Source organism: Eleutherodactylus coqui, chromosome 1, assembly GCF_035609145.1.
Source record: "Eleutherodactylus coqui strain aEleCoq1 chromosome 1, aEleCoq1.hap1, whole genome shotgun sequence".
NCBI classification, from domain to species: domain Eukaryota; kingdom Metazoa; phylum Chordata; class Amphibia; order Anura; family Eleutherodactylidae; genus Eleutherodactylus; species Eleutherodactylus coqui.
The window spans coordinates 379832754-379976932 of NC_089837.1; the positions used below are offsets into that span (position 1 = coordinate 379832754).

The following is a 144179-nucleotide window of genomic DNA, read 5'->3' on the forward strand; positions in this document are numbered from 1 at the left end:
TCGCGGCCTGTGCAGGGCTGGCACTGAAATAGGACATGCTGCGATTTCCACCCTTCGTGCATGGCAATGCATTTTCCAATGCATGCCCTATGGGCTGTATTTGCTGCGGGATCCAGAGCTCCGGATCCCACGGCCCGTGTGCATTAGGCTTTACACACAATTAAAAACCGGATCCGAAACACATGCGGTTTTTAATAGTGTATGCAGTTTGTTAAAAACATATGTGTTCTTTGAATACCGCATGCAGTTTTTTTTAAATGTGTTTTTCTTAATTGTGGTTAAAAAGTTCAACAGAAAACATAAACACTCCCTAAGGCCGCTCTCACACGTGTTCAGAAAATGCAGCTCGAAATCATGGCATTTTTACAGCAATTTTGAACGGCAGTTTTGAACACATGGTACAGAGTTTGATAGCGCTTTTTAATGGGAAAAAAGCAAAATAAGAACAGACAGCTTTCAAAAATTGCGGCGTTAGAAACACCGCGTTCGAGCGCAGGTATGAGTAACCCCATTAAAATCAATAAGAGCGTTGTACTGCCTTTAGCATGGCGCTCAAGACGCCGTGCTAATAGAGGTAAAAAGCGGTGTGTGTGAGAGTGGTCTACGGGGCTACAAACCAATTTTCATGTAGTGCAGTAAATGAGTCATGTTTGCAAAGATTATGCCAAGGGGCCAGATCATGTATGGAAATTTGTTTTGCATCTTTATGCAGCACGGTTTAGGTACGGGTATGGGATGGGGGGGTCCCGCGCTGGATTTTTGCACCCAGACCCCTGAACCTTTAGGTACGCCCCTGATCTAATCATTATCTTTGCTTCAATGAAAGTTGATCTTTAAAATAAATTAGAAAAATTGAAGGCATTTGAAATGTGACAGTTTTGTTTTATTATATAATGTGATTATATGTCAGTTACACAATAGTACATAGTCAAACATATGGCAAGTAACAAAACACATTTGGTTATGATAGAAGCGTTAGCGTGAACAGATAGCACACATCATCAGAAACATCAGCCTTAATAAAAAACATTCATAAAGATGTAATTTGTGGTTTGCAGTGGGGGTTGGGCAGTTGGATTTCATGACACAGCGCAAGAAAATTCAGTGGTATGTCAGGGTGGGTGGATTCTGTGATGTTCCTATGCGATGATGCAGTATAATCATTAGCATGATATCATTTAGACCACCAATAGGCCAGGCTCACACAAGCGTATTTGAATTGTGTATTATGTGTGCGATGTGCATGCATATAATATCAGGTATATTGCAAGTAAAAAAAGAATGTAACATGTTCTATTTTACCATGTATTGTGCGCGATAGAGCCCTATTGTTCTCTATGGGTGCGTACAAAATGCTGTACATACGCAACGTGGCTAAGTGACAGAGCAGGCAATTAAAAAAATAAATAAATGACTGAAACCAGGAAGCCTGTGCATGACCGTGTGCGTGAGATACGCAAAACTTGATGCCATATGCAGCAATACGCGGGTCCACACCACAATAAAACGCTGTGTTATATGCGCAGCGTTTTACCACGCTCTTGTGCGAGCCTGTCCTTAATGTGTTGAAGCCAACATTATCAAGTACACCTTGGCTTGTGGAAATGCCAGCACCTACATGTAAAATGCATAAACCCACCATAAAACATTAGATGTAGCATAGTGGGATAGTTTGAACTGCAGCAATGCTGGCTAAATTCCAGTATCCTTATTCCATACTATCTATGAATCCATGGATGTGGGGAGATGTGAACGAGGCCTAAAGGGGTTTGATGGGGTAAAGAGTAGCCTAATTATAATCCCAGATCTGACAGAGAAGCCGTCGGTAAGACAAGATATCAATATGTGAGCCAAAGCTCACTAATGAATCACCGTGTGACCCCAAATAAAACATACTAAATGGTGATTTTCATTATATCTTTATATATCTTATTGTAATTAAATTACAACCAATTAATATATTATTAAGAGGTTTAATGAAAAATTTGATTATCATTTTGCAGATTGTCTTTATATGATTTTTTCCGTTTTCCTAAAGCAACCCTCATTATTAATCATCTTATTTAAGAATGTAACAGGGTGTTGGTAGCTACGTTCCTGTGTGGAATCACCCTTTTCAGGGCGGTTATCCTATTGTGGTGAGCAGGACTGCAGAGTAGGGTGTGATATGTTGAGTTCATTCCTCTGCTTTTCTCCTCCTAGGCTTATTCCATGTGTTTATATTCTGTGGGGGAAATTTATTAAGACTGGCATTTCAAACACTGGTCTCAATACTAACCTCATAAGCACCTTCATACATTAGTCGCATCCCAGCATCATTAAGCGCCTGCGCCAAAATGTATAGGTACGATCTGGCGTAGATTTCTGGCATAAATTATATAGAAATGTAACAGGATGGAGTGGTCAGACACCCTCCTGGCAAGCCATGTACCTGGAAAATGGCATGAGCCAGTGTACCTATGAAAAAGTTGTAAAGTTTTTGCACAAGTAGGCCTTTTTATAAAAGTCCCCTATATTTATTGTGATTTGAACATTGTTGTTTTTAGATAAATTAAAGGTTGTGTTTTATTTGGGGTCACTGAGTTATTTGGTAGCCCAAGTAATATTAACCATGTTGAGATTTAGGCCATTACAGAATACAGCTGCAGAGTATGACTTTATACTGGTCTCCCTCATAATCTGACTGCACACTCACCCTGTAGCGCTGGATCAACAGGTAATCTGTTATGATAATCTGGCATGGGAATGTTTGTGTCCCAGATTATCAGGCATTCTGAAGCACTGAGTATGGGATTACTGGAATGTTACTATATAGTCATTTATTAGATGTATGAGCTAGCACTGAGTATGGGATTACTGGAATGTACTATATTGTCACTTATTTGATGTATGTACTAGCCATAGTGGTTATGTGCTCCAGCTATAATGAGGAGATTTGAAAAACATACATGAAAGTGATGCATCTTGGGATCTAATGGAATTAAATAAAGTGGAGGAGTCAATAGCCACAGTTCTATGACCCAAGTTGTATGTAAGTGGCAATAAGGTGAAAGCTATTTTGTAAATTACGAACAGATATGATGTATTTTATGATCTAGGTTATTGATTTAAGCAAAGCAATAGTCTTCTTCCTTACATCAGATGATTTTATAGCTAGTCCATGACTAATGGATTATGTGCAGAAAATAGCCTTCTCCTTAGGCAATGATGACGTCACCAGAAAGATTTGATGTAATCAGAGCATCAGCTTTTTCTTCAGTAATCTGTAAAAGGAAGCACATGTATGTAACATTATCTTACCACACTAGGATATCTAAAAGGTACTTGTTTCTGTGACACAATTTTGTGGTAATTATACCTAGGACACTATTAATTCGGAAGTATGGTATTTGGGGGCTTGTACCCCATACTTTTTAAGACTCTAGAAATGCCCCTGGTTGAAGTTTATAAACTGTCTAGTTGATATCCAAATGGACTGAACGAGAATATTGAGTACTTTTCTGATTGGGGCATCAGCATTACTGAATGCCCTTACATGTTTATTTTTGTCCTTTTCTCCTTTTATACTAGATTGTGGTCATTAGCATGTAAGCTGAGCTGATTTTATCTGCGTTTACTACCATACTCCCAATTTATAGTTCTTTTGTTTCCCTCTTACCTTTTCCCCGCTCCTTTCGTTTTTACCCCTCTGCTGATATTTTTATGTACAGTATTACCACCTAAGTGTTTTGTTTTTTTATACTACTTTTTTCCCTTATGGATTATAATTGAATTACTCTTGGTCCCATAGGAAACATGAGTAAGTAAGTAAGAGTTTTAAGTGATCAAATAATTTTTATGTCAGTTATTACACCCAGAAGTTAGGTGACACTACCTACCATAATGGCCCTTGCCATTATTTTTCCTATCCTTTTGAGTGGTTTCCTAGTACTAAAGGCAGTATGTAGAATTTTGTATAGCATATATGAGGGTCATGTAAAAATCATTGGCAACACTGCTACATTTATAGTATAACAAAAGTCAGAGAAAATGTGGAATATAATATAAAAATAGAGGCTATAAGCCTTATCTCTAGTATCTTTCATACTTCTTCCACTAACATAAACGTGTCACCACTCTTCTTTCAGTAGTAGGCGAACTTGACATTTTCACGTCCTAACTTAAATGTTGCTACCCATCTTGCCACACTCCAGTATAGCAATACCTGTTTGCCACATGCTTCTCGAAGGCCTTGGTAACACTTCTGTGCATTACTACTACGAACAACCTGAACTTTCATTAAAAAAATCTGCTCATGTCGAGAGAAGATTATGTTATAGGGCAGTATTTGGTGATATGGCGTCGTCTGACGGGTGTTCATGCCGTCCGGTTGGTGGAAGTAGTATGAACAGTACCATGGATAACACTCATGAGCTCTATTTTTACGTGACCCTCATAATATAATCGTTAATCCATTTATCCGGTATTGATTGTTCTCCCTTTGTTCCTCTGCCAGTTGAAAGACACTGTTCCATTTATCATGTGCTGATTAGTTTGATCTGATCAACATTCAAACCATTCTGCTAGTGATTAGAGATATTTGCATCATCATGGTTTGAATCACATATGCCTGGAATGCCTATTATTACAATGTTTTTATTACTTATGTTTTTAATTGCTTTGAAAGTTTGTTTTTCTTACTATGTTAACAGGGTTAGGCTAAAAACACACAGCCGGGTCGGATTCCAACTGCGGAATCTCGCAGCGGAATTAGACCCTATGCCCTGGCATTGACCCATGCATACCTATCATCTTGTCTTGCCGCCACACATGCACAACGCAGAGTTGCATTGGCGATGACGTGGATCTGCTGCGACTTGCTGCGGGATGGAAAACTTCTATTGACTGCAATGGAAGCCGTATGTGCGAGGCTCCCACTAGAATAGGACATGCTGCGATTTCCCCCCACGATCGGAAAATCAGAGTTAATTTCCACTCGTGCGCATGGAGAAGAGTTTTAGCATGTCTATGGGCAGTATTTGCTGTGGGATCTAGAGGTGAACACACACTCCAGATCCTGCAGTGCAAATACGCCCGTGGACATTCAGCCTAAATCTTAATTGAGCCCAGTGACACCAACCACCTGGCCGTTTCCCTGCCAACCTCTTTTTAAAGTTGTGTGTGTCAGTATGTTGCTTAAGATCTGATGAACATGCTATGCAGGAGCAGATATGCATCAATAAAGCATCTCCTTATTATCTTGCTATATCCATGATTGATTTGAGTACATTGTGTATCATCGGAGGAGACTTGATGACATTTTTCTTAAACTGCCACTTTATGGATGGGAGTGCTGTCCAAACTATGCGGACAAGTGGGAGGTGGCCCGCGTGGCTTCTTGAAAATACAGAACAGAGCCTGGGAGCAAATACAATTGTTTAATAAGTGCTATAGAAACATCACTTACACGGATTTCTGGAAAATAATAAAAAACTGGCCAACTTCTAACATAAAACTTGATTTACATAATAGTTCATTTTCTGATGACACATTCCTTTTAAATAATTAATCATGCTTTTAAATATGTCCATTAAGAATGGCATCTGTTAATGATTTTGGCTCTAGTTATCTATTAAAAGCAAACAAACCATGCCTCCAGTCCATAATGCAAGCGACTCATATCACAGTACACTTGCTGCACTATATACTGACAGACAGTAACCAACATATGTGTCCATATAATAAATTGGGTAATTTACAAACTTCACAGCACAAGTTAGTGTGCAGCTCAGAGGAAAGTGGCTGCAGCGGAACTCAGGACACTGGGTAGGCCCAAACATCTGCTGGGTGCCTGGCCTGTGGAGGAGGGGGGGGGGTCCCTTTAGGCCAGTAACCTGTCAACTCCCACAGACTGTAATTAACTTCAATGTGGCTACTTTTTGCTGACCTCACCCACTTGTGTTGGCACCACTTTCTGCCAAATTGGACCCACCTTAAACATGGGCCACTATTTTCCAGGACCACTTGAAGTTCCGAATTCCCCGCCTATTAATGGTATTTTAACCTTATGGTAAATTAAATTTTAAAAAAAGGGGTGCTATTGGCCGAGACCTCAAAACAGAAGATCCAGCAACCTGACATAGGTACACGAATGGGAAACAAAGATGCAACAATTGAAATGGCCAATTAGTCTTAATGAGTTCCAGATGTGTTATAGATGTGTTCTTTTTCCAGTGAATTTACTTAGTGTCTCATGCATCTCTTTGCATATTGCGTTCGCATTTGCGCACCCCTCATTGACATCTATGGGGATCTTTAGTGTGCAAATACGCAGAAAACTAAAAGCATGCCATATTTTTTTGCGCGACCAAAATGAGCGCAAAAAAATAAGGAAATGTGAACAAAACCATTGCAATTAATGGGTTCTATTCTCTACGTCTTGTGTGCATGCAAATATGCTTGTGTGAAGCTGGCTTAAGTTACTACGTAATACCAGAAGGCTAGTTGTGCCTTTATTTGTTGATAATATAGTAGAAACCTGCCAACAATTGACCCACAAATAGATTGTGATACAATAGCATCACCTGCAAGATACCGAATTACCCTATAGATTGGTGAAAAGCAAAGTATTTTAGCAATGTTTTATGTACTGTGTCTTTGGGTGAAGGGTTTCTATCTACACATAATAATATTCTGTTATGGTAGGAAGCTACAAAGAAACATAAAGCCATAAAGTGACTTGCTAATGATGTCCTAGTATACACCTAGGATCACATTGTTGCTATATAGTGAAGATGACATAAGGTAGTATCTGCTAGTCCTATAGTAGCTTACAAAGGCCTGATGCATTCATCACCTACTGCAGGGTCTTCCCCATTAGGGTAGTTGTGAGATTGTGTTACTTACCTCCCCTTTACAGGAACAGCAGAATGACTTCACTCTAGAGCCCACACTAAGGATCGCGAGGCAGAGACCCCAGATCAGCAGCAGCAAGGACATAATTGTCAAGCCACGTATTAAATACTGCAAATGAGAAAATATTACATTTTTTATACAAACACTGGAAGTATGTAGTAACAGTAAAGTGTTCCATTCACTGAGATTTGCCACAAGTCATCAAAAACTGTGAAAGCAGCTCATAAGCATCAGAGAACCAACACCTTCGGATTGGGGAAAATCTCACTTAAAGTGACTTATACTTTAAAGGGGTCATTAACCATGGAAACCTCTTTTAAAAATAAAGCCAATGTGCAACTGCAAACTGATCATGGCAAGTCTGGCCGTCAGAAATCCCTGGAGATGACCCACCATTGAGGAAGTTGCGGCAAACCATTCGTGTCTGAAATGTAGCATTACATTACAGCCATTGAAATTAATGGCTCTTCATGTTATACTAGGACAGGCTAGGTCCACTAGAGTTCTGGCTTATATAGGGGATCCCAAATGGGGGTCTCTCTAACCTTCATATGATTCTTTAAACTTTCTGATAGTGACAGTGAGAAATGAGTGGAACAGGTTGCCACAGGAGGTAGTGAGTTCTCCTTCAATGGACGTCTTCGTACATACGCTGAAAGACATCTGTCTGGGATGATTTAGTGAATTCTGTACTGAGCAGGGGGGTTGGACCCGATGACCCCGGAGGTCCCTTTCAACTCCACCATTCTATGATTCTAAACTAATAGGGTTTATAGACTGAGGTTGTCCTGTAGCAACCGCACTTTTAATCTCTCTCTCGCTCAGTCGCTCGTATGAGACTCGCCCCCTTAAGCTGATATCAGATGAGCGTATTGTAAGACATCTTTAACATGGATCTATAATACAGATGTTTTACAGCTGACATTGCACCGTAGTTCATCACTATTTCTTCATTGTTTGATCTCTATTTGCTGTTATTGGTTTTATTTTCTACTGATCTATATTTGCCCAATAGAAAATAAGACCAATAACAGCAAATGGAAAACAGCTGAAAAAATAAGGCCACGTGAACAAATACGGTAGATAGATTGGCATTAGCTCCGTATTACAGTCCACAAAACACGGACCAAGTACAGAGTTAAAATACGATCATCTGAAGCTGCTCAAAAGGGGAAAATGAGCTTTAATAGGAAAGTATAGAGATTTCCTCTTTTCAATCAGACTGTCTCACACCCTTAGCTTCTTTGTAGGTTCATTTAAGGGCTTCTTCACACGACCGTGTTTGCGTGCGCCAAATACAGAAAATAGAACCTGCTGATTTCAATGGGTTCGCTCTCATTATCGTGTTTGGTGGACCTGCGCTATCTTTCAGTAAAGGACCCAATAGAAGTTTAGCCTTTAATACATGGAAAGGTGCGTACTGGCACTGCGCGCGCAAAAAGTACAAGACTATGCGCAGACACGGATGCAAATCTACCTTATCCAACCTCGGTCATGCAGAAATATGTTACGCTGCGGCGAGCGTTTTGTGCATTTTGTTGGCTGAATAAGCTCTAGTAGATGCAATGCATTTGGATAGAATATTTTTTTTCTGTCTGTATAACAGTTTATTCAGACGACCGTATGCAAAAAAACGCTCGCCGCAGTGCAATATATTTGCGCATGAACAAGGTTTAAATGAGGCACATTTGCAAGCGTCAGCACATAGTACTATATTTTTTGCACACGCTGGGCCAGTTTACATGCACATGTCGCACACCCTTTCCATTGATCAGTGGGTTCTATTCTCTGCGTTGTGCACGTGAGTGCGCAAATACCTGCGCAATAATGGTCATGGAAAGAATCCCTAAGGGTACATTCACATGTGGCAGATTTACTACGGATTTCCCACAGCAAATCTGCAACAAAGTCCAATTTAACCCCTTAGTGACCAAGCATTTTTGTTTTTTTCCTATTTTCTTGAAGACAGGGTGACCAAAAAAGCGCATTTCTGGCCTTCTTAATTTTTTATTTTTTCAGACGACGTTCAACGTGTGGAGTGAATAATGCATTACTCTGAAAGATAGGACTTTTAGGGACGCAGCGATATCAAATAAGTATTATTTAGATTTTATTATAAATATGGCAAAAGGGTTTTGTTTTTAAACTCTTATTACTTTTTTTTAATAATAATTGTATATTATTAAAACTTTATTGATCTTATGTTTACTTTTTTTTTTAGTCCCCACAGGGGACCACAACATACGATGCTTTGATCACTCCTGCAGTGTGATGTAATGCTATATCATTACATAATACTGTGATCTGATGGGGATGGCTTGATAGGCATTCTGCCATGACAGCCCTGGGGCCTTTTAGAAGCCCCCCGGCAGCCATGACACCCGTACAGCTCCCTGCAATCTCACCGCGGGGAGCGATACGAGACCCCTGAACATCAGTCGGGGAATTTAAATGCCTAAAGGTTTAACACTCCCGATCGGCCATGCAGTTCTTCTGAGCTGTAAGAAACAGCCGATGCGCACGATGTATGCAGAGAGATGGCATCGTGATCTCCCATTATACATGTCCTGCAATGGCAGGACATAAAAATGCTATAGGGTGGTCACTAAGGGGTTAAAATCTAAAGCAAAATCTGCCATGTGTGAACATATCCTAAGGGGAAACTGCCTGAAGGACGGCGGCTGAAATTTGCGGCTATTCTGCTGCGGATCTGTAAGTAGATTTAGTCCTATCAAAATCTGCATGTGGTATTTATGATGCATTTCTGCATGTTTCCATGCTAAACACAGAATAGAGCCCATTGATTTCAATCAGTTCATTCTCATGAGAGCGTTTTACACGCGCATTTCACACGTGCTGAAAAAAAGTAGGACCTGCTCCATCTTTTTGCATTTGTGCAGCAAAGGGTCCAAAGAAGTCTATGGGAGGGGCGCAAATACGCAAGAAGGTTCGACACTGCGCAAAACGTGGGGAAAATAACACATCTGGACCTCATTAGGCCTAAATAGCCATTTGATCCATGGAAAAGGGTTTGTAATGTGATCTGGCCCTGCGAGTGCAAAAAGTACAGTAATACACACAGACATGCGCGCAAGTGTTCCTCAATCAACCTTGTTCATTCACAAATACATTGTGTTTTTGTGCAAACGCTCGTGTGAAGCCACCCTAAGGGTTTGAATTGTAGAATGTAGAACGGGCGACCGCCTCCGGATTCCACAGCAAATACCGCCCATAACATGGAATGCAACAGTGAGTCTTCATGCACACAAGTGGAAAAGTAGAAGTTAAAAAAAAACAAACTCTGTACTGTGCATGTCTGGCGGCGAGCCGTGCCGACCATCCGCAGTACAGAAAGAACAAAATGAAAGCAGATACGCGCGGATGCCAATGCTGCTATGGCCAGATTGCGCATGCGGAATCCGACCCGCTGGTGTGCATTCAGCCTAAGGCTGATAGGTTGGGTGGATATAAATTAGTGAGTGGCTTTGGGGTAACATATTCCCGGTTATGTAATCTGCCCGTGTGCATTGGGCCTTAACGATCGAAGGCCTCCAGCATATCTCCCATGTGTGCGAGTTGCGCTTGAGGGACTTAGGTGCAACTTGCATCGGACAGCATACGGACACTTGTACATGTGATGTCCGATTTATGCACAGGCTGTGATACCAACAGGAATAGGACATGCGTGAAAAAACATTGATGTACATAGCCTCATAGGCTATAATGGGGCTGCATGCTGTCCGTGGATTAACAGGAAATATTTTATCTTTTTTATAACTTTTAGGTATGAAATTCTGAATGCAAATAAAGATATCTAACAAAACCAGTTTCACAAATCTTCTTACATTTACCAGAAGGGATATTACGGCACTATAATCAGAAATAAGCGGTAACCTGGTATTTTTGCAATCCTTCTTTGCATTGCCTCATGTTGTAGTCAAGGTCATTATAGTAATATCTTGGAGGCGCTGCCGTTCCATAATAATTCCGTTGATTGCGCAGTTCAGTGCAGATATCTTCATTGTATGCACTATACCATCCGGATTGGTACAAATCACAAACTGTTATGACCAAGCCCCCAATAGACACACCAACGTTGACCACTAAGGAAACGAAGGCAAGTGCCATCTATGTGGGTAGAGGAGAAAAGACAAAACAGCAGGCATTATAAAATGTACAATGAGTTACAGAAGGCTAACTGATGCATTGTGGAGACCTCATCTAAAGTCACTTCTTTCTATTTTTTCTTGTCAAATTTTGAGAAGTTAAAGGAGTTTTCAAAATGATTTATTTTTAAGCTGAGCGTGTAAAAAAAAAATAAGATAGCCTCTACACACCAGTCTCGGGAATCTGCAGCCCCAACACCAGCTCTCCATTCACTGTTTACAAGTTGCAGGGCTCTTTCCCACGAACGTATATTGGCCGGTGTTTTCTCCGCTGTCCGATATACGCTATCATTTGGGGTGTAGAAGCTTGTGAACCGGCGCACAAATCTAACGTTTGTGCTCCCGTTCACACGGTATGGTCCCCAGCGCATATGCACCGAGGTCACCATGCCGTCGCCCCTTTCTCCTCCCTCCTCATTGCAGGCTAACCTCTGCTCTCCTATCCGATCGTTCTTTGCAAAGGGAGGGGGCAGGATGAGGGTGGAGCTAAGTGCCTCCCCGTCCCACCACCTCCTCTTGATAGCTATGGACAAGGAGCGGGAAGAGGGCGGGAATTTAGCTCTGCCCCCTCCCGCCCCTTGTCCACAGCCAGCAATGGGAGGAGGCAGGGCAGTACTTAGCTCTGCCCCTGTCCCGCCCCCTCCCATTGCAAAGAACGAGCAGAAAGGAGAGCAGAGGTGAACCTGCACGGGGGAGGAGAGCAGAGGGAGAGAGTTTAGCAGCCACGCTGCTAAACTCCCTCCCACCTCTGGCCGCTGTCATGGGTTCCCATAGGAGCCCATGCAGCGGCCGACGTATTCCGGCCCAAAAGATAGTTCCAGGACTATCTTTTGGGCCTGGCGTAAAAACGCCTGGCCGGGCGCTTTTACACCTCAGAAATATAGCCATGTGATGTGATGCATTGGAATACAATGCATCACATCACAGCGTATATTAGATGGCGATATACGCTCTAGGAAAGAGCCCTCAGCCTGTGAACGGAAGTTCATAGGCTGCTGCAGCCAATCACAGATGTTAGTGGTTGACTGCTGAGTCTGTAATTAGCTGTAGCAGCCTGTGATTTTCCAGCAAAAGGCTGACTATAACTTATAAACAGAGTGTTGCTCGGGAGAACGGAGGTGCCACGGAAGACTATCAAGGACCCAGGACGGGTGCGTATAGAATATTATTAGTTTGTTTTGTTTTTTAACATGGGCAGCTTTTAACAAAGAAATAAATCTTGGAAAGTCCCTTTAAAGGTGTTCTTGAGTAGTAATGTGGTACCAACTACTTGAAATCTAGTTAGTAAAGAAAGCCCAGTACTTACCCAGCATGCTTTGGGAAACTTGTAGGCCACAAGATTCAGTATTCCAGATACAATGAACTATGAAGAAATAAGCAACAGGTAAGAGTTTTTCAGGGTGGAAATGTATTGAAAATGTGACACTTAAAAATAAAAAAATAGGCAAATAAATTGCAGTGCCAGCCCCCTTGAAAGCAATGGGATAGCATCGCGAACCTCTGCCACAGATGTCACAGTTGTGGCAGAGGATTCCTTCATCCCCGCGGTCCCAGGGGATTCAGGGTGTGTGGTTCTTGTGATCCCCGGGGTCTCGGCAGTCGGCAGATCTCCAGAATTTATACATTTATTCACATATCTTGTGGATAGGTGATAGATGTCTTTAGTGCGGGAAACCCCTTTTAGGCCGAATGCCCACGGAGGGATTGTCGCTGCAGAATTTGTGGCCAGACACCCGCTGCGTATTCCACAGCAATGTCCATCCATAGACATGCTAGGTTAAAAGATTCTCCCCTGCCCACGAGCAGAAATCAACTGTGATTTTCAGCTTGCGGGGGAGAATCGCAACATGTTCTAGTCTGTGCTGAATATCGCATGGACGTCTTCCACTGCAGTCAATGAAAGCCGTCCAACCCGCGACACTCCGCTGTGAGCACTGCAGAAATATTGCAGGAATCCGTGTCATAGCCAGGCGCGCCATACGCTGCACTGTGCCTGCGCGCCGGCCGAAACACTCGCGGTGGATCCGGACAGGTGAGTATGGGTCTCTGGGGGGCACCGGGTCTGATTCCGCTGCGAGATTTCACAGTTGGAATGGGACCCGGCAGTGGGCCTTAAGCATAATTTTTAATGTATAACAGTAACCCTTCTCATAGGCAACATGTTGTACTACAAATTGTCAAGTTTTTTCATGTCTATCTAAAATTAACAAGAGAGCAACAAAGTTACGATAGATGAGCTGCAACAGTCTGTGTAACCTGCAGGGGCAGTAAATGAGAATTGGGCTTCAACCTCAATGTTAGCAGTTCTGATTGGATATTTAACTATTTCCAGGAAAGACAGGATAGAGGGACATTATAATTTAGTGATACTTACTGGAAATCCTACCCAGAAGTGCATCCCTTGATGGAATATGCTCAAGCTTGGCTGTACAATGCATAAAAGAATGGCCAACATGACAGAAACCAATCCCAAGGAAACATAGGCAACCTAGATCAAAGAGAACAAGTATGATTATACATATATATGTACTATGTTAAAGAGACACTCAGGTGAAAACACATTTTTCTGTCCCTGCACATCTCACCTGATTGCCTGGAATGTGTATATGTATATTGCAGTCACTTTCGTGCATTTGCAGCCTCCTGTCTGATGCTTATCAGGCACTATCTTGAGAGAGATATATCACTGCCTGCATTCTCTTTTACTATTTTGTACTACAGAGCATACAGTCAGGAGGCTGAACTATCGTCTACATCATTATGGAGTCTCTCATCATCGGCAGTAACTGTGATACGAATGTCTCCGTCCCCCTCTAAAGAGGATGTCTGGTAGATTCCGTTACACAGGAATTCTGCTGACTGATAAAATGACTTTTTGAGTATAAAATAAACCCAAGTAAATCTCAGCTAGTCAAAATGAGATGACATCAGCACCTGAGTAGGTGGAATCCAGGAGTTTGAGATAGAAAGAAATAACTAAACAAAGTAATACTAGCTGCTTGGGGACTAGTTAAATAATAAATACCGTATATACTCGAGTATGAGCTGAGTCAATAAGTTTTACCACAAAAAAACTGGGAAAACTTATTGACTCGAGTATAAGCTGAGCTATACTGGAGTATATACTAGGTAAAAAAAAAAAGCAATACTCACCTCCCAGCCGGCGTCTGTGTCCCCGGCGCGATGCTGTTCCCGGCGGTTAGTTCAACTGGTATGGTGCAGCATTATCATTAAGCTTAAGTTGTAGTATAATAAACCAAGAACTCTAGAGCAGGGGTCCCCAACCACGGGGCTGTTGGGGTTTTTTTGCCGGTCCGCGGCACTGCCATCGGCCACTCACCGCATTAGTAGTGACTACCGGCTCAGTATGTTCATAGTCTACAGCCAGGCCATCAGATATAACCGGATCTGCTCCAACCCAACAGACAGAGAGGAACATTTACACAATCTCAAAAAGACATTTTTAAACCAGGGCTACCATCCCATCTCAATTGATGACGAAATCACCAGAGCCACCAGGATACCCAGAAATCAACTACTCCAATACACAGAGAAAGACCTCTAGTACTGACCTACAATTCACAGCTAGAGGTACTAGGGAAGACTGCAAAGAAACTCCATCATACCCTACACAAGGATGACCATCTGAAAACTTCTGTGTTATAGGCAACCTCCTAATTTGAGGAACTGTAGAATCTGGAGTGCATTACCCTCTGACACACAAAAAGGAACTTATCCCTGTAAGGTAAGGAGCTGCTCACATATACTGACCACGGACAGGATATGGATCCCCAACATACAGCAGGACTATAAGATCCCTGAACATTCACATGTTCTACGTCCAATGTTGTGCACCTGATCTGCTGCAGTACATGTTCTGTTGGGGGGGGGCTTTATATCGGGGGAAACAGGGCAAAAACTGAGGGCCAGGATGAGATCTCATCCACTCAATTACAGAGGAAAGACTGGTCTACCAGTGGCAAAAGTTTTTTGTGGTCATGGACACAGCATTGAGCAGATGAGAGTTATTATACTGAAGGGCAACTTCAAGTCGCTGCATCCCAGAAGAATTTGGGTCTACAAATTTATGGTCATGTTTGATACCCTCAAGAATGGAATGAACCTTAGCCCGGGATTCTTGCATAAGTGGAAAGTATGAAAGGTCTGAAGGAGGTCAAGAGGGATGTCCTCTTCTTAATCATAATTTTTTAAAATTTTTAATTAAAAAGAAATATTTTTTTTTTCTTTTCTTTAAAACTTCATAAAAATTCTGAACTTGACTTGTAGTAATGTTGCCATCCAATAGGTGCTGCTGCATCTCCTTCCATGTGCAGGTTGAAGGAAAGATAAGACACATCATAAAACTGTCCTGAGCTCAGTGGACTGATTTATGATGTATGTCTTAGCTCTGTTTGTCTGTTGTTTTAAGTTTTGAGTGCAACAGTCTCAAATTTTTGTGCATGAACATTTAATTAGATCAAGAGGAATGTGTTCTCCTCCCTTCTGCATCTGTATGTTAAAATTATGTGCCATCCAAACTAGTTTCATTCAATAGCCTGACAAAGGGGGCGAGATATCCCTGAAAGCTTGCTTGCTGTAACATCATGCATTTTTGTTAGCCATTAAAAGGTATCATATCTACAAGATTACTTGGTTTCTCGCTCTGAGAACAATCACACAGAGCAGGCATTGTCTCTGCTTTCTCTCCCCACTGCATTCAGTGAGCACATCTCAGCTCCCTCCCCTCCATAGGCAAAGGTTTAACCTTTCATAAGCTCTGGTACATTTGCGTGGGTTCTATCAGGGTTGTGGTAAAAGTTTTGCAGAGCTCCTTCCGCCTTTCCTTCTCACACTGTAAATACTGACTCCTGCTCTTTGCAAGCTTAAGAATTGAACAATGGTTTAACCTCCTCCAATTAACCTTTTCAGTGCACAGGCAGAATAATGTTACTGGTAAATGCAGAGAGGTGGGAGATGCCAGTAGGAGATGCAGGTGCTTCTTGGAACTGTAGTTTCCCAGTTAAGAATGCTGGTGACATGGATTGAGCAGTAGGACCACCCTGTTTGCTTTGTGATGAAAACTTCAGAAGTGGGAGTAAGAGCATGAAAAGAAAATACATAGAAGAGAGGCATATACAGATAGTCCCCGACTTGCGAACATTCGATTTACGAACTTCGCAAGATGCGAACAATCTGTCCTGCACAGCCTGATAGAAGCCTGTCCAGTCAGATCGTGGGACACTGTGCGGTTGCTAGGCAGCCTAAGGCCTTCTGAAAGGCCCCAGGGCTGTCTATGCAGAGCGTCTATCAAGCCGTGCGCTTGATAGGCACTCTGCATAAGCAGCCCTGGGGCCTTTCAGAAGGCTCCCAGCTGCCTAGCAACCGCACAGTGTCTCGCGATCTTATCACGAGACACTGTACAGGCCCTCTGAACGTCAGGTGCAGGCTGTTTCTTACAACCGGCACCCGGCGGCAGCAGTTCCGACGAGCCGCGCCGCTCGTCGGAAATGTTAACACTTTAAATACTGCTCTGACAGCGGTATTTAAAGTGTTAACAGTTCCGACAAGCGATGCAGCTCGTCGGAACTGCTGCTGCCGGGTGTCCACTGTAAGAACAGCCGGAACCCGACGTTGTATGGAGCGGGATCCACCCGCGATCCCGCTCCATACAACCATTTGTTTGGACTTGCGAACAAATGGACTTGCGAACAGGCTCCTGGAACGGAACCTGTTTGCAAGTAGGGGACTATCTGTAATAATTTAGGCATGTGGCATTCATAATAATATTGGGAAGGTACTGAACTTTTGATAAAAAAGTTGGATTGTGGGAAAACCGCTATAAAGTTCAGTAGAAAAATACTTTACCCCAAACCCTAGGTTTGCTGGAGAACCAATCATGCGGGCCGGCTTTGTCTTTTGACTTTTCTTCAAATCCCATAAGAACCGGAATGTATCCAACAAGCAGTCGAAGGCAGAACGTTGGTTAATATTAATGTGTACCACGGTTCCCTCTGGAGTCTCGTAGGATACTTTGCCATTTTCAGTCTTTACGGTGCTGATATCCATTGTTTCAAGCTTATGGGAAATAAGGGTTAGAGAAAACCAATGTAATAATAAGCTACCAGAATGTTTTTAACATTAAAGTAAAAGTTTCTGAGAAATGTATTCTAGTAATTCTAGCATATTCTTCATTTTGAAAGAGATCATGGTAATCTAATGATGAAACAATATAAGATAACAATGATTACATGGGTTTGTTTAGTTGATATTGATTTCCTTATCATAGACATATGGTACTGGTGCATCTTGTCTCCACCAGAACTAAAGGGTGGAGACATGGGTTGTCCGGGATCAGTGAGAGGGAATGGCCTGCTCACGCCCCCAGGTGTGGATTGGCTGAGGCGGTGCACTACACATGAAGCCTTCAGGACTGTTGAGGGCCATGAGCCATGGGGCCTCGGCAGCGAAACAGCAGTTGGGAACACAGAACAAGGAGGCATGACACCGGCTGATGGAGGAGCGAGCACAGTGGGGCCGCAGGAGCATAGCAGCTGGTCGGAGCACAGGATGAGTCATGACAGCGGTGGACAGAGGAGCGTGTTTCATGCTGCTTGTCACAATGAAAGACCGAGCACAGTAAGGGCCGCTGGATCACAGCCGTTACTCGGGACACAGAATGAGGCATGATAGCGGCGGGTATAGGGCCAGCTTCTATGGCGACGGTAAAGCACTTTCCTACAAGGCGCCGGCGCTAGCAGCAAGTCGGAAGAGGCAGGAGAACAGGAATCCCTAGTGGGGGCGAAGGAGCCAGAACAGCTGTCAATTCACTGCTGGGGGCGTGAGCAGGGCATTTCCTGTCACTGATGCCTGCCAACCCATGTCTCCACCCATACTTCCGGTGGAGACAAGATGCACCAGTACCTAGACATATAACATTATTTTTTGCCAAATTCTCTGTATATGCAAGACTCTGTACTTCCAAGGATACTTTTACATATATTAATGGGGTTTTCCAGGGAGAATACTACTGACGACCTATCCTCAGAATAAGATATCTATAGTGGATCGGCTAGGGTGTGTCGTTAAGGACCCCAACCGATCAGCTGCGTACAAAATCCCAGCCATCAGTGACGTCCCATAAACCTGCTGGGGCTTCCATATTAAAGGCTCACATAAGAGGTTTATGGGATGTCACCAGGCCAGAAGATCTGGGGCATCAGTCGCTAGATGTGGTGGTGCCAGAGCACCAGAACTGCGCTCTGATGCTATGATGAGTACATTGCTAAAATATAATTGCTCCAATCATAAGTCACAATTCCAAGAAAGAAAGATACAAATCCTTAATCAATTTAAAAAACATTTTATCTCCATCTAAATATTTAATCCAACTGGACTGAAAGGGGTTTCCTGTGGAAAATGCTATTGATAACTTATCCTTAGGATAGGTCATCAATAGTTAATCGGCTGGGCTCCGTTGCTCGGGCCCCCGACCGATCAGCTGAGTGGGCGCATGCTGTTAGCACTTTAAATACACAGAGGTCAGAGTGGAAGCAGCACAAGTCTCCGTGCCGACCTCTGTGTAGTGGCCGATGCTTGTAACTGCTGGTACGGCTCGTGTTGATTTCAATGAGACCCCAGCCTGCAGTTACAAGCGCCAACCACTACTCAGACGTCTGCGCAGAAACTTCTGCTGCTCTCGCTCCGACCTCTGTGTATTTGTGCAGCTGACAGCATGCGCCTGCTCAGCTGATTGGTCGTGGCCTCCAAGCGACGGACCCCAGCAGATCAACTATTGATGACTTATCCTGAGGATAGGTAGGTCATCAGTAGTATTCTCCCTGGAAAACCCCTTTAATGATTATTGTTAGCTTAATCGCTTGATCGTGCAAAAAGAAGGATAGTGGTTCAATGTAAGCGCTGCCAGTGACTGAATGATGAATGATAATTTATTCGCTTATCATTCATTGTTCAGTTTATGCAAGCATAAAAATCAAACGATTGGCTTGAGTAAAGGCCCATTTACATTGGACGAGTGTCGGGTGAACGATGCCCGACACTCGTCCCTGTATCCCCGCGCTCCCGTGCTCCTAGCACAGCTTGCTCGCACATGGAGCTGCCAGCAGGGGGGCGGGGCAGTGGAGATTTCTCTCCTCTCACTCCCCCACCCCTCACCATTAACATAACACAGGCGCCATTCGCTATTGTACGGCGGTTGTTTAAACTGCACTATGAGCGATGAAGATCATCGCTCATTGCCCCCACCCCGCCTATCCCCATTGCAAATAGTGCAGAGGGGCGGAGAGGAGGCAGAGAAGGGGCGGGAGCTCAGTTCCTGCTCCTGGCTCTTCCATCCTCCGCCCCCCCCCTGCACACGAGGAGGATGTATATCGGCTCAGCGTGAAAACCTTAGGATGCGTTCACACGAGCGTAGGCATATTTACGTTCGCACGTGCGCAGCGTTTAATCGCCAGAAAGAACGTTTTTCGGCGATCATGACCAGAGCTAGAAAGCGTATTATCGTTTGTTCCTACTTTGCAAACTATCTTTTCGGCCATCGAATATGCGTTGGCGCGTATTTCGGTCGCGTATGTTCGGGTTTTTTTCGGGTTGCCGTTTTTACGCACCGTAAAATCGCCCGTGTGAACGAATACATTCGAAACCATCACCTCAGATGGTCACGTATATACGTTTGGTCGCAAAAACGCGCCGTTTATGCGCTCGTGTGAACGCACCCTCACTATGTAATGGAACAATTAATCAATCATAGCCATCGCCTTCGTTCATCGAGCACTGAATTGATTGACTAAGCAGCGCTCGAGAACTAATCAGAGTCATCGCTTCCTGGAGGTGGGATTTATGAATCCTGTAACCAGAAAGTGATCTTTTGTGGGCAAACGAGGACTACAGGATGCACAGTGAAGCTCCGGGCAGCAGCAGGAGGACCAGGACCAAGCCTCCTTGGTAAATATTCTTTTTTTTGTTTAAAGTAATACAGCTATGTTACATTTTTGGGGTAGGGCTTATATTTCAAGCCTTATGAAAAATCCCCCCCAAAATCAGGGTAGGGTTTATTTTCAGGGTAGTTCTTAATTTTGGCAAACCAGGGTAAAATCTAGCTGATAACATATCCAAGAATACTATAATGCATCAAACATGTGACAGACTGATTCAATTCATGTCTCACATGAAAGAGAGGGAGAAGTGGGGTCATTTAGCACTCCTATTTCCACTTAGTCATTCAGCCACACAGATGATTCCTGACTTCTATCCCTATAACAGGGAAATACTATTGTTGACCAATTATCAGGATAGGTCATCAATATTGATGGGCAGGGGTCCACTGCTCGGGACCCCGACCGTTCAGCTGAGTGGGCGCATGCTGTCAGAGCCGCAAATACACAGAGGTCAATGGGAGCCGTGCTTGCAGTTACAAGTGCCAGCCACCACACAGAGGTCTGCGCAAAGACTTTCGCTCCAAATACACAGAAGTCAGAGCGGAAGCTTAATGAGAGCCAGTGGGTGCACCGCTACAACACAGAGTTCAGCGTAGAGGCTTCCGCTCCGACTTCTGTGTATTTGCGGTGCTCACAGCTGCACCCACCCAGCTAATCAGTCAGGGTCCTGAGTGACGGATCCCAGACGATCAACTATTGATGACCTATCCTGATGATCGCACCAAAATATTTGAAAGCGCTCACCTCTACTCCCAGCAGGATTTTCCTTTCCTTTCTAGTGGAGTCTGCTCCATATCAGAGGAAACTTCTCGTCCGCTACTGCTTGATCCAGCCGGCCTCTTTAGCAGATACGCAAATAATGGAAGCTTCGGACTAGCATAAAAGCAAGCTTTCTTCTTTATTTATTGATCAAGACCTTAGATAATAGGTTGAAAGCCGTTCTCCAGTAAACATCTTATCACTATGATGCTGTGAGCACTGTGCATAAATAAAGAAGAAAGCTTGCTTTTATGCTAGTCCAAAGCTTCCATTATTTGCATATCCTGATGATAGGTCAACAGCAGTATTTCCCTGGGAAAATCGCTCTAAATGTCGGCGTCTGTGCTGTTGCTCTGCTATTCTCAATGTGGCGTCCAGTCAACCATCAAGACTGGGTGTTCTTTATTATTTTCAGAACTATACAAAAGGTGTAACCTGAAGCTGCTGAGTCCCAATGCAAACAACGTAACTGTGCCCGCACCTAACAATGGGCCATTTATTTTTGTGTGGGTGCGCCTCGCTATAGCTACAGCCCTGATAATATCCAACACTATATATAAAATGTGGTCAATCATCATATCTGTGGGATAGTACCTACAGAGAGACCCTTAGATTGGCCTTGAACATCAATCACCATCTGCATAGCTCATTCTTCTCAGCCTTATAGAAGGTTGTACATTACAAAGCGTGAGCACAGATTACATACAGTCACTTCAGTAAGAAGTCTCCTCCGATCTTTCCTTTGTTATAGGTTATTAATCATCACATAATTATTGCGCAATAACTCCTGGCAGCAGACAGCATACTTACCCCCTCCCAGCTCACACGCAGTTATTAATTCTGTGCCTCTGAATCCCGGAAGACTGATCTGTTCTGCTGGTAAATGCTGTAAACACCACAGACCTAGCTAAGAGGAAGGCAGAAGACAAGTAGAGGAGGTAAAATCCATACCCAGGGGTGTAGCTAGAGGAGGGCGGTCAGGCGGAGCATCTGCTTCAAGCACTCAGGAAGGGTTATATACATGAAGGACTGACACTGATAATATTTAATGTCCCCTAAATTCATAAGCCAGAAACTATCAACAGCCACGTAAAGCCTGATTTAGATACGAGAATCGCTCAAAATTCGCTCAGAAGAATCTTTTGAGCAATTCTCGTTCTGTCTAAATGCAGGGACATCATGCAGTTTTTGTGCACGAGTCTTTGATCACTGAATTCTAGCTTGCTAGAATTGAGCAATCAGCTGTTATCAGCCTGCTGCACTGATAACATTCTCTCTTGCCTGTGTCCTGCTGTGAATTCACAGTGGCTATAAGCACAGAGAACACTACAGCTGTTTGCTTATGCAAAACAGATGTATTGTTCTATTAGTGGCCACAACTGTGTCCGCTCTGCCTGCGTATGCTGTAGTAGCTACTAAAAAGTATGCAAAGATGATCGCTCAAAACAGTCACTCAAACTATCGTTTGAGTGAGTTTTGAGCGATTATCTTTAAGTGTAAATGGGGTCTAACTCAAGTCCGGTGGTTCTAGGTTAATAGCTCCAATTAGTAGACTGATGATGTGCAGTAGACTAACATGGCAGTACAAGTGCTTCTGCTGTTAGGGGCCCAGGCAAACAAGGGGCCCAAAGTCACCCTTGAACTGCATAAAAGCTATAAATTTTCACTTACAAAAATTAAAGATCTATTTAATAGGCCATGATGTGCAGACCTGATTGTGGCACTCGTGCCTCTTAAATGTTTAGAGCAGGTTGCAGTCTGGTTCGTACTCAGAATGCCATGCTTTTGTAGCAACTGTTTTGAGTATTGCAGCATTGGTCCGTTAAAATGAATGGTATTTCACTGCAATACCCTGAACAGCCACTATGAAAAGTATGAAGGTCTGAGACTGATGTGAACATTGAAGTGGCTGTAGCACTTGCACCAGCACCATGATCCCTTCAAACAGCATATCGGCAGGGTGCCCCACCAATCAGAGATTGATGGCCGATCCGTAGCATAGGCCATTGATTTTAAAAGTGCCAACAACCTCTTCAATTTCATTTTAAGTTACAAACTGCCTTGTTCCTCACCTCTGTTGGGCCTAATGGATGACCTTTCATCATCCTGGTGGTTTCACATTCAACTCTGCTGTTTTAGCTCCAACTCTGCTCAGCCACCTCCAGATTTTCCAGCAACTCTACAGTAAATCCTTTGCCAGGCCTGGACTCTCATTATTCACCTGTATCTGTTGTTTAATCAAGCTTTTGCTATAAACCCCTTCCTGTTCTCTGTCATGGCAGTTTATGCTGGCTCCATCCGGCTCTGTGTACTTCAAGTCACCTGGTCTTGTCCCAGTTATGATACTCATGGTCTGTTCCAACTCGTTGCTCCTAGTTCCACGTCATCTCCTACTCCAGGACTTCTCAACACCTTGCCAAGCCTGCCACTGGTTGTAATGACCCACAGACTCTGCCTAAGGGTGCGTTCACACGAGCGTAGGCGTATTTACGTTCGCACGAGCGCAGCGTATAATCGCCGGAAAGAACGTTTTTCGCCGATCACGACCAGAGCTAGAAAGCGTATTTTCGTTTGTTCCTACTTTTCAAACGGTCTTTTCGGCCATCGAATATGCGTTGGCGCGTATTTCGGTCGCATATGTTCCGTGTTTTTTTCGGGTTGCTGTTTTTACGCGCCGTAAAATCGCCCGTGCGAACGAATACATTGGAAACCAATGCCTCAGATGGTCACGTTTATACGATTGGGCGCAAAAACGCGCCGTTTATGCGCTCGTGAACGCACCCTAACTCTAAGACTTTACATCTGCTTTGTTATGCTTTTAGTGTTCATTAAGTCTCATCTAGTCCAGTCCACATAGTGACTAAAGTGTACCTGAATTTTTCAAAAAATTTCATAATCAGCCCAGTTCTTCATTGGCCACTGCCTAAGTTTCGGGAATTAGCTCCGCCCCTGTCTCGCCTCTCCTCATTGAAAATAGTGCAGAGGGGTGGAGAAGAGGCAGAGAAGGGGCGGGAGCTCAGAGCACTGCTCCCGGCTCTTCCCCCTGCAGAGAGAGACGCCGTATATCGGCTGGGCGTAAAGCCCAGCCGATATACGGTCGTGTGAATGCACCCATAAGCTATGAGTTGTGTGAATAAGTGTCCATTTAACTGTCAATTTAGAGGGGTTATCCACTTGTGATCTATTGATGACCCATCCTCAGGCTAGGTCAGCTGTTCTCTGAGCTGGTATGCTCATGCATCTGAGATGATTTCTGCAGGAAGCAGACAGCTCCATTCACATTGCAGTGGTGTGGCTTGGTATTGCAGGCCAAGTTGACATTGAAATTAATGGTAACTTGGTCTGCAATACTAAGCCTGGCCACTATAGTAGGAACAGAGCTTTCCACATCTTGTAGTAATCAGCTCAGTACAAAGTAATCAGTAAGGGTTCCTGGTGACTGATCCCCGTCGACCTACTGTTGATGATGCAGAGCTTTGTGGTCCGGGGAAAGGAATGTCATTGCAGGGAATGGTGGTGGGTAAGGAAGGGAAAACAATCTGCCAAGGACTCGGGGGTGGGAGACAACATAAAATAAATTCCATTGCAGCTGGTACCAGAAACACAAACAGGCCGTTTAAATAACCTTGCCATGAGGATGAGAGAACTATAGAGAGCGGCCTCACTCAGGGCTCATATAGTTTACCTTGGAGGAAGAAACAGACCCGGTAATGTGTGGGGCCTGTTCTTCATATGTAAACGTACAGTATATGGGTACCATTGTGGCAGTACAGTAAGCGGCAGCAGGCACCTTTTGTTTTCAGCCTAGCAGCTGCAGGCAATACTGGCTGTACTGCCATTATAATGGTTGTTGAATATTAAAAACCGGTATATTTAGCACTGCATCAGTTTTCCTTACCCTCAAATTAATGACGTTTCTACATGCTAAAAGTACTTTCAGACACCTTTGCCAATAACAACTAAAACCCATAAAGACAAAAGTAATACCTATCCTAGAGTTGGATGAATATCAAAACCCTGTCATTACCTTTTTTATATATTGTTTTCTAACCTGAGCTGCTTTGGAACAATAGAGCTGATAAAACACAACTTACACCACTAAAGGCCCATTTACATGGGACGACTGTCGGGCAAACGATGCTCAACACTCGTCCCTGTGTGTCTGCGCTCCCGTGCTGTTGCACAGGGTTTTCTGGTGCTGGTTCGCTCACAGAGCGGCCAGCAGGGGGAGAGGCAGTGCAGATTTTTCTCCACTTGCTCCCCCGCCCCTCTCCATTGAGATAACACAGCGACCATTCCGTGAGCGAGCCAGCACCAGTAGCCCCTGTGCAACAGCATGGGAGCGCAGACACACAGGGACGAGTGTCGGACATCATTTGCCTGACAGTCGTCCCGTGTAAATGGACCTTAAGACTAATTAATGGGCGCACAGAGACCTTTCTGGTTAGATGGGCTGTGTACATTGATAGTGGTTTCACATCTCCCCAAATGAAGCAGGAAAGTGGAATCCCTGTGGCCGCACGGCTCCGACCAGAGGTTCCAACGCAGATGTGACTATCAGCCATGCACATGGATGTGTACGTATATAACATGGCGTGAGCACAGATTATATACAGTCACTTCAGTGAGAAGTTTCCTCCGATCTTTCCTTTGTTACAAGTTATAAATCATCACATAATTATTGCGCAATAGTTACCATTAACAAACCGTATATGACTTACCCCTCTCAGCTCAGACGCAGTCAGGAATTCTGTGCCTCTGCATCCGGGAAGGCCGATCTGTTCTGCTGGGTATTACTGTAAACACCAGGGAGGGAGGTGCCTTTAACCCCTTGATACTGTACATGTTTTGGGCATTAAGGGCCAGGCAATTCTTTTTAAGCCATAACTTTTTTTTTTATGCCAACTTAGCTGTACGGGGCGTGATATTTGTAAAACACACTTGGGAACTTTGTGGACTACATATCATTTAGTGATTAGCTTCTAATAATAAGACATAACATATAGTATTAAGGGCGCGGTCACATGAGCGTAGGCGTATTTACGTTCGCACATGCGCAGCGTTTAATCGCCGGAAAGAACATTTTTTGGTGATCATGACCAGAGCTAGAAAGCGTATTATCGTTTGTTCCTACTTTGCAAACTATCTTTTCGGCCATCGAATATGCGTTGGCGCGTATTTCCGTCGCGTATGTTCCGTTTTTTTTCGGGTTGCCGTTTTTACGTGCCGTAAAATCACCCTTGTGAACGAATACATTGCAAACCAACGCCTTAGATGGTCACGTTTATACGATTGGGCGCAAAAACGCGCCGTTTATGCGCTCGTGTGACCGCACCCTAAAGCTTACAGACGATAGAGTTTACTAATTAGGAGTAAATAGGGGGGAGATAAGTGCTTGTTCTGCACACTGATCCAGGCATCTTTTAACCTCTTTAGTGGAACGCCCGGAAAATCTCCTTGGCTTGCTCCGCTGACCATGCAGTTAAAATTGTTATAATGTATTTTTTCATTACAAAAAAATCTTGCAATGTGATTGTTGGGTTCCTTAACCCTTTGCAATCCAATTTTGGATTCAGGGTTTCCTAGGGGGGGAGGCTTTCTCTTTCTGCCATTATACAATGCCACCATCTGCTGGCTAGAGCCAGTACTGCAGTATGGGACATGCTGGAGAGGCCCCCGACAACAGAGAGGCCAGTAATATACAGTAAGAATACCCTGCCGGATGTCTTCTGACATCGGAGCTGTGCAGGCTTCAATCAGAATGTCGTCAGACAGTGGATTGGAAAGGGTTAATAAATACTTGCGAGATAAAACTGCATTGTTGACTGATTCAAAAAACCTGCTCTGCGAGGCTTGACATGGTAATAATAAACCTGCCACTGAACGGCTTAAAGGGGACCTTCCAGTAGACCTTTGTAATGGAATCCAATAGCAGGGCTGTAACATGGGCATTGCTGTGTTTTATATACTGCATTTGTTTGGTCTAATAATAGCAACATAGTTAAGTAATTTGTTTTCGCTCCTTAGTGACGGAGCTTTTTTCCATTTTTACATTTTCGCTTTTTCCTCCCCACTTTTAAAAAAATTGTAACTCCTTTACTTATTCATCGACGTCGCTGTATGAGGGCTTGTTTTTTGCAGGATGAGTTGTATTTTTTAATGGTGCTATTTAATGTACTATATAATGTGCTGAAAAACTTTTAAAAAATTCTAAGTGGAGAGAAATGGAAAAAAAATGAAATTCTGCCATTTTTCAGTGCGTTTTGTTTCAATGGTGCAAAAACTGCAACAAAAATGACATAACTTTATTCTACAGGTCAGTACAATTACTACGATAGCAAACTTAGGGTTTATTTACACGTGTATATCGGCCGGTGTTTTCACTGCCGGATGATATACGCTTCCATCTGAGCAGTCCCCCTCCCCCTCACCGACTCTCTGCCCCTCTCCTCTCTTCCGAGCGGTTTGCAATGGGAGGGAGCGGGACAGGGCGGAGCTTAGCTCAGCGTTATTGTTCTTATTTTTACTTTATTTTTTTTAAAGTCCCCACAGAGGACAACAACATGCGATGCTTTGATCGCTCCTGCAGTATGATGTAATTATATCATTCTGTGATCGTGCAAGTAGTCTATTAAGCCACCTCTTCAGAAGGCCCCCGGCTGCCATGACACTCACACAGCTCCGAGTGATCTCATCGCGGGGGGCCGTACAGGACCCCCGAACATCGTTCAGGGGATTTGAATTGACAGCGACATTTAAAAGGTTAACAGCTCCAATGAGCCACGTGGCTCATTGCAGCAGTTGCCGTTGGATGTAAAAAACAGCCGGCACTTGGGATGTATGAAGGGAGGTGGCCCCGCAATCTCCCTTCATACACGTCCTGAATCTGCAGGACGTAAAAACACGATAGGCCGGTCACTAAGGGGTTAACACAAAGTTATGTTGCTATTATAAGACCAAACAAAAGCACTATATAAAACACAGCAATATCCATGTTGCATCGCTGCTCTTGGATTCCATTACAAAATTCTTCTGACAGGTTCCCTTTAAATGAATAGGGTACTATATATAAAATCGTGTATATACAAATATGAAGTGCATTCGGGGGTACAGGGTATGGGGAATGCAGTGGGATGAAGGGGGTCAAGTTTCAAAGGGGAAAAATATATAGGAATAAATGGAGAAGAGATAGATTAGAGAATATCGTAGTTCTCCCTAAAAAGATGTGTTATTAGGTCACGCTTAAAAATGTGGACGTTGATAATTAACCTGATTATCTGGGGCAGCACATTCTAGAGGACTGGTGCAGCTTGGGAAAAATCCTGACGATAGGAGTGGAAAGTTCAGATTACAGATGTACTACATTGTTTCATATTCACTAGGCGCCCCGTTCTTGCGCTGTGTCCCCGCGACATTTTTCAGTCCGCTGTGTGCGTGTGCTCTCCCATAGGGATGAATCAGAGAGCGCACACAGAGCGGCTGGAATGAGTCATGCTTTGTGCGTGTGCCAACTTTGTGGGGACACAGTGGAGGAACAGAACACCCAGTGTGTATGAAACACAGCTCCCGGACTCCTTGTTCCCTGAACTTTGGGGCTCAAAGGTAATGACAGGTTCCCTTTAAAGGGGCTTTCTGATTAAAGGGGTTGTCCCGCGAAAGCAAGTGGGGTTATACACTTCTGTATGGCCATATTAATGCACTTTGTAATATACATCGTGCATTAATTATGAGCCATACAGAAGTTATTCACTTACCTGTTCCGTTGCTGGCGTCCCCGTCGCCATGGTGCCGTCTAATTTCAGCGTCTAATCACCCGATTAGACGCACTTGCGCAGTCCGGTCTTCTGGCTGGTGAATGGGGCCGCTCGTGCCGGAGAGCTGGTCACCGCGTCGTCATCGTAGCTCCGCCCCGTCACGTGTGCTGATTCCAGCCAATCAGGAGGCTGGAATCGGCAATGGAACGCAAGGAAGGAGAAGAAAATCCATGGTGCACCATGGGAGAAGACCTGCGGCCCACCGTGGGAGAAGACCAGCGGCGCCATCTTCACAAGAAGAATAGAAGAAGCTGCAGAACGCTGATGCAGGTAAGCGCAATGTGCTTTTTAAAAACTAACCCATGCTTTCTTTTTAACAGGGCAGAATGCGGGGGTAAGTGAAAAAAAAAATTTTTCACTTTCGCCGCGGGACAACCCCTTTAATAAAAAGATTGATTGCAGTGAGGGTATGCATTATACATGAAAAACCAACGATTTTCACCTCTCTGCTGCCCCTCCAGTCTTCTTTTTACTTCAGCTACAGGGGTCCCATGGTTGTTTACCCATGTGACCGCTGCAGCCAATAGAAGGTCCCAACACGGGGAGTCATCAGTGACGCTCTGTAAACCTGTTGAGGCTTCCACATTAGAGGCCCACATGACAGGTTTACGGGATGTCACCAGGCCAGACGATCCGGAACATCAACTGTTACATGTTATGGTGCCAGAGCGCCAAAACTGCGCTCGGACGCCATGATGAGTACATTGCTAATATATAATTTTGGAAACAGGAGGCCCAAACTATACTAAGAAAATAAGTTGGACAACCTCTTTAAATTTAAAACTCAGGGTCACATGATCAAATTCAACCAATAAAATACTGCACACCATTCCCATTCATACAAAGCATATCATCACATGGTATCATTGCTCCAATCATATGTCACAATTCCTTTTCATTCAAAAATTGAATAATACCATTTATTCAACAAGAAAGAATGATGCAAATTCCTAATCACTTTAAATAACATTTCAGTTCCATCTCAATATTGAAACCAACTGGACTTAAAGGGGTTTTCTGTGTAAAATACCATTGATTACTTATCCTTAGAATAGGTATTTGCAGCGCTCACACCTGCACCCGCTTGGCTGATCGGTCGGGGTCCCGAGTGGCAGATCCCAGCCGATCAACTATTGATGAGCTATCCTGAGGACAGGTTATCAGTAGTATTCTCCATTTAATCTATTCAGATTGTAGTTTCATGAGTCTGACTTTTTACCAATCACTTAAACAAAACCCTCTCCCTGCCAAAGCCTCTTAAAGGGGTTGTCCCGCGAAAGCAAGTGGGGGTAAGCACTTCTGTATGGCCATATTAATGCACTTTGTAATATACATCGTGCATTAAATATGAGCCATACAGAAGTTATTCACTTACCTGCTCCGTTGCTAGCGTCCCCATCTCCATGGTGCCGTCTAATTTCAGCGTCTAATCGCCCGATTAGACGCGCTTGCGCAGTCCGGTCTTCTCCCTTCTGAATGGGGCCGCTCGTGCCGGAGAGCTGCTCCTCGTAGCTCCGCCCTGTCACGTGTGCCGATTCCAGCCAATCAGGAGGCTGGAATCGGCAATGGAACGCACAGAGCCCACAGTGCACCATGGGAGAAGACCTGCGGTCCACCGTGGGTGAAGATCCCGGCAGCCATCTTCGCAAGGTAAGTAAGAAGTCACCGGAGCGCGGGGATTCGGGTAAGTACTATCCGGTTTTTTTTTTTAAACCCCTGCATCGGGTTTGTCGCGCGCCGAACGGGGGGCTATTGAAAAAAAAACAAACCCGTTTCGGCGCGGGACAACCCCGTTTAACCAGCTTTATACCACAAAACCTCAAACCCTGTCAAACGTTTAAATTCAGTCATGTTCGAGGAAATCCTCCTGCTGGAAGCTCTTTTAGTGGAATTGATAAGGGAACTTTTTTTCTATAAGAAAAAGTGATTTAATAATTTTTATCACCCTTTCTTGTAGAATAAATAGTAATAAACAATTTATGAATAAAAAGGAGTTGTGAAATATGATTGGAGCGGGAGAACAGATGCTGTGCGGGGATGGTGATTGTGTGCAGGGTCTTACTGGCTGAATTTGGTTTAAATGTTCGTGTTTTGGAGGATTGTATTATATTTTATTGGAACAAATCTTGTTTAAAGTTTTATTGAGAGATTTTAATTTTCTGTTTTAACCCCTTAATGACACGGCCTATTTTGGGCTTAAGGACGCAACGATTTTTGGCCGATTTTAATCTCCATTTTTCAAAAGCCATAACTTTTTTATTTTTCCGTCGATGCGGCCGTATAAGGGCTTGTTTTTTGCGTGGCGAGCTGTTGTTTTTATCGGTGCCACTTTTGGGTACATAGACTATATTGTAAAACTTTTATTATTTTTTTTTATGATAACAGGGAGAGAAAACGCATCAATTCTGCCATCGATTTTGGTTGTTTTTTTTTTTACAGCGTTACTCATACAGTATAAAAGATACAATACATTTTTTCTGCAGACTGGTACGATTACAACAATACCTAAATTTTTATATTTTTTTTAGGTTTTTCCACTTTCCTCCAATAAAAACCCTTTCCTTTTTGGAATTTTTTTTTTCTATATCGCTGCATTCAAAGTCCTGTAACTTTTTTATTTTTACCTTTTTTATGCTAATATGAGAAAAAGCACAAAAAAAGGTTTTTTTACATTTTTTTTTTGTACATTTTTATCATCTTTTTTTTTTTACACTGTTAGTGTCCCTCTGAGGGACTTAAAGGACAGCACTGATGATCGCTGTGATACGGCATGGCAGGATTTCTGTCCTGCCATGCCTAATCGCTTATACAGCGATCCCAGGCACTGGCAACACGCTGGGCTCTCTGCGATTATATCGCGAGAGCCCAGCAACTTCACAGAGGGAGCGGACTCCCTCTGTGAACCCTTCCCATGCCGCGATCTATATAGATCACGGCAGGGAAGGGGTTAACAGCGGGGGCTCATCTCCGATGCACCCCTAAGGCTGCAGCGGGAGGCCGGCTATGACTGACAGCCGGTTCCCGCTGCGGGATAGCGCGAAATCAGTCATGATCTCGCACTATTCCTATGACGTAAGGGTACGTAATTTTGCGGGAAGTACCCTGCTCCCATGACGTACCCTTACGTCATGGGGAGGGAAGGGGTTAATTATGGTATTAGGAATTTACATTTTGAATATCTGAAGCCATGTCAAAACACAGAAAAATAGCCATCCTACTTACTAATGTACTGATAGGACCACTGGCGTACGTACAGGAGGTGCAGTCACACCTCGGCCCAGGAGCCATAGGGAGCCCATAAAGTCTCTCTTCTCCATATTGCAGACCAATACTATCAATGAAGCTTTATAGTTGGGGGTCCAGATCCAGATCTCGCACTGGGGCCCTGCAGTTGCGCCTCTGATAACAGTCAATTGTCCTCATTTATTAATACGTTTGCACTAATGTTTGTGTTGTATAATGTGACTTTTAAGAATCTAACAGAACATGTCCTGCAGCAGAAAATCCGCATGTGTTACATTTGTATTTTCTGTAGATTTGCTGCATATTTCACCCGCTCATCTGAACAGGTGTGAACATTGACATGCTGCAGATCTAAAATCCGCACCCAAGGTCACTGTGGATTTTGGTAAGCAGTGTGTGGATGAGGCTGCATTCCCACGAACGTATATCGGCTCGGTTTTCACGCCGAGCCGATATACGTCGTCTTCATGTGCAGGGGGGGGGGAGAGGATGGAAGAGCCAGGAGCAGGAACTGAGCTCCCGCCCCCTCTCTGCCTCCTCTCCGCCCCTCTGCACTATTTGCAATGAGAGAAGGCGGGAGGACGGGGCGGGGCTAAGTTCCGAGAATTAGCCCCGCCCCGGTTCCGGCTCTCCCCATTGCAAATAGTGCAGAGGGGCGGAGAGGAGGCAGAGAGGGGGCGGGAGCTCAGTTCCTGCTCTTCCATCCCCCCTCCCCCCTGCACATGAGGGCGACATATATCGGCTCGGCGTGTTAAACCGAGCCGATATACGTTCGTGGGAATGCAGCCCACGATCCACTTTGCTGTAATATGCAGTGGATTTTACCCATGCAAATCAATTTTGAAAATCCGCAGCATAAGCGGATATATCCTTTAGAAGAACGCATCAAATTTAATAAGGGACAAGAGTGTGTGGTCTTCAAAGAGAAGCCGTTTAGGTCACATTTATTAACTTGCAAATTAACCATAAACGGCAAACACTCAAGTGGCCCATGTAAGATAAGAAAGGGATGGGGATGGGGAGGGGGGGGTTAAAGGTCTGGTCAGGCAATTTACATCTGAAAAGCAGACAAATTATTGCCTAACATTTCAATTTTCCATAAATCATCACAACCTTTCTCTATTGTCATAGTTCTTAACGGGATTATCCAGACTTTAAAGATTGATGTCCTATCTGCAGGCTACACTATTAATATCTGATTGGTGGGGGTCTGCCATCCAGGACCGCTGTCTGAAGGGGCCGCAGCATGTGTGCGAGCTCTGCAGCTTCTGCAATGTTTACATCTGAGTACGATCCTCCGAGTGCTCAGAATGGTATATTTTTCATAACAGCCCTTCGAAGTACTTCAGATTTATGCCATTGATTTCAATGGGACTACACTGCAGTACCCAGAACATCCGTAATAAAACGTACTGCATTCTGAGCACTCAAATGAACCTGCTCCTATGTAAACAATGAAAAGGCTGCAGAGCTCACAGGAGTGCTACAGCCCCTCCAATCAGCTGAATGGCAGGGGTCCCTGCCGGCAGACCCTCACAGATAAGATATTGATGGCCTGCACTGAGGATGAACCATCAAGTTTAAAAACCTGGATAATCCCTTTAAAGTGGACTAATCTAAGTAAATGTGAGTCGCAGTGTTCAATGTTGATTCTCCTGCATTTCACCACTATAAATTATTCTATTAAATATTAATTTGAAAGTAGGTATAATATACGATAAAACCCGACCTGAAAGCATTTTAAAATATATTTGTTAATATCAGCCCTTTGTTCTTGCGCAGCGTGACACATTACCTAAAACCGGCTTCACACGGGCGAGAAAATCATACAAGATTTGTGCGTTGCAAGAACCCCTTTTGAATGGTGTCCTTCGCATGATCAATGTTATGCTGCATGGCACCGCGGTGCAGAAAACAGATCCCGGCATGTTATATCTTTGTCCATGCTTATCAATGGGGCCGGCGGCTGCATCGCACCACATCCTAGGTGCACGCGATGCGAGGTCTCCCAGTGAAAACAATGGGAGAAACTCTGCAATCCCCTGCTGCGGCTGTACCTACATCCGAGAAGTGATGTCAGGCTGTTCTGACATAAAAACTCCTCGCATCCACGTGGAATTCACATGGTGGGGAGCGCGATATGGAGCCGTGATTCACACCCCCATATCGCGCTCAGCTGTGTGAAGTTAGCCTAACACTTGTAATAGTAATGAAATAAAAAAATCTGAAATATTGTTAAAACACTGTCTTATATTAAGAATGATGACATCACATTATTGACACCAACTTCTCACATAACATGTTCCACTTTGTGTGAAGTTCATCGTCGTCTGGGAAGGTCCTCAGTAACGTAGTCACTAAGAACACTATCTCACCTGGACAATATTTACTACCCAGCAGACTATTCTGCAGCTCCCAGCAGTGCTGCTCCGACAACCAGTGACTGGGCAGCGCCATAACGCAGCTTTCTATATAACCATTCTTTATAGACATGTTTAATTTACCGTCCACCACAATGTTCTTATGTAAAATCTGAAAGGATTTTTGCACATCAAATTTGGGTGTCTTTCCATAAATCCAATCCCAAGTGCAAAGCTCCTTTTTTTTGTGTGTGATCCCTGGAAAGAGCATCTCATCCCGTGGGTCAACTACATGAACATTTGGTTTATCGTCATACTGAAGACTATATTCGTTGGCGACAGCATCCATAACCGCTTCACATGTAAGAGATGGGTGAGCTTGAGAGAGGTTTTTTACCAGCGAGGGCACACTCGGCGTGGCATTGCTTTGTATACCATCATAAGGACTTCGCAGTACGACAGGTATGAGCCAGCTATCTGCACTACACAACAATGTGCAGTGGTGATACGCAACAGTCCTTCCAAGCTTAGCAGCAGTCCCCGATATCTTGTACTTGCCCTCTAGCAGGAGATCATATCTCTGTGTTGCTTGCACATCCAAAGATGGTTCCAAGGATTTGAGAGCTCTAATAACCAAATGTAAATTTTCCATTCTATCATATTTTTTCTTAGGTGTGAAAAAAGTGAAGTTAATATTTCCCAGATCATGAAATACAGTCCCACCGCCACTTCTTCTCCTTGCTAGTCCAATGCCCTTCTCTCTCATCAAATGCAGGTTGCATTCTTTCCATGGATTCTGGTGCCGACCAATCACCACAGTCGGGGAGTTTCTCCATAGAAAAAGAACATTTTTCTGCTCCAAGTCCATATGGTCATGGATCCAGTCTTCGACTGCCAGATTCTCATACACGCTGTTTGATGTGGACTGCAGGATGAGCCCTTTTCTTGCCAAACTTCCAAATCTTGCAGCCGTTCTGCGACAAAATACTGGCGCACAAACCCTCTTCACAGCTAATGGACTCAACAGCATTTTTCACTAAACCAATGGAGAAAAAAATAATTGAGGGTTAGCAATAGTTCACGGGAATAAAACCGGGACATATATCTAATTAAAGGGCCGCTTCGGTGAAATTAGAAAAAAAAATATTATGCAGCGGACCCCCAGTATACACAAGTGGGCTAGTATTACTTGGGTCAGTCATTCCTTTCTATCTGAAACTCTTCTCTGTAGGTGGGTGATGTGATCTCATTCTGACCACCTGAGAACTACTTGGTTTTATAGGCATATTCATCATTACATTTTGAGCATTCTCAGAGCATGGAAAAAATAAAAACCAGGACTGGGGAGAAGCGGAATAGAGCCAGCCAGGAGTGGGAGAGATATTGCTGACAGCAGTCACTGCCCAGTGCTACAGTCCTGGTTTCTGTTTTCCACAACCCAAGCATGCTCAGAATACAATCATGAATATACCTCCTATCACAGTTACTGATGATGATTAGAGGCTCCTGTCACACAGTTATAATGAAGGAGATCACAGCTCATCCTCTTGACTGTATAATTATGGTCTGTAGCTTATTTAGGTGAATATAGAATACAGAAGGTAATGGCAGTGTCCTCCCAACAGGAAGCTATGCTAGCTGGTCATGTGATGCTGTGCTGATGCATCATGGGAGTATTAGCAGAGCATGGAGAGAAATCTGAGCATCAAGATGGTGCCTGTTAAGCATACAACAGAACGCTGCACTGCATGGAAGTGATTGCAATACACAGAGGAGATGTCCAGAGTGTGAGAGGCAATCAGGTTGAGGAGGGGCAGGAATACAAAAATGTGTTATGACCTGACTGACCCATTAATGCATTTAGGACTTCTAGTAATAACTAATCATTCAGAATGCCTCTTTCTGCAGCCTAAATTAATAATGAGAAAAGGTGTGTCCCAGACTACTTCAGATTAGGCCCTGTAGCTAAACTATAGTCACAAATCACTCGTGACTATAGAGTTAAAAAACATCCCCAGTAGGTACTGACTCAGGTATCAATTTTGAGCTCCTGACTGGAGGGTCATTTTAAGATCACGATTTAGAGCTAAGAATTACAGCAGACATTTTTTTCAGCTGTGGAACAATGCCTTTGTTGTTGGCTCAGAGCACGCCTCTACCCGTCCACCAAATACTTGTTACACCTGTATTACAGGAAGTCTGCTGTAGTAATAGACCGTGCCAATCATACCAACGGGCTACTATAGTACATGGTTATATTGAGTCCACCAGGATGGAAGCTGCTCTGAGCTCCAGAAGGAGGAACCTTAAGAGGTAACATCCATACATCTTACTGCTGCATATAGAAGCAAGCTGACTGCTAAGGAAGTGTCTCTCACTCTGGAGGAGTCAGCACAGCCCCCTGCTACAGATTTAAATGGGCAATCTACGAGGGGGCACCCAAAAGAAACAGGGATTCATTTATTAAAGATTATGAATTTAGTTGTACATTTTGGAACTTCCATCTCCTTCAGAGTTCTCTCCATGTGAGGCATTACTTTTGTCCAAACCTTTTTTCCACTGCTCAAAGCATTTATTAAACTCATTGTTATTGCTGTCTTTTAGTATTTAAGCCATTTTTTTGTTTCACCTCTTCAACATCAGCAAAACATTTTCCTTTGAGGTCTCTTTAAACCCAAAATAAAAAGTTGTCACACGGAGTGAGATCGGGTAAATATGGAGGGTGAGGCGAATGGGGTCATGCCGTTCTGCATCACAAATGAACCAACACTCAGCGCTGTGTGGGCTGGTGCATTGTCATGATGAAAGAACCAGTCACCTTGTTTGCCACAAATCCAGGGGTGTGGAGTCCCATTTTGGTGGATTCAGAGTTGGTAGAAATAATAATAATCTTTATTTGTATAGCGCCAACATATTCCGCAGCGCTTACATAGACAGGGGAAATAAAAACAAAACCATGGTTACATGAATGAATTAATGGAAACAATAGGGGTGAGGGTCCTGCTCCAATGAGCTTACATACTACAAGTAATGGGGGGATACAAAAAGTAAAGGAGCTGGAGATGTGCAAGGTATGGTGAGGTGGAGAGTGAGGGATGCTATACAAACACAATGGTCAGGCCGTATAGTGGCTAAATCGGGATGACTGCAGCTGCTGGTTGATTACGGCTAGCAGAGAGAGTACAGAGGGGTTTGGTTTAGGGTATGCGGTATGCCTCCCTGAAGAGGTACGTTTTTAGAGCACACTTGAAGTTCTGTATGTCAGGGATTGCCCAGATAGTTTGGAGTAATGCGTTCCAGAGGACCGGTGCTGCTCTGGAGAAGTCTTGGAGGCGGAAATAAGAGGTTCAAATTAAAAGGGCACTTAATCTGATTTCGTTAGCGGAGCAGAGGGCGCGAGCTTGGTGGATTGAGATGAGGAAGGCAATGTAAGGTGGTGCGGTACTGTGGATCGCTTTGTGGATGAGGGTGGTGAGTTTGAATTGAATTCTGTATTTAACGGGCAGCCAGTGCAGTGACCGGCACAGGGCAGAGGTGTCCGAGTAGCGGCTGGACAGGAAGATAAGCCTGGCTGCCACATTTAGGATGGATTAGAGAGGGTAGAGTCTGGTGCGGGGGAGGCCGATCAGCAGCGAGTTGCAATAATCGAGCCGACAGTGGAGCGTTTTTAGTGTGTCCAAAGTGAGAAAAGGGCGGATTCTTGCGATGTTCTTGAGGTGCAGCTGACATGTTCGGGCCACAGATTGGATATAGAGGGTAAAGGAGAGATCGGAGTCACATATAACCCCAAGACAGTGGGCGTGCTGTCTGGGAGTTATGGTGGTGCCACACACTGAGATGGAGATGTCAGGATGAGGTTGGTTAGCCGAGGGTGGAAACACCAGTAGGTCAGTTTTTGAGAGGTTCAGTTTTAGGTAGAGCGAGGACATAGTGTTAAAGACAGCGGACAGTCGGTGATGTTCTGGAGGAAAGGTGCAGAGATGTCACGGCAACATTGTACCAACTCCAGCGTATAAAAAAAATATATATAAGGCCCCCTGAAGACGGCCGGGTGGGATCCGGCTGTGAGAATTCTCGCAGCGGGACCCGACCCGTGCCCCTGCAGAGAGCAGCGCGGCACTCACCTGCTCCCGCGGCTCTGGATCTTTCATGTGCCGTTTTTTTCCGTACATTGTGACATTTCACCTTGTTTGAAACAGGAGAAGCATTTGTAAACGTCTGTTTTAATCATGGCAGCTTCCTTACAGGCTCTTTGTAGCAGAACAACTGTATTTGCTGTTTTTTTTCCCAAAAGAAAACAGAATTTCACAGCTGCACCATCACAAAAGTAAGCGAAATTGAAAAAAGAAAAATCACCGGAGCCGCACACAACCGTCCCCAAGCATGTTGGGTGGCATACCGCCTCCGAAGGGTCTGCAGATATTCACCTAGAAGCCCGTACTAGAACATCCCACCAGAAGATCCCCTCTCTGTTGGGTCCCCCCTCATACTGTATAATGCGTTATTTCCATGCTGACACATCACTAGTATGATCGGCGGGAGGCTGACCTCTACAACGCCCACTGATGAAGAATGAGGGGGTCACACAACCAATCTAGCTCTTATACTGGCAATTTAATAGAAACAGCCCTTAAATGGAAATGTGTGTCTGTCCGTAAACTCCACAGCTGCTCCCACGATGATTGAATTCCAACTGCAGGCCTGCCGTTGTGTTGAGATAGCTCTGATAAGAGATAAGCAGGTGTCACACGGGTGAAAGCAGATGTACGAGCTCATTTGCACAATAGGCGTTGCGTGCTTGCGCGCACATTTGCATGTTTTAGGCCTCGTTTAGATTAGCGCTGTTTTAGCGCATTAGAGGCGTGTGAAAAGAGTGTTTCGAATTAAACTAATAGTTTCCTATAGAAACTTCCAGATGAAGGAATTTTAGACGCGCAAAATACTCGCACCTAACAAAGATAGGACATGTGACGGCGAGGTGTGCATCGGAGGCTTCTTTCCTACGAGCGTATATCAGCCAGCATTTTCACGGCTGGACAATATACGCTACCATCTGGGGCGTAGAAGCTGGTTCACACGACATGGGGTCTGATGCAAATACGCTGAGGTCACCATGCCATCGCCCCTTTCCCCTCCCTCCCGCTTGCAGGCTCACCTCTGTCCTCCTCCCCGCTTGTTCTTTGCAATGGTGAGGGGCGGGATGGGGGCAGAGCTAACTGCTGTCCTGTCCCGCCTCCTCCCATTGCTGGCTGTGGACAAGGAGCAGCATAGCTCCACCCCCTCCCATTGCAAAGAGCCAGCGGGGAGGAGAGCAGAGGTGAGCCTGCAAGCAGGGAGGAGAGCAGAGGGAGGGCGTTTAGCAGCCACGCTGTTAAACTCCCTCCTACCTGCGGCCGCTGCCATGGGCTCCCATAGGAGCCCATGCAGTGGCAGACGTATTCTGGTGCAAAAGATAGTTCCAGGACTATATTGGCTGGCCGGGCGCTTTTATGTCACGAGAATACAGCCATGTGATTTGATGCACTGGAATCCAATGCATCACAGCGTATATCTGCCGACTGTGGGAAGGAAGCCTAAGGTCCATGTTGTGTGAAAAGATAGGACTTGACCTATTTTTGGAGTGTGCTCTCCATAGACTCCTATATATAAATGTACTAATTTTAAACACAAAGTACAGGAATGAGCTCCTCATTTTTGTTTTGGATGTCGATGGTTTTGGGTGGTGTTGGGGGATTTTCTCTCTTGACGTCATACAAGACCTCTGGGGGTCATTCATATTGTCTTTTTTTCCATTTCACACTTTCCCACTGTAGCTGGAGGATCTATAAGAGCCCCAGTTACAGGATAAAACATCCCCTGTAGTGACAATAGTCACTGGCAGAGCTGATCAGGGTCTTCTAGGACCCTGTAGCTCTGCTGTGCCAGGGAATCCCGGTAGTCATGTGATCGTCGGGTCTCGTAGTGGGAGAAACACTTCTACTTTCTCTCTGCACTACATAGCGTGTAGCCTGTAAAGGAGAAGCAGAAGTGGTTAAAAACGGCTTCTTCCCTGGGTCCTCGGCTGTGTCTGACAGCTGAGGATCCCACCTGCTCCAGCAGAGGCTTGAGTCCCACACCATACTTTTACTATCATCCAGGTTTCAAGCCCAGGACCAGGTGCCATAAATTTACCACACTTGGTCCTTAAAGGGTTGATTGCCTACTTTGACAATTGATCCCAAGGAGACGTGGGGCGTCTGTAAGCCTCACTATTATGCTTGCTACGGCTCCATTAGGCTGTATTTCCTGTCCGTATGTCCATTATAATCTATGAGGCTATACACAAGGACCAGTAATCCATGCAAGACAAAAAAAAAAATGGAAGTCGCGTGTCCTATTCCGGTCCGTTCGAGAATAGTAACTGCAGCCGTCTGTGCAGGGAATCACCAATACACCCTTAAGGAAGGCAAGGGGCCTCCAGTGCCGTAAATGCTGCAGGCAGCGGGCCCCAGATATACCAATGCCAGCCTACAACCTGCCCCTAGGAGGCGCTTCTACTGCTACCACCGTCAGTGGGAGCAGCAGAAGCACATATGCAGCTGGCTCCCCCTAGTGGCAGTGCCAGCACACAGTTCTGAGCAAGCGGGATATTCCCTCGTAGTCCAGACAACTGCGCTTTATAACCAGCCGCACAGCGGGTCATATAAAGGAGAGCCGCTGCTACACTGCAATATGTCACGGATAATCTTATCATGTGCCCGTACAGAGTCACCACAGTCACCTCACGAGCTCCGTCATGTATCCACGCTCAGGTCTTACCGCGCATGCGCGCTTCTAGTAGTGGAGGTGAAACCAATGTAGCAGAGACAGGAGAGCACTGTGCTAAAGGACCTTTGATGATGTCACGATCGCGTGGTCAGTCACGTGTGTGGGAGGAGTCAGGCTCCAAGTTCAGTGTAGGATAGGTTTGTCTTTTACTTGCAGGTTAGGTTGTAAAGATGTAAGCGCCACTGCGCCTGCGCCCAGACTCCTCTCGCCTGCATAGCGCTTGCATGGCACATGGCAGGACTGAACCACTACATGCTTCTACCCAATGCTAGATGCCCCAAGCATGCATGACATTGGTTCGTGAACTCGGAATGATATTGCACTCTTAAATTTGCGATTTTAAGTAGAAGCGAAATGTGTTTTTGCTTAAAAACAACACATTACATCTATGTACAGTACTTGTGATTTTCACATGTATGAAAAAATGAATGCTTTCAATCGTTTAAGTGGTACAGGTGTTACTTGTATGCCCACAATGTGATTGTTCTCAGCAAGAGAAACGACGTAGTCTTGTAGATATGATACCTTTTAATGGCTAACAAAAATACATGATGTAATAATAGCGAGCTTTCGTACCAACGCAGGGTACTTCTTCAGGCTTATGGATTGGATCTGAAGAGGCATGCATATTTATACACACTTATAACATACATACTTATGACAAGGCACAGATATGGATGTGATTGGTTCGCACTTAAAAGGAATTCTGCAAACCAGAAAACAAACTTTTTTTGTCTAGGCACTGATAGCGGAGTGAAAGTTTTATGGTCTCTAAATTACTGTTGGAGGGGGGGAAAAAGGTCAACAGGCTCGAATTGTTATAAGAGATACAAACATTTTTAGCTAAATACTGATAAGGGAGTGAAAGTTTATGGGCCCTGAATTACTGTTGATGGGGGTCTTATCTGTGTCGTAATCTTGTAGATATGATACCCACCACACGGCATGGGACTTGATTTTTTAAAAGATCATATAGAAAATGGGCGATTCTTTAGGCCTCTTTCACAGGTGTGACACAGATATCGCCGCAAGAAAATCACAGTGATATCACATTACCCAACAGCCACTGTCCAGCTCCGCCACACGTCTCCTCTGTATCTCCAGCACTTGTTTGAAGTCCTCCGGCAGAGCTTCCTGGTCAGGAGTTTGAAAAACCCCGCCTCCAGGAAGCACTGTCTCCAATTGGTTATCAAGCGCTAGCTTTTATTGGCTGAGCTGCAGCGCTAGAGAACCAATTACGGCCATTCAATAATTTTTATTAAAAATCTTCAAACGCCCGACCAAGAAGCTCTGCCAGAGGACTTCAAACAAGTGCTGGAGATACAAAGGAGACGTGCTGCGCCTCTAGGTGATGTATTGTTTTTTGTTTTCTTTCATGCAGCTATGGCTTACTTTAGGGGAAATCATAAAGTAAGGTTCATTGACTCAATACGTGCCATTTACATGCACAAATGCGAAAGAAAATTATGCTGCATGCATGTGAAAGTTACGCTTATGTGAACCAACCCATTGAAATCAATGGGTTCTATTCTCTACTTTATTGTGCGCGCGTTTATGTGACACAGGCCTTAGGGTAGAGTCACAGTAGGATTTTCGCCTCTAAAAATCATAGCAAAATCTGCAACTTTGTGTCTGTTAGGCCCAATGTCCACAGGTGGATTTGATTTGCAGAAGATTCGCAATTCAAGCTGCCCAAAGGGAAACATGGGCGTTCACACCTCAATTAAAACATTTGTTTTCTGGATTCCGCATGTGGAAAACAAAATCGCAGCATGCTCCACTTTAGTGCAGATTCTGTGTGAACAGCTTCCATTGAAGTCAATGGAAGCTGTCCGATCCGCAGCTGACACTGCAGACAGGCCGCGGATTCCGCGGGAAAAATAAACTGCACTGCGCATGTGCACCAGCCAGTACTTTGCCTTTGCTGACAGGGTCGGACTCTGTGGGCTCTCGCATGCAGAATCCGACCCACCCGTAGACACGAGGCCTAAATGGGCAAAAATCTGCATGCAGAATTCCAAAGTGTATAATCATGTCAGAAGAACCAGGTATCATTACCCACGTCTGCCAAACAGTTTTCATGCTACATGGGCTACACAGTGTATATTATACCCACCCCAATAGTCATGTATAGATAATAGAACCACAGACATCTTCGGTTCGTGTATTCTATGGACAGCACACTGTAATAATATGTATAAGGCTAATGGCAGAGTGAAGAACAGAGAACTGCTGCAAGTCCTGAGAATGGGTCACGGAACATGAAGGGTCTGTGGACATTACACAGCAGACCAATGGGAGCTGCACCCGGAGTACAACAGGCATAAGTGGTACAAAAACTAACTGTGTACAGGAGGCCTGAAGAGGACATCACAGAAGTTCCGGACATAACTACACCCAAGTTGCACTCACGGTGTGTGCCAAGTCTTGTCTTCTCCTGGGTCAGAGGTGTTGGATGTGTGCAAAGATCAAATAATGCTGGAGAAAGGGATTTTTTTAAGTTAAATTTTTTATTTACAAAATCCTGTTACCGGATCCCAGGCACAGACATCGTATATCATGGACATTAAAGGGAAGATCATGGTGACAGTCCGTTATATGTAAACGACCATATGGTGCATCTAGGAACCCAAGTGTGACGTGTTCCTTAAAGTATGTAATACAAGTCCCATCACCTTTTTAAATTCCCTATAAAGGGGTTTTCAGAGTTCCTTTCTCTAAATGGTTTAGGGCCCCTCATGCCCAAAACTATATAGAAGTAACATACTTGACGTGGCACCAGACTGCCAACTGGTAGCCACAGCATCTGACAAGAGACACCACCCGGCCAGAAGGCCTTGTGATGTCCCATAAGCCTATCACGTGGGCTTTTGATAAAGAAGCCCCCTGAAGGTTTACAGGACATCACTAGTTATGTCCCTATCAGGCCTTCTACTGGCTGCAGCGGTCACGTGGGTAAACAAACCACATGATTACGTCTTCCGATGTAAACAGAAGACTGGAGCACGAGGAGAGTATATTTATTTATTTATTTTTTTATTCACAGTGCATCTTCCCCCACTGCCACCACATATTCAGACAACCCCTTTAAATAGGAAAAAAAAAAAAAAACTAAATCTGGGTGCGGTAGGTCATTGTTTTAAATAGATTTTTCCAATGACTATTCATAAATTGGTTATCGGACATTACAGTATGTAAGAACACATCAACAGCCAGGATCCACCATCATGGTGTTCAGTGATGTGCTCGAACCCGTCAGTGCTTCCTGGAGATTTCCCTAAATGCAGAAACTCCTGTATTGTTTCTTTGGAAGCATCTGCCATCTCACAAGCATTGTGTCAGACGTGTGGAAACTACAAGCTGAAAAGTTCTATGACCGAAAAAGTTTGAGCACATTACCAAACTCCTTCCTTCAAGATATTAATGGTGCTCTTCACTCATGGATCCAACCCTGTTAAATAAATACCATGACACTTCCCAACGGTAATCATCATTCCACATTCCTTATTGAACACCTCCAAGAGTTACAGAGAACGATGGGTGTCATGTGACGGGCGGTTCGGTAGAAACAGACCAAAAGATGACTGAAGAAACAAAACTGTCTTTTTATCAAGCTCCATTCTATTATCATAGAGGTGCGACACCCCGTAATCTGCGAATGATATTGGCGATTATCTTGGCCAGTCCACCTTTCTTGTTGTCCTCCACTTGGAAAGTCCTTGTAAGAAGGTTGTAAAAAGAGCCGTAGCCCACGGCCACCACAGTGCAGGTCAGACAGATGACATTATAGGGCATGCTGAAGTCCGGCGTTGGAAGGTTCACGAGTAAGGGCTCTGTGTACAGCCGCATAAAGTAACTGGAACCGTCTGAGGATGGGAACCTGGGGGAGAGAGAAACGGACGGTAAGAGCAGGAAGTTCTACGGAATGTAGACATGAATACACAGTTATTGTAGCCACCTACGCCATGTTCACATGGGCAGTTCTCTCGCCTTCCGACTTTTATTATTCTACTGTTATAAGAGCAAAACAATGAAATGACAGCCGGCAAGGATAGGTTATATGCCAGACCACAACGGTGCCTGACGAATTTACTAAAAGGGGTCCATCAGGTTTCCAGCATTTTCTATGGACTCTCTGACACTGATGTGTATGAGGCCCAAGAAATGTTACCACCTGACAACAGAATAAAACAAAAAGGAGCAATACCTTACCGTTTTCCCAGCTCCAGCGATTTCATGCCAGCATGGCAGCTGCAGCAATGACCACAGCGCAGTTGATACATCACTGCTGCATCAATGTTTGGACACATGACATCAGTGGTCATGCGTCCAAACATCATTGCTGGAGCTGGGTGAAAAAGAGGCCAGCAGTGAGCCAGGGAAGCGTTGGCATGGGACTGGTAGGGTATTGCTATACCACTGAATGGCTGCGATTGGTGCATCCAGTGCTGGCTGCGATTGGCTGAGCAGGCTGTCACTCAGCCAATCAGAGCAATCTCTTGCTGTAGGCGGGGTCCTCAAACCCCGTCACTAGCAAAAGATCCTCTGCCGGCTTGACAAGTGCCCGGCAGCTGGCCCAGAACTATAGAGAACACTGGCATAGACCCTGACGGCACCTGTAAGGAGAGTATTGATTTTTTTCCCAGCATCCTTGGCTGCATTTTCAGCTGTGCTGAAAATGCATCCAAAATGCTGGCATAATGCATGCCAGCGCTGCTGAAACCGCAGTAAGCTCAGTGTTGAAAAACGCTGCATTTCTGCAAACGCCTGTGTGAGGAAGGCCTAAATGGAGGACCTGCTTGCAATCCACTGATAACCCGTGACACGGCATCCAGCTTACACAAAAAGGTGGCATTACATAGTGGCACCACATGGTTTTCCAGAGTAGGCGCTCCTCTTTACAAAGGCTCTCCATTTAAGGGAATAGTTGGGAATGCAGGACAGGGAACCCCGACAAAGCCTATCCATATGTCCTAACCCTACTAAACAGCTCATTTTAATTAGCATTACATGTATTTATATAGTTCTTTTCTTTCACACAACTTGCTTCCTTTCCATAAATTTATAGTTGTAATCACAGCCTTCTGTTAGAAAGCAGGAGAATAAGTTTAAACTTGTGAATTCTATCATTCACTTGTTTTATTCAGGTTTTTGTATTTGGCATACTTTATATAGTACTTTTTACCAAAATCAAGCCCTTAGTAGAAGTTGTCATTTTGCTGCAAAACTCAGCATAAACCTACATCTCAGGCAGATATGTAATGATTACAGTTGTGGTGTGATTAGATGACCGGTCTTGTCACCTGAGGCCTTAGAAGGGGTTCCACGCTTGGCCAATAAAAAGCTCTCAGAGGCTACTAGTGTGTAGTAGACATCTTTATCCCCTTGTGTAGAGCTTGTTGACCACTCAACATGACTGATGCAATGGAAGAGATTTTGCCCCGTTAATAGTTTGAGAGGGGCATTATTGGAATGCGAGAAGCTGGATGGTTGTATCGACGAATTGCCCGCCACCTGGGCCGTTCTGACCAGACTGTTAGGAAGTGCTGGGACCAGTGGATGGTTGAGGGCATACACAAGTCGACTGGGCCTAGACCACCAGTAGAGAGGATTATCTGATTGTCTGACAAGCACAAGCAGCTTCAACTGTTTCGTTGACCGCCATCCATAGAAAGGTGCCATCATCGTTACAGACCCCTGTGTCTGTTGGAACCATTTCCAGGATCTTACCTGAAAGACATTTGGCCTCACAGCGCCCATTACATGTACTGACTTGTCACACATACCATTTGCAGTGGTGTCATGTACAATGAAACTGGAACTACTACAGAGTGGAACCAGGTTGTCTCCAGCAACGAATCCAGGTTTAGTTTGGGAGTTTGGGTACGGATGGTAGCTGTCTTCATGTTTGAAGACCTCAGGGTAAAATCCTGCCTTTGCTGTGGAGCCACATTTCTGGTGTGATGGTCTGAGGTGCTATTGTATACAACAGTTGGGTCACCCCTAGTAGTGACACGAGGGACAATGACAGCTCAGCGATATGTTCAGGACATCCTGCAGCCACATGTGTTCCTCTCATGGCGGCTTCCAAGTGGCATTTTCCAGCAGGATAATGCTCGGCCGCACACACAAGGGGGTCACAGAAATGTGTCCACAACATTGTCACACTTCCATGGCTTCCAGGTCACCATATTTATTGCCAATAGAACTTGTATGGGTCTATCTGGGACGCCAACAACTTCTTCAAGGGGCTGGATTTTTTTTCTATAATCAGTATAATATCCACCATTGAATCTCCTCCCACTGAACATGTAGTTTGACTTCTGACAACTGGCATCATTCCTCAAATTAAACAGCAGGAGTATAGATAGTAACACTTACAATGTGGAGAACAGTGGGCTTGCTTCCAGTTCATCAGTCTTCACATTCCTTACACTGGGGATTAGGACACTCAGTACTGAAGGACTAGACAAGACATGATAGAATATAAGGTGTGCTCATTTACATAACTCAATCATAGCATACAACTACGAAGAGTGACGTATAGTTTACATGTGTCAAGATCTCAGGTTCTTCAACTTGTACAACCAACAGGTAAAAGGGAGGGATCTAAAAGCAAAAATTCTATTTTTTCATGGAACTATGTTTTGGGCACAAGCTGCAAAATGTTATTGGTACCATTTAGGGTTTGCAGATGACCTTTTGATTGCTTTTTATTCCATTTTTTGGGGTATGATTAGCAAAAAGAAAAAAAAAAAAAAAGAAAAAAAATTCCAAAAGATTAAGACATCTTAACTACATTCTGCAGATCAATATTATTACAGTGATGCTACATTTATATGCTTTGTTTTTCTTTTTACTACTTTTTCACACTAAATACACTTTTTTAAAGAAATAAAATTGAATTTGCATCGCTGCATTTAAAGACCCATAACGTTTTCTATTTTTCCCACCAATGGTGTTATGTGCGGTCTTGTTAGTTTTCATTGGTATAATTTTGGAATCCGTGACACTTTATTGCATTTTTTCAGGGAGGTGGAAGGACAAAAATTACCAATTCTAGCATTTTTCTTTTAAATGATTTTTTATGCCATTCACCAAGTGGGATAAATAATCAATAGTCATTGTTCGGATTTTTATGAGTGTGGCGATACCCATTATGTGTTTTTTTAAATTCGTTTAAAAAGTTTCTTTTTTTAAGTTAAACTTTGAGCTTTTTTTCCATATACTACTTTTTAGTCCCTCATGGGACTTGAAGATGTGATCATTCAATCTCTAGCATAGTACATTGCATTACTTATGTATTGCAATGTACTACGCTTATGACAGCAGTCTATTGAACTCTGCTGGAAGCAAGGTCCAATAGGCTGAGTTACGAAGCAGACACAGAGACCTATGTCAGGCTTCTGGCTGCCATGAGAACCCATTTGCACCTCGCAACTGCATCACAGGGTGGCAGTGGGAGCTCCCTCCTCTGGAAGGGATTAAATAGTCAGGAATAGAGATTTCTCTACTAGCTGAACCCAGCTCCTGTACAGCCATAAAAGGCATATGTGCAAGTTTGAAGCCTATTAGCGATTGCCGTAAAAAGGCATACTGGCATTCACTAAGAGTTTAATATTGAGTGAAGAAAAATATTGGAGTAAACTAAAAAAAAATAAATCAATCAAAAAATGGAAAAACAAATTTCCCCCCATAAGAATAAGTGTGCAGGTACTTCACCTGATATAGAACCCATGATTAGGGTCAGGAGGGTACTCTGTCCACTTCAGCAATGCCCTCTCAAACTCGATGCTGATCTTAGTGATTGAATTAGGAGGCAATTGGATTAACATCTCTAAGAGATGGGGGCGCTGGCGATCCTTGGCTGGCATGTAGTGGATATAACCTAAAAAGACAAGAAATAAAAAAAATAAGGACAAATGAACACTCAGAGGTTGGTTGAACACAATGACAGGATGCAATGCAATTGGCAGCCAATATCAATAGAAACCAAAGATCAGCCAAGTCCCCCATCTCCTTGGTTCCCACTCAAAATAGCGGCTCAAATCCTTATTCCTACATGTTATTCAAATCAAAGATTCTATATTCAGCTCATAATTGTAGTGAGAGAGTTAAAAATATCTGCCCATGACAAAATTCACAAAAAAAGGTCCTTAATATGGTGCAGCAGCTTATTAGAAGTGCAACTGCTCATCTTCTCACACAACTGAGTCTAGTTTGCCATTGCAAAGAGAGGACTCTCATATATGAGTGCAGCTGGTTTAATTCGAACAGGTCTCCCAGCCTCTGGCACACTTACTTGGTTTGTTGTCTTTGCCCTTGGTCATTATCGTCAGCGTGTGGATGTACAGGCGGAGGTACCAGGGAACAGTCTCCAGAAACATGACAGGAAAGGCTCTGTATGGATGGTTGTTATAGATCATGGTATTAATCACCCCGGTCTGAAGACCGTAGCCACTAACATAACGTTCAGCGTGGAAGACAGGAGGCTGTGGCGGACCTAGCAGAGACACACAAAGACCTAGTAGTTATTATGGATATAGTTTAAGTAAGTGGTAAAAAGCAAAATACACAACTAGCAATGCAAATATATTTTCCAAATAAGATCTATCTGGATATTACGATCATACGCTACTTGAGGTCTCCTACTTGGAAAAGCTTTAAAACAGATAGTGGGATGTTTCTCAGTACGATCATAAGATGCAACATTTTAAGTCTTAGTGGCAAAAATTAAACTAATTTTATTAAAATAGTGCAAGAGGCATGATAAATTTGCTGTAACATGCTGGACACATTTACTTTGCTGAAGCCACCTTAAAAGGGAATAAGCTAAGCCAATGGGCTGAAAGTAGGTGACCCAATGAGTCCTGGGATGCAAGTTTAATACTTGCCTCTCCGGTCATTCCCTCGGTGCATGCACTGAAAGCAAGTGCTGAATGCATTGAATAGCGCTGCTAAATAGTCCACCCATTATAGAAGTCCCACAATTGGGGAACCCGATAGCCAGACCCTTGTCTGGTACAGTGAATGACTGAAGGATTCGCGAATGCAACGCCGAACGAAATAGCAAATGATTAATATGCTTCTATAAACAGGCTGTACAAGCGAATGAGCAAGCGGTCATCGAACAATTTATCGACTGTGTAAAAGGAGCCTTAGAGAAGCAGGATCAGCAGGAGATTCCTGGAGTGGCTGAATTCTCAGACAACAATGCCAACTGTGTTCCTGACATCTTTCCGCTCTCACCTGAATCAGATCCTCCTTTCCACTTTAGCCCAACATTCAAGTTTCTCGAGGTGTTGAAAAGCTCTGGTTCTAGGAGGTCATACAACATGTACTCCCTCTGATCTCCATGGACAGGAACCTTGACGTCCAGAGCCGATGATGGTGTGACTTCAAACATGTCAATCTCCTTCTATAAAAAGGCAGAGAATGTCCTGTTAGTATTACAGTTGCAATCAAAATTGATCAATCCCTATTGTAAATTTATTTTTTACAAATTCTGTAAATAAACCTAACTAGTACAATTTAAATAGTTTTTACAGGCGGTTACATCATTGGCTGTTTCAAACAAGAAATCATTCAATTGTTCCCATTTACAGCCTAAGTGATTGAAGAACAGCTGAGTGATTGGTGTTTAAATTGAGCGGTTAGCGACCGAGCCAACAATGATTTTTATGACTGCATAAAATTAACGCTGAACAAAAAGTGATCAATTTATCATTCGTTGGTTGATTGTTGGCGGTGTTTACACTGAACAATCGTTCATTGTCGATCATTTACCATTCAAAAAAATAGCTCAATCGTTCTGTAAAAGAGCCTCAGTTTTAACACAGAATGACACTTAACGGCTACTGCAATCTCAGAATTATTCAGCCCTCTGAATAGAATTCGATTGTGTGCAGGGCAAGATAGATTCAATCACAAACTTAGCAGTGTGGTTAAAGCTGCCTGTCCACGGGCGTTGCCATATCCCGCGGCGGAGATCCCGCCTCCCAGGAGCAGGAGCCAGCTGGCAGATCTCCGCGGTGAGCCTGACAGATAGGCTCACCGCGGAAATTCGCAGCATGCTGCTATTTGCCGGCCACTAGCGGAGAATCGCTATGATTCTCCGCTCGTGGTCAGGGGGCCGGCGCTTTTAATACCAACGCTATGGAAAGCGTTCACTGCATTCCCCACAAATAGATCACCACCGCGGAGAACACAGTGAAAATCCGCCCATGGAGAGGAGCCCTAACTCTCATAACGGCTGGCTGCCTCTCATCTCTTTCCTCAGAATTCCATTTTCTCTCCTGACTGACAGACATTATGGCCAATAATATAGTCCCTAGTAGGGGCAACCCACCATTTAATTCCATTACTCAGTCTGGTCCATGGATTCTGGACAGCTGTGAAGAGGTGATCATAGCAGATATGTCTTTATAGCATAATCCATGTCTTCCCCACTTGGCCTCCCATTAGGCAGCGCCCTTCTGCAAGTCATGTGGGGGTTCTTTTTCTAGCAGATTGCTATCCATATAGCAATAGGTGTTCATTTTATGATCTTTAGAATGGTTTTATGATCCCAAGAACAAGTTTTCATAGGTTTCTCCAAATGTGTCAATTTCCCCCCTTACACAGACCTATATCTAGGTATCACTTATTAGGAGTTTTCATATTACAAGGCTCTCATCATTTAGTTTCTGCCATATACATGCACCTTTCAATGTCAGCTTATGACTGACATCTTTGACTACATTCAACTTATTATGTACCATTTACATTGATCTCATTGTAGCTTGTTAATACTGTGTACAATAAAAGTTGAATGAGGCCATGGTTGTATTGGGTCCGATATTGTGTGACCAAATATAATTCTATAGCCAGAACTCCAAGTGATGTAATGCAGTGGAGAGCCCAACACAGAGGTTGTCCAGTTAAGAAAACCCACTGTCATACCCCCCTATTTAAGAATTCTCATCCTAATCTCTAGGCCAGAGGGAAGAGTGGTTATAACAATATTGTTGCATTACAACACTACAACCCACTGATATGAATGCTGCAAAGTAATTGTATTCCTACATAACGGTTTCCCAACACACAATAATTGCTAGGGGTTCTAAGAGGGGGACATTATGTGATCAGATTTTTGTCAATAGACCATCCTAACGAGTAGGGGTTGTTCATAGTGCAAAACTTCTTTAAGAACTTTAGTTCAATGTACCTCAAATATCAATACTGTGTCACGCAAGATTGTGTTTCCTACTTTTAGTGCAGTTTGGAGAATGAAAGCTGAACTCGACCCCAATGTTACATGTTTAAGCAGATACGTACCTGGTCATATCCAGAGTCCACATAGATTTTGCTTTGAGCTGCCAAAGGACAAGGCTCAGTTACTGTTCGGGCAAACATCTTAAAGAGAGACCAATCTGTAAAAAAAAAAAAAAAAAAAAAAAAAAGGGGGGGGGGGGGGGAATAGCAATTAAATAATTGAACGCAAGCCTTGAGGCGGGTTTGTGTTGGTACATAGAGAGAGGGAGCATTCATTGAAATTAAAAGCTATGCAGGGGAAACGTAAGACCACAATAAACCCTGAATGTTACAAGGAACATGAATAGAGATGAGCGAGCACACTCGGATAAGTCAGTTACTCGAGCGAGTCTCGCTCTTCTCGAGTAACTGCATTGTCCGAGCGAGCTCGGGGGTGGGGTGCGGGGGGATAGTGCGGGAGAGGGAGATCGATCTCTCTCTCTCTCCACGCTTAACCCCCACCCCGCACGCTCGGACAAGAATGCAGTTACTCGAGAAGAGCGAAGCTCGCTCGAGTAACTGACTTATCCGAGCGTGCTAGCTCATCTCTAAACATGAACGTTTAGGGCAGATAGTTTGTTATGGTCTTGCTCTTCATACTCTTCTACTACTACATAGGTGATTGCTGACTAATAATATGTAGAACATATTCATGGCTTAGTGCCCATTAAAGTTGCAATACACCTTAGATGGCAGTCTCCTGAATGACAGCTATTCCATCCAACCCTCTCCATTATTAATGGGGAGAGGGAAATGAGCATCTGCTAGGCACCTCAGGCAGTGGCTTATCTCCCATCAGAAATTTGATTAGTGTACGTTGAAATCAACATTGTCCGATTCTGCCGAAGTCAATAGGTTTGGCGGACATTTATCTAATGTGCATTGACACCGTTAGTCACAATAAGCAGTTTATGTACCTCTTTTCCCCAGTCCGTTGGTATACATGTCAAACACCACAGTTAAGGTTTGCCTCAACTCCCAGGACACAGCCGAGCAACTTGCATCCTGAAAATAATAATTATGAGAATTTTCTCCATGCCGACGTCAGTCATCAACAAGAAAAACAGAAACTACATATATAAAATTGGCATAGTTTGAGTAAAACACTAAACATCCAACAAATCACACAGGTTAAAGCTAAAAAAAAAAAGCCATAGTAATATTCAAGAAATAAAGATTACCACCATTACAGTTCTATTACTAAAACGCTCCTTTTTTAGGGCCTATTCAGACGACCGTATATCGGTTGGGATTTCACGCCCGGCCGATATACGGTGTCCCTCTCTGCAGAGGGAAGAGGCTGGAAGAGAAGCCCCCCCCCTCCCCCCCACTATTTGCAATGGGAGGGGGCGGTGCACTGTTCCCGGCTCTTCCTGCCTCCTCCCCCTGAAGAGAGGGACACAGTATATCGGTCGGGCGTTAAAACCCAGCCGATATACGGTCGTCTGAAGCCGCCCTTAGAGTGATCACCCTAATTTCCAGGAATGGAATACTAAGGAGGATGAAGGGATAGAAAGAAAATAGTGGTAACCTTTGGCTCCGCCCCTAGGAATATTAAGATGTCTAAACCATTCCAACATTGATCCAATGCAGAGCTATTTCAGAGCAGAGCGTATTTATAGTAATTTGGGAGCCTTATGGTGTATTGACATTCCTGATTACAAGTTATATATTATCGACTCCCATTTGTGGCATTTGGTCAGTATTGATAGAAGGAGTAGTGTCAGATATCAGATTGCAGAACTGAAATTTTACCATAAGTGCCAAATTACTGGTGAAGACAAAATGGTTTGTCTGCTGTATATCACTTACCCTACACACCGGGCGGATGTGCACAGACTGGGAGTGGTAGCTGCTGTAATACAGACGTTCTGCCTCTAACAGAGAAGCCAGGCCAACCTGCAGAGAGAAAAACATGGAACTAATACTCTGCAACCCATTATATTAATATCATCTATCATCCAGCCCGGGCTCTCCGCTCTGCTAACGAAACCAGACTGAGCGCCCCTTTAATTCGAACTTCTCATTCCCGCCTCCAAGACTTCTCCAGAGCAGCACCTGTCCTCTGGAACGCACTACCAAAGGCTACCCGGGCAATCCAGGACTCGCAGAACTTCAGGCGTGCTCTAAAAACGCACCTCTTCAGGGAGGCATACCGCATTCCCTAAACAAACTCCTCTGTAGTCCCCCCCGATAACATGCTCCCTGACCTACTGACTGCAATCCCTGCTAGCCATCTTAAACCGCTCCTGCAGTCATACTGTTTCTGCCGTCACATGGCTAAATGTCTGACCATTGTCTGTGTATAGAATCCCTCACTCTCCACCCCGCCATACCGTGCACACTGCCAGCCCCTTTACCTTCTGTATCACCCCATTACTTGTAGTATGTAAGCTCGTTGGAGCAGGACCCTCACCCCCATTGTTTCCATCAATTGATTACTATGTAACCGTGGTTCTGTAATGTTTGTACTTTTGTCTTTCTGTATCCCCCGTCTATGTAAGCGCTGCGGAATATGATGGCACTATACAAATAAACATTATCATCTATCTATCTATCTATCTATCTGTAGTTACCTTGGAACCACAAGGAAGCAGCTTCTTCCATGGGGTGAGATTTTCAGTGCACACGATCTCTCTGGGTAATGTGGCATATCTCAAGAGGTGGTGATCCGTGACTGCAGAATAAGAAGAGGATTAATCTACATTTACACCTAGACTGCACAGTATTTACTGTGATGGAATTACTCCCCTTCCCCCCCATACTCTGAATACACATCTAAATACTTTTCCCCATCAATGATTGGCTGCGATTGCTGCTCGAGCGCCGCGGCTCAGCCAATCACAACCAGCACTTCCTGGAGGCGGGGTTTAAAACAAAACAAAAAAACTCCTGACCAGGAAGCGCTTAGGGAAAACTACAAGCAAGTCTGCCGGGGACCTGAGGAGACGTGTGGCGGAGCCTAACACCACCACTTAGGTGAAATTTTATATATATTTATTACACACACACACACACACTTTTTTATGCTGCCAGGGCTTATTTTAGGTCTTTTACAGTAGGATTTCCTACTGTAAAAGTTGCATCACAGAAAAACCGTGTTTTTGTGTGATGTGATGCAACACATGGGCTATAAAGGAAACATTTAGCAACCTGCAATTTTTTGTCTCTATCGCAATGTAGCAGGTTACAAAACATCAGTAATGTGAAGGAACCCATTGGAAAGCATGGGCTTCACATACACACGATTTGTAGCATTGTGGCAACGCGAGAAAGCCACGCGATTGTCGCCCATGTGAAACCGGCCTTAAGGAGGACCTGTCACCAACTATGAGCATCGTAAACTAAATTATGGTGCTCATAGGGCAAGTTCCCTGGAACCTGGGGAGGTATTTTCTTTTATACTTACACACCTCCCGGGGCCCACGCTGTCAGGCACGAAAAGCGGCACATGGACTGCTACTCATGGCTGGTGACAGGTTCCTTTAATGTGTATGTCTGCAATCAGACTTTTTCCTGATGGCAGATGTCAGGAATGAGAAGGATCAGGCTGTTAGATTTCCACATGTCCCATCCTTGTTTATCAGAGGAGATTATCCACCACCAGTTGTCTGGCAGCAGCTCATCCCCTCTACCTACTGAAAACACATGCCACGCAGAGTATGCACATGTATGGGGAGGTCAGAGACAACCATCTGGTGTGCGTGGCCAGCTATAGAGCTAGGTAGAGTATTTCTATAAGTAATTGTAAGGCTATATAACTGCACTCTGCCTATAATGACAAGGGATTAGTGGAGGGTCTATATACTGACAAACCGGTAATACTCATCCACTGACCATTGGCCAATCCCAGAGGCTTGAAGGACGCGGTTGGTGTCACAGTGTTAGTTGAGTCTATGAAGTTTAGTGAGGCGCAGAAGATTCCCGATAGGATGTTAGTCAGCTCCTTCCAATTTTTGTCCACACTGAAATTACAAAGGAAAGCCCATCAATAACAAGAACGCGTCCATTATATCAACGTGCAATAAGATTATTAGAGCAGAGGAACAACATACTCTGTAAGACTGAAAGGAAACAAATCAACTCTACAGAGAAACCATAAATATAAACCGTACATGAGGCTGTGGGGAAATGTAGCATTATATCAACACATGCAAATGAACGGGCAACCATGTAGATAAATATGGTTACTCCAAGTTCATAAGAGTTCCTGCTCTTGCCAATAGAGGTATGATGTCCATATGCCCCCTCTAGAGAACCCTTCTCCAGTAAGCGTCACACAACTTACTCTTTGACAGATTCCTGGAACCAGACCCACAGTTCGGCCCCCGCGGGTGCTTGCAGAAGGGGCGGCCCCCAGGATCTTGTGCGCCAGAAGCCCTGAGTGAAGGAGAGATGCAGCTCCTGGATGGAGTACTTGGAGATCACTTGGCCAAGAACCTTCGGGAACAACCTGTAGTGAGACACTAGAAAAAGGAGATCTCTTTACAAACACAAAGTGTGAGCCAGTAAGAACTTGTAACATGCCAAAGAGGAGATAAGACAGGGCATATTGTCATCATAAAAGGGGCTACCCTACCCAGGACCGCCATCTGTCAACCAGGAGGGAGAAAAAAAGTATCAAGTGTTGCCAGGTATTAAAGGCTTCTGCAGCGGGCACTGCAGAGAAAACGTACGGTGGGCAGTATTTCACAGAGAGTATATGCAAGTAGTTAATGTTCTAAAAGGGGCTTTCCAGGATTCTAATATTGAGGACCTTTCATTAGGATAAATCATAAAATCAGGGGGGTCCGCCAATCAGGACCCCCACCAATCAGCTATTTGCTCAGGGCCATGGCAGGACTCCAGAGGGTAAACAAAGTAGTCGCTAATGCAACTAGAAATTTGTAAATTCTGACAAGATTTTTCATTCTTGTTGCCACAGCCATGCTATAGTTTTAAGCAAGAGAAAAAAAAAATAGTCTGCCTACAAGACCGCCCCGACGTATTACCAAAGAGGAGCAGGAGATGTCAAGTGGGAAAAGCCCACGTACGAACGGCCATCACAAGGTTTATGTTGCCGAACCATGTATGTTTTCTTCTGAAATGCTGCGGCATCTCAGAAAAAAAAATAAATGAAAAAACAAACACGTTTTGAAGTTTGGCTCGGAAAGGAGCTCCGAGTCACAGAGGTGGTCCGTGCCAGTCGGTCCCCGCCTGCAGCATGAAGACTGATAGCCCTCTCCACTTCTGTGTATGGGAAGAGAGTCGTCACCCAGCATGCTATGGGCGGGGACAGGCCGGCACGGACCACCTCTGAGACTCGGAGGTCCTTTCAAGCCAAACTTCAAAGGGAGTTTATTCTGAAACACCACAGCATTTCAGAAGAAGACACACAGGGGGCGCTGTGCATCTCTGTCCTGGGCACGTGCTGCCCGTGGTTTGGGCAGCAAAAACCTGGTGACAGGTTCCCTTTAATATCCTTTCATAGGAGGCCATGTGGGTGTCGGTAGACACTGTGGCAAAGAGGCTTGAGATGTAAGCCTTACCCTGAAAATAAGCCCTAGCTACAAGAAAAAAAAAAACAACACACTATATCACCGAAAAGGTGCTGTTATTTCTGGCACTTCTCCCCTGAAGGTCTTCTGCCAGCCCCTTCTGGATTGGAGGATCAAAATCCCTGTCTTGAGGAAGGGCTTGCTGTGATTGGCTGAGCCACAGCGCTCATAATCCAATCAGAGCCGGAGCTTAATGAACCAATCACAGTCATTCATTAATTCTGTGATTGGTTCCTTGAGCGCTGGCTGTGAGTGGCTGAGCTGCACGCTTGGGAACCAAACAGGAGCAGAGCTTCTTGGAGGCAGGAATTTTCAAGGTTCCGACCAGGAAACTCTGCAGGAGACTTCAAGCAACTGCTGGGTAGCTTCAGGGGAGACGACAGGACCTGTGAGGTGATGTATTCCTTTCCTGCGGCTAGGGCTTAGTTTAGGGCTTTTATAGGAGGATTTCCTATGGTAAAAGATGCATTGCACACATAGAAAGGCTTCACAGGAAAACATGGACTAGAAGAAAAACTCTCAAATCGCTCGTGTGGAAAAACCCATAGGACAGCACGGGCTCCACATACATGTGATTTGTAGCATCACGAGAAAATCGCCTGCGTGGGAGCGGCCTGACATATATGTTATCTCTGTAACCATTCTGACCACAGAGTAAAGTTACTGCACTGGGTACAGCAGAATAACAGAACCCCCCCAAAATGGTGCAATTCATTTTTTCAAAGCAGGGAGGAAAAAAATAATCTCTGGTCCTGAAGGGGTTAAACAGGTCCAGGATCTCTAAATATAGTGATCATCACTGCTGCAGGATGGGGGGGGGGGGGGGGGGGGGGGCTCCTATGTCCCAGCAGAAAATCTGACAACACCGGGGTTTTAGCACATATTTTTGTAAAAAATGCACCCCCTGAGTGAGGAGAGGTGAAGTCAGCACGCTGCAGGATGCATACGAGTGCACACGAAAAGTAGTCTATACTGGACGGCAGGTTATCGAGATGACATTCTCAGCTCTGCTACATCCGTGCAGTGTCAGCTCCTCTCTCACCTCTCTGATGCCGGAGGTCGGAGTCCAGACGCGTCCGGAACTGGAAGGTGGCGGCGACATCCCCGGAGCGCAGCGGCGTGAGCAGCAGCTCTTCCCGGAAGGAGTCTGCAGGTCTCCGCTCTGAGGGGTCACCTGCTTGTACGGAGAGCAACAGAGGAAGCAGCAGCCACACCGCGGCCATGCTCAGCAGAGGGATGACACCAGGGTCATGTGACCGGTCGTGTGGGTGGGAGGGGTGACGTCATGGTCATGTGACCAGTCCTGTGTAGCAGGAGGCGGTGCTTCATACACTACTGACAGCGTGCAGCATGTAGCAGTGCTGTAATGTGCGTGCAGTGGAGCAGTCTATGGAAGGAGCCATGTGTGGTGGTGTGCATACAGCAGAGCTGTGTCAGTGTGTCAGTGTGTGGTGGTGTGCATACAGCAGAGCTGTGTCAGTGTGTGGAGCAGTCTATGTAAGGAGCCATGTGTGATGGTGTGGATGCAGCAGAGCTGTGTCAGTGTGTGGCACTATTGGTTAGCCTGCTGACACACAAATAGTGTCCTTTAGACTGTTCACACTATTGGTGTATTTCTGGTGCCACCATTCTTGTGTCTTCTACAAGTATGTTCACACACAGACTAAACTTTAGTCCATTAGTGACTGAGCTTTTTTTTGTTTTTTTCCATTTCCGTTTTTTCCTCCCTCACCCCCTCCCCTTCAAAAAATTGTGACTCCTTTATTTATCCATCGACGTCACTGTATGAAGGCTTGTTTTTTGCGGGACGAGTTGTATTTTTCAATGGTGCCAATTAATGTACCATATAATGTTCTGAAAAACTTTTAAAAATTTCCAAGTGGCGAAAAATGGAAAAAGAAATAAAATTCCGCCATCTTTTGGTGCCTCTTGTTTTTACAGTGCACAAACTGCAACAAAAATGACATGATAAGGCCGCCTGCACACGGGCGGAAATCCCGCCGCGGTATTTCCCGCGGGATTTCCGCTACTGAAAGTTTGCATAGGAGTGCATTACAATACGCACTCCTATGCAGATGGCCATGGTTTGGCCGCGCGAAATCTCGCGCGGCAAACAAACCGCGACATGTCCTATTTTTGTGCGGGGCACGCACTCACCCGGCCGCCGGCTCCGGTCTGCGCATGCGCCGGCTGTGCTGCAGCCGGAACATAAAAGAGCCGGGGCCGCCAGGCGCGGGTGAGTACGCGCTGCTCTCTGCAGGCTCTCGGGTCAGGTCCCGCGGCGAGAATTCTTGCTGCCGGATCCGACCCGCCCATGTGCAGGCGGCCTAACTTTATTCTATGGGTCAGTACGATTACTGCGATACCAAACTTGTATCGTTATTTTTTTTCAAAAATATTTAATTTTTTTCAATTATTTTCTGCTGCCATCTTCTGAGAGGAATAACTTTTTTATTTTTTGTTGACGTAATTGTGCAAGGGCTTATTTTGTGCGGGACGTCCTGTAGTTTCCATTGGCGCCATTTTGGAATACATACGACCTTTTGATTGCTTTTCAATGCATTTTTTCTTGAAGACGGGTTGACCAAAAAACGCATTTCCGGCATTCTTTATTTTTTTTTCGGACAACGTTCACCGTGCGGGGTAAATGATACGTTACTTTGATAGATCAGATGCAGCGATACCAAATATGTATTTTTGACTTATTATTTAGATTATTTCATTATAAATCTGGCAAAAGGTTTTTTTTGTGTTTTTTATTACTTTTTTAAATTATAAAAACTTTATTGATCTTATTCTTCCTTTTTTTTTTAGTCCCCACAGGGGACCACAACATGCAATGCTTTGATCGCTCCTCCAGTATGATGTAATGCCGGTGTCATTAATGCAGCGGTCGCCATTACCTTTTCATCTCCGGTTGCGGGAAGAGGACTTAGTAAGTCGGGAGCCAGTGAGTACGTCGGTGAACAGTGAGCATCTCCAAAATTTGGTAATTTAGCAAATGTAAAGATGGAACAAGACTTCTGCAGCGCCACCTATTGGAAGGCAGCATTCCTGCAAGTCAATGTCAGACTTTTTAAACAAGCCTTATAATAATCCGTCACCTCTAAAGGCTTCCCACTATCAGCACTCCTTGGCTTCTCATTCCCAGTGGCCTCACCTGACCAGGCCGCTGGGAACTGGAAGCCAGGGAGCACCGACAGCAGGAAACCTTCAGGGAGCGCCACATAGCATGAATTCAACTGATTCGCGGTTGATTTCCAGTCAGAAAACACACCAATTATGTGGATTTTGACTGTTTGTTGAATGCAAAAATTTCTGATGTAGACATACCGCAGCATTCACGCCCCATGTAAAAATACCCTAATTGAGTGTGAGGTATGCTGCAACGTTCAAAGGGGCCCCAGTAATAAGTGGTCCCTACAGTAACCTCAGTAGTAATAGTGGCCCCCACAGTGGCCCCAGTAGTAATAGTGTCCCCTATATCAGCCCCAGTAGTAATAGTTACCCCCGCAGTGGCCTCATTAGTAATGCTGACCCCCACAGTGGCCTCACTAGTAATAGTGACCCCTATATCGGCCCCAGTAGTAATAGTGACCCCTATATCGGCCCCAGTAGTAATAGTGACCCCCACAATAGCCTCAGTAGTAATAGTGTCCCCTATATGAGGGGGAGCGCCGCATAGCATGAATTAAACTGCGGATATGTGGCTGATTTTCAGTCAAAAACCACACCAATTTTGTGGATTTTCACTGTTTGTTGGATGTGAAAATTTCTGATGTAGACGTACCGCAGCATTCACGCCACATGTAAAAATACCCTAATTCAGTGTGAGGTATGCTGTCACATTCAATGGGGCCCCAGTAATAATAGTGTTCCCTACAGTAAGTTCAGTAGTAATAGTGACCCCCACAATGGCCTCAGTAGTAATAGTGTCCCCTATGTCAGCCCTAGTAGTAATAGTTATCCCCACAGTGGCCTCTGTAGTAATAGTGTCCCTTATATCGGCCCCAGTAGTAATAGTGACGCCTATATCAGCCCCAGTAGTAATACTGACCCCCACAGTGGCCTCAGTAGTAATAGTTTCTCCTATATCGGCCCTAGTAGTAATAGTGAAGGCCCCAGCTTTAGGCCTTAATCCAACAACCTCAGGCTCTGGTTTCAGTCCTTCATTCCACACCCTCAGGCCCCAGCATCAGGCTTCTGTCCTTCCAGTTCAGGTCCTGGCTTCAGGCTTCTGCCTACACTCTGAGGACCCAGCTTCAGGCTTTAGCCCTACACACTTAGGCCCCAGCTTTAACCGTACACCCTCAGGCTTCAGCTTCAGGCTTCCGCCCTTTACTTAGACTGGCATTTCATACGTAAAATATAAAAGGTAAGGATTGTGCTGGCACAAAGTGCACTATATGTATTGAGTGGCACACTCCTCTTAATACATTTAGCACATTTTCAAGTTATCCCTGTGCCAAAGATGGATTTCCTTTGGTATAAATTACGGTATATAAGGTGACGAGATTTTCAGTGTCAAAGCCGGACCGAGGGCTGTGCTCAGGGGGGGCGGAGCTCATCACAACATATGATTCTGCAGCATTTCTACATCCCAAAAAAACTGTCAAAATCCGTACCATTGGTACAGGCCGCTGGGAACTGAAAGCCGGGGAGTTCTGACTGTAGGAAGCCAACGGAGGTGGTGAGGGGAGCACCGCATAGTATGAAATCAGCTGCAGATACTCAGCTGAATTCCAGTCAAAAACCGGACTAATGGTGGGGTGACCCTGGGGACAGGAGGAGGTGGGGACTGTTGAGGTGATGTGGTAAGAAAACTACCTGGGACGGAATAGGTAAGTATAGATTTTTTTTTTTCTAAATATAATGCCCCTTTAATAAGTGGCTGTCTGACATTATGATGCCAGCTTTTATGCCCAGAAACTATTTGGGCCAGGCTGATCTCCATTTTATTTGACGCGGGACGACACCTTCTGTATGTTGACAGCGTTAGATCAGTGTGCCACAAATTTTGTGCATTAGTTGCATTTAAAAAATGCAGCTAATAAGTAGTACATAGTAAGTCTAGACATTCTTAAGGGGAGTCTGTTACCGTCCTTTTCCACCGCTCTCTGAGAGCAGCACAAGGTTGTGACAGTCACACAGAATCCAACCCTGCCTGTGGCTGAGGACACTGCGGGTGTTCTACTTACCCGTCCGGGTCTTCGTCTGGGTCTTCATTGTTTTCACTGCATATGCAGGCAGAAGTGCCAGCGACGCACATGCGCAGGGGAGTTTTTTTTCTTAAACTCCTGCTTTCCTGCAGAATCCCTCCTAAATCCCCCAGAATTTAATTGCAGGCGGGCTACAGATTGGACGGCTTCCGTTGACTTCCAGCCCATAATAGGATGAAGCGACCAATATTTATTAGGATCACATATATGTAAACAAAGAAACAAACAAAAGATTTACAATAAGGGTTAAGATGCATGCAGGGGGCAACTGCGGCGTGTTTCGGGGCTCTGCCACCCCTTTATCAAGCTGCCCCATACTGATAAAAACGCTCTTTATGTAACCCAAGGAGTTTTGGAAAGTCTCCTCCTCTTGGTGACGTCAGAACGTCTCGATGCACAGTGCATTGTGTCAGAGCGTCATAATGTACAGCACGCTGCGTTCCACCCAGGTCCAGGGCGTGAGCAGACCATTGACTCAGGGAACGCTCTCTTGGACATAGTGTCACCGGTGGGCGGAGGAGGATTCCTCCATCGAAGTCACGAAGCCAGCGATACGTCCCAGAGTTAGCCCCATGCTCTTCAGTGATTACAATTGAAATAAAAGCAATTTGCTTGGCAACCTTATCTGCAGTACCTTTGTGTCTAATCTGCCCTATACACTGATGTAATAACCTTGTTTGGTGGCATAGTCATATCAGGTATCCCAGTATAACAATTAACTCGTTTGTAGCCCTGGTGCATCCAGGGAAATTCTATGGCAGAGTAGGTATATGTCCGCAAACCATCAATACTATACATCAAAAACATCCCATCAAAAGCACCCATCGCAATAATAGTAAAAATACGTATAGGTGTCACTTGACACCCATTCCACTATAAAGGATTAAATTCTGGTGATTGTAAGGTGCAATCTTGCTTTTGGGGAGGTCTTCATGGAGAGGACCTCCTATACTCTTCATATGATAAAAACTTCATATCTTACCATCATCACCATTTTTTTGGAGTCGTTGCGCCTTGAGCCATTTTTTTCTCACTCCCACTCCTATACAGTAAGGGCTCCTACCCACTAGCGTATATTTGAATGCTGCGATATCGCTGCGTTTTTTTAATGCAAGCATCAATGGGACTTTCTAATGTTAAAAATTGCATCGCACAAAAATCGCAAAGCACAAACTTGCGATTTTTGTGCGATGCGATTTTAACATTAGAAAGTCCCTTTGACAATTGCATTAAAGGAGATGTCCCGCGCCGAAACGGGTTTTTTTTTTTTTAAACCCCCCCCCCCGTTCGGCGCGAGACAACCCCGATGCAGGGGTTAAAAAAACCACCCGCACAGCGCTTACCTGAATCCCGGCGGTCCGGTGACTTCAATACTTACCGCTGAAGATGGCCGCCGGGATCCTCTATCTTCGTGGACCGCAGCTCTTCTGTGCGGTCCACTGCCGATTCCAGCCTCCTGATTGGCTGGAATCGGCACGTGACGGGGCGGAGCTACACGGAGCTACACGGAGCCCCATAGAGAACAGCAGAAGACCCGGACTGCGCAAGCGCGGCTAATTTGGCCATCGGAGGCCAAAAATTAGTCGGCACCATGGAGACCAGGACGCTAGCAACGGAGCAGGTAAGTAAAAAACTTTTTATAACTTCTGTATGGCTCATATTTAATGCACGATGTATATTACAAAGTGCATTAATATGGCCATACAGAAGTGTATAACCCCACTTGCTGCCTCGGGACATCTCCTTTAAAAAAGAAAACGCAGCGATATCGCAGCATTAAAAAAAATGCTAGTGAACACCCACTTGGTTGTCAATGAGACTTTCCTTATGTTAAAAACGCATCGCGAGCTGGTGTTTTGCAATTTTTGTGCGATGCATTTTTAACATCAGAAAGTCCCATTGACAATTGCGTTTAAAAAACGCTGCAATATCGTGTGAAAAAAAACGTGCAAGAAAAACGCAAGTGGGTGTTCACACTAAGTCACTTGGATTTGAGTTTTCTTGAAATACTGTTATTATTGCTCACTAAAGAAGCGTAATACCTCCTTTATTTATATATATATATATATATATATATATATACATATACATATACATACATACATACATACATACATACATATTATTCTCTCAATTATTTACTCAAAGTATTGGACACTTTTCTGTAAACAGCAGCAATGGACATTATAACATGTTCTCCATATAATAAATATTCTGTGCAGTTCTCTAGAGGTATCAGACACATTTTAGCCACTGTGCACAGGGGGGCAGCAGTGTGGTTGGCATTGGAATTGCTAGTAACTATGTATAGCCCCCAACAAGGTGGAGGTTGAGTTTAGAAGAGTAGGATTGTTGTGGGTGGGGGATGCTCTAACCACTACTGTGACAACAGAGGAGGACTGGAGGGAAGGAGAGGAAAAGTGCGGGAGAGGACAGGCTGTGAAAGGAGGGCGGGCAGAGGTAGGAGGGGTGGGCACTGCTTTTCAAGCACCCACATCCAGGAGCCGGCTTTAGCACATAATCTAGGCATGGCAGGTAAACACCTCACCGGGTCTCAGAGAGTCACAGAGCTGCAGATAAAGGTATTCACTCCGTTTTCAGTGTTTTATTTAGCTGTTCTTTTCTTCCTTCATGAATCTCCATTGCACATCGATATATAGGTAACACTTCTACTAAAAGCAATGACATTTACTATAACAAGCAGCACTTAGTACACAGTAGCGCACGCCATGGAGGTACATGTGCTAAAAGTGGGACCGCAGCTCAGCTGTGCCATTCATAAAGTCTGCTGCCTGAGACGCCTATTGTGAAGGCTTGCTTCCCTTGTCGCCATGGAGACCAGCTTACCGGTGACTTCAGTTGGGTTCCCTTATCGCTGGCTCCCATCCATACTGTTAGTATTAGTTTTCGCAGTCTTTGATTGCTTTACGTACTTTAAACGTTCATCTATATTGGTATGGCGTGTTGACCCATGACAGCAGCACCGCTGACTTTTGGTTTGTCCTAATTTTATTGTTTTACGTGTAATCATGTGAACCGTATGTAGGGATACGTGCGCACGGAGTGGAAATGGTGCGGGTTATGTAGCAGGGGAATCCCACCGTGGGAAATCCGTAGGGTTTTCTATTAGACGCAGTGTGGATGAGATTTCAAAGTATGTTATCCATCTAAGTGGAAAGTAAATTGTGGCATGAATGAGCTAATGCAGAGCACAGTCCACAGCACTTCTATCCAGGGCTCACGCAGGTGTATTATGGGCATATGTTTTACGTGTGTAATACGCAGTACACAGCACGCTTGCATGTAACACGCGTATATGCCGCAGATTACATACCAAAATAGGACATGCTGCATTTTTTCACATGCGTAATACGCAAGCTTTAGTGGCCCAATGTGATTCATTGAGCTTTTAGGACGGACTCAGACTAGTGTAGATGCAACTGCGCTCGTCGGCACAGAGTATAGTTGCGCCTGAAAGAGGGGAATTTCTTCACGGGCCGATATTGCGCTTGCCCGTGTGAAGTTAGTCTAAGGGCTCTTTTACACGAGCGTTTTATCATGGCTATTTTGCCATGATAAAACGCCACACAAAAATCGCGACTGTCTGAAGTATTGGATTCCAATGCATTCACTCAGATGGGCGATTTTCTGACATGGAAAATCCGGCGGCCAAAAAAGATAGCAAATACTGTGCACATTCCGGCCAGCATTTTTATATGCGGCTGGAAAAGATAGGTCTTGTCCTATCTTTTTACCAGAATACACAGCCGGTTTCCATAGACTGCTATGGGAGCCTATGAGAGCTGTCAGAAAAGGGGAGGGGGAGGGAGTTTTGCAGTGGCTAGCATTGCTAAAGTCCCTCCCCCTCCTTTTGTTGCCAGCTCACATAGGCTTCTATGGGAGCTCCTATTGCCACAATCAGCCCAGCACCCGGCCATTTGAATGGGCGAACAAATGGAAGTTTAGCTGCGGCTTGGTCGCGGCTTTCTTTCGTCCTTCCTTTTTTGTTTTTTTTGGCTGCGATGTGGGTGGCCGAAAATCCCAACGCTTGAAAGAGCCCTTAAGGTGATAGCCTGTGTAAAAGTTGTATAACTTTTTATCAACCCCCCCAAAAAACGCTTAAAGGGGTTGTCCCGCGCCGAAACGGGTTTTGTTTTTTTTAACCCCCCCCCCCCCCCCGTTCGGCGCAAGACAACCCCGATGCAGGGGTTAAAAAAACAAACCGAGTAGTACTTACCCGAATCCAGGCGGTCCGGCGTCTTCATACTCACCTGCTGAAGATGGCCGCCGGGATCCTCTCTCTCTGTGGACCGCAGGGCTTCTGTGCGGTCCATTGCCGATTCCAGCCTCCTGATTGGCTGGAATGGGCACGTGACGGGGCGGAGCTACACGGAGCCGGCATTCTGCACGAGCGGCCCCATTGAAGACAGCAGAAGACCCGGACTGCGCAAGCGCGGCTAATTTGGCCATTAGAGGCCGAAAATTAGTCGGCACCATGGAGACGAGGACGCCAGCAACGGAGCAGGTAAGTATAAAACTTTTGATAACTTCTGTATGGCTCATAATTAATGCACAATGTACATTACAAAGTGCATTAATATGGCCATACAGAAGTGTATAGACCCACTTGCTGCCGCGGGACAACCCCTTTAAACAAGTGATAGTCTTCCTGTGTAAAATCGGGACCCAACAGGGTACTGAGCAAGAAATCACTTGTCAGCTCTGATTGGCTGAGACAGTCAATGAAGGGCTGTGATTGGGCATCGAGCCAGCCCGAGAACCAATCACAGCAATCTATTGCTGGAGGCAGGGTTCTCAAACCTGGCCTATGGCAATAGATTTGTCAGTGCAGGGAAAGCCTGGAGCAGCGGCAGAGATCAGCGGCCGCGACCCGGATGGCAGCGGGTAGGTGCGTATTGATTTTTTTTTTCTTTCAGCATCCTTGGCTGCGTTTTTACAGCTGTGCTGAAAACAGCATAAAGAATGCCAGCGCTGCTGAAACCGGGCTGAATCTGCAGTAACGCAGCATTGAAAAACGCTGTGTTTCTGCAAACGCCTTTGTGTGAGGGAGGCCTAAGGCCACATTCACATGAGCGCGAAACCTGCACAAATCGCTGCATGCTCTATCTTTTTTACTTTCCTCGGAGCGCATCACCCATTGTTTTCAATGAGACAGTCACATACATCACATGGCACTCACATGCCGTGCAATGTGCATGTGAGTGTGATGTGACGTTTCCCATTGAAATCAATAGGAAAGGCTTGCCACCCTCTGACACGCATGAAACACACGCCGGAGGATCGCAAATTTACAGAAGTGAGGTGTTTTTGCATAAAAAACGCCTCACATCTACAGGTACAATGCCCATGTAAATGTAGCCCAAGAGTACTTTAACACTGCAGGACTGTTAACAGCTTGCTAACCTCAGGACCGGTCCTTGTTGTCCATATCAACCAATCATGGTGCAGCTTTCATTTCTTATACTGCTCTTGTAAAATGAAAGCGGAGCTGTGATTGGTTGCTATGGGCAACAAGGACAGTCTTACTGTTAGTTTTGAGAAATAAAGCCCACTGGCAGTGCTCTGGCTTATAGATGAGGGTTACAAGTAGGGGACCCTCCTTTAGGCTTCATGTCCACAGGATAAAATCCGCAGCGTTTTTCCTGCAAGCGGATCCGCGCCCTATAGGGATGCATTGGACACCCGCAGGTAGTTAAATACCTGTGGATGTCATTTTTCCCTTCAGGCGTGGATCTGCGTGCGGGAAAAAAAGCGTGACATGCTCCATCTTCGTGCGGGCGTCCTGCGGGGACGGCTCCCACAGGCTTCTATTGAAGCCCATGGAAGCCGTCCGGATCCGCGGAACACCCGTACCAGAATTAAAACTTACCTGTCCGGACGCTGTGGATCTTCCCTCCGTCGTGGCCGCATCTTCTGTCTTCGGCCCAGGGGATGTGCCCGGCGCATGCACGCGGCACGCTGCCAGCATGCTGAGCACATCCGCTGGGCCGAAGAAAGAAGATCCGTCCGCGACGGAGGAAAGATCTGCAGCGTCCGGACAGGTGAGTTTATTCTTATTTTCAGCCTCATGTCCCCGGGAAAGGAGGGACCCGCTGCGGAATTCTGCATGGAGAATCCGCGGCGGACCTGAATTTCCCCGCGGACATGAGGCCTTATTCTCTTAGGCCGGGTTTACACGGGGCGGAATTGCCGTGCAGGCTTCCTGTACGTAAATTCCGCCGGCAATTCTTAGCCCAGGATAAAGCAGCATAATAAATGAGATTTGCAAAAATCTCGCCCACATTCTGCGGCCAAGCCACGCTAAAATTGACATGCCGCGTGGAATTCAAAACCGCAGCATGGAAATTTTATTGCAGTTTCCGCTGCGGCCATCTCTCCTCTCTATGGGGAAGAAGTGGCCGCAGCGGAATAAGCTGCTTGAAAACCCACGCGAAACCCATAGGACTTCAAGTTGCGGAAATCTTGTGGACTTTTCTTGCGGTCCCACTGTGGACATTCCATGAGATTTCTGTGGGATTTCTGTCCGTGTGAACCCAGCCTTGGAAATCCCCAGTGTGTGTTGGAAAACTGAACTTTCTTTATTGTGTTTTTGGGATCAGTGTTATTGATATACATTAAACAATAGGTATGTGTTAGGCCACTTATACCCAGGGATTGAGGGCAGCTGAGAAACCACTGCAGTGGCACCTAATCACCCAGTTGTGAATCTGGCCTTATGCTTCCAATGAGATAGAAAGGGAAACATGTAAGAGCCAAGGAACGAAGTATGACAAGAGAGGTTGGCTGCAGCAACCAATCAGAGATCAGCTTTCATATTTCTAAAGCACATTGGAAAGTAAAGGAGCAATGTGATTGGTTGCTAGGCCTAACTGCTCCCGTACTCCTTTGCACTGGTCTCTATACATCTTCCTCAGCATCTGTATATAATTAGGCTGTAAGTGCTTTCTCTAAAGATATTTGCATTGTGTAATTTGAAATAATATTCTAATTTATTGCTTTACCCACTAGATTGACGAACTGCAGACTACAAATCGGACCCTAGAACAGCACATTGCACATCTTACCGAAAATAAAGAGTCTGTGAGCAATGAAGTTGAGATCTTGACTCGAAAAAATGATCAACTCTGCAAAGAATTGACAGAGATAGACAAACTAGCGGAGCAACTTGAGAAAGAGAAGGAACAGGCTCTAAATATTGCTGACCAAGAACTAGAGCAAGCAAAGGTATTCATTTCAACTATAGTGTAGTTTCAGTTTGATAGCAATGGACATGAAGTACTAACCTACACCCATATACCAGTATCTAGCTGTATCTGTTGTGCCGTGCTCTGTCATGTCTCCATGTCACTTCTTTCTCAGCCTCCTTTTGGGTCAACTATCAGCTGTGTGTTATTTTTACATGGCTCGATTTGAGCAGGGTTACAAGCATCAATCAACAAGATCGACGCTTGTTTAAACTGTATTGACGGGGGGATGATTATTCATACGATCCTTTGTGACTCTTCCTTTGTGTTGCATCGCATTGCACGAAAGCGCGGTTTTCTTGCAGTGCAATGGAACTTTGCCAGTAGGAACTCCTACTGTCAAAGCCCTAAAATAGGCCCTAGCTGCATGAAAAAAACACATACATCACCTGAGAAGCGCTGTCAGCTGCTCTACGTCTTCTCCCAGGTCCCGGCAGTTGTCTTCAGGCATCTCTTCTGGTCAGAGATTGGAAAATCCCCGCCTGCTGGAACCACTGCCTCAGACTGGCGGCGCTCAACCATTCAGAGCCAGCCCTCGACAAACTAATAACATCCATTCATTGAATCATTGAATGGCAGTGATTGGTTCATCAAGCGCTGGCTCTCATTGGCTGAGCTGCGGCGCTCGAGAACCAATAAGAGGCAGAGTTTCCTGGAGGCAGGGATCGCGATATTCTCCCATTGCTTTCAATGGGGCAGTTGCTGCTGCTGCCAGCCCCATTGAAAACAATGGACAATATGACAGAAAGAAAGGAGATGCTGCGATTTTTACTTTTTTCACAAAGCATCGCAGACGTGAAAACATCGCAAATGGAAATGAAACCATTGAAATTCATTGGTTTCATAATCATGCGTTTTCATTCCCTCTCGCGACACAAGAAAAAAAAAATCAATACTCTTCAAGCTGGCGCTGTTCGTGTCCCTGCTGCTTTTCTCCGGAAATCCTGGTACTTGTCATTGCTGACAGAGGATCTTTTGCTAGTGATGGGGTTTGAAGACTCCGTCTCCAGCAAGAGATTGCTCTGATTGCCTGAGCCTGCTGAACAAATCAGAGCAATCTCTTTCTGGTAGGCGGGGATTTTAATCCCCGTTTCTAGCAACATGCTTGACAAGTGCCCAGCAGCCAACCCGAAGTTCTGGAGAACAGCAGCGGGGACCCCGACGGTGCCAGCTAGATGGGTATTCCTTTTTTTCTTTAAGTAGTGCAGCTAGCGCTTGCGTTTAGCACTACCTAAAAAAAATGTGGCAAAAAAGTTGTGATACGTTTTCAGCAGCGCTGAAACCACTGCCTATCATACAATTCCATTGCTGTCAAAAGGTTTGGTACCATGTTAGCCAGTAGAGCAAAAGTGCAAATTATTCACATCCATGTCTGTGCCTTGTCATAAGTATGTATAAATATGCATGTGTCTTCGGATCTATTTCATTAAAGCCTGAAGAACCCTGCATTGGTTTGGAAGTTCGCATTTACATCATGTATTTTTTTTAGACATTAAAACGTATCATATCTACAAGATTATGTGGTTTCTCTTGCTGGGAACAAGGGTTTGCTTGTTTAGCAGCAGATCGCTGGTACCTTCACATGCTGCAATGATCAGGTGGACAAATGTTTGGATGAACATTCGTTACTAATCATCTAGTAACGTAGTATGTAGGGCCAAAAAAGGCATGTCCAACCAGTTTAGTCTATTACACACCAATGTTGATCCAGAAGAAGGCAAAAAACACTCCAATGGGGTAGAAGCCAATTTTCCCATTTAAGGGAACAGAATTCCTTCCCGACTCCAAAAGGCCCTAATGTCAGCTGCTTAGTTACCTGCTACACCAAATTAAATGGGTTGTTCACTTTGTAGCAGATTTTCTGAAAGGCCTTAAACTGTCAAGTTATTGCATTTATAACTATAGCTTCATAATGTATGCTAGCTTTATAATTGAAGATCCCCCTGCTGCCAATGTAAACATTGGAGAATGTTGCTCATTGTGTGCATAGGATGCAATAAGCCAATGATCACGGGATTTACCTATAGGACCACTTCTGTAGCTGTGCCTAGCTGCATCTACTTCTGCTCAGGCGTTGAACAATGGTTGAATGCACCCTTTGCATTTATAGATGCCAGCATCTAAATCTCCTGTAGGTGCACATGTCTAAGATTCATTGGGCTATAGTTCCCACATCATAATGTTACTCAAATTCTTTCAGATGGCCAGTGAGAAAAAATTGCTTCTAGCACCCCATCATATTGACTGGCCTACACAAGAGTGGGAATCACTCTGCGGCCATGTACAAAAGTATTTTTGGTTGATGAGTGAGCTACTGAGCACGTGTGACCACTAATATTGGACACATTAGATCAACATTTTAACAGCGGATCATAACAACACCAAGGGATGCCATAACAAGTATAAAGAAGCATTATCTCGTCACAGTAGCACTTTTCAAAGGGGTATTCTGGGACTTTAAATACTGATGACCTCTCTTTAGGATAGGTCATCAATACTGTAGTTGATTGTTTGCGGCCAGCTGTTCAGGATCCCTCCAATCAAGTGATCGTTTGGCCTGCTGTCAGTGCAATGGGCTGGACATTGTCATTGCTAGTCAGATCCAGAATTGTAATAGCCAGATTCACTGCCATTGAAATTAGTGGGGGCGCTGCCACCTATTACACTTCCGGCTCTTCATTGTGGTCAGGACTGGGCGTCCGCCCCTGACCGCAATGAGGTACTGGAAGTGTAATACTAAGCATCACTCCCATTGATTTCAATGGGAGAGAAGACTGCTATTACATGTCCTCCTCCCAAACACCTATGACGACCTCCGTCTCCTGCACTGATAGTGTGACGAATGATCAGCTAAACGGCGGCGGTTTCAGGCGATCATATATTGATACCTATCCTGAGGATAGGTTAGCACTAGTTGGTGTCCTGGAATGGCCCTTTAAATTTTTCTAATTGAAAAATTGCTATGATTTGCCTCATCTCTCAGAAAATTGTAATATTTCAATTTAAAAAGGCAATGGTTGTTAGACTGTGTGTGCCTTGTAACCATAAAGTCATATGACTCCACTCAGTAGCTCAAAGCTGGATTGGCTTTGTGCTGAGAGCAATGAAAGGGACTTGCTAACAGTCAACCCATTCTATCCCCTTTCTAAGGCTATGGTATTTGTCACATTTCTTTTATTTAGGTGGAATTAAGCTCTATCCAAACTGTTTTGTAATTGCAGTGCAAACACTGAATATATCCAAAGGCCTCCATGAACCCAGCATATGCCAAAAGAGTGTCCTTAGTCCTTCCAGTGTATGCATCACCATAGGAAATAGTACTCTATACAGAGGCATACAGTAAAAAAAACATGCTGTGCATTATACATTTTTGTACAGCCAATTTGGAAGCTCTGTTGTAGGAGATTGTAGTAGAGGGAAATGGGGAGTATGATAAATATGAACGCTAGAGATTGGGATGAAGGGAGCAATTAAATTTAAGTTTGTACATCTGACAACTGTTGTGCTTTATTGCATTGACCAAGGTTAGTGGGGCTTATTCTAGAACCCAGTCCTTGGACATCCAAAGAGCTTGTCCTCTCCTGTATGTATGGAAAGTGGTACAGATCATGCAGGGCTGTTATTACTCATGCTTTATTGTCTTTCAGGTCTGATGTAGAATGAATGTATTAATGACATTACATTTCTATTTTGTACTTTCAGAGTGAAGTAAGACAACAACAGAAAACCATTGATAACTTGGAGGTCACAGTAAAAAATCTAAAATTAGTGAGTAATATTCATAAATTCTCCGTATTTGCCCAATAGAAAATAATTCCAATACGGAAGCAAAAAGAGACAAAAGTAGGTCATGCTGCGTTTTTAAAAAATGGCAGCGAAAAATACAGCCATGTGGATAGATATATACCGTGTTTCCTCAAAAATAAGACCGTGTCTTATATTAATTTTTTTTCAAAAAGGTTTAACTTTTTTACATGTATAGCTGCCTGGACACTATTTAAATTGACTTTTTAATTAACTGTTAGCAGTTTGGACTAGGGCTTATATTTCAAGCATCCTCAAAAAGCCTGAAAAATCATTTTGCATCCTGAAAAATTCTGGAAAATCATGCTATGTCTTATTTTCAGGGAAACAGGGTAGATTTACATTCACTCTGTATTAAGGCCTGTAAAACACGGACCAAATACATAGTTAAAAAAACCCCAATCATCTGAATTTTTTTCATTGTAGAAAGACTAGTGCAGAGTGTTTATAGCCACTGGCAACCAAAGGTCTAGGCTGCACAGGCAATTTTTAGTAGCCTAATTTGAAACATGTTTACCTATGGGACTTGCTACTTCAGTGATTGATGCTCAGTCACCAAGAATATATAGGTTAATATCTTCCAGTGTATATGCATTTACATACATAGTTACTATTCCTTTATGTAGAGCTGGTTATACACACCACTACAAACCAGGGTACAGAGATTATGGATGTAGTTGGAACTGTAGTTGCTAAGCTAATACATGGAGCCATGTCACTATATTACTGAATATTTAATGCATGCAATAATGCTCTATGTCTACTGAGGTAAAATAAAAAATATAACTATTTTATTTCTCTGTAATCAGGACACTAGCATTGCCAAAGAACAATTAGATAAAGCTGCAACTGAGCTGGAAGAGAAAAAGCAGGAGACCAGGACCATAAATCTTCTTTTAGACCAACTGCAGGAAGACAACAACAGACTTAGCAAGAAAGTTGAAAAAATTGAGAAAGCCGGTATTTTTGTCATTACATAATAACTTGATTACCTGGAATGTAAAATCATAGTATTTAAGTTTCTAAGAAATCCCACAATCCAATTACATGTTACTACAAAATTTTTATATATAGTTTTAAAGCTGTTTTTGAAGTCCTCCCAAAGGATAGCATAACTTAGTAGGGAAATGCAGTAGATATAGTATATTTTGACTTTTTAGTAAAGCATTTGACAAAGTATCTCATACCATACTTATTGAAAAAATGACCAAATATGGGATTGACAAGGCAACTGTTAGGTGGATTCACAACTGGCTGAGTGATCATACTCAAAGAGTGGTCATAAATGGCTGCACATCCAAGTGGAAGAATGTATTAAGTGGGGTACCACAAGGCTCTGTCCTGGATCCAGTGTTGTTCAACATTTTTATAAATGATCTGGAGAAGGGAAATGATTGGAAGCTGATCAAATTTGCCGACGACACAAAACTTGGAGGGATAGCTAAGACTAGGGAAGAGAGATCTAGACAAGCTTGACCAGTGGCTGCCAAAAAACTAACAGAATGGTATTTAACAAGAAGAAATTCAAGGTCCTATATATGGGCAAGCAAAATGAAACAAACACATGCAGAATGTGAGGAATTGAGTTAAGCAGCAGCACATGTAAAAAAGACTTGGGTGTACTAATAGATCACAAACTGAACATGAGTCAACAATGTGATGCAGCAGTAAAAAAAAGGCAAACACAATTCCTGGGATGTATTACAAGAATCATAGAGTCTAGATCACGTGAGGTAATTATCTCCCTGTACTCTTCCTTAGTCAGACCTCATCTGGAATACTGTGTCCAGTTCTGAGCTCCCCAATTTAAAAAAAGACCTAGGCAAACTGGAGCAAGTTCAGAGAAGAGGTACCAGGATGATGAGCGGTCTACAAACCATGTTCTGTGAAGAACGGTTAAAGGCTCTGAGAGTGTTTAGCTTGTAAAAGGCTGAGAGGAGACAAATATCTGAAGGGCTGTCACAGTGCAGAGGGATCAGCCCTATTCTCTTTTACAGAAGGAAAGACTAGAAGCAGTGGGATGAAACTGAAAGGGAGGAGACACAGATTAGATATTGGACAGTGAGGGTGATCAATGAGTGGAACAGGTTACCACTTGAGGTGGTGAGTTCTCCTTCAATGGAAATCTTCAAACAGAGGCAAGACAGACATCTGTCTGAGATTATTTAGTGAATCCTGCATTGACCAGGGGGTTGGAGCAGAAATATCCTTCCAATTCTACCATTCTATGATTCTAATGACAATCAGGCTGATCACTCGCCTTATCTTTCTTCTTCCCGCTCCCTTCTAGAAGCTTGCTTGCACCCTAACCAGTCCCTGCAATTTACAAACCTATATTCCTTCTTGCTATAGGACATATAGATCTCATTATATAATACTGTAGTTCTTAAAATACAACACGGAACATGCACAATGCTCAATTTATTGCTCATTTGCATTAAAGGGGTTGTCTCGCGGCAGCAAGTGGGGTTATACACTTCTGTATGGCCATATTAATGCACTTTGTAATATACATCGTGCATTAAATATGAGCCATACAGAAGTTATTCACTTACCTGCTCCGTTGCTAGCGTCCCCGTCGCCATGGTTCCGTCTAATTTCGGTGTCTTCTTGCCTTTTTAGACGCGCTTGCGCAGATCCGTCTTCTCCCTTCTTCTCCCTTCGGCTCCGCTCGGCAGCATCGGCATTTTGGCTCCGCCCCCTTGTACGCATCATCGCGTAGCTCCGCCCCATGATGTGTGCCGATTCCAGCCTCCTGATTGGCTGGAATCGGCACATGACGGGGGCGGAGCTACGTGATGATGCGTACAAGGGGGCGGAGCCAAAATGCCGATGCTGCCGAGCGGAGCCGAAGGGAGAAGAAGGGAGAAGACGGATCTGCGCAAGCGCGTCTAAAAAGGCAAGAAGACACCGAAATTAGACGGAACCATGGCGACGGGGACGCTAGCAACGGAGCAGGTAAGTGAATAACTTCTGTATGGCTCATATTTAATGCACGATGTATATTACAAAGTGCATTAATATGGCCATACAGAAGTGTATAACCCCACTTGATTTCGCGAGACAACCCCTTTAAGAACTGCTGTGTTAATTTGAAATGTTAGACACTTGCAGCATATGCTTGTAGTAGCAATTCTCCTGGGTAATTTCACAGTCTGATCTTGTATACACTTGGGCATTCATGCAGACACATATGCTGAAATACGTACAGGGTGTTACAGCATTTCTGTGAGACGTTACCTACAGTATGTGATTAGAGTGTAAATGTTTTCATATTGTAGCAAGAATTTATTTTCATTTAGCTCTGCTCAAAGTAGCACCATGGCTTCCTTGCATTACAGTGCTATGGTTCCAATGTCTTCATTTACAAAACAAAGTCAAGACTGAAATATGATTTTGAAATTATTGGTGATAAGAATGGTGCTGCAATAGTCTTACTTTCAAAAGTACTCGTTCTCCTGACAGAAGGAGCATACCATGTTGTGAGCTTTCAATGATATACGACAAGTTGACACGTGACTGGCATGCTCAGTGACAAATAAGTATACATGTTAACAAGCATGAGGCAACATTAAGTACATGAAAATGATTTAGTGTTTGTTTGCTTAAAACTGCCATTTTCTCTCAATTCACTAGAGAAGAAGAGTGCTTTGGTAAATATGAAGGGTAGAGCAACATCTCCTTCTAAACTTGACTCATTTGTAAAGAGTCTGGAAGAAGAAAGGGATCACTACAAGAGAGAAGCAGAACATCTGAGGAAGATGCTTCAGGGTCGTAGCAGTAGTCCAAAGCGTAGCCCTTCCCGGGTAAGTCAGATACAAGCTCTGAGCATAACTGTACAAGCTACTACTGTAACTATTGAAGAGCTTTTCCAGCTAAAATAAAAAGCTGTATAGAGTTGTATCAAAGTGTAAGTCTTTATTTCATCATAGACAAAATGGTCATATAGGCTAAGTTACACAGTGACCATGTTTAAGCTATTACAGCCTTTCTCAAGTCATCTTGTAAAAAAAAAAAAGTCTTCCTGACAATTGGTTAAAGGGGTTGTCCCGCGCCGAAACGGGTTTTTTTTTTTTTCAACCTCCCCCCCGGTCGGCGCGAGACAACCCCGATGCAGGGAGGTAAAGAAAGCTTACCGGAGCGCTTACCTTAATCCCCGCGCTCCGGTGACTTCAATACTTACCGCTGAAGATGGCCGCCGGGATCCTCTGTCTCCGTGGACCGCAGCTCTTCTGTGCGGTCCATTGCCGATTCCAGCCTCCTGATTGGCTGGAATCGGCACGTGACGGGGCGGAGCTACACGGAGCCGGCATCCTGCACGAAAGGCTCCATAGAAGAAAGCAGAAGACCCGGACTGCGCAAGCGCGGCTAATTTGGCCATCGGAGGGCGAAAATTAGTCGGCACCATGGAGACGAGGACGCCAGCAACGGAGCAGGTAAGTAAAAAACTTTTTATAACTTCTGTATGGCTCATAATTAATGCACAATGTATATTACAAAGTGCATTATTATGGCCATACAGAAGTGTATAGACCCACTTGCTGCCGCGGGACAACCCCTTTAAGTATTCTGTATATGTTTCTTCTCTGGATGTTTTATAAAAATGACATCATAAATTGACAGTTATTACATCTTGTTTTAATGATTGTCAGACTCCTGGACATTGAATCTGCCAGGTTATATAGCTATCATCATCACATAATAAATAAGATGGTGGGGGGGGGACCTGTACTTGAAGCCGCTGTATGAGCTAGAGGGAGTGGAGTGGAGAGCTGCTGCAAAGACAATGTTTCATTGGGGGGAGTTTTATCTTAACCATATACATTCTTTGCCTAAAAAAGAATTAAGTACCTAGAAGAAGTTGTCATTTTGCTGCAAAACTCGGCATGAGAAAACATCTCAGGCAGATTCGCAAATGATAAGAGTTGTGGTGGGATTAGATGAATGGTCTAAAAGTGGTTCCACCCTTGGCCTATAAAAAGGCTCTCAGAGGCTACTTGTGTGTAGTGGACCTCTTGTGTAGAGCTTGTTGACCATCAGACATGCTTCTATGATGCAATCAAAGGGATTTTGCCCAATTAACAGTTTTTCAGAGGAGGCGCAGGACATCCTATGTGCAGGACATCCTGCAGCCACATGTGTTCCTCTCATGGCAGGGCTTCAAGGAGGCATTTTCCAGCAGGACAATGCTTGGCCGCGCACAGCAAGGGTGTCAGAAATGCCACTACAGCATTGCCACTCTTCCATGGAATGTACAGTCGCCCTATTTATCGCCAATAGAGCATGCATGGGACTATCTGGGACACCAACTTTGACAGCCTACAAGTTTGCGCAATCTGGAGGCTCAGTTACAGCAAATAGGGACCGATATGCCACAGGATAACATACAGAACCGGTACTGTTGTACCTTGTCTCTACCACAAGCATGGGTGGAGACGGCCACAGTGACAGGTAATACCTTGTTACCACACATGTAATGCCCCTCAGCTTCCAACGCTGTAGTTGTGGCTGTGGCTGCTGCAACCTTCCAGGATGTCCCTGTGCTCCCGGATTGCTAACACCGCCGCTCCCCGTCTGTCGGGCTCTCGGCAGCGGCGCCCATGACAGCTGGGGAAAGCAGCGAAGGCTGTGAGTGCTGCTGTGAACAAAGCGGCTGACACAGAGCGTGGCCGGTATCTGGGGCCCCGGGATATTGCAGGCACGCCAACACTCGCAGCGTGGGACATTGCAGGCAGGCCAGCAGGGAACGGGAGCATCCCTGCCGCCTTATGGAGCTTAACGCGTCTAGCAGCCACCACAGGAGATTACACAGGTAACATACATGCCAGAAGGATGACAGGTGACAGACAGGGGGCGAATTAGATGCTGTGGACGTAAGCTATACCTCCCCCCGGACAATCCCACGTCTCCACCCACTCTTGTGGTGGAGACAAAATACACCAGTACTTTCAGAACCTGTATGCCTCCATGTCTGCCCGTATCACATCTTGCATTTACCCAGGCAAAAAGTTCTACGGTAGCAGCTTTTCCCCAGCAATAATAGCTGATTGCTCAGGTTTCTAGAGATGCTACTACCCCAGTGATCAGCTCACTGCAGGTGGGGGTGGTATTAATTGGACCACTGATACAACAATGGTTTTTGACACCATATGAGGTGTCATTCATGCTAAGATAAGCATTCAGGTGGACTTCTGTACATGATTAAATTAGGTAAGACACTGATGAGCGTGAGCGTGATCAGCCTGTAGTGCAAGCTTGAGAAAGGCCTCTCGGCCAAAACGTTGCTGTTTCTGTGTGATGGAAGAATAAAGAGTACATTTTATATAGCACCTTTACATGCTGCCAGGATTTTCTTCTACATTACGTGGACTTCTGTGGGAGTGCGGTTTGGACTCTTATCTGGCTGTTGCATTTGGTGGCCTTACCCAGATTGGGTTTATCTGGTGCTGCTGACACTCTTCGTTATTTTGTACTTTTATATAATCAGAAGCCCCTAATGGTCGTCACATTTTGCAGACAGCCATGTAATTGACCAACTGTCGTATTATATCATTTTCACACCCCCTGGGACTGCTCTAGCACATCCCATGGTCTAAGCTGTGTCCCCTAGAAAATGAGATTTTTGTACTTACCGTAAAATCTTTTTCTCATGTTTTTCATTAGAGGACACAGCACTAGCCTTGTTTTTTCTATTGTAAGACTTATTTGATATCTCCCTCCTTGGAGTATTTTCCCTCGAGTTACGCATGATTCTTCACTGTGTTTGTTTATTTCTTAATATTTTATGTTACACTACCTGTTGTAACTTTCATACCCTACTCTGTTGCTCCTACTGCTTGCATACAAAATGATTGGTGCCTGCAGGAGGGGTATAGCTGGTAGGAGGCGGGGCTAACACTTTTTCTGCTTACTGCCCGCCCTCTATTGGCAATACCCACGGTTCAATCTGTGTCCCCCAAAGAATGAGACAAGAAATAGATTTTATAACAAGTCCAAAAATCTCATTTTTACAGCTCGACTCTGAAATCAAGAAGACCATTCGGGAACGAGATGAGCTCCAGCACATGCTCACGAAGTACGAGCGTCACATGGCAGAAATCCAGGCCAATGTCAAAGTTCTGACATCAGAGAGAGATAAAACAATCATTCTTTATGAGAGGGTAAATTCTACATCTCATTTATATTCTAAAGAAACTGTTAACAAAGAATAAATTAATGTGTATTCTAGATTAATGTTGTATTGGAGGTTGATTATAGGCTCTGTTCACGGGTTGGTACATAAGGCTGAGTACCATCCACTTTATCCCTTAGGGACATAGGACGTAAGGTTACGTCCTGCAATTTCGGGGTGTGTATACAACGCGAGCATCGGGTGTTTCTTACAGTCGGCACCCGCCCGTGACAGCTCCGATAGGCCAGTGACTCATTAGAGCTGTTAACCCTTTAAATGCCGCCGTCTATTCTGACAGCGGCATTTAAATCCCACCAATGTTCCGGGGTCCCGTAGGGGCTCATCGTGGTGGGCCGTGCAGGAGTCATGGCAGCCGGAGGCCTTCTGGAAGGCCCCAGGGCTGTCTTAGCAGAATGCCTATCAAGCCATGTCCAAGGCATGGCTTGTCAGAATGCCTGTCCAATCGCAGTATGATGTAATACTATGGCATTACATCATACTGCAGGAGCAATCAAGACATCGCAATTTGTTCCCTCTGGCGACTAAAAAAAAGTAAAAATTAAGTTTAAAAAGTTTTACCAATTATTTAAAAAAAAAAAAGGTAGTAAAAGTTTAAACGTCCCCCCTTTTGGCATATTTCTAATTTAAAAAATCATAATTATAAAACAAAGAAACATATTTGGTATCGCTGCGTCCGTAAAAGTCCTGTCTATGAAGGTAACGCATTATTTACCCGGCACTGTGAACGTCATCAGCAAAAAAAAAAAAGAATGCCAGAAATGCGCTTTTTTTGGACACCACGTCTCCAAGAAAAAATGTAATAAAAAGCGAATAAAAAGTCATACGTACACCATATGGTATCAATGAAAACTACAGCACACCCCGCACAAAATGAGATGTCACACAACTATGTCGAAAAAAAAATAAAAAGTTATAGCTGTCAGAAGATGGCAGCAGAAAATAATTTTATAAAATGAAATATCTTTGAAAAAAAATAAAAGTAGTACAGCAAAAAAAAAAAAAAAGATATAAATTTGGTATTGTAGTATTCCAACTGACTGGTAAAATAAAGTTATTTTTCCATTTCTCTACACTAAGAATTTTTTAAAATTCACAGGAAAATGGAGCATGCTGCGATTTCTTCCTGTGCGTGCGATCTGCTCACCGGGAAACCATCACATCCGCATGCATTAAATTGCCCTGTGGATGCTAATGCATCTCTATGGGCTTCTAGATCTGCAGATCTCCCGCACGGGAGACACACGCAGATTTTATAATTTGCGGAAAATCACCCGCGCGGAAGCTCCGCCAATCAAACCACCCATGGGGAAGCATGGGCATCCTCACATGAATTAAAGTATGCGGATTTGTTTTGCGGACCTTTTCAGTGAAGTCAATGGAAGACATCCGATCCGCGGCCTTGTGGATGGGCTGCGAATTCCGCGGGAAAGCAGGAGTTTAAGAAAATAACAAACTCCATTGCACATGTGCGGCAGCATGCCGGCCGACACTTCCGCAGTGAAGAGAATAAAAGACCCGGACAGGTACGCAGGTCCTCAGCCTCGGGCAGGGTCGGATTCTGCTGCGGGCTTCCGCATGTGGAATCTGATCCACCCGTGGACATGAGGCCTTAGCTGCATATAAAAAATAATCAAAACAGCAAACCAAGACCTAAACTAAAAATTTAAAAGCAGACCTAACTTAAAAGATTAGTCCCTGATAAACATAAGTGTAATGTACAAAGCCACATAAAAGCATCAACATTCAACCAATAAAAAAAATTCCACTCTCCTCTATGGTGTATTTTTGATGGTTACGGTAGGTCAAATCTGATCTCCCAAACTAAAAAGTACTTCACAAAGCTACTGTACATTGTTTCTGATTCATTTAGTTTGGATGATAAGGTATGGTGTAGCCAGTTCACTATGAACCCATAGTGTTAATGCCATGTCTTATTATTTATATTAGTATAGCAGATACATAGAATGTTTCCATCTCATTATCTTCTGACATGTAGTGAATTTTATATTTGTTAGGCACAGAAAGAAATAACCAAGCTTCGAAAAGAGTTCATGTCATCTTCAAAGACCCCCAAAACCAGTTCAACAGCTCAAGCCATATTGAAGCGTGTGGAAAGTGAAAGAGACAGTACAGTTTCAGATTTACGCCGCATGACCACAGAGCGAGACAGCTTGAGAGAACGGCTGAGGGTAATAGGAACATTTACAAATCCTATTTCTGACTTTCTACATCAGCATGCGTAAAATAATGCACAGAGTTTGAGGCTATCAGCAGTCTTCTCGCAGCCCAACAGTAGTGACTAATACTGTTGGGCGACATTTGAAATCTGTAAGAAAAAACAGAGTTGTATGTGACTTTCAAGAGATTTTTTGGGACCATCATTATGTGGCAAGTATATCAACTGAGAAAGACAGTATGAACGTTGTGTACAAGCCAGTGTAGAATCCTGCCATTTGAACGGCTCTCATCAAATGAATAGACTTTTGCTATTTTATAAGACAGTTTATCTAAAATGTTTAGTTCATCGTTGGTGGCATTTAGAACAACTTGCCTCTCTCCCTTTTATTTCTTGTTGATAACTAGTAGGAGCTGTAATGTTTGTTATATGAATCTGTAATTTAAATGAGTGAAAACAGACTAAGGGGGTTTTCCAGGCACAAAATGGAAATTCTGAAAATGCTAAACTGAGGAGTTACAGCTAAGTAGTGGTAACCTGTGCCTTTTATCTGCCGCGCTGGACCCTCTTCTTCATCCCTTGCAGCCGCTGATCTACCGCTGTGGTCACCTGAATCATTTTCATAGTATACACATCAGCAGACTTTTTACCTACAACTCCCAGCATACATAGAGCTTGTTTACTGGCCAGTGATGTAGCTCCGCCCACAGCTTACAGGTCCTACAACTTACCAGCACCAACCTCCCTTTCAGAGGAAGCTGCAGAAGCAGACAGGCAGGACCATCCGGCACTCTGACCTGCACATGAGCAATACAGCACAGTGCTTCCGCTACTGTCCTCCCATCATACACTGCTCACAGGAAGTCAGAAGCATTAATGAGAAGTAGCAAACGCAGACAAGATGTCAGAGGAAGTGGAGATATTTTTCAGGCAGAGGTCACGTGACATAAATAGAAAATGAAGAAAGTAGCTAGACCAGGTACAGTGACCCTATCACAAAATGACTTTTTGTGAGGATTCTGTTGGTCAGTAGTAAAACCTGGGCATAGGCGTGACCATCTTAGAGAAGCACAAGACATCAGGGCATTAGCTCAATTACTCTGTTTTATTGAAACCAGTATAATAAGTAGATGCGTTTCGGAGCTATGGCACCCTTCCTGGGCACACACATCTGGAAGGGTGGGCAGCATTTGGACATGTGTCCTGTTAACAGAAAGTTGGAGCATTCTTTGATAGTTCCTATTGGCATAATATTTTATTAGCCTTTCGTCTAATAGAGCAATGTCCTCTACTGAAAGGTTGGCTTTAATGGCACATTGACTTGATATGCCATAAATGTCTGATTAGTGGTGGTCCAGCTGTTAGAATGCCCCAAAATCCTGAGAGCCGAGATGTCCAGTTCCTTGTCTTTGTTTGGAAGATATGCTTGTGGCACTTTGATATTTCTTCCATAAGCTTTATATCTGCTGGATAGGGGGATAAGACGCACTGGTTCTTGTTGTAGGTGGTGGTCCTAACACTTGAACTCCCCCCTAATCAGGCATTTATAGCATATAAGATCTATATGACATAAATTTTATTCATGGGTAAACCCCTCTAGCTTTTGCAGTTTTAAAGACCTGCTGCGTCAAGTTTTTTCTTTTTCTATCATTACAGATTTCACAAGAAACAGCTATAGGTGACAGAGCCCATCTGGAGCAAAAAGTTGAGGAGTTACAATCATCACTTCAAGTAGTAAGAACAAAAAATGTTATGAATTTTTGGATAATCTGTATATCCATTTTACATGGATACAATCTACATAGAAAAGTTGATGAGCCTTTTTAACACAATGTTTTGCTAGATTTCTTTTTGCACTGTACATTTAACAAAAATATGTTTTTTTTCTAAATGGGCGTCTCTTTTTTTTTTTTTTACCGTTAAGATTCAGAAACAAAATACTTGTAAGTCCTGTACAAGCAATTCTGAGATGAAAAATCAGAATTCTGAGATGTATTTATCATATGTCTCCTTGGCTCTTCCACAGTTTTTCCCACTAATACCCAAAATAAACTTCCTAGAATACCAAATATCAACAGGAGCTCTGCAAACAAGAGAGAAATGCTGACTGGGAGATTTGAGATCAAAATCTTGTAGAATTGTGATTGCAGCTCTCTACTGAAATGGGCTGTAATTTATCATCAGCACGTGATAAAAGAGAGAGCATTTACCAAGTTACTCAGCTATCTATTTACATTATGTATGCATTTATATGACAGAATGATGTTAAAATGGGAACTTTAATGTCTTTGATCTTTTCTGAGTTTCAAACTGTGTTATTGAAATTTTAATGCTGTATAAAGTAGGTTGTAAAGCCAACAGATTCCCCACTCAGGGGGTTCTACATTTTATGGGGGATGACCACATCTTGAGTAAAATGCAAATAATGGAGATGTCAGATGTGAATAGTAAGCAGAGATAGGAGAGTTAAGCCCCTTTTACACAGGCAAACGATGCCTGACACTCGTCCCCGCACATACTAGCTCCCATGCTGTCACACAGGAGCGAATATCGCTAGCTCTCTGACCCCCCCCCCCCCCCTCTCCATTCACATAACACAGCAGCCGTTCAGTACTGAAGACTGCTATTTACACTGAACGCTCACCGTTCCGTTTCATCGCTCATCGTTTAAGCTGCATAAAATCCGGAACGATGATCGTTCAGTGTAAATAGCAGCCGTTCAGTACTGAACGGCCGCTGTTTTAAGCCCCATTTAGACACATAGATTATCACTCAAAATTCGTTATAACGATAAAGTGAGCGATGGTTTTGCTTTTAAAGACGGGTGTTTTTCACCTAACAAAAATCGTTGTAAAACATCGGGCTTTTCAGTCGTTGTATCATCGTGTGTAGTATTTGCATTGAAAACTCCCCTAAAATCACTGAACGATGTCATTTTGACCAAATGAAAACCAAACGGTCGAACGATGGATTTTAAGTGGATAGAAAGACGAACAATGAGCGAATCTTTAACGAAAACTGCACAACGGGCGCAAGATAGATACAACGATTATCGCTTAAAAGATGGGTTTTGAGCGAATTTCGAGCAATAATCGTTGTGTCTAAATCAGTCTTTAGTTGAATGGAGAGGGGCGGGGAGAGTGAGGAGTAAAATCTCCTCCAGCCATCCCGCTGCGAGCCAACGATACTCGCACCTGTGCAACAGCGCGGGAGGGAGTACATGCGGGGACGAGTGTCGGTCATCATTTGCCCGACATTCATGCCGTATAAATGGGGCTTTAATTGCAAAGGAAGTAACAGAATAACTTTTAGTGGCACACACCATTTGGGTATTCCTCAAGAGAGTAATAATTGGGGTAGACCTGCAATTTGTAATAAAGTACTACTCAGCTACTTAATAGCTTATTAGCTTGCAAATGAAGTCTTTATCTGAATGCAGTTAATAGCCCAAGGGCTCTTATCTGCATTCAGCTCCATTGTTCTGTGGCAGGTTAAGTAGCTTAAACAATACTATCATCACTACCCATGGAGAACTCAATGTGCAGTCCGGATAAGACAGCAGGATGATTTTTAGGTTGGCTTGAATTGTACGATCAAGGAGCAGTGCACGAAAAGTGCACGATGGCTGCGCATTTAAACACAATGATTATCGCGCAAAAGATGGTTTTAGAGAGAATTTTGAGTGATCATCGATCCGTGTAAATGGGTCTTTAAATCTTAGCTGTTTAACCTCTTAGATGTCTCAGTCAGTAATGACTGTGATAACTAACTGGTTTTATGGAGGCAAGGGGAAGCTGTCTCTGTAAGCCCATGGGATCCCTCTTAATGCAATAGGGAGCTGTGTTGGGTTGCTCTGTCAGCTGGGGACCTAAAATAGATCCTAAGACCTGCCATGTATGTGAACCTTTTAGACCCTAAGGTAGGGCCGAATTCACTGCCTGTCAATATAATACTGACATAATACACTGCAATACAAGAGTATAACAATGTATTATAAAAGCAATCAGAGGGTCACATGTTTGAGTCTCCTAGTGGGGCCAAAATAAAAAAATGAAAAGCAATCAATAAATGTCTTAGTCCCCAAAATATCAGCACACAAATAAGAAAAAATTAGGATTAAAAACAAATATCCCGATAACTAATACAAGTAAAGCAAGTCCTTATATTTTAAAGTCATAAGTAGCTGGAGGAAGGTGTAAATCACTTTCTAACAGAGGTGCAATGTAAAACTTCTGGGCCCCATTTCAAAATCTGGAACAGGACCCCTAACTATAATACTTTATTAATAGTACTGGGGTCCCTATATGGAGAAGGGAGGCCTTATGGGCCCCTTAAGGCTCCTGGGCCGGGGTGCAACCGCATCCCTTATAATTATGCCCCTTCTTTCTAAAGAACAGGAGCTTCTTTAGTATCATGTAATGTACGCAGTGTATCAGAAAAACCCTCATCTGGTGTCCAAAGCGGCACAGGTAAGCAGCAATCTAGGACATGTAGTACCAACAAAGGCACTACTAGGCAGCTAGTCAGATCAAGCACTTCAGTAATACAGGTGTTTTATCAGTGACATGTCCATGCTGATTGGCATGTAGCAGCGGTGTGTATGTGGGACCATGTGCGACCACCACTGCATTCATTGCTGGATGCTCTATACCCCTTTTTTGAGATAACTGGGGTTCTCCACATTCATCACTGCCACCGATCAGCTTGTTATCCTCTATTCTGTTGATAGGGAATAACTTAAAGCAACCCTCCAGTTTCAGGACAAAATTCTGTCCCAGGACTGAAAGATTGAGGGGGTATCTTACCTGTACTTTATGTTCTCTTCCTGGCCCCTCCTTTCCGCTGGTTCAGTGCTTGGAGCAGCAGTTATGGCTGCCACTATTTTGTAGTGATCTAATAAATGCTATGAAGTGCTCTGTGATTGGCCTGCACTGATCATGTGAGCACTGCTTGCCAATCACAGGGCAGCTACAGTACTAACACTACCAATGCACTATAGATGCTCTTCTTGGAAGCCTGAAAAAATGGAGTGAAGGGCCAAGAAGAGAAGATAAAGTACGGATAAGATACTTCTCCACCCTCCGCATCCAGGACAGAATTTTTTCCTGAAACCAGAGGGTCACTTTAATTTCATGGAACAACCTCATTAAAAGCCTAAAGCGCTGTATTAGGTTGGTTTGTACTTTCACAATTGCTATCAGATATTTGTGCTCCATTATTAAGCAGGATTCATTTAATGTTTCACATAGCTAGAAAGTGACCAGATGGACAAGAAGTCTGAGCTGTACTGTATGAAGGACACCATATCATCTATGGAAAGTGAATTCAAGATACTTAGCAGAAGAGCAGCTGAAACCAAAGATGAGTTGAGACAGCAGAAATCTGAATGTGATTCACTGAGGTATGTCTTACCTACAGATATTTAAGGGCATTACTACATGGAATGATAAGTTAAGCACTTGTCAAATATGTGATATGTGAAGCTGATTATGTGTGTTCTTCAAGCCAAATAATACAGATAGCAAAGCAGAGGCTGTGTGGATTATTTCTGTTGCATGTAAATGAGGTTTTCTGTGGATATTTACAAGTATTCTCTGAAATATTGGTGCAGAACAGGACCCTATGTGAACAGGGCTTTATGAAGAAGTAGGGCTGCATGCTTGAAAGAGTGCAGATTTGTGTTGTGCTTACTCCACAAATCCGAACTCTAATACACTAAAGGTGGTTTCACACGGGCGAGAAAATCACGTGGTTTTCACCTGTTGCGAGAGTCAGTATAACAGTAGATTATGAAACCAATGATTTACAATGGTTTCCTTCTCATTCGCGTTTTCACTGAGCATAAAATCGCAGCCTGCTCTATCTTTCTGCGTTTTGCCTTTTTTTATTTGCAAATGTTTCTCTATGGTGCCTTTTATTTTATCGCATCGCAAAACATGAAACATGCATTGCAATGCGATTTTTAACCTCAAATTTTCTCGCGGCAAAATCGGGATCGCCCATGTGAAACTAGCCTAAGAAAATCACGCCTTTGTTCCTGCAATTTTTGAGTGTCAGCAATATTTTTTTTTAGAATAATCTTGAATCACATTGCTGCCTCCAGCGGTAAAAACGTGCAATTTTTTTTATCACGAAAGTCAATCGGAATGTTAAAATCACATCGCAATGCAAGTTTGTGCATTGTGATGCGATAAAAAGGAGGCTCCATAGGAAAGCATGGGAGATCTTAAAGAAAAAAACAAATCGCACATCGCAGAAAGATAGAGCATGCCACAATTTGTTGTTCTTGCAACATAGCATCAGTAAAACCATCGCTAATAGGAAGAAAACCATTGAAAATCATTGATTTCATAAATCTGCTTTTTCACTTACTCTCACATCCCCCGAAAATTACGTGATTTTATCGCCCCTGAGAAACCACCTAAAGGCTCCTGCGCACTGGCGACAGCGATATCATCCCCTCACAATCCTTCTGAAAACACCTGGATGCGAGATGTTTTCACATGGAAACAGCCTCTCATCACTGTGGGGGTTCCCTTCATCCCCGCCGCAGCTGTCACACTCGTGGCAGAAAATCGTGATGTTCTTCCATTGTTTTCAATGGGGCCAGCTTTGCTGCCACCAACCCCATTAAACCATGTGGAAACCTTTGGATGTGACAGCCTCACATCACTGCGGAGCTGAAGGAATCCCCCAAGGCGGCTGTCACAGCCACGGCAGGAGATCGCAATGTTCGCCTATTGTTTTCAATAGGGCTGACACTGCTGCCACTGGCTCCATTGAAAACAATTGGTGATATCGGTAAGATGCTACCATTTTTTGCTCATGCAGCGTCGTAGGAGTGAAAGCATCGCAAATGAGAATAAACCTATTCAAATTCATTGGTTTCATAATCGTGCGTTTTCACTCTCGTATCGCAAGAAAATAGCATGATTTTCTCACCAGTGTGAAGGAGCCCTAGGGCTACCTACAAACAGCTGAGCGTGATATCGGGCCATGGAAATCAGCCCAACATCACACTCATGCAAGTGTGATGTACCTGTGGATGCGAGATGTTTTTCTTTGCCTCCCATCACTTCTGTGAGGGTTTGATTCTCCGGCGCGGCTTTCAGCCGCCTGTTTTCTTTCGGAAACGCGATGTGCTTTCCTGCCCTATTAAAAACAACGGCCATTGCATTCCGAGGAACGCACAAAGATAGCGCTTGTCTCACAATGCACAAACCTAGCGTGGTTTCTCGGCTGCGTGAAAGCTGCCTAAGGCCTCATGTCCACTGGACAATTAGAAATACAAGCTCCACGCGGGTGTCCTGCACGCATGATCTGCTGCCGTAGGGATGCATTGGACACACGCAGGTAAGTAAATACCTGCGGATGTCATTTTTCCCTGCCGCGCGGATCGCACGTGCGGGAAATCACCCGCAGCACGCTCCATTTTCTGCAGGTCCTACAGGCTTCCATTGAAGCCTATGGAAGCCGTCCGGATCGGCTGCACACCTGCAGCTGAATTTCTGCTCTGCCGCGGGAGAGCAGGAGTTCAAAACGAAATAAAGAGTGCATGGCGCATGCGCGCGGCACGCTGCCAGCATGCCAAGCGCATCTGCCGGGCAGAAGGAAAGAAGATCCGGCCGCGACAGACGGGAACCCGCAGCGTCCGGACAGGTAAGTAATATCAATTTTCAGGCGTCATGTCCGCGGGAAAGGAGGGACCCGCTGCGGGATTCTGCATGGAGAATCTGTGTGGGCCCGAATTTCCTAGTGGACATGAGGCCTAAATCTCAGGGATTTTTCACACTTACATGAAACAGAAAAAAATGCATGTCTAAATGTAAATTGGCATATTGATACATGCTGATTTATTTGTGTTCTGCTGCCAGATTTTCATTTAGTATGTAAACCCATCCTTACCATATCAAAACTGGAGTCAATAACATCAGTAATAAAGGGTTTTAGGGCATGAACTTGTAGAATTTCCTGTTCAGTGTGATAATGATGTTAGTTTGTATGTTTACATACTGGGTGTTTCTAAAGTAAGTTCCTTTTTATTAAATGTATTACTCAGCAACCAACATACATGAGAGTCTGTTTTATGATTTATATGATACAGAAGGATCCCAGGTTTTATCCACATATCCATTTATTGTGAGCCCCGTGGGTGACGCGACAAACAGCGATGCGGTTACCGAACTCCTGCCAGACTCCGCATAACATGCCTGGTGCCTCTGCATAACATGCCTTTATTCTAACTCTATTCTTCAGGGTTATTTGCCAGAGGCAGCTTGTGTTTTTTCTTTTCACTCTTCCTATTCAGCGTTGAAACAGGACATCGTTGAGATAGGCACGAACGTGAAGGTGAAAGTGGGGTGCTTATCCGTTCTGCTGGTAGACATGATCATCAGAGTCCTCATTCAGTTGTGGCATTGACCAATTTTCCAGCATATCCAGATAGGAGAGGCCGGTTACCATAGACTCCACTTTGAGGTGCGACACAACACAGAAGACTGTGCTGTGTCTCACTTCAAAGTGGAGTCCACAGTAACCGCAGAAGAAGAATTCCATTTCAGCAAGTCACATTCGTACTTAATTATGGCTTGGGAATTCTTGGTTCCTCAAATCCACTCACAAGACTCGCATTGAATTGCTGCAATGTGGGTTAAACCTTGGATCCCTGTGCATCATATAAATCAGAAAACAAGCTCTCATGTTCATTGGCCGCTGAGTAATACATTTATTTATTAAAGTAGGACTTACTTTAGAGACACTTTGTGTATAGATCATTTTTTATTGCAGATTGCAGATTAACAAAATGGAACACTCCTTAGATGAGGCGCAGCGTCGACTTTCACTGAAGCTAAATGAACTGCAGCTGGCACAGGAGAAAATTGCCAGGCAAGAAAATAAAATAGGTAGGTTACATTGTAAAGGCAGTTAGACCATTATTTACAGCTCAGGTTAAGGTTCCTTCACATGGGACAACTGTCCGGCGCATAAGCGCCCAGCAGCCATTCCTTGGACCACCTCACGGCTATCACTCTTGTGCTTTACACGGGAGCGATAGTCAGTCCGTAAATGGAGGTGGAGCATGTTGGAGATCGCTTCCGGCCGCCCTCCTCCACTCACAGAAAATAGGCAATCGTTTATAGATGAATAATTGCCTATTTAGACAGGCCAACGGTTGCTTGGTTTTTAGTTCTGCTAAACGACAAGCAAATCTGACGAGTAAGATTAAGTGCTAACATAAATCATTTCCTTTATTTGTTCTGAAAAGGAAAAATGAAAATGTTTTGAGGAAGAAAAATTTAATCTGGGCTACAGCAGATTTTATTATTCCTAATCACCTTCTCACTAAGCTGATATTGGTGCCTTTTGCAGTCAGGTTAAAGAGCAGCTCCATGTAACAATTGTCACGCAAAATTTGTGCAAGCGAATGAAAATGCATGATAATAATTATGTCTAAATGCAAAGCCATCGGGCAGCATTCATATACTTTTCGTTTGTCACTTAGTTTCTTTCCAGTGATTCTTATTGGTATTTTCAATAACATAACATACAGGTATAATTATGGTTGTGGACATCAGTTTTAATTACAAAGGATAGATTATACATTCTTATACAGCATATGGTCCGAGTATGCATATTGTTCCATAAGTTTAACTGTAGCTTGTAATATTCGGGTTATTTTATTAATAACATTGTTAATATTAGGAACAAGAAATAACACATGACCAGTGTGTACCATTTTGATAGTTCTAGTTAACCAGCATAAAAATCATAGCTGATTCACTCACTTCTCTCTGTGTTTCACATAGAATGTGAAGTGCTGAGCGAGAAGTGAGCGATTCTCAGCAATGATCTGCCTGTCTAAACATTCTGCATGAGCGCAAACAACTAGCGGTGACATCACTCGCTCATGCGCTCCTTTAGACGACAGTCGTCCCGTGTAAATGTACCATTATTTTGTACGTAGTATCTTCCATAGAGGTGTATAAGACCTTACCGTACCTCTGTATACCAACCATTTCATAAGAAGGCATGCCGAGTTTTCATACAGATTTTTCATCAGATTCATACAGTTACAGTACAGTGGAGGCTTCATATACTTCTGTAGATGTCCGATAATGGCTCTGTACAAAATAGAGATGTAAAACCATTGTATGCATGAGGCCTAACTGCTGGTATAAAGTTGTTTTTCCTGCCACTTGTCTCAGTCTCCCTTAAAAATTCACATTGAATTATTACAAAGGTTGATTTATTCGGATGGGTTGGTTGGCTTATGACTGTTTACTGCTCACATGTACTACTATTTATGCTATTTGTCTAATTATCTAATTCCTAATTGCATTTCTCATTCCAAGATGAACAGTCAAACCAATGCCTTCTCCAAAAGGAAGAACTTACTATACTGCAGAAAACCATTGCAGAACTGGACAAAGAAAAGGACAATTTATTATACAATATCGATCAGAAAAGCGAGAAGATTTCCTCTCTTGAGAGCAGCCTTGCTCTTAAAGTAAATTCAGTTAGTTGCCATTATTAAATGCATTGCATATGCACAAGTGTGGATAAAGAAGATCAGTTTAACCTAATTATGATTTTAATCATTGCCGTACTTCTTTGTACATTAGTGCATTCCTTACTTCATGTATCGTATTTGAAGGGGTTTTCCGTGACTTTGATACTAAAGACCAATCCTATCAATTTTCAGTTAATCTGTGGGTGTCAGACTGATCTGATATTGATGGCCTCTCCTAAGGATAATCCACCAATATTAAAGTCCTGGAAAACCCCATTTAAAGGGTAACTAAAAATGTATAAAAATTATCTGACATGTCATAGTTCAATATTAGAAGTATTGATCAGTAGGGTCTGGGTGTTGAGAGGTGCTCATTGAGTACTGCATAAAATAGTGACAAATATGCTGATTTCAGCAGTATTGTAGGCTACAGTTTAGTAGTTTTGGGGAATGTACATGGAGTGGGGCCAGAGATGAATCCTGCTTATTTATGAGGCACTGTTTGCCCCGCCGCGCTGCCATGGTTGACAGATTTCTCACTATTCGTACCTTCATATGTAGCAGAATTGGTGTGGAATTTCAGAATTCACCGCTTTAACCCTTTCCAATCCAATTTGTATTTTGGTTTTCTTAGGGGGCCTACTCTTTTTCTGCTGTTATACAATGACACTATATGCTAGCTAAAGCCAGTATTGTATCAGGTGACACGCTGGATAGGCTCTGACAGCAGAGAGGCTGGAAATATACAGTAAGAGAACCCCGACGAATGTCTTCCAACATCGGAGCTGTACAGCCTTAAATCATAATGTCTTCAGAGGTCAGACAGTGGATTGGAAAGGGTTAATTAAAAGGCTTATATCTGCTGCAGATCTACATCAAAATCCACAGCGCAAAATATGCTGTGGATCTGCATCAAAATCTGAAAAGACAAGTGTCAATCATGGCAGGTGAGCGGGGTTAATGGCACCTTATGAATAAGCAGGACTCATCACTGGCCGCACACTGAATATATAAGTTCTCCAAAATTACAAAACAGTAGTCCATAAGTGACAGACCACGGAAATCAGCGTGTCTGTTAATTCTTTATGCAGCCCTCAGTGAGGGCAGTATAAACGACATGATAGGTTCCTTTTAATGATTAATCCGATAAAGAGTAAGCACCATAAATATGTAGCGCTTGGTCCTGGGCTTTAATCCTGCCAATAGCAAATATATGACGCGGGATTAAATCTAGCTGGAGCAATTCAGATACTTGCCTATCAGTGACAAGCGGAAAACCAGAGCAGACGGAAGCGTTTTTTAACCATTTTTGCCTTCTCTTTTGCAGACTACATAGCACTTAATGAGTGCTATGCAAAGAATAGAAGTGGAAGTGCCGTTTCCACTATTCAACCCAGCGATTAAGTGCCCCCTTTCATGGCAGAGCTGCAAGGTCTTAGCAGACCCAGATCAGCTCTACCAGTGATTATTGTCACACTAGGGAGATGCTACAGTGGAAAAATGGGAAATTGAAAAAAAGAAAAAATACAGTGTGAAAGTCCCTTAATTTGACATCGCTGGGGACATATATGTTAAAAAAAATTATAACTTAAAAAATTATAGAATAAAATACAAATAGATATTGAAAAAACAAAACAAAAGGAAAACAACTGATCGCCCACACCAACCTAATATATTGCCATATCTGCCCTTTAACCTGAGATTATACGTCAAAACATCCAAATCAGAATGGGGAACCCATTTCTGCACTCTATTTTAGCATAAATATACATAAAAATAAAGAACTATAAATTTTATAAACAAAAAAAATTGAAATAAATCTGTAAAAAAAAAAGGAATAAAAAAATAGCCGTAAATTTCACAAAAAAATGCAGTATAAATAATTTTGGTAGCGCAAGGATTGGGAAATAGGGCCATAAAAGTACCACATGGGTAAAATCACTGAAAAGTGTCTGGTTCTTTGGGAGCAAAACATCATGGTCCTTAAGGGGTTAAGCGCTGTGGAATAAGTTGGCATTACACAAATAAAGTACCTGGGTACCTGTCCGGGTCTTTTTTTTTTTGAACTGTGGATGTGTGCGAAACTTCTGCTTTGCCGCGGAAATCGCGGCCAGTCAACAATGCCTATTGCAGACGGGCTCCAGATCGAACGGCTTCCATTGACTTCAATGGAAGCCGCCCGCATAAAAACTGTACTAAAATGTAGCATGCTGCAATTTGTTTTCCTCCAGAATCCGGAAAACAAATCCACATGTGTAAATTGAAGTGCAGATGCCCATGCTTCCCTATAGACAGCTTGAACTGCGGATTTACAGCAAATCAAATTCCCCCATGGACATGAGGCCTAAGTGTTGATTCTCCTAATGAACATTTGAAGGGGTGCAGCCATTAGCTTTTCTCTTTTTCATCACATAGTATTGATGCCCCAAAATATGCAAGACACCCAAGTTTGATGCCCCCTGAATCATCCAGGCAAGTTTGCTAAACATATTAAATTTGTTTGCTCTTCAGGAAAATACAATACAACGCATGCTCAGGGAGATGGAAGAATCTGCTCGGTAAGATTATATTTCCACTTACAAATTAAACATAATATCCGTATTGAATTTATATCTCAGAAGCCAATATAGTCACAAGATCTCTAGAGCCTCTCAAGGTATTATCCCATGATGCTTTAACTGCATGAGACTGAGACCCACCTTTTCTTGTTGGCCAGTGGCTGGAAGAGTCTGCAGAGAGCACTGTATTGTCCACCCAATCTGCGGTCATTGGCGTTTCGGACAAATGAAGCTACAGTATCATGAGGCCATACCCTTAGCCCCTTCCATTAATATTTATACCACAATCCTTTTATAAATAGATTGTGATACCTGGAGGTGATTTTGCATCAAAGGTAGGAGCCTTTTGGACTCTACTCTTATTCAGTTGATAATAACGGCCTAGCCCACACCTAAGGATAACAGAAAGCCGCCACATATTTACTGATACAAGAGGGAGGCATATAAACCACTTAACCCCCAACACGCAGACAATCACGGTATTAGTGTACCTTGACGCCACCAGGAAGCTAGGGGTTTGACAGGAGAAACGCTCCTGTCACACCCCTAGCTCCCTATTGGGTGACTTATTCAAGGTCCTAGCAACACGCTGTGTCTTCACTGTAGGCTGCCATGGACTATTAGGCTTATGGATGTTTCACCGGTTTCCCGTACATTGTGAGTTAAATTTGATCCCATGTTACAAGTGTAACATGGAAGCATTAACAGTTTGCAATGTAAGGGAAACCGGTAAACCATCCGTAAGCCTAATAGTCCATGGCAGCCAACAGTGAAGAAACAGTAAGCTGCAAGACATTAAGCTGCCTCTTGCATCTGCAGCGGCGTCACAGGGGACAGTGTCTCCGGGGATGAGTCTCCGCAGCAGCAAGCGGCGACGAGCACACTGCTGCAGCCTCAACTGCCTAGAGCAGCCGGGACGGCAGTTGAAAACTTGCCACGCAGAGGAGATGAGGAGCTTAAACGGCAAACGTTAGGTGAGTAGTCTCCAGGAGCGGGAAGCTGTGCGCTGGGGACAAAGGAACAGGAGCGGATAGCAGTGGGCTGATGGGGATTACAGCACAGGTAAATATCCTACTTCAGATGCTTGTAAAGAGGGGCGGCAAGGCTACTGCACTAGCGGGGATCACAGCCCTAGGGACAAGACTGCTGGTGCCGCTACCTCTGCGCCACTCTTAAAGCTCAAACACGTGGGAGCAGAGCGACGGGGAAGAAGGAACACAGCAGCGGGTAACCAAGTACTGTAGCTCGCAGAAGAGATCCGGGAAGAACATTTAAGGCCCAGGGAGCCGGAACAGTTATACACGGCAGCCAGGACCTGCAGCCTACCCATATTTTTAAACCAATCACCATCAGGGACAGTCACCCTCCTGTCACTCTTGTCTCCACCAGGACTTCCTGGTGGTGTCAAGAAACACTAATACCGACAATCAGAATGCTAAATGGGGGAGTAACAGACATGCTAGTGTGGTTTGCCTGTGATGCGCAGGGCAACCCGCTGGATTCAAATATGGCGTCATTAATAGGTTGTAAGCCTGCATGGTGCACTACACGTACCATGTGGTCTGACACCCTGTATCTACTCTTTGGTGCAGTAATAAACACTAAACAGCCCCCCTTCCCTCTTTCTAATTCAATTTCCCGGCCACCCGCAGACTCCCCAGCTCTTATTTATTTTTGGTGGGAAAGCGCGTTGTGGATTCCCTGGAATTACTCAACAGAAACATATAAAAATGAACAATCGGTGATTTTATTAGCAATTTTTTGAAAATGAAACGTGAGTTATGAGTGTTTTACATCAGGAAGATCATTTGTAATAATCTTGTAAGTATATGTATATTGATATAACATACATTTATATAATAAGACTCTATTCATTTGTAATTTCTCTAATGATATCTATCTATCTCCGTAATACAGTGCCCATACAAAGATATTCTATAACTGCATACAATGTGTCAGAGGCAGTTCTGCATATTTATATTACTGTATGCAGAACAGCTGTCCGATGTCAGAGGCTATCCTGCATACTATAATATACATATGCAGAACTGCCTCTGACATTGGAGCTATGCAGGGAAATCTCAATGACGGACGAGGTCCTACACTGGATTGAAAAGTGTTAATACCGCCAATGCACTGTGGAGTTAAGGTAGTCTGGTGGTGCTTGGATAGGGTCCCAATGCTTATATAAAATATAGCACTCCTTAGTGTTGCAGAGATATTGTTTACATATATACAATTCACAGCCAAGATTCATTTGATGTTTCGGGCAATTCAAGACCTTCAAATATCAGGTTTGCTTAAGGAAACATCTTACTGATAACGAAGAGCAACAAAGAGAAGCAATATGGATGTGCAGTACTGTATGTCACGAGACCTGAGACCCTGACAGTGCATCAGGTTCAACAGGAAACAGGCGCACTGTGAGGGAAGAAGCTGTCTGCAGCACAAAACGGCTTCTCTCTACACAGTGCCAGGGGACAGAGCAGCGGAGATAGGAGAGGAATAAAAGCAGTGCTGGCGGAGAGATCATGAGGGCACAGATGAAGTATTTTTGAAAATCAGTAAAATACTGTATAAAGCAGGCTTTATAAGTAAACCGTTATAAATAAGAACAGTGCAGGCACAGCTGGAGCTTCTTGTTCAGCTATGCAGTTAGCTAGTTGAAGTTGGATTTCTCAGCATCGTCTTCACACAGCTACATAGCCGAATAGGGGTTTTGTACAAATAATACACAGAATAGGCTAATAAAACCTATTGTAAAAATGCTTATAATCACTTATTCTGTACATTTAAAAAAATTAAAGTATAACTATATTTAAGTTCAGTGTAACTTTTTGTTGTTTCTTAGGCAATCTTCTAAGGCTATCAGCAGTCATGAGCAGGAAGTTAGTCGTCTACGTCGGCAAATGGATGAGATCAGTGAAGAATTGTCTCGAACAGGAAGGGAAAAAGAGACTGTAGTTCAGGAGAACCTGGTTGTGCATGACCACTTATCCAAAAACAAGGTTGAGATCCAGGTGATGTGTACATCAGTAATCAGCAAGCCAAGACTTTCTGTTGCAGTAATAAATTACATTCAATCACTCACTGTCACTCTGTAAATCAAACCAAATAAGGTAAACGTGAACTGGCATTATCATCTTCAATATTCTATTCAACCATTTAATCTGGATTTTGCACAATAAGAACACCCACCCACTAATGCCGAGAGTCTGCTTGCTCTACATTCCCTAGCAGAGAAATAGCTGCACATGTGCAGTCTTGTTGAGATGCGGAAACATCCAAGCTTGTTGATTGTATCTATCATTGACTTATCAATTCTCAATTGGGAACAACATTTTAACCCTCAGTGATAATGGTGGCAATACATATGCCAACTGTCATGGACAGCTGATGTTGAGCATAAGAATGATCAAGTATGCTAAATTTCAACATATCCAATCCTTTTTTTTTCTCGTGGGAGATAAGCCACTGCTTAAAGGCTTGGTCAGATGATCGGATATCCGTGTGTTTTTCCATGCGGAAAGAGAAACGCACTGCATGCGCAGCAACGAGTCCGCACCTGCAAAAGATAGAACATATGGGCGGCCATGGTCTTGGTCATGCGGATATTTTTCCGCACGCATTGCGTTTTTTTTTTCCATGCGGAAAAGCGCGTGGATATCCGCTATTCTGACCGAGCTCTAAGGTGTCTGGCAGCAGCTTTTTCCCTATTCGCGTTGAGAACAAATGCATACTTTTCCATAAAAAACTGCAGGTTTATGAATTAGTCGGGAAGAGCAGCTGTTGGCAGAATGAACAATTGGCTGCCAGCTATTGAAGGTGTATGGGCACCTTAACTTTTTAGAGACCACAATACACCTTTCTACTGACCTCGCTAATGAGCTGCACATACATCTTTTTATGGCAGTGGCTTGGCTGACTGCTGACAGCCAAGTTCCTGTTCCAATAGCCAGTAGTGAAGAAATCTCAGATCCTGGCAGTTTAACCTCTTACATGCTGCAGTCAATAACGACTGCAGCATGTAAGCAGATGATAGTGGGAGGGGTACCTAACTAGTGTCAAAAAGTTTCAAAAAAATTTAATTTGAAGAAAAAAAATCCAGTTTAAAGAAAATTTTCCCCACCAAAAAACTGTTTTAAATGGATAAAATACCCAAAATTTTTTTTAAAAAGCAACACATATTAGGTACTACTGTGTTCATAATAACCCAGACAATGACAATTTTTTGTTATTTATCTTGCATGGTGAACGTAGTGAAAACAGTTTTAGAAAGTAATGCCAGAATTGTTCATTTTCTTTGTTTGCCTCCCAAAAAATGCAATGCAAAGCAATCCAAAAGTCATATGTACCTTAAACTGGTACCAATAAAAACTACAACTCTTTCCGCAAACAACAAGCTCTAGCATAGCTCTGTTACCGGAAAAATAAAAATGCTGTAGGGCTTAGAATGCCACTATACAGATTCAATTCTTTTCTTTAAAAAAGTGTTTTTAGTGTGCAAAAGTAGTAAAAATGAAGACAATCTACATAAGCTGGTATTGCAGTAATTGTGCTGATCCACATAAAAAAATTATAATTTTATTTTTACCCAAAGGTGAACGCTGTGAAAACAAAACCCAAAAACAATTACGGAATTTCTGGATATTTTTTCCATCTGCTCTCCCCCCCCCCCCCCCAAAAAAAATGTACAGAACATTAAATGTACCCCAGAGTGGTGGCATTAAAAAATACAAGTTGTCCCACTTAAAACCAGCCCCAATATGGCCATGTCAGTGAGTTATGGCTCTTGCAATGTGATGATAAAAGTCACTTGGTCGTTAAGGCACAAAATAGGCTGACCGCTAAGAGGTTAAAGGGGTTGTCTCACGCCGAAACGTTTTTTTTTTTATTTAATAGGCCCCCCGTTCGGCGCGAGACAAACCCGATGCATGTGTTAAAAAAAAAAAACGGGTAGTACTTACCCGAATCCCCGCGCTGCGGCGACTTCTTCCTTCTTCTTACTTACCTTAGTAAGATGGCCGCCAGGATCTTCACTGTGCGGTCCATTGCCGATTCCAGCCTCCTGATTGGCTGGAATCGGCACACGTGACGGGGCGGAGCTACAAGGAGCCGCTCTCCGGCACGAGCGGCCCCATTCAGAAGGGAGAAGACCGCACAGCGCAAGCGCGTCTAAAATCGCCAGAAGAGGCGATTTTAGACGGATCCATGGAGACGAGGACGCCAGCAACGGAGCAGGTAAGTGAATAACTTCTGTATGGCTCATAATTAATGCACAATGTACATTACAAAGTGCATTAATATGGCCATACAGAAGTGTATAGACCCACATGCTTTCATGAGACAACCCCTTTAAGTCATTTATGGCACATCAAATTATTTGATATAAAGACTAGGAGTGATCCATGTACAGTCATCCTGATTAACATTACAATGTATTGTATGATTTTGTTTTTAGACATTAACCCATAAGGTCAAGGATGTCCAAAATGAACTTCAGGATGTGAAGGTGAAACTTCAAGGTGCCAAAACAGATGTTACACGACTTGAAAATTCTCTGGCTTTCAAAGTAAGTAGGAAAGGAAATCACCATATAGGACTACATAATATTGGGTTTCTACATAGCTATATCTATGTGGCACATTTGAGGAGTTTATGTGTTTGTAGTAACTAGGGCTTTATAGTAGGTGTATTGTATCATAAATAGTATGTGTCATTAGACATTGTGTTATAACAGGTGAATCATGCAGTATGTGATATACAGAGTGACAATATATTCTACATCTGGATATATGAAGTATCTGCAGCTACAGATTATGATCATAATAACTAGAGATGAGCGAGCATACTCGTTAAGGGAAATTGTTCGAGCGAGTATCGCTCCCCCATGCTTACTCCTGCAACTCACCGCTCACCCCCGCCGGCCGCCGAATCTTTTCGGACGAGCAGGCATGTACTCGAAAATGGCAATACTCACTTGAGTAATTTCCCTTAACGAGTACGCTCGCTCATCTCTAATAATAACTAGAACTGTGAAGTATCTTGATCTTGTGACATAGAAGAATTTTACATTATGTGAGTACAATTTATAACAGTCTCTACCCACCAGCTCAGGGAAAACTGAAAATTAGAAATTCAGCCTGCAGATCAGAAACTAGTGAAAAAATGCAGGATTCATTTCATATAAGAGCCAGAAATAGGGTTATACTTCATGTGGACACACAGACAGCTTATTTGGAAAAAAAAATTAGCTGAAAGAGCCGGTATACCATAACTTTTTAATTTGTCAAAACAGAGTTTTTTTTATTTTTGACGGTGAACGGGCGTCAAAAGTCTGTCTGCTCACAAATAATTAGAAAATGGTTTCTTCATTAACAGGAAAAAGAGAATCGAGACCTCCTTGAAAATTACCGCAAATCCTCATCTCAGGCAGATATTTGGGAAGATAAAGTTCACAAACTGGAGAAAGAATTTAACTCCGTAAAGCTGGACCTACTTGGTGCTGAGTCAGAATGTCGAAGACTTAAAGAGAGAGTTGATGTCTTTGAATTAGAGTCTGAGCAAGTAAGATATTATATACAGATGGCTACTATGTTAACCCCTTCTCAACATGCACTGTACATATGCAGTGCAAGCCAGTTGTCACTGTATGAAGCGGGCTCAATAGCCGAGCCTGCTCCATGTTCGGTCGGTGTTAGTTGTCCTGCGTGCAACAGTCACGGTTGGACATAACTCCAACTGCGGCTGTTAACCCTTTAAATGCTGCTGACAATTCTGACAGCAGAATTTAAATGTTCTTATAAGTCATGAATATCCATCCTAAGATATCATGGCAGGGTGCCAACTTGATATCTTGACAGCATATGGCCTTCTGAAGGTCCCCAGGGCTGCCCTGCATGTTTGCCTATTAGGACATGCCTGTAGCAAATCCTAATAGAATGATGGTCAAAATACAGTATAGTGCAATACTTTAGTATTGCATTTTACTGTGTAGGCTATCTAGCGATCGCAAGTTCAAGTCCCCTATGGTAACTAAAGAAAAAAGTAAAATAAAGATTTTTATATTTATTATAAAAATAAAATTTATTAAAAGTTTAAGAAAACCACTTTTTCCAATTGTCGCATCAAAAATTTGTATAATATTGGCTATGTCCGTACAACATTAATTTATTAAAATATCACATTATTAAAATGGTGAATGCTGCCAGAAAATTGCCAAAATTGTGCTTTTTTGGGAGGCATCCCATCTCCAAGGAAAAATTGAATAACAAGCAGTCAAAAAGTCATGTATACCCCAAATTATTATCCATAAAAACTACAAGTCACATTGCGAAAAAAAAACCTTCAAACCGCTGCAGCAGTGGAAAAATTTGTGAGATGTGAGATATACAAATCCATAATTTAAATACTTCAGTTACAGCTTTGCAGACTATTGTAGACTTGCTTTTAATGCATCTATATTTTTCATATTAAATTTCAGCAAATTACCTCAGAGCAATCTTATAAATCTCAAATAAATACCTTGACTAAATCAGTTGCAAGAATGGAAGAAGAGCTGCGAGAAGCTAGATCTGAGAAGTCATTGGCCCTCAGTGACCTGGCATCTACAAGGGAACTTTGCGTTAAACTGGATTCTGGGAAAGAAATGCTAAACCGCCAACTTTGTGCCAAAACACAGGACGTAGAGATGGTAAGTTTCAAAAGGCATCATATAATTATCTGCTTATACTATTTTGAATTAGCAATAAAATGACCAGAAGAACTTGGAAACTTTTAATACTTAGAACATAAATTTAACAATAATTATTAATATTCCAAGTTGAACAGGCTAAAAAGTTTGGAAATGTTCTTGTGTGAAATCTATTTAATTCTCGTTTCCTGACAGAAGTTTTCTTAAAGTGGTTGCCCATCTAAGTCCTTTCTTAGAAACCCATGGCTGGTTTCCAGATTACCTTGGTGTTCTGGAAACACCTGAGCAGGGCAGCCTTATTCTGTTTACATAACTCTCATTAAGGTGAATGGGAGTTACAGAAACTGTGTAAGGCTGCCCTGCTCGGCTGTTTCCGTAAACCTTTGTAAAACCGTGCTTTCTGGCACCATATGCTGAGAACCATAACTTTTAATATTATTAATTTTTTCAAATATTTTTAAACATTTTATTGAACCTATTTTTACAACTTTTATTAGTCCCCTCAGGGGACCTGAATTTGTGGTCAGTTGATCGCTTGTACAATATACCACAATACTTCCTGTATTGCTGTATATTGCACTTTTAAGTTAAGACTATGCAGCAATACTTAATAGGCTTGATACAAATGTCAGTCTTGAGAGCCCGTCATGGAATAATAGTGCAAGCTGATGGAGCGACAGAGTCTTTCTGCTGTCTTCCAGCTTAGATGCCATGGTCTGCATTGACTGTGACATCTTAAGGGTTAAACATCAGCGATCAGAGCTAGCTCCAATTGTGGCCATTGATGGCTGGTGCTAGCTGTTTAACAGAGCTCAACTCCTGGGCCTGCTTCGAACACGTCCTGCTGCTTAAGGACATACATATGAAGGGACTAATGATTACTTTCTTTAATGATAGTGAGCAATACTGTGCTCACAAAATGACCATCTGTGAGCTCTGTCAGGTACCCAAACAGCAGTTTATATCTATATATGGGGCATTTTGGTACTCTGGAAGTGTAGCAAATTACGGGCTGTTTTTCCTATATTACCCCTCTTGAAAAGGAAATTTGGTGTTAAACCTACGTATTATTGGTTAGGTGGTCATTTTTTATTTTGACAACCCATTGTTAAAATGCTCACTACGTTCACACAATTCTCACTTCCTGAATTGACACAACGGCAGTAACCTGCCCTGCTGTGGCTATCTGGCTCGCTGATGTTACATGTGTGCGTCAATTCAGGAAGTGTGGCAGCAGAGCATTGTGTTGAATGCAGGGAGTTTTTTGAGCTGGAGACATCAATCAATCGGTAGCAAATGGAGTGGTTTGTGGTGATGGATGGAGAGAGAGCTCGGACAAGGCCATAGAGAAAGCTGCCCATCAGACTGTTGGCAACTTATTAGCATACCACATACGCCACATGGAGTGACTAGGAAGAAAAAAGGTGTGAATACACCTGTCTGCCAATTCCTAATCTTTCATTAAAGGGGTTGTCCCGCGCCGAAACGTTTATTTTTTTTTTCAATAGCGCGAGACAAACCCGATGCAGGGGTAAAAAAAAAAACGTCCGGTACTTATCCGAATCCCGGCGCTGCTGCGACTTCGTACTTACCTTGCTAAGATGGCCGCCGGGATCTTCACCCTCGGTGGACCGCAGGTCTTCTGTGCGGTCCATTGCCGATTCCAGCCTCCTGATTGGCTGGAATCGGCACACGTGACGGGGCGGAGCTACGAGGAGCCGCTCTCCGGCACGATCGGCCCCATTCAGAAGAAAGACCACCGGACTGCGCAAGCGCGTCTAATCGGGCGATTAGACGCTGAAATTAGACGGCACCATGGAGACGAGGACACTAGCAATGGAACAGGTAAGTGAATAACTTCTGTATGGCTCATAATTAATGCACAATGTACATTACAAAGTGCATTAATATGGCCATACAGAAGTGTATAACCCCACTTGATTTCGCGAGACAACCCCTTTAAGTTTTGTTTATTATGTGAAATTTAGGTGACAGACTTCCTTTATAAAAATAGCGCTGCATTAGTTTTTATACACATAGCCCAAAATCTAAAGTAAAAAGCAACAAATAGTTCTACTTCTTAGTAGTAATAATTTTGATGATGATAGTAAAGCAAAGAAGAATAGTGCTGAAGTAACGTGAACAAATCCTGTGAAGTGTAGACAATTTTCTGTAGATTCAGATCTCGTTTTTACCTTGTTCAGCTGCAGCAAGAACTGGAATCCTCTCACTCAGAGATAGAACTCCTGAGGAAGCAGCTAGCCAGCGAAAGAATCTCTGTGAAGAACTTGGAATCCCTTTTGGTATCAAACCAAGATAAAGAATGTCAATCACAAATGCGAGCCCAGGAACTTGACTCAGAACTTCAGCTGCTTGGAGAAAGGCTGATCTTGGCAGAAAGCAAACTGTAAGTAAATGTTCTGCAGACTAGCTGACAGAAGCTGATATAACTATATGTATAACTGTAGCCACAGTAGCATGCCTCCAATGCAAGAAGACCATGCAGTGGCTAAATGGTTCGTAGAACAGGAAGGCTCCTGTCCACTGCTGTCTCACCAGGCACTCCATGGAGAGTTCACCCAACAGTAGTCCCTGTTACTCACATTCCTGTTGGTCCAGATATAATTCTCTTGGTGCAGAGGCTGACAAGAACTTGTTTTAGCACTGCCCTGAAACCCTTCTATGGAAAGAAACTGCAGAGCGTACTGGTAACTGCTGGCCAGGCCGGGCGCCATTGCACATACGCTGCAGAGATTCCAGCAGAGCATCGCATAGGAAGTTAGAGGTGCACATCTCCTTTCCATAGTGGAGGTAGTCTGTTAGCCTAACAATGAGTAGTAAGCAACTTGGAAGAGCATTACAGTTTTTCAAGAAAAAGGAGCATTTTGAAAATGGGAATATAATGAATGAGAGATTCACTTTCGGATTGGCAGCACATTGGAATGGGTTTCCCAAAATTGGAATACCCCTTTAAGTATAACATATATCAGAAAGTAGTATAATACTTTCCAATAGGCCGAATGAGCATATTTTGGGCACATTTATGTGCTCATTAGATGAATGAGTGTCCCGGCCTGAGCATCATTATTCCCTATGATGTTTGGGTCAGTAGACCTGCGGTCGGGCTGGGACACTAATCTGTATCGTGGGCACATAAATGCGCCCAAAATACGCTAGTGTAAAACTGGCCTTAGACAGCCATGAAGTGTCATTCATATAAAACCATTAAATCTCTTTAAGGGAAACGGTCAGGGCATACATGCTGACTGATCCACAGGCAGCATGAAATACCAGCAGGCCTTCTTTTTAGAAATATCGGGGTCTTGTACTTTGAAACGTTCCAGTGTTTCAGATGTTTCAGAGAAAATATAGTTTAACAATAAGCCTGGTATGAGGAGAAGAGTCATCTGGGCAGCAGCTCTCCATCACCCTTTCCCCATCATGCTCGGCCTGACTGACAAGTCTCTCCCTATCTGCAAATATACTTGTTTGTGATGAGGGACTCTTGGGATTTCTTGCTGCCTATGGTTGGGGTAGCATGAATCTCATAAATTCCCTCTAAGGGGGACCCATGCTCCAGTGGAGAATAATATTGCAGGCATATATCTCATACAGCATATTTTGACAATGTCTACTGTTTAAAGCTTTATGTTTAGTATCAAAATGTAAATTTATTTTGATGCATTTACATTTCTAATCTAAATCATTTTAGGAAGAATAGCTAAATAATGGAGTTTTTAAACTTTTAACGCTCTTTGAAAAATGTTTCTTTTACGAAGAGGTACACAGAGCCGAGAAGCAGGACAACTGAGAAACAAGATAGCTGAACAAGAGGCAGAGCTGGACATTACAAGAAGGCAACTGTCAACAGAACGATTTGAAAGGCACGTGTATCTGTACATGCAGGCTATAGTAACAACTTTAGAACTAGAAAACCTCATGTTTATTTAAAAAAGCTGATTTTTCTCTGGAAGAGGATCCTGATAGAAAATATCTGCGGTGGCATAGTACTGGCAAAAATTACAAAGTGACATTAAACACAATGAGTAGAGATAAGCGAGCATACTCGATAAGGCAAACTACTCGAGCGAGTAGTGCCTTATTCGAGTACGTGCCTGTTCGTCTCTAAAGATTCGGGTGTCGGCAGGGAGCGGCGGGGGAGAGCGGGGAGGAACGGCGGGGGAGATCTCTCTCTCCCTCTCCCCCCCCCCCCCCCCGATCCCCCCTGCTCACCGCCGCAACTCACCTGTCACGCCGCCACCCGAATCTTTAGAGACGAGCGGGCAGGTACTCGAATAAGGCACTACTCGCTCGATTAGTTTGCTTATCAAGTATGCTCGCTCATCTCTAATAATGAGCCAAATATTTGCCACAAATGACTTTTGGTTCATGTGCTGGGGGTTTACACTAACCATGGCACCTTTGAGAAAACTGGGCAGGGCCTAGTTTGGGGAATTATTTATTGTAATTTACACTAGAAATTGTCATAAACTATAGCTAAAACCTTGGTAAGTTTACGTTTATTTCACTTAGGTGGTGCCAGATACGACAAATGTATTAATACATTTGGCACACTTACATGGGCACAAATTTTACTTAGAAAAACTCATGAATTACCAGTATAAGTAAATATGCCCCAAAAAGTCTTTTATAGCTGACATCATTTGCTCTTACTGACTGCAATTACTTTTTTATAGAGAATTCGCTGTAAAAGAGCTTAGACGTCAGAATTTTCAAGCAACCTCAACCTTCAGGAGAACACCAAGTCCTCCCAGACGCTTAACCGAGCGTTCTCTCCGCTCTCCGGAGCGTCATACCAGATCTCCTGAAAAGTCCATAGATCGGTGAGTGACAAAATATATTTTTAGTAAAAAAAAAAAGTTAACAAAGAGTGAGAGCGATGTACATGATGAAAATGTTTCTTTACATTGTACCTCTACTTTTAACAATGTACTATGCAAATTCTGGTAATGGTGGTGGGGTGCCTGATCGGCTGTTGCTTTTCTATTTGAAAAAGTTTTTTGTTGGTTTTCACAAAATAACAAGCATTACACAAAATTGCATAGTTATAAACAGAGTGATGTTGGGACTCATACCAGAGATGTTTAGTTAAATGAAGTCCTATGGAGTCCAAGGACAGGAATTACTGAACAGCAAGGATAGATCCAAAGGAAAAAGGATTTAGTCGTATACACAGAGCGTATTTGGGGGCTAAGTGAGTTGACAATTATTTGCATTAGACCCAACTGGAATCAGTAGGAAATCACCTGCTGTTACTTTTCTAATCAATCATTACGGCTGACCTATCATGGAACATTCGAGGACTAGGCTCACCGTTGCAGAAGAATATTGATATTCTCCCTAATTCAAAAACACAACCCATATACTTTGTCTACAGGAGATGCATCTTACTGAAGATACTACTTAGTGTCCTTATAAAGTCTGATGTGTAGCCTAACAGTGCATGGCATTTCAGCTTACTATAAAGCCCCCCATGCATAATAGAGTTTAATTGTCCGAACCCCTAGATTCGGGCAGTGCCGGACAACTTCTGCCTGCGTTTGAGAGCCTCTCAACGTTTCCTCAATATATTATGAGGGGAAATGATTTGCACTGAATTTTAACACCCAATCCTTTTGTTTTCCCTGGAAATAAGCCTACAGAAAAGCCGTTTTGCAGCAGCTTACCTTCTTCTCCCCATGTAAAACAGATGAAAGCTCGGCTGAACCAAACATTCATGTGTATTAGCACCTTTAATCATGTCAACACATGACAACTTTTAGTTCCCTTTGTTTGGAAATGTGTCATACTTTCATTGTACATGTTACTTATTAGGTCAGGAAGGGTATTGTTTCTCCTTAAGGAGAGCACCTAGAAGATGTGTGAGAAGACTTATAAGGCCATCCATACTCCTGGGAAATATGCAAATAGGGAAGATGAAATAATACCTCTGCAGTGCCACCTATTGGTAGGCAGCATTCCTGTCAAACCTTTTAGACAAGCCTTATAACAATAACTAGGACTTGTAAGCCAAGCCAGAATTCATACACAGACAGCTGTTTCGGGAGCTTTGCCCCTCATCAGTGTGCAGTAGGTTTCTGGCTTGGCTAGTGAGAGGCTTATAGATGTGATTCAGGAAGGGTATTGTTTCTCCTTAAGAAGAGCACATAATGTTGTATTGTTTTTCTTTCTCTATTTTGAATGGACCATAGTTGATCTATGACCTTTGGAAGTTTCAGCATGTTATATCGGCTCAGCCTAATGTGTTTCACAGCAGAGTGCTGATTGAGCATCACTTGAGCCCTACTCTTTGTTAGGGACTTCAGCTGTGAATAGAATAAGAGACAATTGTCCTGCTACAGTTTCCTGCAGTGCAGTAGTATAGAGTAAAACATTACGAGCTGCCTCTGCACATTCTGACATTTGTCTGACTCTGTCTTCACTTGTAGTTATTATAGGTTGCGATGTGATAGGCTGAATATCACACAAAGTGCAATCCCTTAATCTAGGCCCACATACTGCAATCAGATCCAGTATTGAGAGAACCACACTGCACTAACAAAGACCTCAAATAGTTTATGCTACCAATGAGCCTACATGACTTTTCACACTGATTACTGTTAATTTAGCAACTGGAAGATGATTTTTAGTGTCTTGTAGGCACACTAATAGGCGAGCCTCTCGTAAGTGACCTGGACTCCCTTCAATTTGTAATTTGTGTTGGAAAGATGTTCTTGCCCTATTATCAAGCAGGGCATAGACTTATTTCTTAGTGTGTTAGCACTCTACACAGGCTGTTTATAGCAGACCCCGCTATACCTCAACACCTGCCATTGGCAAAGACAGGTTGGATTCATCCTAACTCCTAGTTATGGAGCACGATGGGCGTCTGCTGGATGGCTATTCTTCCTCCAAACATGGAAATCGCATACCTATTCTGTTCACATAATGTAAATATATGGAACACTCACGCTTTGTAATATATTTCCCTGTGTGGTACAAGCGGGGTGGTATTAGAGTTCACCTGGCCATATTTATGGCATATATTATGCAGTGATTTCAGTGGATTCGTTCACATATGCAGATCTTTCATGCAACTTTCAGTCACTGAAAAATTACGCTGCATGTGCTATTTTGGTGTATATGCCCCGAAATAGGCTGTTGAAGTCAATGGACCTTCTTAAATCTTGCAGGAAACTTGCCTATTCACTGTACATCTAAACAACGGGCCCTTCCACTTTTCTTTGCACGTGTAAATATGCTGCATATTTACATAAGCAACAAGCAGAAGAGACTAAATACGCAGGGAATATGCAATTTTTGGTGCTGCCTATTATGTGACTGAAACCCGCATATGCCTGTGTGAATGAGCCCTAAATAAATTAAGACAAACCTAACCAAGTTGTTATATTAATGTACCATGCATGACTGTCATATATTTCTGCCCATTACTTCTCATCTAACAGTACAATCCATCATTTCTCTTGCAGGAGTCTTCAGTTTAGAAACTACTAAACCATGCATTCAGAATGTAAGATCTTTTCAAGACCCAACTTTAACGTCCTCTCCAAGTCATACTCCATCTTTCTATGCAGCATCTTACTGAAAACCATCATTAAAATAAGTAACCGTATACTGGGATCTCAATTCGTGTTCTGTGACTTTCTATCTTGGGCATGACAGAGCTGATCCATAATAAATAAGTAGTTATGTCTGTAAGAATACATTGGAGCAATCAGAGAACATCAACTTCTTCCTAATAGTATGAGGCAAGCATACTACACTGCTAAAAAAAAATAAGGGAACCCTTAAATCACACGTCGGATCTCGATGAACTACAGATTCAAGTTGAAAATCTTTACTGATATGAATTGTGTCATTCATTGAGAACAAAATGAATTATCAGTGGAACCCAAAATCATCAACTGAGGACTGGATTCCAAATCACACAGGAAATTAACCCTTTCCAATCCACTGTCTGACGTCTAAAGACATTGTGATTGAAGGCTGTACATCTCTGATGTCGGAAGACGTCCGGCAGGGTATTCTTACTGTAGATTACTGGCCTCCTCTATTGTCAGGGGCCTCTCCAGCATGTCACATGCCACAGTACTGGCTCTAGCCAGCAAATGGCGCCATTGTATAATGGCAGAAAGAGAAAGCCCTCTAGGAAACCCTGAATCCAAAATTGGATTGCAAAGGGTTAATTTCCGTGAATTTCATCACAGCAACTCATAACGTCACTCAGTAGTGTAGATGGTCCCTCCTGCCACCCCTGACAATGTCTGGCCTGTGTTCACACATGGTGTTTTTGTTGCTTTTTTAATTGTGGTGCTTCCACTATTAAAAGGCACATGCGGCTTTCAAAAACCACATGTGCTTTTTAAACCCACTTTTATTGTTAAAAACAGCACACATTTTTTTTAATGTGGTTTTTGATTGTGGAAGAACCGCAATTAAAAACCGCAACAAAAGTTGTGTGGCAGTATTCCTCCTCACACAAAGGAGCAGATGCTGGTCCTGATGCTGAGTTGATGACCTTCTATGTTTGTATCCAGCTGTCCTCATGTAACGGCCCTGCTCTTGACACTGTGATGGAAACATAGCAAACCTACTTGCTAGAACACAAATGAAGGTCCTGCTCCTCCAGGATGGCAATCTGTACAACTTGATTGGGTTGCAGGTACTGCCTCAGACTACCAGTACTGACAAGGGCACTAGCAAGAGGCAAAACTGTAGAAGAATCAGTCAAGAAAGATAAGCACACTTGTTGTCACTGTCATTTGCAACAAAGCAGGTAACATTGATTTACAATGACTTATACTTCTTAAGGGTGCTATAATACGCAGCATTTCTCCCCTACAAAACGCAGGCTGAGAACACACTGATTGTGGCACCTGTACTTGTTAATTCAAATAGCATGACAAGTACAGTTGCTGGCTGCATTCAGCGGAGCTTCACCTGTTTTTTGAGGCGGAGGAACACTACCGCGCAATAGTACCCTAGCTAGACAGATTGATATGCCTGAAGTTTAAGTGACTTGGGGTTATACTGTGATACTAAAGTGTTCCTTTTTAGCAGTGTATGTATTGAATGTTTCCATAAAGATATCATTGGTTTGTACCAAAGATGACTTTACACCTTCAATAGCTGTCAGCTGAATACTTAATTGGTCTACACCTATTCCTGTCAATACCTCCATACACATGCACGCTCGGCTTGGTCAAACATATGTGTGTTTGCAATAGGAAAAGGAATTAGCCGCTGCCAGACACCTCTTGCAGCAGCTTATCTCCTGTGGAAAAAAAAGGATCAGGCATACTGAAACTCAGCATGGTTGATCCTTCTTTTTCCCAACATCATGTGTAAGGGAAGCGTCAGTACAAAGCCAAAGACATAAAATAGTAGGCATAAAAGGCTGATATCAGCATGTTCACCCAACAATTAGGTGTCTTTATTCATGCCTATTTTTGGTGCTACTTTACAGAATATATTAGAGAATTGTGTAAAACAACACTTCTAGTGTAATTTTGTGGAATCACTACTTTCAGCTGAGGGCAAGATAAAAAAAAAGGACTGTAAGGATGTATCCTATTTACACGCTACAAGCTATCAAAGATGGCAGCCTGTAATCTGCTAGTTACCTCTTGCGGAGGTTGCTAACATAAATCAGCACTGCAGTTTGAGACAACTCTGTGAAATAATACAAATTGGATTGGAAGGGGTTAACTGTTACAGAGACTTTTTTTTTACGAAGAAGTGAACAGACTAGTGAAAGAGGAAAAATGCTAAGAATTGTCTAAATTATAGGTTCTTGGTACAACCCGTTCCTCATGGAATAACATAACAAATAGTGATATATTCACCTCTCCCTGCTATGTCCTGTGGTGCTGCTTTGGGTGTCCATTCTGAAATCAGGTTTCCAGGTGCCCCAGCCTGTTTACAGGATATCATAGGTGCTACAGCCAATGGTAAAAATAATGATCTTTTTTTATATAGCACCAACATATTCCGCAGCGCTTAATTGCTCTATCAATTGCTGAGCTCTACTATTGGCTGCAGCTCCTGTGACGTCCCATACTCTGGGCAGGACTGCAGCCTATAGGCAAACACAGGCACATAGGACTGAGCAACAGCGCGTGACATAGTGAGTATCACTATTTGTTATGTTACTGCATGGGGAGCCGGTTGTACTAAGAAGCTACAACTCTGATAACCCCAGTTTTTAGCCTATTTTTTTCTCCCCAGAAACCCTTCCACATACATACATTATAATTTTAAGGATTTACAAATGCATGTGTCTTTCCAATTTTTGGCTTTTTTTCCAAACAATTGACATTTCTATGTGATTTGTATATTTTGATGTGGATTTAATTAATGAAACACGTTTGTGCTTTATTTTGTAACACAGGATACCAAATGATTTATTTATTTGGAGGCCAATTAGGGTGATTTCACATCAGTGTTGGAACCTCAGTCACAGAATACAAAATACTGGAAGAAAAGGCTCTGCATGCAGTGCTTTTTCTTACGCTAAAATGTTGGGTAGTTTAGCGGAAACCACACTGACCCCGTCCTAGTCGATGGGATCTGCTCAGTGCTGTGCAGTTCCTTCATAGGAAAGATCTGTTCAGCCAGGGGATTACCCTGTGTTGCTTCCCGAACGGATCATGACAACAGAATCCCCCAGCGATGATGTGAAGGCAGCCTTGGACTGGATTTATTTCTGTATTGTCCCGTGCACCAACTCTTGTCTAATCTCAGTTTTAATACATTTTTTTAAAGATTTTTTTATGACATATTTTTTATTCAATAAAGTATATTTTATCTTGTGATGTATGCGATGGTGTGGATTTGTTAAACAACTAGATGTTACATAAAGGTGGATTCACACAGGGCATATGTTTGTCACAAATTTGCCACAAAATTTGCATGTCTTCCATCTGGATTTTGATATGGGATTGCATTGGATTACACTTGTTCAATGCAAATTGTGAAATCTTCAGCATTTTTGCACCAAATCTGCATCAAAATCTGAATGTAAGAATTTGTAGCAGATTTGTTTGTATTGTATTTTTAACCGGACAGAAGCATGAACACAGATAATGTAGCCTTATGCATTTTAGACCGATGTGGCAACCTATTCGTTCACGGGGATGACCATCTTCAGGTCCTAAGATGGTTAGCACTACTCTCAGCTAGACGCTGGACAACTGGATAACTTCAAACTGGCTTCTGCCAGCTTTATTGCACAGAGCAAACAAAGTATCAACACACTGCATATGCACTGGAACACATGACAACTTCAGGATTCACAACCCCTCATTATTTTGCCCAGCAAGGACATCTAGGGGACGTTCTTCCCTGTCAGACTCTTGACGGACACAGTCTGGTCCATGCCGGACTTCAAGCTTACAGTTCCTGACACTGCCTCAGCAGCGTCTCTCCTTGGCTGTCCCTGCTGATTAGCACACATTATGCCTGATTTTATGCCCTCTGCAGGTCATCTTGTATTCTATCTTGCCACACCACATTAAAAATGTGTGCCTAAACACCTGTTTTCTATTGGGATGAGAGGTTTTATGGCATTAGTGATGCCTTTCTAAATGATGTCTTTTGTACATGCATGTGTTCATGGCCAAACTTGGCTATCTGCAAGCATTTGCCATTCATTGTCTGTTCCGTATATCCTGTCCATTTGCCATTTATTAGCCCTTTAGTTCCCGCCAGTGACGGAAGCATGCTAAATAACCAATTAATAGCATATGGGCACCAAGAGGACTCTAAATGTTGCTGAATATGAGTTGAATAGAGCCAAATAGGTACAGAGTGGTGCTACATGGGCATTCAAAGGGGTTTTTCAGGATTAGAAGAACATGGCTGCTTTCTTCCAAAAACAGTGCCACTCCTGTCCACAGGTTGTATATGGTTTTGAGCGCGATTCACTTCAATGGAGCTGAGCTGCAGTACTAGACACAACCCGTAAACAAGGGTGTCGCTGTTTCTTTTAGAAAGAAGCCATATTTATCTAATCCTGCACAACCCCTTTAAAAGCCTTAGTGTAGAGTGTCTGTATGCGATTTATCTGGTTTCAGACTAGCGTATTTTAGCCCCATATTTGTTCTGTATTTCGGGGGGCTAATATAAATCTATGTATCTATTCACATGGCTGTATTTTTCACAGATATTTTTAAAATCTGTATCATGTCCTATTTTTTGCGTTTCTGAATCCCTATTCCTGGTCAGTATTTGCCCAGTAGAAAAAAAAACAGGGAGGCAAATACTGAAGACATATGGTTGTAGGCCACTTTCATGCATCAGTATCTGTAAGTCCAGAATACAAAAAAGGTAGAAATCTTGCCATTATACTTTTTCTCTGTCGGTTCCATTCCTGGTTTTGGCTTCCAGATACTGACCAGAGCACTGCCATGTGAAATTGGCCATAACATCACCTGTAACACATCCATAATATGGATTTATATTACAGCCTGAGGGCTCCTTCACATTGGCGAGCACGATATTGCCATGAGAAAATATTACATTTTTCTTCATGCGATGTTTAAGCATCAGTGATGCTTTTTCCTGGAAAAACATTGCGCGTCGCATCACAGCAGCCTGCGCTTTTCTTGTGTGATAGATGACAACAGGTGTTGCTAATGTTAAAAACGCATCACACGTACATTGCAAGTTTGTTCGTTGCAATGTGATAAATTTAAGCCTCCATAGGATAACATGGGCAAGAAAAAATAGAAGAAAATGCAGAAAGATAGGACATGCAGCAATTTCCAAATCTTGCAACATCACATGACAGAAAACATCACAGATGGGAATGAAGTCATTGAAAAGCATGGGTTTCATAATTCTACCTATTCTTTCACTGCTCAAAAATCGCACAATTTTCTCTGCCTCTCTTCTACCCTCTGGCTGTTTGCAATGGGATGAGGGTGTAGCTAAGCTTCTGCCCCTTGTCTGTAGCTGGGGAGGGGTGGAGCATAGCTCCACGCTGCCCCCTCCCATTGCAAACAGCCAAAGGAGAGGAGAGAGGCAGAGAGCCATGAAGGGGGAAGACAGTCCAGATGTAGCGTATATCGGCCGCCCGTGAAAACGGCGGCAGATATACGCTCCTGTGAATAAGCCCTGAGGCGTCTTCGGATGACTGATTTTGTCCTGTTTTGCAGCTGTGATTTTCACAGCCGCAAGATAGGACGAAATAAAACCATTGATTTTTCTATACGCAAGAAAGATAGGACAGACCTATCGTCCCGCTTTTTGGGGGTTTTTTTTGAAACTCGCATGCAATAGCACGAAGTTTGATTACTCAAGAAAAACCTTTACCTGGTTCATGCGCTCATACCTGTTTAAGCGCTTATTTAAATACACTTGTCTGAAACGGAGCACCAAATGCCAACATTGCATACCCATGAGTAATGGAGTGGGCAGCAATGGGCAATATTGCACTGGGCACCAGGCACCCTGAGGACGCTCCTGCATGTGTTTTTAAATATTTTACAACAATTTCAATTATACAAAAGATAGAATTGTGGTCCAATAGTGCGCAAATTATTTCTCATGCATCCCACTAATGTGTCCCTTTGTTATATGTCCACCACACCCAAACTGTAAGCTGTGCGTTTTGCAGTTGCTTCTAATAGTGCCAGCACTAAAGCTTATATATACACGCCAGTGCTCACAATGTCACCTGGGAGGAAAACACACCGACGAACCTGAGCCTCCTGTAATACCCAACAGGTGGCTGCAGTTCCACTGTTCCCCCAGCAGGGGGTCCCCTGTAGTACAGTATGTGTGACCCCGCCTGCTGCCGGACTCTGAGCTCCGCTGAATCCTGCTGTGCCGCACTCAGTCCCTGGCAGACGGGGCACGTCTGCTGTGGGCGCAGTGCCCACCTGCTGGTACTTGTCCTCCGTGTGATCGTCCTGCTATGTACTGTCCTGCACTGTGACCCCGGATTCTCGCTGTATTCCCAGCCTGTGCTAGCTAAGGTAAGGGGGTACATACTTTTGCAGGGCTTGCTAGCAGTGTAAGCTGAGACGTGTAGTGCCTATAGAAGTGCCGTATATAAAGGGTGGAGGGGCATTACTATAGCTGATTATCTATAAGCAGATAGGGAACTATCACACTTAGCTAATGCCAGCTTAGCAGGTGGTAATCAGCTCCTGTGCCCCTTGTGTGTGCTCAGCCACCTGTACACCACATGCCACCTGGGTCCCACTGTCACCAGGCCAGTACTTACTGTCTGTCACTTGGGGCTCTACAGGTACCAGCACCATTCTTAGGTAAATCCTGCCATTGATACACCTGTGGCTGGACCATAGAGAGTACATACAGGGAGATTTCTTTCGGAAGATCCAACAGTCGGTATTTCCAGGAATTTGGATCATTTTATGTAGTGTTACAGATGCACATTGTTTGCAGCGCTGTTATGATGAGTTAGCGCAGGTTTCTAACAATCTGTTCAAATAGTATCCAAGACCTTGATAAATCACGTGCACGAAAGTATACAGTATGGTCACATCTTGACGAAATCTGGAGAGGACTTGCACAGTAGAGAGAGACCCTGTCACATCCCATTTGTGTTCTACTCTGTGTCACGTAGGCCGGCTTCACATGGGGATGTTTGTGTGCGCAAAATTTTTGCATGCAAGACGCAGAGAATAGACCCCATTGATTTCAATGGGCTCATTCACATTTCAGTTTTTTGCTTGCGCATTTCGGTCACGCAAAAAAACAAAAATAGGAACATGTTCTATTTTTAGGCATATTTGTGCACCCGAGGTGCAAATGTACGCAGAATATGCAAGGAGATAAATTAAATACTGAGTAATTTCGCTGGAAAAAGAATGCATCTGGAACCAATTAACCATTTCAATCGGTGCGTTTGTTTTTCACGTGCAAATAAACATGTCCTGTGGGCACAAAAAGTACAGTAAAATGTGCCAATATGAGCGCAAAACAGTCTTATTCAATGTGCAAATACATTGCACTGAGGAGCGCACAATTGCCCTTACTACGCTTGTGTGAAGTCGGCCTTAATGACCAAATATTCGTTTCATTTTAATACTACTCTATGCTGCTATATCTGTGAGTAGGGGCCACCATGATAATGAAGGTAACATTGGACCTTCTCTGCCAAGCATCTCTAGCTTCTTCTAGTTCTCTGAGGAGTCAGAGGGATCACACGTTTGTCAAAATTTAGCTTTGTAGCCTGGTGGGAGAGATTTTTAAGGGCTCATTCACACGGGCGTATGCGTACAATGCTGCGAGTATACCACATCGCAGCCCATACGTTCTGCCAGTAGAGATGGCGTAGGGCTGCGATTGGCACTGAGCATGCCGGGATTCTGATGTCACGGACATGCGCAGTGTGATTTCTTTGCTTTCAAATTCCCCGATCTGTGCTGCGTATTGAAATGTTGCCCCTTGGCAATGCCTGTGAATGGACTGCATATGATACGCAGACTTCAAGGGCTCCATATGATACGCGGCGAAATAGAGCATGCTGCGATTTATTTCCCTGCGCTTTATACAGATGTCCACTCGCAGTTCCAACGCAGGTATGAATAAAAGAATAGATATCCATAGACTTTCATCGCCTCCATTCACTGCGCGTTACGGAGCAAAATACGTGCGTGTAATACGCTGGACAATACGCCCGTATGAATAAGCCCTTAGTCTGGGACACCCGCTCTCCAACACAAAGCTTTATTTTGGTCATTTAAATATGTATTTCATTGCAATAATCATAAAGGAAATAGGTGTTGCCGACTTTTCAGCTGTGGAAAATCAACAGTAAATCCTCCACTGGGAACATACCCTAAGGGACCTTTTACACAGGATGGGATTACGCCACAGGACGTAACTGTGAAATGCCAAACAAAATCTGCAGGTCTAAGGCCTCATGTCCACGAGGAAAATCATGCAGAATCCTGCAGCGGGTCCCTCCTTTCCCGCGGACATGAGGCCACAAAAGAAGATTTACTTACCTGTCTGGACGCTGCGGATCTTCCCTCCGTCATGGCCGGATCTTTCTTCGGCCCGGCAGATGTGCTCTGTACACCAACAGAGTGCCGTGCGCATGCACCGTGCATTTTCTTTTTTTTTAACTCCTCTCCCGCGCCGGAGAGCAGGAATTCAGCTGCGGGTGGGCCGCGGATCCGGACAGCTTCCATAGGCTTTAATAGAAGCCTGCGGTAGACCCGCACTAAAATGGATCATGCTGCGGGTGTTTTCCCGCACATGCAATCCGCGCCTCAAGGGAAAATGACATCTGCAGGTATTTAACTACCTGCGGGTGTCCAATGCATCCCAATGGGGCGCGGATCATGCGTGCGGGACACCCGCTGCGGATCTGTCCCCGTGGACATGAGGCCTAACTGCGAATTTGATTCGGAATTGCAGGCAGGTTTTTAATTCTGCATCAAAATCTGTGTGGAATTTAAGCTAGTTTCACACGGGCGAGGGCGATATCGCACTTTCCACCATGTAAAAGCATTGTGGATCCGCGGCATTTTCATGTGAAAACAGCCTCGCATCACTACGGGGAATCCCTTCATCCCTGCAGGGATATAGGGATTCCCCCAGCTGCGGCTCAAGGGATTCCACCAGCTGCTGCTGAAGCTGGCCCCATTGAAAACAATGGTCGATATCGCAAAAAGAAAGAACATGTTGACATTTTTTTCCATGCAACATCGCGTGAGTGAAAACATTGCCAATCAAAATGAAACCATTGAAAATCATTGGTTTCATAATCCTATGTTTCTCTCCCGTGTGAAAAACTGATACAGCACTGGAGCCATAGAATGTCCCAGCATGCATTGAATGCTGTATCCACTTGGATTCAAATACACTTTTCAGCTGCCAACCCGTGATTCAACAAAATGATTTCCTTTGCAATTACTAAAATAACCCGATTTTCCTAGTGTCAAAGCAAGAAAAATGGGTGTGGTAAGGGATCGGACATTTCCGCTTGGGACATTCTGCAGTATTTTTGCCACGTTTAAACATATGTTAAGTCAGCTTGAGGTATGCTGCCACATGCAGAGTGGCCTCAGTAGTAATAGTGTCCCCTATATCAGCCCCAGTAGTAATCATGACACCCACAGTGGCCTCAGTAGTAATAGTGTCCCCTATATTGTCCCCAGTAGTAATAATAACACTCACAGAGGCCTTAGTAGTAATAATGTCCCCTATATTGGTCTCAGTAGTAATTGTGACCCCCACAGTGGCCTCAGTAGTAATTGTGACCCCTATATCGCCCCAGTGGTAATAGTGACCCCCACAGTGCCTGCAGTAGTAATAGTGTCCCCTACCTCGGCCCCAGTAGTAATTGTGACCCCAACAGTGTTCTCAGCAATAATAGTGTCCCCTATACCAGCCCCAGTAGTAACAGTGAGCCCCCAACAGTGGCCTCAGTAGTAATAGTGGCCCCTATATTGGCCTCAGTAGTAATAATGTCACCTATATTGGCCCCAGTAGTAAGAGTGACCCCCACAATGGCCTCAATAGTAATACTATTACTACTTGGGCTGATATAGGGGACACTATTGCTAATAGTGTCCCCTATATCGACCCCAGTCATAACAGTGACCCCCACAGTAGCCCCAGTAGTAATAGAGCCCTCTCCTGAAACCAAAATACTCTCATAGTCTTCAGAGTGCCGCCTCTCTCAGGTACACATACTGACGTCAGTGTGTGCATCCTGCAACCGCACTGCAGAATGATTACCAGCCGGGAAGACATGGCACCCAGCTGGTAATCACCTTCATGGTGACCAGATGTCTCTAAAGTGGGACAAATGGCTGGGAACCCTGGGGAAAGCAGGACTGTCCCACCTAAATCGGGATGTCTGGTCACCTTACTATTACTGAACATTTTTTACAAAAAGAACCTAAATCAAGAGGCCCACTTTAATGAAGTTACATGAAATTTATAGTGGACAGTATAATATAATCACCATTATTAATATCATCATGCTGCATCATTCCTCTATAATAGGCAATACCAGTGTTTCTCAACTCTAGTCCGCACAACCATGCAACTGGTCAAGATTAGAGGATATCCCATAGAAGGGTTACAGATGGGCCAACATGCTTGTGTGAAGGCTACAGAGAAATAACTATACCTCTGTAGGGACTGCAGAGGGGCCACTATACGTGTATTGGGTTTGCAGTGGATCCACTATGCCTGCGTGGGGGCTGCAGAGTGGTCACTAAATTTGTGTGGGGTCATAGAGGGGCTACTATACCTGTGTGGGGGTACAGCGGGGCCAATAGACTTGTATTTGCATCACAGCAATGCCACTATACCTGTGTGTGAGTGTGTGCCACTATACCTGTGTGGGGGCTGCAGAAGGGCCACTATGCTTTTTTTTAAGGGCACATGGGCCACTATACCTGTATGGTAGCATAGAGGGGCCACTCTAACTGTGTGTGGGCACAGAGGGACCAATACAATTTTTGGGGGAGTGCATAGGGGCTAGTATAACTTTGTGGGGTGCAGTGGAGGCACAGAGGGACATTATAAATTTGTGGTAGTTCATAGAGGCCACTATCCCATAGAAGGAACTTTGTAGAGTGCATATTATTACCTTGTGGGGGTTCACAAAAGGAAATTATCACGTGCTGCACATAGAAGGATTATTTCTTTGTGGGGCACAAAGGGAGGCACTGAGAGGAGGGGGTAGTGGCAGAATGGGGAGAGAGTGCAAGAAGTTTTCATATCGTTCTGGGCCCAGGTAGAGAATTAAAAAAAAATGGACATCACCAAAAGCAGAGATGTTACCTGTGATCCCTGAAGGTAACTGCACTGTAATACTATCACTGTGTAATACTGGTATCTTTTATTTGGTGACTGAATACCCTAGATGTACACTAGAGTGGTACTGGTGTATCTTGTCGACACCGGAAGGTACAGGTTTGGCTGCAGGTAATGCCCCTGCCAGGCTCCTCGTTGCCGATTGGCTGCCGTGTAGTGTATTGGATGAGCGAGGCTGTAGGACTTCAGACATGTATGTTCGGTCCTGGCCTCCTATCTGCAGTATTATTGCACCAGCACTGTGACTGTCACCGCAGGCCTCCCTGCATTGTCCCCCCGCAGTCTGTGCATTCACGTCCGCCACTGTCAGTCTGGCCGGCGGCCTCCATGCAATGTCTTCTGCTGTCACTGTAAGCGCCAGCGGCCCACCTGCATTGTCCCCTGCTGTCAGTCTCACCGTCGGTGTACCCGTGGTCCTGTCCGCCGCTGTGACTTATATCACCGCCCTCCATGCAATGTGTCCCACTTTGACCGTGATCGCCGGTGACCTCCCTGCAATGTCCCCTGCTGCCACTCTCCCTGCTGGTGTGCGTGCTCTCCCGTCCGCCAATGTGACTTGTACCGTTACCGTGACTTGTATTGCCGCCCTCCATGCTTTAATTCAACCTGCGTCCAGCCGCTGTCTTGCATGCTGGAGTCCAGCAAGTGACTGACAAACAGCTAATGGGAAGCTAGGGCTTGATAGGGGGTGTAAACTCCAGCAAACCTAGGTCAGCCCCTAGCTTCCGGTGGAGACAAGGTACACCAGTACCCACTAGAGCTGAAATGCTGTATCTAAGCCTGCTCTGTTAGAAAGGTTGTCTTAGGCCACTCTCACACATGCGTTTTTCACAGTGGTATTACGCCCCCATTGATTTCAATGGGGTCTCGCAGACATGCGCTCGAAAATCACAGCGCTTTTCGAGCTCTGTCTACTCTATTTTCCCGCCTTTTTGCGCTTTGTAACGTACCCCATCACCCATCACATTGATGGGGTGCGTTAAAAACCACTGTCGGATGCAGTAACCTGCAGTAAAATCGTGGCAAAATGTCGCAATCAAAATTGCTGCGTTTTGATGATGCTGTGTGTGAGAGTAGCCGAAATGTTTAAGCCTCTAGCAATGTTTTTTTTTCTCACTGCTAGTGCCTCATCGATGGGCCATGTAAGAGACCAAGCAATGCAGCATTACGTTCCAGCTAGACTACGGCCAGCAGCCAGTAGTTGGGGATGCTCAAGCTGAACTTCTACCGCAAGGGCCCATGACTATTCAGCTGCGCCTCTGGAAACACTGGTGTATAACAGCAATACATTGTAGCCACATGTCACATGTCAGGACTCTGTTTTCTTCAGACATTTATCTTCCTGCAGACAGATTTATCATCATTATTGATTTAAGGTTAAGCTATTTCAACTTCTAAGATAATATGATATGGGAGCTAGGCCAAGCAGGAAACAATATACCTTTGACATTAGTCTCGGTAATGTCTTGGTTTCGTTGGAGACTGGTCATTGTTTGTAAATCTTCAGCACTTGACACAGACCTTGCATTTCCAAGTAAGCTAAGGTTACACATTGATTTTGGTTCCAGGTAATGTTAATGACTACAGTGGTTAAAGCCGGCACCTATGAAACCAAGTATACCTGTTGTGGGATTGACTGGAGTACGATACAACCTGCGTCACCAGGAGGAGGGGGCGATTTTGTCATTATATTCCTATGAAAAGTCTTATTGACACTCAGCATGTTCACTACAACCACCAGATGATACACAGTAGTGAATGGAGTTTGCTACATTTTAACTGCAGCACATCCTATTAATTGTAATTTTGTGAAGTTTTGCCCGTCGGATTGATGGATAAAACCGTGGCTTTATTTTGCTATATTGTGATGTGACAATGCTGCATCTGTTGTGCCATTATCATAGAGTGTGAATGTACAGATGTAGCAAACGTTAACTTGACACTTAACACATTATGATTAACTACATTATACTACAATAATGGAAATTGAGTTTTACGCTGTGCCAGTCTTGTTAGCAATTGCTACATCTGTACCCCACCTCTAGAATTGTTTCAGAATATTACTTATATAAAGCCTTGTTCTTGTGACAGTATTATCTCTGTGTATTTGCTCAATATTTGCACGGTCTTGAATGCAAACATAATGTTAGTCATTGCACAATACAGCAGTGGTATTTGCCACATCCATATATCAAATTGTGTCTGCATTTGTCGTAAGCCTCCTAACATAATATAGTGGTGTCTGAAAAAACTGAAAAAGCACATAGAACCAAACTCTGGAAGCTTTCCTACTCGGCTCCCTCCTCTGCTCAACCTTGATTGGTTAAGAGAGTATGCATCAGAACAAGAATTATACAAACCTCTCCAAAAGAGCACCTCCTCATCCAGACCAGATTCCCTTGACAAATCTTTAGCACCAGCATATGTTATCCATACTGGCCATGTTCTTTGAGAAGATCATTACCCCCCTCCCTAGAAGACTACTTTTCAATGCAATTTTGGATGGTCATCCTAAATAGATTTCTCTGTTAGCAATTTGCAGCTCATTCTAGCCTCTGGGACATCATTTCCAGGCAGTGTGTTGTAGTGCTGGACAAGCCTAGTTGCCAGGTCCCCAGACTACATCTCCAATACGTCTTGACTTGAAGAGGCACTGCTAGGAAGAAGAAGGAACATTTTAGTTTTTGCATTTTGAAACATAAAAGAGGAAAAGAATACCATGAACTAATACAATCGATAGATGACAACACACTACACAATCGAGTTATGGCGGTTTCACATCTGCATTGGAAGCTCCAGTCTGCGGTTCCGCCACAGATCAGACTCAAAATATTGGGAGAGAAAGTGCTGCATGCAGCGCTTTTTCTTCCGTCTAAAATCCAGGCAGTTGAGCGGAAACCGAATGGATCCCATTGTTGTCAGTGGGGTCCGTTCAGTGCTGTTTGGTTCCGTCCTGAGTCGGAGATGTTCAGCTGCGGGGATTCCCCTTTCCTGCTTCCTGAATGAGGCAGGAAATTAGAACCTCGAGTGCAGGAGTGTAACCACCCGGATTTGCATCTCCTTTATTTACCCACTCCTTCTCCTCCTTCTTACCACCAACATGGAAACTGTCACTACTGAACCACTCCTGTAAAGATAAAATATTATTATCCTCAATCTGTGTCTTTTGAGCTATTCAGTCATTACAGCAATGTAAGGGGTTTTCTATGGTGACAGATTCACTTTAAAGGGGTTTTCCAACGAAAAAAAAAAATGTAAAAAATATTCCGGATAATGTTAAAACATAAAAGGCATTCTCACCTCACCCCCCCCCCCCCCTCCGCTTCTGCTCTGATAATGCTCAATCTCCTGAGTCCCACCGCTGTCTACTTCCTGCTCCAACAATTCGACGTAACCGCTGCAGCCTACAGCGACTGACTACAGCCTGTAATTGGCTGCTCCATTTATAAATCTTTTCCACCTGAACTTATTTTTACAAAGACAGAATGAGAGAAGTGGTGTTTGATTACAGCCTTTTCATTCTTTCTCTGCCTTGAACTCTGTGCCATTCACAAATGAACTAAGGATATGAGTAATCTGAGACAGACTGGTTGTTAGGCTGGTTATAGATTAAGGATTTCAAGTGTCATTTTAAAAAAAACTTGTTGTTTATGGTAGATCTGTGAAGGTCGTCATCTTGGATAACAATCATATAAGTTAAAATGATAGTTTAGAAAAAAATGACAAACGGATCTTTGCCGCAATCCGTGCCTTGATCTGGGCCTCTGTTGATGGAATTCAGGTATATTTTTTGGCATTAGTGAAGAGCAAACTTTTCAAAAGTTCGGCTTGGCTGATTTGCCGAACATTCGTAAAAAGGTTTATTCGGTCCGAATTAGTTCACACCGTACTGGAAGTTCACTAAAACGGATGTATAACACTGTCTAGACGTGTTGTACCACTGTTCAGGACTAGTGTTGAGCAAACCGAATCAGTAGAACCCTGTTTTGGGTAAAGCTTTGCTAAAAGATCGGTTTGGGTTTGTACCAAACAAAACTTTTAGCAAAGTTCAACCTGAAGCAGGTTCTACTGGTTCCGTTTTCTCAACACTATTCAACATAAATGACTTTTTAACTACAGCACCCACCAACAACCAAAATAATTAAACATGACAGATCTATTTTCTGCTGTCTGCATCTATCAAAGTCATTTGTGTGAATAAAAGATGCTGGTGGTCAACAGAAAATGGTCTAAATTGGGCCTTTTGGACGTCCAAAATCACTTAGGCTTTTTCTAGGACTGCACTGTCTGCTAGCCCTATTTAAAGGGCTTTAAAGGGGTTGTCCCGCGAAACAAAGTGGGTCTATACACTTCTGTATGGCCATATTAATGCACTTTGTAATGTACATTGTGCATTAATTATGAGCCATACAGAAGTTATAAGAAATTTTTCACTTACCTGTTCTGTTGCTGGCGTCCTCGTTTCCATGGAGCCGTCTAATTTTCAGCGTCTAATCGCCAAATTAGACGCGCTTGCGCAGTCCGGGTCTTCTTCTTTTCTCAATGGGGCTCTGTGTAGCTCCGTGTAGCTCCGCCCCGTCACGTGCCGATTCCAGCCAATCAGGAGGCTGGAATCGGCAATGGACCGCACAGAAGCCCTGCGGTCCACCGAGGGAGAAGATCCCGGCGGCCACCTTCAGCAGGTAAGTAAGAAGTCACCGGAGCGCGGGGATTCAGGTCAGCGCTGTCCGGTGTTCTTGTTTAACCCCTGCATCGGGGTTGTCTCGCGCCGAACGGGGGGGCTGTTGAAAAAAAACAAAAACAGTTTCGGCGCAGGACAACCCCTTTAACTAGTAGACGGTGTATCCCCAACAACCAATCTGCCTTATGTGACTTTGTTTAGCACAAAGTTGGACTAACAATGTCACGACAACAGTAAAGGGCAGCAGTCCCTATTACCTTGTTTTAGTCCCGTTATGCGGCCTTGATAATCACAGCTGCATAACGGGACGAAACAAAACCATTGATTTTAATAGTCTCGTTTTCATTAGCGGTATTCTCACCCGTTGATAGTATGGGCGAGAAAAGATAAGACTTGCCCTATCATTCTTGCACGTAGTTAAAGGGGTTGTCCCGCGCCGAAACGGGTTGTTTTTTTTTAACCCCCCCGTTCGGCGCGAGACAACCCCGATGCAGGGGTTAAAAAAACAAACCGCACAGCGCTTACCTGAATCCCGGCGGTCCGGCGTCTTCATACTCACCTGCTATAGATGGCCGCCGGGGTCTGCTCTCTCCGTGGACCGCAGCTCTTCTGTGCGGTCCATTGCCGATTCCAGCCTCCTGATTGGCTGGAATCGGCACGTGACAGGGCGGAGCTACACGGAGCCGGCATTCTGCACGAGCGGCCCCATTGAAGACAGCAGAAGACCCGGACTGCGCAAGCGCGGCTAATTTGCCCATCGGAGGCCGAAAATTAGTCGGCACCATGGAGACGAGGACGCCAGCAACGGAGCAGGTAAGTATAAAACTTTTGATAACTTCTGTATGGCTCATAATTAATGCACAATGTACATTACAAAGTGCATTAATATGGCCATACAGAAGTGTATAGACCCACTTGCTGCTGCGGGACAACCCCTTTAATACTACGTGCGGAAAGATAGGCAGGACCTATCTTCCTGCATTTTTTTTTCAAACTCTTGCGCTATGGTGCAGAGTTTGAATGGCTCGAGAAGGAAAAAAACAACCATGTTCATGTGTAACTGCGCTCCGTAGCGGCCGTGTGAAGTCACCCATAGACAAGCATAGAATCTCAACGACAGTTGTCCCACATAGCAGGCTAACGTTCATCTATAAATGACTACCTGCTTACTGTGAATGGAGGGGAGTAGTCACAGCGTCTGCCGTCATGCAATGATCATGAAAAATAATCACAAAGAGGCCCCCTTTAAAACTAAATTTAATCTTTTAATAAAATTTCATAGTTGAAGTTATTAAAAAAATTGCAAACTTTGCAATTTTTTTGGTTCAAAATGTTTTATTGAGCATTTTTAATAAACAAATATACATTAACAAAATGAAGAAGGGTTAACAGAAATGGGGTGAGTAGGGGTTGGGTAGGGGCGGTGAAAAAAAAAGGGGGGGACAGGACAGGAGGGTAGTCGTGAACTATATTCAGTACATTGAGTTCGATGGCAATATGTGGGTAGGACAGTACGAGCATCTTCTGGGTCGGCTTCCAAAGTCCGGTAGCTCAACCTTTTAGCTGTTTCCCACATATCACCAACCCTTAAACTTTATACTTTGTTACCTAGAGGACAGCCTTGTTCAGTGCACTGCCACTGAACCTGGTTAAAAAATCTCTCTGTACTGGGTTGAGTTATATCTATTTGATTTTCCAACTGTTGGACTTAATTATCTAGTTCTTTCTCATTTAGCTTATCCAATTCCTTTGCTTGCTTCCTACTCACTTTCCTTCTTACTCGACCAAGGCGAGATTCAGGATTGGAGTCAAAGCAAACAAACATGTAAACATAAAACATATAACAAGCTCCCGGAGAATTTGTACACCAAAAATGTGGGGTCACCCCCAGGGTTGGACACACAAGGGATGCAGGAGTGGGAGGAACCAGTGGTCCTTGGAAATGTCGACGCTCCCCTGGTCTATTCTCCAGGGCTCGCTTTTCCTTTTTAGAGGGTACCGGTTTCTAGCCACCTTCCCAGCGCATCTGAGGACCTAAAAGTTATCCAGTTCTGCCATGTATGATGATACTCCTCCCAAGCTTCTGGCCCATCTGCTCCCAGCCCCTCGAAGTGCATTAGGGTGTGAATCTCCTCAACCCACATTACACGGGTTGGGGCGACGCTGGAACGCCACAGCCTCGGGATAATCCTCCTAACTGCAATGATGAAGAATCTGAGAAGGCCCTTCTTGATTTTGCTTAGCGATCCTGGTAGGATAGAGAGAAGGGCCAGTTCCGGGGTAGGAGACACCTCTCCATGGCAGACATGATTGTATAGCTCTATCACCTCTCTCCATAGGTTCAACACCTGAGGACACCCCCACCAGATATGTCACATTGTGCCTCTACTGTCATTACATCTCCAGCAGGTGGGGGAGATCTGGGGGAACATCCTCTGGAGCTGATCTGGTGTTCTGTACCACCTGGACATTATTCTAAAGTTTAGGTCCTGGACTCTACCCGCCGAGGAGAGTTTATGTGTCAGGAGCCACGCTCTGCTCCAGCTTTCAGACGAGAAGCTTCTATCCAGTTCCCTTTCCCAGGCCCCCACGTACCCAGGGTCTTCGCCCTCCGTCTCCCGAGACAGCAGCATCCAGTACAGTCTGGAAATCATATGTTTAAGGGGCGTGGTTGAAAGATATAGGCGTTCAAACTCGGTTAGGGGTTTTAGCTCACTCCCTCGTGGCGTCACTATGTTCACAAAACTCCTCAACTGAAAGTATTGCAGCCACATCCCTGGTTTGGTCTCACTGTCTCCCAGAATCTCCTGCATCCGCTTTAGGCCTGTTTCCGACATTACTTCTCCCAACCTTGGAATTGGGTTGTTTGATAACGTCAGAATAGGAGCGCCCCGAAAGGTGGTCTCGAATTGAGGGTTGAAGGTTAGGGGTGTGAGTGGGCCCGGTGTTCCCACTAGGCCCTTTGAAGCTGCAAAACTTGTCCAGTTCTCCAGAAGTTTGACACAGAATGGGGACTGGATAGGTAGAGCCTTAACCAGTTTAGAGGGGGTCCAGGCAGCCGCCTGTAGATAGCTCTCCACCCCCTCATATTCCGCCTCCACCCACAACTTCGAGGCTTTATGTTTTAGTATATCTAGTATACTGTTGGAGATGCTAGCCCTATAGTAGAGGGTGAAATCGGGGAGGCCTAGGCCTCCTTTCTCCTTTCTTCTTGAAACTTTGCAATTTTAAGTCAGGTTGTATTCTTTACATTTATATACAAGGTAACTTTCAGCTCTTGTTCAAAAGCCTACCTTTTTAATGTTAAAAGTTGCTGAAGCAATGTTTCAGGCAGTGTTCAGCCGTTCTTCCTGTAGTCACTTGTGGCCAGTTATGGAGAAATGGTGCATGCTGCGAGAACCACTGAAGAATGGCTGTTGTGGTAATCCGCTATAGAATATTGCAATATTTTTGGTAAGCTGACTATAAGGCCTCCCTCACACAGCAGCTCTGCAAAGCTCCACGATTTTACTTTAGTTTTTGGCTGCAGCTACCTGCGGACAACAGCAGAGTTGATGAGGTGCGCCAAAAATGCAAAAGATAGAATAGATTCCACTCAAAAATGGCAGCACTGGAAAGAGCCGCGATTAAACAGATGTCTGCTAGGCTCCATTGAAAACAATGGGAACATTATACCGCGATTAGCACGATGCTTAGAACGCTGCGCTAATCATGGTAAAAAATGCCTGTGTGAGGGAGGCCTAACAGTAGACTCTGTTTTCGCAATGCATGTTATCATGGTTCCTTATTGTTTATAAGGAAAATTACCAAACTATTTCCACTGAATAAAATAACTTCTATATTTATAACTGATAATAAACTTAAGTCTGACCTTGAGTCTGTGTTTCAGAGTCCAAGAGCTATTACCTTGCATTCCAGCGGGCTCTGCAGCTACATTATTTGATTCATTGATTTATTTTTTCATAACATGAACCAGTGAATGACACTTTGTTAGATTACTAAAGGTTTGTTGTGGATCAAGGGGGGTCTCTCCTTAAGGAGAGCACCCAAAAAGTGTGTGGAGACACCTAGAGGGTGAGTAGGTCGGGGGTGGGGTGCAGTAGAGGTATTGTTCCATCTTTCTTATTTGCATAAATAACCCAGAGAAGCATGCATGGCCTTATAAGTCTCCTCACTCCTGGGTGCTCTCCTTGGGGAGAGACGATGCCCCCCCACCAACCTACTCAACCCCTAGATGTGCCCACACACTTTGTGGGTGCTCTCCTTAGGCCTCATGTCCACGGGGAAAATCGGGCCCGCTACGGATTCTACATGGAGAATCTGCAGCGGGTCCCTCCTGCCCCGCGGACATGAGCGCTGAAAATAGGAATTTAAAAGAATTTACCTATCCGTAGCGGGCGGCGAAGCTCTGCTCTTCCTCACGGCCGGATCTTCTCTTTCGGCCGGCGGATGAATTCCTTACGCCGGCGGCACGTCGCCGGCACGTCGTCGACGTGCCGCGCGCATGCGCCGGGCACATCCGCCGAGCCGAAGCAAGGGAGATGCGGCCGTGAGGAAGAGAAGAGCTTCCCGGTCCGCTGTGGGTGAGTAAATTCTTTAAATTCCTATTTTAGGTCTCCCGCGGATCCGGACGGCTTCCATAGGCTTCAATAGAAGCCCGCGGGAGCCGTCCCCGCGGGAGACCCGCACGAAAATGGAGCATGGTCCAGATTTTTTCATGCTCCATTTTTTTTTAAATGCCTTTTATTGACGATCCGCGGGTATTTATCTACCCGCGGGTGGTCAATGCATCCCTATGGGGTGCGGATCCGCGCGCGGGAGATCCGCTGCGGAATTTAAATCACATTTTGCCCGTGGACATGAGCCCTTAAGGAGAGACAACACCCCTCTTGACCCACATCATCGGCCTCTCACCAGCCAAACCAGAAACCTACTGCACACTGATGAGGGGCAAACACCCCAAAACAGCTGTCTGTGTATGTATTCTGGCTTGGTTTCCTGTTCCCAATCATTGTTTTAGAGACTGCATATGGGTTGTTAAAGAGTTGTACATTGATTTGAAGGAATGCTGCCATTCAGTAGGTGGCGCTGCAGAGGTATTGTTCCATCTTCCGTATTTGCATAAAGGTTCGTTAGCATACAGCCCATTTGTTGCAGAGATTCCTGCAAGAAATCTGCCATATGAGATAATTCCCCAAAATGAAACTTCCAGCTGTAATGATAAAATACCATTGCCGGTCCTCGTCTGTGTCTCTTTGGATATGTTCCCATGTGGCATAAATGCTGTAGATTTTGCATGTGGAATTTCCGCTCAGCAAATACGAACATTTACCGTGCAAGTCATGTGGATAACATTTTAACAAATTTCGCCCCAGAAAAAATTTGTGCTGAATCTGCTGGGTATTGACAGCATGTCAATTGTTCTCTGTGGATTGCACCCTTTGCTATGTAAGCATTGAAATCTGCAGCATTTCCACACTGAAATCTATGAAAAAGTTCACATAATTTGGCGTTTTTTTTGCCGCTGTTGATTTTGTACAGATTCACTTCAGATTTTGTGACATGGAAAAATCATCCACGAATAACTCCTATGAGGACATGCCCTTAAGTTTAAGGCATCGGAAAAATCTCCACAGGATCTGTGGCAAAAATCTGAGGCTGAGCTTTAGAATTTTGCCACAGATTTACATTTTGAGATGTGCACATTTAATGGGGGCAAATTCACATGCAGTCAGCCAACATGTCAAGAATCAACTTGACAATTTTTTTTTCAGATCTTAAAGGGGTTTTGGTCATTAAAATAAAACCACGTCCCCCAGCTGGGCCCTACTTAAAATAAAAAACGAGGGTATACTTACCTCTCCTTGGGCCCCAGGACACAGCTGACAGCTGGTGTTGGCATCAGCGGTGTCTTCCAGGTATATGGGCTGGGCGAAAACATGACCATTGTGCTTAATCAGAGGCCACAGCATCACGTCAGCAAACTCCTAGCATCATGGCAGCCAAGATGTGAGCACTGATGCTAGGAGCACCAGTGATGACGCTGCGGCCTCTGATTGGTCGTAGCGGTCACATGCTTTTGTCTACCTGGAAGTCACCACTGATGCCAGCGACAGCTTGTTAGCTGTGTGTTGGAGCGGAGGTAAGTATTGTGTCAGGAATGGTGGAGTAGAGCAGAGAAAACTACTATTGCAGAGGGCTCTAATTCACTCCAGGAGAATTTTCGTCTGTTATTAGCAGTGAGCAGCTACTCAGAGAGAGGAGGAGATAGATGGAAAGATAGCTGTGTAGCATTGAGTGGGCGTAGTTATGCTACACATCCGCGAGGGGAAGGGGAGCTGAGCTTGTAGACATTCATGAGAGAGACCAGCTGATCAGTGCTGGGAATGCCCTGAGCCAGAAGATTACTGTAGGAGAGCTTCTACACAAAGTATAAAGCTTTCTAAATTCACGGATTTAGTAAAATATGAGTGTATTGATTTTTCACATACAGAGGAAATCGCAAATGATTTCCGCTCGTGCAGAGGAAAAAGCGATTTTAATAGCATGTTATAGGCAGGAATTCCTCAGGATTTAGCAATGCAAATTTGTTGATGTGCAGGCGGCCTAAGTGTGGGAAAGACAGAGCCAACAGCATTGCAGACCTGTTATTGGTTGCTGTTTTAAAAACTGCTGACCGGTTCCTTTAAAGTATATGTTTTGGTTAGAAATAAGACGGGAATTGCAGGTGAATCCAAACTCACATGTATATACTCGTACAGAATACGATCCTTCTGTAAAAAAAAGCCTTTCCCTTCCATTAAAAAAAATAAACCGTGAATGTCTGACAAATCTGCCAATAAGTATCAGTCGAATAAAAGTGAGTGGACATACATTTTCTTTGAAAATACAAATCTTTTGTACCTTTCTTAGGCCCAATGCACACGGCCATATTTGCAGTGTGGAATACAAGGCCAGCGTCCGCTCCCGGATTCTGCAGCAAATACCTGCCATAGCATGCTATGCAAAATTGCTTTTCCCTGCACACGAGCAGAAATCAACTGTGATTTTCCGCTCGTGGGGGGAAAATCGCAGCATGCTCTATTTTTGGCCGCCTGCAGACGGGCGGGTCGGATCCGGCGGCGAGAATTTGCGCCGCGGGACCTGACCCCAGCGCCTGCAGGGTCGAGCGTGTACTCACCCGCGCTTGGCGGCCCCGGCTCTTTCATGTGCCGGCAGCCGGCGCATGCGCAAACCGGAGCCGGCGGCCGGGTAAGTGACGTTTCTGTGCGAGGCTCTGCGAGCCCCGCACAGAAATAGGACATGCCACGGTTTGTTTGCCGCGTGACATTTCGCGCGGCCAAACCGCGGCCGTCTGCATAGGAGTGCGTATTGTAATGCACTCCTATGCAGGCTTTCAGTGGCGGAAATCCCGCGGGAAATCCCGCTGCGGGATTTCCGCCCGTGTGCAGGCGGCCTTAGTGCGGCTACAAACGGACGGCGAAGTCCATGGAAGCCGTCTGTCCCGCGGTCCTTCCGCAGTGAGCACTACAGAGGGGTCGCAGGATCTGTCTCATTGCCTAGTGATGGCGCAGGTAACTCTGTACAACACATGTGCGATGGCTGGCACGTCCGAAGCACAGAAGGCCACCTGCATATGAGACTGCGGACAGATACGCTGGGGTCACCGCTGGGGCACAGGGTCGGATTCCGCTGTGGGATCCCGCATCCGGAATCTGACCCGTTAGTGTGCATTCGGCCTTAGAAGTCAAAGACTAATTTACTAAAGTTTAATATTGACTGTTTCACCGCAGAGCTCTTTGATTTAAATACCAATATATATGAAAATATGATAAATTGACTGGAGAGAGTTCTGGTTTCCCGCCGGTCACTCCTAGACAACATCCCTTAACTCTTCTTTCATAAAGGATTAATATATTTCCACGGTTGTCCAGTCATTTTACAGCTGATACATTAAGGATGCTCATTCACTTTGCAGACGTGAAATGACTTCAGACATAATTCTAAGGATATTGTCAACCATCATGGAACAGCTTCAGAACCTAAAATTAAATATTTATCCATCTCATTGTGTCCGTATCATATGAAACCATTGTTTGTTGCGTCATGGGTTAAAAATAAAGTGGGATAGAGTTTGCATGGAAAGTGCAGCGGCATACAGTAGAGGGCAAAGTGAAATAGGATTTGTATGGATGTGTGTGTGTATTTCCACTGAAAACCATAGCTCTGGCAATATATTAGGAAACCAGAAATTAGAGGAGTAGCCAGTTTGGTATTACATTTCCTTTGTTTACAGAGATATTAGCAATTATTGCATAGCTACTCTTGCAAAAATGATATCAGAAAGTGTAAGCACATTGGCTGTCAGTTTGAATTATTTTTTCAGTAACCATAAATCAGTTTTTTAGTCTCTTCAAAGTAGAATTTAGACATGTGTCAAACTCAAAGCCTGAGGGCCAAATCCATCTCGCCATGTCATTTTATGTGGCCTATGAGGTTCGGATACAGAAGAGCCAATTCTAAATAGGAGGGTCCCGACTGTGCCAGGAAAACCCTCTGGCGCACTTTGAACGTGTATGTAGCCTACCGCTAGGTACCAGGATTGCGACTGCCATCTTGGTACTACATGAGCGCTGTTGCTGTTACTGCAGTCCCTGGAGCCTTTGGTGTGCATCCCCTGTCTGCTTCTCCCACTGAGCCTATCCTGCAGTACAGCGCTGCTTGCCGGGGCTCAGACCATGAGGCGGCTTGTACATCTTCGCTTCCATCCTGAAGAGGAAAGTCTGTTCCAGCCTGCCTGTCCACCTGTCCATATCCTGTGAACCTGTTGCATGGATCAGAGGGGACGTTCTGTTATACTGCTGCTTGACCCAGCAAGTAAGGGCTCTGTGCTAAGGAATTTTTTTGGGAACGTTTCACCAGGTTATGCTAACTCCCATCATTCTTCCTTTTATCTGACTACCTGGCAGTTTAGAGTTGTGTCTGTGTTGGGGGACCTGTTGCCCTAATTTTCAGGACTAGAATCTTGGGCTGATCTGTCTGTCCCCACCCCTTTTTAATATATCCTTTAAAATACAGTCTTAGGCCTCCCTCACACGGGGCGTTTTATACAGCGTTTAGCGCTGCCTTTTCAGCCCAGCGCTAAACGCTGTACAACACTCCCATTCATTTCAATGGGGCTGCTCACACAGGGCTGAAAACGCAGCGCCTTGCAACGCTGCGCTTTGACAGCGATGCAAGTTCTATTTTGGGGCGTTTTCAGCCCTGCGTCGCCCATTGAAATGAATGGGCAGCGGTTTTAGCACTGCTGAAAACGCAGCAACACTTGGTGCCACGTTTTTGGCAGTGTTAACCGCTCGCCGATTTTCGCGGTGAGGGCTTGCAATAGAAGCCCTACCCCGAAAATCTGCCCCAGCTAGGTAGAGAGAAAAAAAGAAAGTTAATACTCACCTAGCCGCTGCAGTCCGGGTCACGGCCGCTGGTCTCTGCCGCTGATCCGGGCTTCCCCTGCATTCACAAGTCTATTGCTGTAGGCCAGGTTTGAGAACCCCGCCACCGGCAATAGAGTGCTGTAATGGGTTATCGGCACGCTCGATGCCCAATCACAGCTCTTCATTGACTGTCTCAGCCAATCAGCGCTGGCAAGCTCTGATTGGCTGAGACAGTCAATGAAGGGCTGTGATTGGGCATCGAGCAAGCACCGACAACCAATCACAGCACTCTATTGCCGGAGGCGGGGTTCTCAAACCTGGCCTCCGGCAATAGACTTGGGAGTACCGAGGAAGCCCGGATCAGCGGCAGAGACCAGCGGCCGCGACCCGGACTGCAGCGGCTAGGTGAGTATTACTTTTTTTTTCTTTTCAGCATTCTTGGGTGCGTTTTCAGCCGAGCTGAAAACGCAGCCAAAACCCTGGCATAAAGTATGCCAGCGCTGCTGAAACGGGGCGGAATCTGCAGTAACGCAGTGTTGAAAAACGCGTTTCTGCAAACGCCCTGTGTGAGGGAGGCCTTACAATTGCAAACAGCCCTTTGAAGGCAGTTATAGTGTTGATGTGCTGTCACATCAGCTTCGTGCATGCAATAACTGCAAACCAAAATGTATTCTCTCTGGCAATGTTCCCACAACACTAAGAGGAACCCCCTGCAGTATAAGGAAAAAATAAACAAAGGAGGAAAACTTTCCCTAAGGGGGACTAAAGGGTGACAACCCCTGCCTACTAGTGGGTGGCTCGCCCTGATAAGGACGCATCCACCCTTGTGCCTGTGCCACGCGCTAACCTTGATAAATGACAAAGGAAATACCACCATAAGAGTAAATCAGAACCTCAAAGAATAAATCTCTGAACATATCTGAAGAGCCGCTGAAAGAACCATGGAAACCAGATTCAGGGATGTCCTCACGCCGCAGCAGAAGGATCAGAGTCAAAGAAGACCAAATTCACAGTCAAGCTCAAACTGACACAACATGTGGCCCTTGGTGGAAATGAGTTTGACATCCCTGATTTAGACATTTATTGTACACCTACACAGTTTTTCTATTTTTTGCAGTTTAGCTACTGTGTGGTCAGCAAATAAAGGTGTCGTCTATTCCTTAATGTTGGCAGTTCTTTGCCTTTTTGATAAGCCATTGTCTATAAACGGACAAATAACGTCCTGTATACACACCAGTAGTGTAAGCATTAGTCATAACTTCCACAGAAGTGTGATAGTGGCAGCCCTTGAATTTCACTATCTGCATGTTTATCACCATTGGACAGATGTCCCCACTTGTCATTTAGGGCTGATTCATATGAGCAAAAATATGCCACGTATTACATACGTTTTTTTTACGTGTATAATATGCAGTGAATAGACAAATTAATTCACATCTGTATATTTTTCACATATCACGCAACATACCCTAATTTTGATGCCTATTACGCACTGAAATAAGCCATTGAAGTGAGTGGAACCACATAAATACAAAGGCATGATAGATGCGCATTCACTGTGTATTTGCACATGAAATGAATGGGCTTTCTCGCATCTTTTTGGTATATGTAAATACTGTGAGAATTTACGCTAACAAAAAAACACAGGACGGCTGAAATACGCAGGGAATAGGCCATTCTAATCATTCCTACTATACAGTGTGTAGACCATTGCTGCCAGTGCTAGATATCACGGAACATAGCAGATGGGACATTTTCTTACTGAGAGTCGGTCCGACTGACTCTGTTGCGGAGGTTCTGTAATGAGGCACTGTGGCCGACTGCAGTATACTCGTATATTCTATTATAGTAGAGTATGGCTAGGTATCGTATGGGCCACTGTAGCTGTTTAGGCATAGAGGTCATTGTGAATGGTTCATTTCTTGCTTTTTATTCTACAGACTTCAATTGCAGTATTAGATCTCCTATCTGTTAGAAATCCGCAACAGCAAGCCCATACAAGTGAGAGAGCGTATGCATGGAACTCTGAAAAGAGTCCAATTTTCAAGCGACACCCAATCTTCAAAGGGGGACACCGAGAACCAGGGAGCGGGTGAATATAATAAATACATCACCCGCCTACCTCCAACCTTCCCTAACAGCACCATATCTTTGTAGCTGAGAGCCGCCACCAGTATGGGAGACGATTTCCGGGTAGACAGCCCAGCAGAAGAAAGCTGTTCACCATACATAATCACCAACATACTCCTGGTAAGTATGTACACGATGTTGGGCCTCTGGCTGCAGTGAACACCTGATTTCCACCGAACTGTCTACCTGGAAGTTTCCACCACTATCAGCAGCGGCTCTCAGCTGCTTCCCGGGGTTCCAGAACAGGTGATTATGCCTTCTTTTTTAATTATAGGCCGGGCCCAGCCGGTGGACGGGGTTTTGTTGTAATGACAAAACCGCTTTAATATACCCGGCATTGTATATGGTAATTAGTTAAATCTCTGCATCATATGTGTTGATATGAAAATATCAATTTGCAACACCTGACAAAAGCCAGTTGGCAACAGCTATGTAAACATGGATGCAAATTATTCTCAGCACATCATTAATCATACGCTTACGACTTCACATAGAAATCAAATCTCGCAGGTCAAATGTCCAACCCTCACAATAGGATTGTGCATTGCATGATATTTTCCTGCATGTCGAGGCTTAGCTGTGTCCATACTGTGAGCATCTCAGGCTTGTCGCTGCTAATTGTCCCTGGTAGTGTGTTTAGTGTAATGTAAGCAAATAGCAGGTCAGATTATCCTCTGGAAATTTAATCTGTTGTCAATTTGTGGCAGCTGCTTTTCTGTTGAATTGAAGCATGTAGTATCACATCACCCAATCAGAAGCCTCACTGATAAAGGAAGCGTATTATGCATGAGGTTACTCACCCCTGGAGTGAGAATGACCTAGACCTATAATTGAGGAAATATTGATATATTTAAGGCATACCCGTATTTTCAGAAGACTATTCATAATAAGCTGCTGTATGTGTGTACCTGAGAAATAATACTATTTCTGGCCATTATATGACTTGTATCCAGGGGTGTAACTATAGGGGTGCAAAGTAGCAGTTGCTACTGGGCCCAGGAGCCTTAGGGGGCCCCCCTGTTACATGCCAAGACACCAGTATTATAGATAGGGGGCCCTGTTACCAATTTCACATCGGGGCCAAAGGGCTCCTAGTTATGCCTTAGCCGGTATCAAATATTTTTCACCAGTTTTCTCCTCTGCAGGCTGCATCTCTTATACTCAGTTGCTTCAGTGGCTGTGTGAGTCTTTCTTCCTCCTCACCTCACCTCTCCATGGACTTCTATGGAGAGCAGGAGTCATTACCCTCCTCTACTATCTGTTGTCCATCTTGTTATCTCTGTTATGAGAGACAATGTGACAATGGGAGTGGACAGCAAATTATAAGGGAGGGAAACTCCTGGTAGCCAGCATTTTAGAGGGTTTTTCGGAAAAAACAACATAAAATATATAAAGTGATTTGCACTTTTGTTAGTTATCACATTGGTTATCATATTAAGACATATTAACACTTGTCTCAAAGTGCAGTGACCATTTAGCTTACTGTGGGTCGGTATTAGTGTATCTTGAAGCCACCAGGAACTCCTGGTGGAGTCCAGATTGACAGGAGGGTGACGCCCCCTGATGCTGATTGGCTGCACATCAGGCGTGAAAAGTTGGTCCTGGAAGGGCACTAAAAAGCAGAGTTTAAATGAAATGCTGTCTGCCGGCGGCTCTATCAGCTCAGTGGCCTCAGCTTCCCCACTGACATTTTTTCCGCCGCTGCCGGGAGTGTCATCTCCTTACCCGGCGCTCAGCCACTGAAATTGGCCACACTCACCGCCGCAGGGACTGTGAGATGTCTAGCTCACGCTCCCCCACTGCCAGCCGGTGGCTCAGAGGTGCCTTGCGGCTGCGAGCTCTGTAGCACCCGGCGCCTGTGAGCTCCGTGCTGTACATTTGCCGCAAAATGTGTGCACTGACAGGGGGCTTCCAGGCTCTGGCCAGCAGCAGGGGGACCTACTTGCAGCTGCGGCTGGAGGCCCGGCGGCCAATTTATCCCTTTTCTATCCTTTATTGCTGGACCTAGTGCACAAGACGCTGTGCAGCCAATCAGCTACAGGGGGCGTGACCCCCCTGTCAATCTTGACTCCACCAGCAATTGCTGATGGCGTCAAGATACACTAATACCCTGTGGGTCTACCACATTACGAATCCCCCTGCTCTCAGCCTCTGCTCTCACATCTTCCCTGGCGAAGGCCTGCGGCGCTGCCACTTAGCAGGGCACGGAGCATCTCCCCTGCCGATGCGCTCCGTCACTGCTCTGCTCACACTGCAGCAACTTGGCCCTCATGGCTCAGTCGTCCAGGCCACACCCCCGTGTCTCTTTGTTGCGCCTCACAGCTTCGTCCCGGCAGCCGGTTCTCTGCCGCTGTGGGTGCTGACAGCTCAGTCCCTCCACCCTCCTCAGTTTGGTTCCGGGGACAATGAGCAAGTGCTTCAGCCAATCAGGTAATGGGGACAACACCGCACTGTCAAGCAGCCTACATCTTGTCACTGCTCCTACTTTTAGGGGTGACAAGCTACAATAATACCGGAGACATCTAGCAGATGAGTGAGGACACTTATAGGGCCATGCATGCTTCTCTGGGATATATATGCAAATAAGGGTAAATGCACATGTGCGGAAATTCTGCAGCGTGATTTCCTGCAGAATTTCCACCCGTGTCCGCTGCCATAGGCTGCCTGTCCACGGGCGATTGTTCATTGCGTTATCCGTGGCGATAATCCAGATGCGGGTAACGAAGTGAACGATTGCGCAGCCACGGCATCCACGAGCGGAGAATCATAGCAATTCTCCGCTCGCAGGATCTAAATCGCGGCATGCTGTGATTCTCCGCCGTAAGCCTATCTGTCAGATAGGCTCACCACAAAGAACTAACAGCGGCCCCCCTCCTCCCTGCAGGGGAATATCGCTGGCAATATTCCACAACGGCCTGGACAGGGGGCCATAGGATTGCAATAGATAATGCAATCCTATGCAGACAGCCGCGATTTAACCTTGTGAAAACTTGCGCCATAAACAAATCGCGACATGTCCTATTTCTGTGCGAGCCTCGCAAAGGCACGCACATTAACGTCACTGGCTGGGCGGCAGCTGGCACATAGCAGAACGGAGACGCCGGAGGAGGTGAGCCGTGGGGATCACTGCAGGGGCACGGCTCGTATCCCCCTGTGAGAATTCCCGCAGCTGGATCTGACCCGGCTGTCTGCATGAGGCCTAAGGCAGATAGAACAATACCTCTGAGCTTGTGGGAGCTCAGCTTTTGTGATGGACAATCCTAAAATCCCATACATCTTTGACTAAATTTTACTTTTATTTTTCAGTTTCCCCTTTTTTCTCTTTGTTCAGTTCCTTCCTCTTCTAACCTTAATCCTGTAATGCTAATACTACTTTGTATGTACTTTTTTACTTGTTTGCCTAGCAGGGTGTATTTCCGCCTCCTTTATATTTGTGTTTAGAAGAGGAAATACACAACAGCCCAATTAACGAAAATCAGCCACTTGGTGCATTGATTGGATTCCTGCTCTTCAGTGTGCGCGAGCATTCTGTCCTCACATTAATGACAGTGTGCACGCAATGAAGAGAAGGAGCTTGCTCGGTGCAACCAGTGGTGGCTTTGCAGGCAGAAAGGGAGGGAAGGGGAGGCAGGTGAGTATACCGGTAGATACTACACGTCCGTACTCAGCAGCCCCTCTCCCATAACTTTAATTTATGGCTTTCATTGGGTTTATCAGAAAGACTACGCAATTCAGCTAGAAAAAAAAAACACATCTGGAACTAATTAGCCATTTCAATTGGTGCTCTTGTTTGCTGCCTACAAATGAACATGTTCTGTTGGCAGGAAAAGTACAGTAAAATATATCAATGCATGTGCAAAAAACCCTCGTTCATGCCGCAAAAACGTAGCACTGAGGTGTGCACAAATACTCCTACACTTGTGTGAAGCTGGCCTCAGTGTAATATCTCATTTAACTGCTTTATTTCCCCTCCCTTGACTTAATTCAATAAAGGATTGGTGCAGACAGGTTACAGATTTATAGCTTGCAGGTGTTGAGAACATATTACATGCTGTTTTGTGTTGTTAGAGCGTTAATTACATAATGGGTGTGGATCCCGTTGTTTGACGTGTCATATTGTTTCTTTTGCCCTGTTAGCACGTCATTGCCACTGAATAATAAAGCTGCCATAATAGTGCCATGTTTTCTTCCAATACAGCTATTACCAGGGATGAAAGAGTATCATCAACATGGGGCACACTGGGGAAGATCTATTAGTTATTCTGCATGGAAGTACTTCAGTAATGGGTTGCCGAGTCTGCAAATAAAGCTAGATAATAAAAGTAGATCTTGCTTTTTAAGTCCTTACGAAATACAATATTATAAGGCAGCACCTCAAAAGCCAATGTTGATATTTTAATATGATAAATTCAAAAATAAAATGGACTCACCTGGCATTGCGGCACAACCTGGAAAGCTTGGCTGCCACGCCTTGGGTCCAAGTAGATAACACAACGAGAAGTGGTATGGGAGACACTCTGTCCAGAGAAGATCTGAAAGGGAGAGCAGGTGCAAGGAGAATCCTGAGATGTCAAATATCAAGAAGCAAAGTAAAAAAAATTTCTGCACTCAGAGGTTTAACCCAAAAAAGAAAAACACCAGTGATAGATAGGTTCACCACAAATAGAACACTTACTTTGGATGGGGGGGTTTAGGAATGATCCAAGAAGACAGCCCCCTTTTTTTGGAAGACGTGAACAGTCCATTCGACTCGTTTCACATGGAGAGTCCATTTTAACACCAAGGCGCAATGATAGTGGAGCCAGTTACAGTGGAGCCCTGGTGATAATGGAGCCCTGGCATTTGGTATCATGGCATCACCCA

At 44.0% G+C, this 144179-nt stretch overlaps 4 protein-coding genes across 15 annotated transcripts; 1 reads left to right on the plus strand and 3 right to left on the minus strand.

The window, feature by feature from the left end:
- Positions 1-861: 861 nt before the first annotated feature.
- Positions 862-25614, minus strand: LOC136578778 (transmembrane protein 176B-like). Of its 4 annotated transcripts, XM_066578957.1 has the most exons (8): positions 25495-25513; positions 21584-21659; positions 16926-17135; positions 13435-13548; positions 12367-12423; positions 10789-11022; positions 6886-7002; positions 862-3263 (listed from the first exon to the last, which is right to left on the minus strand). In XM_066578957.1, exons 3-8 carry the CDS (start codon positions 17124-17126, stop codon positions 3198-3200), a joined length of 789 nt encoding a protein of 262 aa, XP_066435054.1. In that variant the 5' UTR covers positions 17127-17135; positions 21584-21659; positions 25495-25513; the 3' UTR covers positions 862-3197. The 4 variants fall into 4 exon arrangements, with proteins under 4 accessions (XP_066435054.1, XP_066435060.1, XP_066435046.1 ...); XM_066578963.1 differs by lacking the exon at positions 21584-21659 and having other exon boundaries at positions 25495-25614; XM_066578949.1 differs by lacking the exon at positions 25495-25513 and having other exon boundaries at positions 21584-21686.
- Positions 25615-32606: 6992 nt separating this feature from the next.
- LIPT1 (lipoyltransferase 1) lies at positions 32607-41063 on the minus strand. Of its 7 annotated transcripts, none has more exons than XM_066579029.1 (4): positions 40951-40988; positions 38739-38913; positions 38315-38375; positions 32607-35226 (listed from the first exon to the last, which is right to left on the minus strand). In XM_066579029.1, exon 4 carries the CDS (start codon positions 35218-35220, stop codon positions 34099-34101), a length of 1122 nt encoding a protein of 373 aa, XP_066435126.1. In that variant the 5' UTR covers positions 35221-35226; positions 38315-38375; positions 38739-38913; positions 40951-40988; the 3' UTR covers positions 32607-34098. The 7 variants fall into 7 exon arrangements, with proteins under 7 accessions (XP_066435126.1, XP_066435119.1, XP_066435103.1 ...); XM_066579022.1 differs by having other exon boundaries at positions 40934-40960; XM_066579006.1 differs by lacking the exon at positions 38739-38913 and having other exon boundaries at positions 40951-41012.
- Positions 41064-43488: 2425 nt separating this feature from the next.
- On the minus strand, positions 43489-59073 carry PIGT (phosphatidylinositol glycan anchor biosynthesis class T). The gene is made up of 12 exons (XM_066578980.1): positions 58869-59073; positions 56578-56755; positions 56127-56254; positions 54866-54966; positions 54102-54188; positions 53207-53294; positions 52314-52408; positions 50247-50415; positions 49300-49500; positions 48720-48885; positions 47379-47462; positions 43489-44877 (listed from the first exon to the last, which is right to left on the minus strand). Exons 1-12 carry the CDS (start codon positions 59047-59049, stop codon positions 44625-44627), a joined length of 1731 nt encoding a protein of 576 aa, XP_066435077.1. The 5' UTR covers positions 59050-59073; the 3' UTR covers positions 43489-44624.
- Positions 59074-65511: 6438 nt separating this feature from the next.
- Positions 65512-115082, plus strand: TSGA10 (testis specific 10). Of its 3 annotated transcripts, none has more exons than XM_066579044.1 (20): positions 65512-65627; positions 70075-70290; positions 74013-74078; positions 74924-75074; positions 77751-77920; positions 81128-81274; positions 83322-83495; positions 85139-85216; positions 88732-88883; positions 92270-92385; positions 93835-93998; positions 96504-96550; positions 99402-99570; positions 102012-102122; positions 102932-103117; positions 104034-104243; positions 106448-106650; positions 108023-108127; positions 108941-109087; positions 111734-115082. In XM_066579044.1, the coding sequence occupies exons 1-20, from the start codon at positions 65574-65576 to the stop codon at positions 111756-111758; spliced, it is 2691 nt and encodes an 896-aa protein (XP_066435141.1). In that variant the 5' UTR covers positions 65512-65573; the 3' UTR covers positions 111759-115082. The 3 variants fall into 3 exon arrangements, with proteins under 3 accessions (XP_066435141.1, XP_066435148.1, XP_066435154.1); XM_066579051.1 differs by having other exon boundaries at positions 93835-93989; XM_066579057.1 differs by having other exon boundaries at positions 81146-81274.
- The last annotated feature ends 29097 nt before the right edge of the window (positions 115083-144179 follow it).

Coding starts and splice junctions, on each gene's coding strand:
- LOC136578778 (XM_066578963.1), bottom strand. CDS start 17,126: ATGGATATCAGCACCGTAAAGACTGAAAATGGCAAAGTATCCTACGAG. Junction 12,424..13,434: donor ACTTCTGGGTAGGATTTCCA/GTAAGTATCACT, acceptor ATTTCTTCATAG/TTCATTGTATCTGGAATACT. Junction 3,264..6,885: donor GCTGTTCCTGTAAAGGGGAG/GTAAGTAACACA, acceptor TTCCTTTTACAG/ATTACTGAAGAAAAAGCTGA.
- LIPT1 (XM_066579036.1), bottom strand. CDS start 35,220: ATGCTGTTGAGTCCATTAGCTGTGAAGAGGGTTTGTGCGCCAGTATTT.
- PIGT (XM_066578980.1), bottom strand. CDS start 59,049: ATGGCCGCGGTGTGGCTGCTGCTTCCTCTGTTGCTCTCCGTACAAGCA. Junction 53,295..54,101: donor ACATCCGCCCGGTGTGTAGG/GTAAGTGATATA, acceptor TATTATTTTCAG/GATGCAAGTTGCTCGGCTGT. Junction 52,409..53,206: donor CAACGGACTGGGGAAAAGAG/GTACATAAACTG, acceptor TTTTTTTTACAG/ATTGGTCTCTCTTTAAGATG.
- TSGA10 (XM_066579044.1), top strand. CDS start 65,574: ATGGCAGGTAAACACCTCACCGGGTCTCAGAGAGTCACAGAGCTGCAG. Junction 65,628..70,074: donor TCACAGAGCTGCAGATAAAG/GTATTCACTCCG, acceptor TTTACCCACTAG/ATTGACGAACTGCAGACTAC. Junction 81,275..83,321: donor CAATCATTCTTTATGAGAGG/GTAAATTCTACA, acceptor TATATTTGTTAG/GCACAGAAAGAAATAACCAA.